Source organism: Salvia hispanica, chromosome 6, assembly GCF_023119035.1.
Source record: "Salvia hispanica cultivar TCC Black 2014 chromosome 6, UniMelb_Shisp_WGS_1.0, whole genome shotgun sequence".
NCBI lineage: Eukaryota > Viridiplantae > Streptophyta > Magnoliopsida > Lamiales > Lamiaceae > Salvia > Salvia hispanica.
This window is the reverse complement of record NC_062970.1, coordinates 1718707-1855309: the sequence shown is the minus strand read 5'-3', so window position 1 is coordinate 1855309 and position 136603 is coordinate 1718707. Positions and strand designations below refer to the sequence as shown.

The window sequence follows — 136603 nt, the reverse complement described above, 5'->3', positions numbered from 1 at the left end:
ATTTACTCCAACAATTTATTAATCAATCATCTTCCATTACCATTTTTTTAAGAATTCCATTTCATAGTAGTTCCACATTGTTGTAACTTTACCTAGTCTTATTAATTATTTCATGGCCTACATGGGATGGGCAATGCGCTCCTCTTAAACTTTTTAAAAAACGAAATTTAATTTGATCGGCCCACATTTCATCAATGTAAAAAACTTTCCTAATTAGTCCTACACTTTTCCAGAACCAAAGATGCCAATTCTTTATACTTACACGTCAAACAAACCCCAAAAGAAAAAAATATATTAATATTGTGAAAATTTAACAAAAGCCAAAAGAAAAAAATAGTAACATTCCTTAAACATTTACGAGGTTGTGAAAACTTTATAAAAATAATAAATAAATATACATTGTATTAACTATAACAAAATAACAAAATAAAAAAAATACTACTACTCACTTCACCCATCACATTTTGCCATTTTGGATGTTGATACGAACTTACCATACAAAGCTCATCACAAGAAGCTAGACCACAACAATATCCTCATTCCTTTAGCTAGCAGACGCAGGTGCGACCACAACGTAATGTCAGGTCTCGCACGTTTCCTCACTATAAAACGATGGCTAAGAGCATTTTTATTTAGTAAGAAACGCTAATTTGTGTTTCAAAATATATGTAATAGAGTCGAATGAATTCATATTCTTGAATTTTCTAATTTGTCGGTTCTTTCTCGATTGCAAAAGAAAGTTCAAGATAAAACCCTTAAAACTCGAACGTCTCCACCGCCGCTCCGCCACATGTCGTCCATCTACTGTTTGATACATGTCGTCTTGGATCAAATGTCCATTTAATTAAGACCCACTGTATGTTTTATAAGTATAATCCACATTCCGCTCACACATTATAAACTATTGTATAAGTAAAATTCACATTTCACTCATTCATTCTATTTACATCACAATCAATTAATTTGTTAAAATCCGTGAAAAAAACACGTGAGTTAAAGTAATAGAAAGTACTCCCTCCGTCCCCGATTAGGAGTACCACTTTGATCGGCACGAGTTTTAAAAAATATAAAGAAAAGTTGGTTGCAAAAGTTAGTGAAACGTGGGATCCACTTTTTTTATATTAGTTTTATAATAAAATGTGAGTGAAGTGAGTTAGTAGAATGTAGGACCTGCTTACCATTTATGGTAAAAATGAAGTGGGACTCTTAATTGAGGACGAACCGAAATGGAAAAGTGTGACTCTTAATCGGAGGCGGAGGGAGTAACTAGGTAGCTGAACAAGATAAATGCACCCAAGTTGTAAATGCAAAATGTGTTAATTCAGTAATTTTAAGGACCAGTCTCCATTTGTCACTGTCTCAATTCAAAATTAAATTATACTAGTACTTCAATAAGTAAACGAAAATATACGGTATAAAATATTGCACAAGACTAGCTAGGATAATTTAATTTGTCTCTGGAAAATAATCACATGAGAAATGAAACGCTTTTATTTCTCATCTGCAAAGATTCAGAAAACAGATCAATATAAATGTCAGCCCCATGCATTGAACTAAATGCAATATTTTCTTGTCTTATACCGTATCTTATTTCAGTATATAAGTTGAATTAATATATGTAGTATCATTAATTATTGACCATTTATCTATGAGTGAGTGCAATTCGTAATCATCACTCCCTCCTACTGATATTATTAGTGTCATTCATTTTAGGTACGAAATTTATGGAAGTTGGGTTTAGTTAGTTAGAAGTTAGATAAAATGGAGGAATATGAATGAATACAAAATAAGTAAGATTGGAAGTTTTTTTTTTTTTTTGGGATAATACTCAAGTAATTTGTGGCAGACCAAAATAAAATACGACTTAAGTTTAACTGTCGGTCATGGTGGGTTGGGCTGGGCCGACTACAGTGTATTTTCAAAAAAAATTAAAATTAAGTATTTACATATTTAATATGCTTTCACATGCAACTAAGTAGGGGTGGTTATTCAATTTTATATCAGCTTTTTTTGCTTAATTCGAAAAATTCAAATTTTGAGAAAATATAAACATAAATCAATTCAGAATATTAGAAAGTCTGAAGGAAAAAATAAAATAAAAAATACGAAGTACTAGAAGTTACTATTATTGTATATAGTACTTAGGTTAGAATATTTGAATAAATATCAGTGTTAACATATTTTATTTAAATATAACATTTAATAATTTTTTACATATTAGATATAATTTGATTTTTTAAATTTTAAAAAAATATATAATTGAACCAAAATCTGAATTTTGATGATAAATAATTCTCATCATATTCAAATCTGAATTGAATTTAATATTTCAATTAGAGTAGTTAAACTACACATATTTTGCTAACTTACCGTTAATTTAAAAAAAAATCGTTTTTTAACCTAAATACATAATAAAATTAAGAAAGCCCAAAGCCTAACTAAATCTTCAATATATTTTATTAAATAAAGAATTCCATAAAAAAACTATATTTATAATTAAGTGAAACTCTTATATTAACAAAGTTAAACCTAATTTATGAAATCGCGCCTCAATACGACGTCGTCTTGTTCCAGAATTTCGCCGCCTCCAGAAATTCGTCTCTGTTGTTTCTTCTCCAGAAATTGATTCTTCCTCCATCACCATCTTCGTGAATTTCAGTGACAAAGCGTAGAAGTAAGTTTAGTATGTGTTTGGTGTGATTAAAGTTGGAATTTCGGATCAATTATGTTACGCATTGGCTGTTTAAGCTTCTGTATTCCTCTGGATTTCTATTTCTGTGAAATAATCATTGCTGTAAACCTGTTTATTCGTCTGAATTTGTATTTCTGTTGATATTTGTTCGTCTGCCTCACTCCATTAGTCGCCACCGAGATTAGGCCTTCTCTGTTTCCTATCAATTGAGTTATTTTAGTTGATTATTGTAGGCAATTGAATTGAATCTTCTCTGTGATCGCATTGATTAACTCATTTCAATTTGTGTATAGCATCAGCTGCAATTTGCGTGTTAATGTAGAAGCAGCTCTGTTTCAATCTGCAATTGAATACACTGCAATTTTAGTTGATTATTGTAGACAATTAAATTCAATCTTCTCTGTGATCGCCTTGATTAACTTATTTCAATTTGTGTATAGCATCAGCTGCAATTTTACATGTTAATGTAGAAGCAGCTCTGTTTCAATCTGCAGTTGAATACACTGCGAAATCACTCTCTTTCTCTTACTGATTGTGTGTTGGGATATAGGAACTCTTTCTTAGGGCATTCCTGTTTGGTTTAAGCATGAATGCAATATGTGTATTTGATTAAATCAATCTTGTTCAGATCAAAAGTGTAAGCATCATGGATCTTGATCCGTTGGCTGGTCCTGCCAAGGTGCCAAGGAAGGTAAGGGCGTCGGTGTAGTATCAATCGTCTATGTTTGTTGAAATTGGTGATCATCGTGTTAAATAGACCTCGATTTGATTGGCCTTTCTTAGGTGAAATATAAGCCAAAAGCTCCTGTCAAGAAAGTAAAGAAAGAAGTCGTTCCTAAAGTGTAATCATCTCAGTCCTTGAGTGTTTTGATTCGTATGGCTCAGTTTTAAGTACACCTCTTTGATGATTTCTGATATTTGGGTTCAGTGAGAAAGAAGAAGGCGACATTGATGAGGCCAAGGCAGAGTATCTTCTGCGCCGCCTTCATGTATTCCCGACTTTCACTATTTTTATGGCAAAGTCTGTAGATGTGGTGCATACCTTGATAACTTATGCAGAGATGATTTATTTTTATTGTAGGAAACATCTTCAGGTAGGCCGAAGCCTGAAAAGAAAGGTAATCATCTCTTTAGCTTATTTATAGCTTCTTTATAGTGTCTGTATTGGAAATTTTGTTGTAATCTGCCGAAGTTGTTTCTGGTAGTTTAGAAAGCAAACAGCTTATTTAGGATCGTTGTTCATCACGAGCAGTTTATGTCGATCATTGCTTTATCCTGATTGTCTTCTTGATTCCAGCTCAACTTGCCCAAGTTGCATTCGGTGTTGCAGAAGCATCTACCTTCAAGTCATATCATCCTTCCAATGGCACATCTTCCGATGGCAAGTCCTAAGAACGTGTAATTTTTTCACTATGACAAAAGCGGAATGATGTCGTTTAACAATAGTGTTTCACATGCAGGGATTCCCAAAGTGGGTAAAGAATATAAAGAACCGTGGGTAGGCAATTTGTGAACAAACCTCTTGTTTGGTGGTTAATAATGTCCTCTACACATGTTCTTAAGCTTCTTTTTCCTTACCGCAGAATTACTACTCGAATTATCCAGTAACACTTCCCATTAGAAGACCTTATGCAGGAAATCCAGGTATGACGGAGGCAGCTGATTCTCTAGTATACCTTCGTTATGTTTACATTGTTGAATTATCTTTCTACTGTGTACTGCATCTATGAATTTTTTTTTCTGAACTTGTAGAAATTCTTGATAAAGAAGAATTCGATGGAGATGAAGGGCCACCCGTACCTGAAGAAAATCCAAGAAATGCAGCTCAAGAACTCGGCCTTTTGGTTGATATATTTTGTTGCGCTATGAATCTTAAATATGCATACCCTTGATATTGGGTTGTAATCTTTCATGATATTGTTGGCAGGATAAAAGTCCGGAGAATAATATGTTCTTCCTTCAGCTACCAAAGATACTGCCCGGGATAGCACAGTTAGCTGATCCACAAGCCCCAGAATCTCAAAACCTCACCACTTTGGATTCACTGCCACAAGGATTGATTGGGAAAATGTTGGTATATAAGAGTGGTGCTGTGAAGATGAAGATTGGAAATGCAACATACAATGTAAGTGTTACACAACACATCCCTGTTTTTGGTGGTTTCATTATAGAATCAGGCGTCGATACAGCTGATCGGGGGATGCGTATGCAGGTAACTGCAGGGATGAAGTGCATGTTCGCACAAGATGTTGTCGCCATCAATGCAGAGAAGAAGCTCTGTTGCAACTTGGGAGAGTTGAACAAGCGAGCAGTCGCAACCCTGGACCTTGACAGCATGCTGCAAGGTATGGCTGATTTATGATGATTCTTTTGTTCATCAACTTAGGAAAATTTTGCTTGCAAGTTCCGGAATCAATAATCATTGAGCACTATATTTAAAAGAGAAGTTTTGAAATATTACCTTTACTTTGTACTGTTACACAATGAAATTCTCATTGTGTTTAAGATATTGGGATATTGTTTTTTATTGATAGATATTCATTTTATCATATGCCAATTCTAGTATATATATCTGATGTTAGCACACACTGTACACATGTTAAGTTTTGAATTCGAATATTTTCCTTTTAGTTTCGAAATATTCAACAAAAACGCAATATAAAAAGTAAATAAATTTTAATTGTTTGGCCTTTATTATAAATAAATAGTAGAATAGATATGCAATCATCGTCAATGAGACCCTCTATTTTTCATATCGAAATTCTACTTTTTGCTAGCATGGTGGGTGAAAAAGTGGAAAATAATTTAATTGTTTAGGATTTATGTTAGTAACTTATTATTGGTACATGAGAGAAAATAGCCTCATGCCAAATTTGGCGTTATCGAACCAGCGCTTTAAAATATTACATAACCTGTAAATATGACCTGTAAAATTTTTTGTTATTAAATGATTTAAACCATATTGTTTTTATAAATTATCATTATTATGTTATTAATAAACTTCTAAATTATTCAAATGTAATTATTTAGATCATCATAATGAAAAATATTATTTTTTGTATTATTAATATTTTTTATAAATTACAAATCCATTTAAAAAGTTTTAAATAGTAAATATCTTTAATTTTAATAGCAATCATATTTATTACTACTATCATGCAATATTATTATTACTGTAATTTTATGTCGTCAATTAATACATTATTAAGAAAATAATTATCAAAATTATGAATTATAATGATATGCTAACTATTACAGTTATTTTCTCAATTATCAACTAATTAAACAAATTCTAATATAGTTTTGAAATTATTGAATGCTCCATATTTATAATAATTATTTTTATATATATTTTTTATTTTTTTTCTCTTAACTGAGTTAACCCTATTCTTAACCACGTACTCAAAATAAAGCCTCTATTATAGCGGAGTGAGTACTTAAGTATAATAATAATACTAAATAATTGCAATTATGCTTATAATGATATTATTATTGTTATTGATCTATAACTTCTTAAGATAATAAAATATGTTACTCTTTAATTTGTGAATTATAATAATAAAAATATCAATAATAACAATGATTATTACAATTTTTATTATTTTGTTTAAATCATGAATTATATTTATTTATAATATTACTATAATAATAACAATAATAAATAACTCTATTTATATAATTATAGTAGTAATCATATTTATTACTATCACATTATTGATTATTGTTATTAATCAATAAGTTATTTAGAAAATAATGATATAATTATCACTGTTATATTCTAATAAAAATCTTACTTTAATTATTTCACAGAGTTAGTAGTATATATATATCTTGGCATGCTTTGAAAAGATTATATCACACATAAATACTAAATTTTGAAATACTAAGAAATAGCAATGGCTTCTAATTCTAGTTCTAGTAAAAAACAAGTGAAGAAGGCTGTGGAGAAGAAAGAAGAAACTAACCATAATGATGCATGGGCAGCAAAGGCTCTCAATGAATTTCCATTGCATGATCCAATCCCTGATTTACACACCATATACTCGACTGCTGGTCAAGGGTCTATTAGGTACAAATTGGATTATGGAAAAAATACCTAAGTAAAGTTGTCACACATTGTTCATTACGAACATTAGGTGATATATAATGATTTATCTATATCTACAGTTATGTGTTTTTTTGTTTTATCGGGGTTTCTCCGGTTTCGGAAGGCCTTTGAGAGCTTGTGAGGTGTTGTTTTGTTTTTCCCTTTTACGTGTGTTTTGTAGCAAAGTCTCGATGGTCGCTCTGTTGAACTGTTGCTCACTATCATTGGTAGTTTGAGTGTTTTTTTTCCTATATAAAAAAATATATCGAACACCAACAATATATGTGGGAATGAATGTTATGAGATTGATTCTTTTTTCTTTTATGTTTGGTTATTAATTGACAATTTTATTAGTAATATTTTCTAGCAATGGGCTTTAGTATAAATATGTCAACAATCGTCAACGAGATTCTCTATTTTTCTTACTCCTTTTTCTTACTAATTTGTTACTCTCTCAATTTTCTATCACCAAAGGATGCCGACTTCTCGGTGAGGCAACAGTTTATCGCAACTTTCGGGATTGAGGTTTACTTTTCATTTTTCGTTCGCCATCCATTGTTAAGTTATCACATTCACTCTACCGTCCGACACGTCACACGATGATAGTCTCTTTACTGTATCCAATCCTACTAGTTTTGTTATTTATATCCACTGAGCACTTCTCCTATCATAAGATTTTTTGGGAGTTCCACCTCCATTATTCGTCTTTTATCAAACACCTACGACCTTATTTGATCTATCCGATCCTATGGATTCCGCTTTCTATATCAACCGTTGCCTAAATTGTCACTTCAACTATAATAAGATTGTCTTGGGCAATCCAAAATCGAGTTTGTCTACGACATTGATGGTGAATATCGATGTTTTCATTTGATACTAATCATTATTTTGATAAAAATTGATTATCTGCGTTCATTTGACAGTACAAATCATGATAGTATCTTCAGAAAATTGATCAAAAATATCACATACAAATATTTCATATAGTAGTTCAATTCTCCCACTTATTTAGATGAACAAAACAACCATTGTTTGAAATCGGGAAGAAGCAGAAAGCGAGTGAAGCTCAAAGACGGGCGGCGGCCCCCGGTTTCTGCGCCGGCACCGCATAATCGAGCACCACCACGTCGTCGAGGTGCTCACTCACCACCTCCGATATAACTCCCAATGCCTCCAGCTCCTTCACCACCGCAATCGACGCGATCGAGAAGCCCTTGCTCCTCTCCGGCGAGAAATTCTCCCCCGCCGTCACCTGCTCGATCGCATCGAACTTCCCCTTCATCCCTCTCGCGATCCCCAAAACCTCCCCCTTCGCGCTCTCGTCCTTCACCTTCATCACCGTCACCCGTAGCGCCGCCCCGGGAGGGACCGCCGCGGGACCGGAGAAGTCCCCGGCCACCCAATCCACGGCCATGGCGTCGCCGGCGACCGGCCTGACGTGATCGGCGACGACGGCGAGGTGGAGGGGGTCGGCGTTGTAGGAGGCGAGGTCGGACTTGGAGCGGTAGCGGGAGTGGATGATGTGGGTGAAGGAGAGGGCGGAGGAGGAGCGGCAGCGGGAGACGGGGCCCGCGGAGATGTGGAGGACGGAGGCGAGGGTTGCGAGGGCGTTGAGGCTGCGGATCATGTCGTTGACGGAGGAGGGGTCGGCCGAGGGCTTGGCTTTGAGGAGGACGACGTGCTCGATGATCTGGTCGGGGGCGGAGGAGGACATTCGGACGGAGAAAGGGGCGCGGGGATTGCGGCGGAGCAGCGGCGGAGAAGGGGAGTGGAGGGAGAGGGCGGCAGGTCTTACACGAAGCATGGTAGTAGTAGTAGACTAGTAGTAGTGTTTAGCAAAATTAAACTATCTGAGAGTAAATATAAAATTAATAGGAAAAGAGATAATAAAATAGAAATGAAAATATAAGAGAATAAAAGTAAAATAGAAAGAAAGTTAATAACTATCAGAAAAATAAATTTATAGCTTAAGGAAGGTAATCAAATGCAAACTCTAAATATTGTACAAACTCTAAACTATGATATGGACTGTTAAAATATGCCAACAGATCTGACAAAATAGTAGCAACAGAAAATATCAACACACAGTGTCAACAATTGATGCTTTGTTGATATTGTATTGACACTATATTATACTTCAAGATTCAGAGACATCTAATGATATATTTAAAGAATAAAAATTGTGAAGGATATTAGTGCAATGTTCATGGACTAAAAATATAATTCTTTCCATTTAATTAGTAAAAAGATAGAATTTGTAAATATATTTATTCTTTGTTTTAACATAAAATTATGAAATTAGTATATTGTTCTAAAAAATTACCAAATCAAATATACAACACATATCTGCGTGGATCTAAGGTGTAATTTTTCAACTAAGGAAGATGAATTCGGTTCATAGATTTGACTGAAAACGAATTGTCAAAGTATTGTGTACGAGATGTGTAAATAGCCATAGTTAGAGATGTAGGGAGTAGATTTTTTTCCCTTCACATTTACTCCAATCTTTTTTGTTTACTCCTTCACATGTTACTCTGTAATCTGTATCAATATCCCTGATTTATCACATTTCACTTTTTACTATGTTTTTTTTATGGTGAATATCTACGTTTCATTCGACAGAACCCATGATATTATCTTCATGAAAATTGATCAAAACTATCACATACAAATATTTCATAAAACAACTCTTAACAATCCTTCAATTCTCCCACTTATTTAGATGAACAAAACAACCATTGTTTGGTACAAAATCAACAAACAAACAAGGGGGGGAAGGAGCAAGAAAAAACGAGTGAAGCTTAAAGGCGGGCGGCGGCAGCCGGAACAGAGGCCGGCACCGCATAATCGAGCACCACCACGTCATCGAGGTGCTCACTCACCACCTCCGGTACGGCGCCCAATGCTTCAAGCTCCTTGACCACCGCAATCGACGCGATCGAGAAACCCTTGCTCCTCTCCGGTGAGAAATTCTCCCCCGCCGTCAGCTGCTCGATCGCATCGAATTTCCCCTCCATCCCTCTCGCGATCCCCAAAACCTCGCCCTTCACGCTCTCGTCCTTCACCTTCATCACCGTCAGCCGCAGCGCCGCCCCGGGAGGGACCGCCACCGGCCCGGAGAAGTCCTCGGCCACCCAATCGACGGCCATGACGTCGTCCACGACGGGCTTGACGTAACCGGCGACGACGGCGACGTGGACGGGGTCGCCGGTGTAGGAGTCGAGGTCGGACTTGGAGCGGTAGCGAGAGTGGAGCATGTGGGTGAAGGCGAGGGCCGCGGAGCGGCAGCGGGAGACGGGGCCGGCGGAGATGTGGAGGACGGAGTCGAGGGTTGCGAGGCCGTTGAGGTTGCGTATCATGTCGTTTACGGCGGAGGGGTCGGCCGAGGGCTTGGCTTTGAGTAGGACGACGTGCTCGATGATCTGGCTGGGGGCGGAGGAAGACATTCGGACGGAGAAAGGTGCGCGGGGATTGCGGAGGAACAGCGACGGAGAAGGAGAGTGAAGGGAGAGGGAGGCAGGTCTTACACGAAGCATTGTTGGAGTGTGATTTCTGCTTACATTTTACCATCTAATAGTTAAACTTTGAATAAAACTAACTCAATCTATCAATATACTCCTAAAAATGAAAGTGAAACTAGATTATAGTGCAGATTTCTAAGCCACATTTCACTATGCAAGGTAACAAGATGAATATTATCTAATCTTGATTGAATTTGGATCTGTACACTACGGGGGTGTTCGGTTTGCAAGATTGTACTCGGGATTAAATTTATAGTGTGTTTGGTTCATGAGATTGAACCCCACAACTCAATCCTGGATGTATAATCATAGGATAATTAGTCATAGCTAACCAACTCTTATGACTAAAATAATCTCACAACTCAATCCTAGATTGTATGGCAGTATTATTTTATCTTGGAAATCGAACACCACCTATTAGTATTTGTTTATTAAAATGTGTTTTTATAGAGCAATTTTCTCAGTTGAGGTCTCTTGGGAATTATGTCGAACAGGTGATAGGGCATTCCATAGCATCAATTTTCCATTCCAATCTCGAAAAATTCACCCCCAATTCAAGTCATAAATTCTAGGAGACAAGCTTGAGCATCACATAAATCCAATTACTATGAAATAACCCCAATTCAAGTAATAAATTCAAGGACAACTTTCTACTAACTTAATCTTTCTAAGTCAATGTTAGAATACAAGAGGAATAAGATATGCTATAAAAATGCTTACCAACTTTTAGGAATGGGTGCGAAGCTTGTTCCTTCAATGGAGGATGGAGAAATCCGGCGGTAGTATTTCCGGTGAAGGAAACCGAGAGGAGTATATGTAGTGAGAGATTTGAGGATGGAGAATTTTAATCTTTTTTTCTTTTAATTTCGTAAAAGGCAAACATAGTTAATATAGCTAGCCTTCTAAATTTTCCACTTTTTAATGATTATTTGATGCATAAAAATCCACTGCTACTACATAGTAGTAGTACTACTATCTTGGCATAGATATTGATTTTAGTGAATTAAATAATAGTATTAAAATAAAAAAGAAATAAAGTTTAAATGAAAAAAAAGGGATAAGGTATAATTGATAATTAAAGAATAAAGTAATTAGATGATAAGATGATAATAGAAGAAAGAATTATATTAATTATTATCAAAAAATTAAAATCTTCACTTGGATTAAAATATTTTTTTTAAAAAATACGTCTCACTTATATTGAGGCATAAGAATATCATTTATGGAGTATCAAATAGATACGTCGTAGCTAAGTTGAGTCAAAAACTTTTTGACACAGAGAATAAGAAATTATGTTGAAAAATAAGAGACATGATAAATTAGAAAAGATAAAGAAAGAATAACGTAGAAGATAGAATAAAGTTATGGTGATTGAATGTTTTTTTTTATCAATAAATGAAATGACTCAATTTAATTGCGACATCCCAAAGAAAAGAAATATTAAGACTCAATTTAATTGAGACATTCGATAAAAAAGGAATACTAAAACTCAATTTAATTGGGACTGAGAGAGTAGTATCTTCCACCTTTTTTTATTTAATTTTATCTTTATTTCACTTGTTTAACAAATTTTCTTAACTTTTGTTCAAAAAGAAAAATTAAATTAATTGAAACGGAGAGAGTATAAAAATTATTTCCTTCTTCACAAAATAATAAGTGAGATATTTCATTTTTTTTACCTATGATATCATTTGTCATTTCATAAAATCATTACTATATTTTAAAACTTTTGTTTCATGGTTTGAAATCCGTGTGAAGAAAAATTGTTTTGATATAAAAAAATTTACAGTCTGTACCATAGCTTTAAAAAATTAATAGGAAAAAATTAGTATATGTTTGAATTTGTTTCCACATATTTCACATTGAAATATAGTATGGTTTGAACACTATATATTATTGATGTTTTTAACTAAAAGATACTAATATTTACCTTATATATAGTCAAAGATGGTGTTGTTTATCTTAGTGGCATTGATATACACTTGCTTTCACGATTGTCATATCAGATAAAATTTCACAAAATAATTCACTGCGGAATACGTGCGAATACATAAAAACTTTATCATCTTTCTGCCTTTTTTTAAACTTATGGCATTCACCAACATTGACAAGATTATTTGCCATATATACTCTGTTGATTTTTCTTATGGAATATAGCAAAAATTAATGAACCAAGTACAACCGGAAAAAATATAAATAAATACTATAGTTCTTAGAAAATATTTTTTGGTCCAAAATAAGTTTTAAAAAATGCAAAAATTATTCAATCAATATTATATCACTATCCAGAAATGTCTAGTGATATTTTAAAGAATAGAAAACTGCAAACAAGTCTCTATTTAATTAGTAAAAAGATAGAATTTGCAAATAGTAATAATTATTTTGTTTTAATATACAATTAATTAATTATATTGTTCTAAAAAGATTACCAAATCAAATACAGATATACAACACATATCTGCGTGGATCTTAGTTGTAAATCAAGAATTTCTATCCATCTAAATTTTCAACTAAGGAAGATGAAACGTGTCAATAAATTGGACTGAAAGCGAATTGTCAAAATATATTGTATAAATAGCCCTAGTTATTAGAGAAGTAAGTCTCCTTCCCCTCTCACATTTATTGAAATCTTTCTGATTACGCCTTCACATGTTACTCTGCATCTGCCTATATAAATCTTTCAATTGTTGACTCATAACATTGCTCACTGCTTTTGGTGAAATCTTGAAATCTGTAGCACCCCTCTCTCTTGCAAGGTTAGTGTGTGTTTCTTTGTTTTAAGGATTCTGGTTCTGGAATTTGGGGTGACTTTGTAAAGGTCTAGTCTTTGTAGCTGCTGCCTTTGACTCTTTTATGGGGGAATTTTGCTAATTTGAGGTGGTGGGAGCTTGATTGTTTACATGGTTTTGTTTTGTTTGGATAATTTGATTGTTTTGTGGGAAGATCTGTTCCAATTTGGTAATGTTTTGGTGGGATTTTGGATGATGATGTGAGTTGTTCAGCTGGAAAAAATTGGATCTTGATTGGTGATGATCAATGTGCTACTTTGCATTTGTTGGGAGTGTTGCTGTCTATAATTTTTCTTGGGAGTAATGTTGGTTTAACTCTAATTTGGTAGCAAATTGGGATTTTGTGATTGATATGATGTTGGATCTTATTTGAAATTTGAAAGCTGTTTTGCTGGTGAATTGTCTCAATCAGTTGTGATGCCTTTAATTTTGTGTTTATGATCTTTTAAAATGTTAGACTTGTTTAATTTTTATTCACTCATTTGAAATTTTGGTGTGAGTAGTGTAAAAGAATGCTGTTGAATTTCTGTCTTTGTTATATATGTATTGTATTGTAATGTAGTGATGCTTATGTATGTTTCTTGGTTCGATCTCGCTGTTATTTGATTCAGAAATCGGAAAAAGGGATATTTGCAAATGGCTAAGGAAGTATCACACAGTGGTGAGAACAATACGAGCATAAAGTCTCCTCCCGAGCCTTCGCCCTTGAGAAAAGCCAAGTTTTTTCAGGTACTAAAAATGGTCGTGTCAGTTTCTGCATATCCGTATTGAACAGATTTTTCGTGAAATTATGTTTTTTCTCAATTATGGAAGTCGCATTTTTGAATTAGCTTTTATTTGATGGTCCTTGCAGGCAAACATGAGAATCTTGGTTACCGGTGGGGCCGGATTCATTGGGTCCCACTTGGTCGACAAGCTGATGGAGAACGAGAAGAATGAGGTGAGACCATACGGACATTATCCTTGCTCATGTTCGTATATTTTGACAAACTAATTTTGGATGAGTTTTAATGGCTTCTATTTAGGTGATTGTTGTGGATAACTACTTTACTGGATCCAAGGACAACTTGAAGCAATGGATCGGGCATCCAAGATTCGAGCTTATTCGCCATGGTACGCATTTTAACTCGGTTAAATACATGAGACCTCACAAATGACCTTTAGTATGAGCTTTTCTTTTTCTAAATGCTCTATCTCGGAATTGTTTTGGAATTACCTTCTCGTTTGTGAGCTGCATTTTATTTGTTGCTTGACTTCAATTATTTCCAGATGTGACGGAGCCATTATTAGTTGAAGTCGATCAAATCTACCATCTTGCTTGTCCCGCTTCCCCAATTTTCTACAAATACAATCCTGTGAAGGTCGGTGCTTGTTTCTTTACTTATCTGCTGTTATTATCCGGATATTGAGTAATTTATTTCGGGATAAAAATGGCTTTTGTTGATTTAGCAAAAAGCAACGCACCATGTTTAAATATGTTCTAATCCCCTTGTGATGATGCTAACAGACAATAAAAACAAATGTGATCGGGACACTAAACATGTTGGGGCTTGCAAAGCGAGTGGGGGCAAGGTAAACCAGCTCGTCTTACTTTTTCTGTTCCGTTTTTCCTTTTCTGGAACTGTTAATTCACTGCATACAATTAGGATCTTGCTGACCTCAACATCAGAGGTTTATGGCGATCCGCTCGTGCATCCTCAGGACGAGAGCTACTGGGGCAATGTGAACCCGATAGGTAAAAATGACCTCTTTACTGAAGTAGATTGTTTGAAGTAACCGTCGGAGATAGTTCATAATAGCGTTATTGTGATCAAATGTGGTGCTGCAGGAGTTAGGAGCTGCTACGATGAGGGGAAACGAGTGGCTGAAACGTTGATGTTCGACTACCATAGGCAACATGGCATTGGTAAGCATTGGTCTTTCATTGTTTGTTTTATGTGTTTGTTTACCCCGACTCTCACCTCGGTAACTTAAAACGTGAACCGTGCAACAGAAATCAGAATTGCGAGAATTTTCAACACCTATGGACCCCGGATGAATATTGATGATGGCCGGGTCGTCAGTAATTTTATTGCTCAAGCGATACGGTAACCATCCTCTTCTCATTACCAACGATTGTAAATTTCCACCGATTCACACACAAACACACACGTTCTTATTTAAACAGTTTTGCTCTTGCCACTGCAGAGACGAACCATTGACAGTACAGTTGCCTGGAACTCAAACGAGAAGCTTCTGTTATGTTTCCGACATGGTATGCAGTTAATCTCATTCCGACTCTAGTAATGTGAATAGATTTCGATAATAATTCATTTTCTTTAACCAAAGGTCGATGGTCTCATTCGACTGATGGAGGGGGAGAATACCGGACCAATCAACATCGGCAATCCAGGTATATACACACGTTTGATCACGTAATCCGTTGCCCTCCTCGGTCAAGATAGGTTACTCATTAAGCTCTATTGCTCTAATCTATCAGGTGAATTCACAATGACCGAGCTTGCTGAGACAGTGAAAGAGGTAAGTTGAGATGTTGAAATCATAAATTGGCTAAAACCCGAAAAATATACTCAAACGATACAATGCAGATGATAAATCCGAAGGTGGAGGTGATAACGGTGGAGAACACTCCGGATGATCCACGCCAAAGGAAGCCGGACATAACAAAGGCGAAGGAGTTGCTCGGGTGGGAGCCGAAGATCAAGCTAAGGGACGGGATTCCCCTCATGGAGGACGACTTTCGCAAGAGGCTCGAGATCCCGAGGAAGAAGTGATATTGCTGCTTGTTGGTCTATATAAGGTTTCTATATAAGTATATGTCTTATTCTAAGTTGAGTCTTTGCTTTTGGCATTCTTGAGATTTTCATGCTTGTGGATATCTTTCTAAGGACTATACTGTTAAAAAAGCCAGATCTTCTTATCATTTATTAAACACTTTTTTTTTTGTTTTAAAAGTCTTAATTTGTCATTTTGATCATATAAAAATAAAATTTATATTAAACTAATTTTGTCACTAATAAATATTTTAACTAATTCCTTGTAACTATTTTTATCAATTACACATTTAAATCCATTCTTTCACGAGATTGAGACTCTTATGATGAGATTGAAGTACTATATTAGTATTTTTATTGAAGCAAATTAATGAAAATCATGAAGTTTCATCAAATTGCAATGGATGAATGATTTATTTACATTTGTTTACAATTATTTTACAAATTAAAAGATTTGATCTTTTTTATATACTAATATTATTGGTGTTTTTTGTTAAATGATATTGTTTTCTTTTAGCAGCGATGTCCATGTATGATGTGACTCTCACATAAGATTTGACCAAGAAAATTCAGATTTTAATATGAGATAATTACAAATAAATTCAAATTTCATTATTTTTATAGCTATTGGATAGGCGAAACTTTAACCATAGTTTAGTGATCTACTATATTTTGATATCATTTTTGTGTCTAAATTTGGGAATCATTGCAATTTATCTATTTGCCAGTATTCTGACTCAACATTTAATTAATAATGATAAAGTTGGAAGTACAATAAATTATACACTATTCCCACATTTTTCATTGCAAACATAATCACTTCATATAAAAAAATCTGGGATATGGGGCCAAGCATTTTATATAACACAAGCCAGTGAGGTTCGGAGTCTGGTGTAGGCTTGGATCCGAGCCTGAAGATCTTCCGAACCTAAATGTACACGTGGAGTAATATATTGTGAGATTGCTGAAAAATAAATCTATTTGAAAATGCTTAAAGATATAAAATAAAAAGTAGTAGTACTGTATATTTTTTAAAATTATTTTTTTAGTATTGTGCACTTCAAATATTTTAAAATTAACTACTATCAATGGTATGTTTGTAGAGCTAAATATTCTCTGTGGAAAAAATCTACTCTTTTAATACATTCTACATATCCTTCTTAAATTTGGTCCTTTTTTTTCTTGAAGTACTCTTACTAAAACAATGAAGTTTAACTATATTAGTAAATATTATAAAGTAAAAAAAATCAATAATTTATATTTATACATCTTATCTTTAATATTTTTGCAACTTCGTCATATTTTGCAATATATTCTTTATTACAATAATAGTTGGATATTAATAATAATAATTATTATTAGTATTATTTTGGAAATGCAGGGTCGAGGGGGTATTAAACATGTAAAGTTAATCACTAAGTCACGTTATAGTTGAATAGCACATTGATTTGAATATATTTATCTAAGAAAATAACAAAATAATGAATTTATTAGCCTTCTCAGTTTTCATTTTCCAAATATTTTAGTTCAAGCTAATCTTTCTAGGGACTCCATAATATACTTATCAATTATCATATGACATTTCCTTATTAATGCAGATCATATATATTAGTTGGATGAGATATACATTAAATGTTTCTCCTAGAATAGCTCAAATTTAAGCTATGAATATCTATCATCTTATAAATTTTTCAGTACATGAAACGTAAGTTTGTTATATGTGGTACAAAATCCTCTTCCCAGAGTAGATAGACAAATCTAGAAATACAAAACCAGTGTAAAGTATATATAAACAAAAAAATTAATAAAATAATCCTATCTAAAATCATTATATCATTACAAAGAGAAAGCAAAACGAGCAACACATATATCAATCATTATCAGGGTCGGACATAGAAAAAATATTAATAGGGGTTGTGATTTTCAAACTTTATTTCAAAGTATATTTTTAGTTGATTTAGATCATTTACATGTACACAATAATTTATATTATTAAATTTGGTTAAAAATTTCGAAATTATATTAATAAGGGTTGTAATTTTCAAACTTTATTTCAAAGTATATTTTTGGTTGATTTTTTAAGATCATTTACATGGGTTTTTACACAATAATTTACATTATTAAATTTGGTTAAATTTCAAAATTTTATACTTCCTCCCTCCTTGAAAAATATTAATATTTGATTTGACACGAGTTTTAATGTATAATTGGTAAAGTAAGAGAGAGATAAAGGGTAGTGTAATAAGTTATGTTAATGATATAAGTGTAAATAAAATTACATGTATGGTTAATTTGTTAGTATTTATTTAATTCCAAAATTAAAAAAATTATATTTTTCAGGGATGAAATAATAAGAAAATAATTCATACTTTTTCAGGGATAAAAGAGTAAAAAAAAGTTTTAGAAAAATAGGAGTAATTTTATTGAGGGATTTAGCCCCTTGTCACTTGCACATGGGTCCGTTTCTCTCTAATCATCATCCACTTAATAGTATCGATCTCAATGCAACTTTAAACATATAGAGAAGTTCAGATTTCCAACGTCGATGAATTTAACATAAGTTTCCCTTTTTTATGTTTACTTCAAACCCCATCAAATTCCCAAATAGTCCTAGTTTATGTACCTAAAATATAACCATACATTTGTATAAATCATAGTAATTGGAAATTTAAATACTTGACAAAAAAAAGATCATAGTTTTGAATGCATTTAAAAAATATTAAAAAAACAAGAAGGACAATTATTCTCCCCCCAGAAGCTGTCGATGGGCTGTCAAAATAAATAAATTTTGGACCATTTTGAAACTTCATTAAATAATGTAAACGAACTAAGTACTCCTAGCAATGAATTCATACCTGCAAGCTGTTGTGGTTTTAATTTTAACCCTAAATTTACTAACTATAGTGAATAGAGGTTGAAATGTATACATCAAATTCAAATGAAGAGTTATGAATCTGTACAAATGATACGTGTCGTCAAAATGGCCTACTCGAACACCAGCATATTTATTGTTTGTGCATGAAAATCTGCACAAAATATTTGGTTTTTTTTTGTATTTTGTGGTACAGATTATATGCCATTTATATATCTGCATAAATATATATAAAGACTTTTCTTCATGAAAGGAGAAGTATTAATAACATTGATAGCTGCAGCGGGTACACGATATGGTCGAAGATATGTGAGTATTAATTAAATAGTATTAATAAAAAAATTAGTATATTCGAATTAAGATTAAATTTTTATAATTTTTGGATTAAAATATGGCTGGAGCCGCATGACTAGGAATAATGTCATGTAGAAATCAAATTGGATTCATATATTATAATTGATCAAGAATAATTATGTCAATTAATACAACAATCAATTATGATAATGCGATCATTCTTGGAGATTTGCTTAATTAGCACAATTTGACTTACATTGATGTAGTACATTTTATTTTTATAATGTGTAAGATTCAATGTTATATAATGGTGTAAATTCAGTACTATAATGAAGTATATGGTGCAAATGACAGTTGTCAATCACCCTTAATTATTGTGGTTTAATATAATTATGGATAATTATACCATAATGTTTAATAGGAGTAGTACTTATATGGATAAGATGGTTAAATGTAGTCTTTCCTATTTTAGTCATGAGTGGATAAGATTTAATCTCAATTAAATCCAATACTCACTTAAAATAGTGGATATTAACCGATAGACACATAATGTATATAAAAAATCTAAATACTCACTTAACATAGTGGTTATTAACCAATAGACACAAAATATAGGAGTATCGAATTGTTTCTATCATTATTAGTTTGTTGTGCATTCCCTTTTCTATCCACCTCCAATTGCATATGTTGGACTTGGGTCAATAATTCAACGTCCTCTTTATGTTTATGGTTTTCTTAAATTTTTTTAGATAGTCATAAAGCTCAAATTTCAAATTCCGAGATAGTAAAAAATGATACTCCCTCAACAACTTATATAAACTACGTCAAATTATTCAATTTAGAGAAATTAATAAGCACTTTTTTTTTGTTTTAGCCCTTCACTTACCAAACTTGAACATGTAAACATCTCAAAAAAAATGATACTAGGTTTGTTGTCCCTCGAACCCCACCCGGGCATTTTTTATGTCTCGCTAGTGATATTGTTTTCGCCGTGCTAGGTGCCGTGGAGTTTGTTAATTTTCTATGTTTCATTTTGCCGGTTGTTGTTGCTTTTTTTTCTTTAGATTGACTAGGTCGATGGCGTTATTTTAGGATTCTGATACTGTTTATTGTGTGGATTTCTCCGGTATGGCTCTTGACCGTTTGCCACGAAAAATGTGTTCGTTGTCAGTCGGCTCTCGAGCCTTTTTTTCTCATAATAAAAGAATCTAAAAAAAACAAATGAAAGGAGAACTAGTAATAACAGACCGGAAAATCTTAATAAAAAGGTAAACATTGGATGAATCCAAAATTGTGGAGGTTGAAAATGTGGATATTTTGTATTGATGTGTATAGATAGTGATTTTCGTTATAGGTCATAATTTCGAAATCTTCCATACCTACCTAATATATATAATATCATTAAATGTTGTCACGCTCAGGACATTTATGTTTGTGTTTCTCATAAAATTGTACTGCACCACGAAGATGACTAGTCGTCACACACACATGTATTAATTGTTAATTGCGACTATACATGCCCTATGTATTATGCTTATTACTTACTATATGGATTAATTGTTTTTAATTACAATATGCTACTATGTTCTTTGCCATTTTTTTAATTTGACATTTTGTAACATATCAAAAAATTACAGTCATCATTTGGTTTTTGACTAAAAAACATAATAGTACTATTTGATAATAAATAATTTGATAATAAAATTTCAAAATCACCAAAAAACATTATAGTATTTGATAATAAATAATTTGACTTAAACAAGTTGTTAGATTTTTACGGGAATTAATTAGATACATCTCATTATTCAATCAGCCAAATACTAAGAGGTTTTATTTCAAAATCAATCATTGATACAAACTATTAAAATTGATTTCTTTTTTATTTCACATATACATCTAATATAGCACTCCATCAATTTGAATATAATACGTCACTAATTTGCAATAAAAGGAAATCCTATCTAACATGAAGTTTCCAATTTGTTTGGATTAAGATTTTTTTGTCAGTCTTTGATACTTATGAAACATGAAAACGAAATTGCCAGTTGTAACATATGGTCGATATTTTTCCATGTTTCTAAGATATTGCAAATGCAATTGCAATTATTAAAGAATTTACATTCTCCTCCCATGCCCAGCCAATATATTATTTTGTATACTAGCATTATATATACATGATCCGTCCACTTCTTCTGTCGGTGAATTATAAATCCACGATGATACTTTTTTTCCATATTTAAATACAGCGATGTGTTAATTTTAGGCATGTAAATTTGTTAAATCATCTTTGATTTAGTTATTGCTTGTTTTTAGTGTATTTCGAGGCATTTTCTTCCTTTAAGTTCATTTGGCTAAGATTCGTGATTGTTGTTTGAAACTTCTCCTTAGACATAGAGTTGATGTGAAACCACTCTTGTATATTAGGAGAGGGTTGGCAGAGAATGTTAAGATGTGTGATGTCGGTTGCTTTTATTTGTTGTTATCATATGAGAGAATACAAAAGACCATTCGAGAAACATAAAAATAAAAGTAAACGAACAACACACATCCTAACGTTATCTGTCAACTTCATCTATCTATGTAGTCTCACATCTTGGCTCGTGTGTTTGTAAATATCACCACATATTGTTTGTTGTTCTATTTTGCTTTCGATTAAATAATGTGGAATCAGCCAATTGCTCTAACATTTTCTATTTAAGAACAAATGATGTTATATTCCTAAAAAACATAATCAAGTATTTTTAATAAGGTCATATCATATTAGAGTTATATAGCAAGGTATACATATCATAATGTAGTAGTATCATTTTTAATTATAGACTTATTTTATATATTATGGATGCTTCTTAAACATTTGAAACCCAAATCATTCAATTTAAACCCCAGGCCTTAAAATAAATAACGTACAAACCCTAATTGAAGGAAATCAAGACATTCTTTTCTTCCTTGAAAAAAAGAAAAAAAAAAATCAAAAAAGAAAAGAAAAGGAAAAACTCTAATTTAATTTCACCAAGAAAAAGGAAAAAAAAAAAAAAGGACGCGCCCACCGTACCCCTCACGAGCCCAGCCCATTGTCGCGCTTCCTGTCCCGTTGTCATGCCCTTCTCTACACCCAATTCCCTCATCCAGCCCAGCCCAACAATCCATTATTGTCGCGCTTCCGGCCCATTCGCTCCCGTCACCCTCCCTCAATCCAACCCTATTCTCGACGCCCTCGCGGCCGTCACAAACGCGCTCGTGAGTTGCCCTAGCGAAAAAGTTTAAATTTTTAAAAATAATTAAAACATTATATAAAAGTATATAAAATAGGTGTAGTAATAATGATACATACACAATTTCCACAAATGACTAAATGAGAATGCATCCTCATTGACTCCAAACCCAACCAATCAATACTATAGATTTTTAAAACCTATCAATTAAAATACTTAGATATTGAAATAAATAAACAAAAAAGACAGGTGGAGAAGCAAGATTTGAGGAAAGTGAATTCGAGGTGAAAGAAAAACAGTACTATTACTTTACATAGTATTGTATACTATTTAGACAGAGTGTGGCCTGCCTCCTCACTGTCATATCTTCATATTCTCTCTCTCTCTCTCTCTCTCTCTTGAGATTCGATTCATTCACACCGCCGATCTCTCCTTCTCCTCCGTTTATAATGCTCCCAATTTTCCAAGGTATGTATATATTTACATATATATTTATCTACTTTTTCATAAATTTTAAAAGAAAATTCTCTTCTTCTTCTTCTTCCTCCTCTTGAAACTTTGCTATATTTAACAAAAAAAACCCATTTTGCTTGTTTGATTTTTTGAACTAGAGTGACAAAATTGAGGTGAAAAAATAAAATTAAAAAAAAGTTGAAGATTTGATAATTTCTCTTAAAAGGGTCTGCGACAACAATAAAGATTTAAATTTTTGTTTCCATTTAAAGGAAATTGAGATTTGGGTTTTCTGCAACTGAGAAAAAAATCTTTAGGTGTACGATGCAAAACACTTGATTCCCCCATTCGTCCTTTGCTTTCTTGCTTAATATAACTGCCATTTGTTTACCATAAATAGTTTAATTCTCATTTTTCCAGACACAAGCACTGCCATAATTTATTTCAACAAATTCTGTTTTTTGGTCCATCATTAATATTACTATTCACCGTTTTTTGATTAATTTTGTTTTTTCTCTTTGTGTGTGGAGATTCTTCTTTTGAAATTTGTGAGTACATTGCAAAAAGGTTCCCTTTTCTGGAAATAGGATCTGCTTTTCCACATCTCATCATCCCTAAAAAAATACTACTAATAATTTATTTTAATTATACAGTAGCAATAATTTCAACCCACAATCACAATCATGTTGATATTATTCTTATTATTATTGTAGTAAAGTAATTACTACTAACATTTTTTTCAGTTTTCTTGTAAATCCCTCATTTTTTGTGGGGTGGGGTGGGTAGGTAGGGTGTGCATGATATGAAGTTCAGGCTTTGTCTCATATTCCCAAATTGTCTTTAAAGAATTCAAAAACTTATCATGTTTTGTCTGGTCATTTTTTTAATATAAACAAGTACATTTAGTAGATATGATAATGTGCATTCCTCAAAATCAAATAAAAACTTTATTGTCTCATATTCTTGTGTTTCATTTCTTTTTATTGTTCAATTATCAATTAATTTTTTACATATATGTTTCCTCTCTTTGCAGGCTTGATTTGAATATTAAAATAAAATTTAGAAAGTGAAGAAAAAAAAATGGAGGGTGACACATTTTCTGGCCTAGATGGGAAGGTTGTGCAGAATTTTCAAAAAAGCTTTGTTCAAGTTCAAAACATACTGGATCAAAACCGGCTTCTGATCAACGAGATTAACCAGAACCACGAGTCGAAAATCCCGGATAATTTGAGCAGAAATGTTGGGCTAATTAGGGAGCTCAACAACAATATAAGGAGGGTGGTTGATCTCTACTCGGATCTCTCCACCTCCTTCTCCAAGTCAATGGATGCATCGTCTGAAGGCGACTCTAGCGGCGCCTTCAAGTCCGATGGGAAGGCCGGGGCCTTCAAGAGGCACCGGCCCGGGTCTTGAAAGGGAGTAGTAAAGAAAAAGAAACAAAAAAAATGGTTAGTTTGAGTAAGTTTGTAACTCAATTTCTCACCACTAGTATATTATTTGTCATAGAAGAAAATAATAGTGGCACTAAATCTATTTATTTTGATATTGCTTTGTAGTAACTTTGTGTACCTTTGATCTAATTGAATCCAGAATGCCTCTATTTTCTGCATCTCTCATGAAAGCTAGGATTGAAAATGTTGTGTGCTTTTGCTTTTTTGTGTTTGTCAAAAAGGTTGTTTAACATCATGAATGCATCTTTTCGTAGCTAGTTTTTCTCTTGTTTTCTCTATTTTTTAAAATAAAGTTTTTGTTCCTCCTCCTACTACTGTTGGCTTTATGATGGAACTCTTTATTCTTTCCAAATTCTATTTTATTTATTTAATAGAATGGCAATTTGCCTGAAAAACTATTGAGTTTGATCAAATTCTAGTACTAATATATTGCAATTTTGAAAAATGGTCCAAAAAATCTCGAAATTTAACATTATATGCAATTTTCTAGAGGGTTATGCTTAGGTGAAATCGTACATGTGATAACCAAAATTTATGTTTATACTCTAATTGGATCTTCATCAGTTTGACAACACATTTAATAATTACTCAGTTATAACTTCAATTTGAGATATATATATATGTCACATAAACAATTAATAATCATATATTGACAATTTGAGTATTTTACCATGAAATAGTTACGAACAATGTTTAACTTCATAAATTTACATAAAGTTATCAGGATTTGACCATACCTCATCAATTTGTCAAAAAACTATAGGTCATTTGCTTTTTGGTGAAAAAAAATCTGTGGAGGAATTGTATGTGGAAAAAGGTATCAAGAAAATAAACTCAATGCAAAGATGCTCTGATATAATTTGATGGATTGCAGCTTTGAGATTATCTTTTTAGTTCCCAATCACATTGCACCACAGGAATAGAATCTCAGATAAGAGATGATGATGGGCTTTTTGACCCTTTTTTCTCTTTAAAATTTATTTGTAGTTTTTAATTGATTTTTTTGGGGGGTGGGGGTTACAAATGACAAAATCTTAGATGCCATTGACAGTGAGAGAAAAATGTAAAAAAAAATGAAATATTGGATGGGGTGGGGTTTTGGATCAACAAATAGGAAGTTGAGTAGTTCAAAAACAAAACACTACAGTTTGAAGAGAGAGATTAGAGAGAGAGAGAAGAAAATAGTGAGGTCCAACAACTTGACAAGGGACCCAATGTATGTCCTTTTTTTATTGGATTTGAACTCAAAATTTATTCACTCCATGCTTATCTATTCTCCACTTAGGTTCTTTTTCCCCAATTGCATTTCAATGTATTTTTATACTAGTACTATTATTTAGTAATAGGTATAGAGGGATTCAACATTGGCTCAAGAAAATAGAATTTTGTTGATTTTACTTCATTTTTTATGAACATTTTAGGTTAGTAGGGCTACAATTTTTTCGACTAAAAATTATCGTTTTATCTCTATATTTTGTGTCATTCGGATCAATTCATTGGTTTATGTTTTAGTGTGAAGTTCGAAGTAAATTAGTAAATGGCCACATCGATTTATGTTGGGGATGGAGGAGGGGCTCTGGGATGGAGTCCCCGAGCAACAGGTTGGACTTTCGTACAATATATATTTAGGTTCAACCTGATTTCTGTTGTTATCAGAATATACAATTATGCTCTATCATTAAAAATTGTATCTAAAATTATATATTGAACTAATATCAAACTTGCTAAATGATTCTTGTATATATTTCATCTATATTTGTGATAACATGTGTCAATCTCTTAACAATTTCGAGTTGAATCACGTTCCTAATATTAGACTTGTAAGTTCTTTTTAAAGAGGAATCATAATGGTTCTCCATTTACTCACGTAATGATTTGAATCCTCAACTTATCGAACGAATGAGAAACGTCTTATCAACTAAAATATGCTTCATCGTTAGAATTGTTAGTTGATACTCGGTAGATTAATAGACGCCAAATTACACATTAATCGGGAAATTGACCTTTATGTGTGAACATTGGTCATTCAGGTCTATTTTCACAGTTCCTCAATAATAATCTATACCTTGTAAAAAATCAAAATGCATACCGCCTTTAAATTAAAATTTAGATCGCATAAATATATTTGTCACTTTTTAAAATCAATAATCTAAAACGTCAAATCATTCATTCCAACCATATTTACATTTTCGCACAAAAGTTAATGTACTTTTTCTAACATTTATGCAACTTTGCAAACGGGCATAATTAAAGGCACTGAAAACTAGAAATTAGAACTAAAAATGAAATAAAACAATTATTCTTTAGTTAGTTTCAAATTTGGTTTGGTTGTATTTAGGAGTTATCGAAGAAAATCATGTGACAAAGGAATCTTGACGTCATTCTTTACCTAGAAAAAATAGTGTTAAATTAAAAAAAAATTCCCAAATTAAAAGATTGGGAAAGAAGAGATATTGGTCGAACTTTTAATACACAAATTTGCAATTGTACAAAACTAACAAATAACTTTGTAATTTATTTTATTTTAAAAAAACAAAAAAAAACAAATTACTTTATAATTTGATAAACTCCATGATATATCTATATCAAAAAAGAGTGAAAAGAAAATTATTAGTGGAGTAGTATTTAATATATTATCAATTATAAAAAGTGAAGGAAAACTCAAGTGATGATAGAACAATAGGGGCAAGAGTCATCAACAACCAGCAAAGTAGATGAACAAAAATAGCAAGCAAAAACAAAATAAAATAGTGTAGTTAATCCTGCAATTATCTCCAAATTAATGAAAACAACAAATATAAAAGATTATATACTCAATTATTGTACCTATGATTTTGTTGGTGGGACATGTCATTGGGCTCCAAATTTTCTAATCTTAGGAAAAAATAAAAGGGACCACTTAGGTGACTGCTAGAGAATATATAGGTCTTGCACGATTTTATTACACTATTCTTTTTAAAATAAAAATTTTAATTTAATTTTTTTTTATGTAGATTCATGTATTACCCTATTTTTTGGTGCCACATAATATATTGGTGATATGATGGTTTATTTTGCCCTTATTAGGCTGAGACCATTTATTCTCTATCTAGATCATCATTCTATTATTGATTTCCAAATTACAACAACCTCGTGTCATCCTACAATAATTAATTTCTAATCAAATCAGTGGGTTGGAAAAATCACTTTTCCACATTGTAGTTATATCACAAATTTAATCTATTTGCAATGATTACTATGTGTATGGTGATTCTGAGGTTGTGAAATTCGAGTTCTAGAAGCCTTTATCTAGTTGATCAAGTATTTGAAGTTTTAATTATCACCTCATTTAGATTTGATGCATTTTTGTAATTATAGAAGATTTTTTTATCACACATATTTATAATATGTGTGAAGTCTTTGATAATTTTAAAAAAAATTTAATATTCTCTTCTTTACAATTTTTCCCTTTTGAAGAAACCGATTCTCTCATTTTCAGAAAAACCTGATCTCTCTCTTAAAATCAAAACTCTGCTTCAATAATTTCTTTGATACATATATATTAATTCTCATTAAATACATGTCAAATTGTTACAGCTATACTAACCGGATCAAAAGCTAGCATAGCATGCATGTTATTGAAATTCATGATTTTGTCTCATCTTTGAATGAGTTGGTTCATTTAAGTTTGTTGGGTTGGTAATAAAGACATTATCTACTTCCTATTTGTAATATATTTAAGGAAGTTAGGGATAAGATAAATTACTAAATATTGTTTAACTTTTTAATTTTAATTTAAATGTATAGTTTCAATACTTCAAATGGTTATACTCGTTCAAAATTAGGGAAAAATACAAGTTTATGTGCATTCATTTGAGCATTATTACAAGAATATATTATCATTTTGGTTATTTTATAGGTGTTTTGAAGTTTATGTGTTTTAATTTATCCTATGATCTATAATTTTTTATAATTTTATAGCAAACACCAAACCTTCTATGTCAAAATGTATTTCAAGTTGAGATTTGTTGGAGAAATATGCATTTTGTATTTTTTGACCTTGATATTCAATGGTTATAACATTAAAGGACGATTTGATAGGAAAGATAAATAAACAAAATATGATAAGAACACACATTTTAAATTATTTTAATCTTATAGCTCCAAAAAACATAAAAAACTCTTGGTTTGATTTGAGCTTTGAACTTTTGTTGAGGAGGTAATGATGCAATCCTAGTGAAATGCCAAATTTGAGACACTTTCAAAGAACATTTTGAATTCTTGAGCTCTTCAATCATGATTTTTGAGTGTTTTTGAACTAGCATGACCTATTTACCTAAAAGCAAGCATAATCTTAGGGTATGTGTGTATATATATATATATATATGGAAAGGTTGAAATGAAAACTCTTGTTCAATATAAAGAATGGCACAATCATGAATAATTTAGCTAGGTTCCTACTTCCTACAACAATAGTTGGATCCAGATACATGTGTCTTAAATATAATAATCTCTTTATCTTATCTCATATCACTGTCTCTAATTAAATATTTCCTTAAAGAAAGTATGATTAATATTTTTTCAAGAAAGTATATAATTTAATATTGGCACAAATTAATGATTAATGGTGCGGTGGTCGTTCATTCTCAAATCCTCCTCACCATACTACTAAAACATCCAATCAAAATATGATTGCAATAAATTGTGGTCGAGGGACTTAGACACGTTCATTCTTAACTAAATGGTCAAGATCAATCCCTGCTTTTAGATATAAAGCATCCTTAAATCATTAGATCGGTTATCTCATTCTTCAAGATGCTTCAAATCAACATGAAAAATAGTCATAACTCATAAGGTTCGTCAGTAAATACTTTGGTCTAACAACCCAAAAGTATAATTGCAATTTAAAAACAAAACATGAAAAATAAGAGTAAACAATATATAGAAGAAAACAAAATTTGAAATCCACATGGGCCATTTATTACAGATCAACTTGATTTGGACTTTAAAAAAATAAGTTGCTCCTACCAGAGTTGTTGTGTGGATCGCATTTAGCAATTTTCTTATTTCAAACAAATGGATATGACGATTAAAGTATTATATTGACTATTTTAAGGTAAATTTTAAATTATAAATTATTCGTTTGTTTATTACAAATTAAGTGAAATATTTAATTAAATTTTAGTTTATCCATAATAAATTTTTTCCAGGATGACACCATGCCTAAATTGGCCTAATCTTCTTGGTTTCAAAAGCAATAAGCATCCACTTTCACAACCAGAAATGTTGATATAGATTCAAAATAATTGAATAATATTATTTTTATTTAAGATAACATAGCATGAAAATAACACTGATCTAATTCTTTAAAAACTGTAACTTATAATATGAAACAAACTATTTACAGCGGGATGAACATAAATTGCACGAACATTTGTAGTACTGATGATAAAAACTCAATCAAATTATCAAAAACTATAATGTTAGGTGACAGACTATTCAATCCAACATAAGAAATTGCTGTGACAGATCAAAAATTGGAGATAACTTTTATATATGTTCTAAACAGACAAAAAGATGCCACAACATTTGCAAAACATTGACAAGAACTCAAATTCTAAACAAAGCATTGGGTTGGAATCTATACTTCGACCTCAACCTCAGCCGGTGCCAAAGCTGGGCGGAATGCTTCTTCTTCCTTTGGAGGATGAATGATGACAATATCCGGAAGAGGGGTAACCGGGCCAAGTTTTCCCTTGGGATCCCAATCAAGCATGATCTTCACCTTGATACCAAGTACTCCCTAAGCAGATGAAATAACACACAAGGTGAGAGGGAAAAAATAGAATACGCACAATATGATCGAGTAAAAATACAAAACTCACCTGTCTGAGAAGAACGTGTCTGACAGCAGAGTCGATGTATTCTTTAACTGGTTGACCAGAAGAAATCATGTACCCATCCTTGAACTTCATGGACTTGGCACGCTGAGCCCTAAGTTTCCCACTAACGATAACCTATGAACCACGCACGTGAATAAAATAAATCTAATGTGGAATAGAAATAGAGTAGAATGATTGGAAGTTCAACACAAAATAACTTACCTCGCAACCCTTTGCCCCGTTCTCCATAACAAATCTAAGAACACCATAGCATGCCCTGAGAAACAAGATATTCAAGTTAGGGACAAATTGGAGAATGGTTAACATCATATAAGCCATGCAAATTATCACTCAAATTACAAAATAACATCAAAAAGATACCCAACAATACAATAAATAATATCCTACAAGGTCAATATAACCACTATCAACAAACAACCAAAATACAAATACAACTGATAAGTGATCCAATTGAATTGATCAGTAATCATGTGCCTACACCATGTCACAACATGAGCATGTTATACTTCATGGTGATAAAGACATAGAGAAGACAATTCATCTAGTCATCATCCGACACAAAAAAATGGTACTGAAACACCAAAATTGCTTTTAGGATGACATAATATCATGAGCCAGTCACATTTCTTATGAATTACTCAGAAAAATTAACAAACTAATTAACCAAAGACTCAATTTTAGACCCATTACTCAGAAAAATTTAGGAAATCTAATCATGTGCCACTTCCATGAATGCAACAGGACAAAAGGGAACTACTTGTGACATTCCAGCGCCTGAAATTTAATACTCCATTATTACATAATTTTCAATTCCTACAGACACTAAGCAGAGCCAGATCGGATAATTATGTGCCTCCTCCATGACAACAACATAAGGATAGTACTCTTCATGATGATTGCACATGGAAGAAATTTTCTCTAGTCATCATCCGACACAAAAATTGGTACAGAAAAACCAAAATTGCTTTGAAGATGACGTGATAGTTTTAAGCACGTCACACACAGTAATCATTTAAAAAAAAAGCACTTTGAAACCCAGCAACGTGGAACTACTTATAACATTCCAGTGTCTGAATTGAACTCTGCATATGAGTTAATTTTCAATACCTATAGAAACTAATCAGAGCTAGATACGATAATCATGTGCCTCCTCCATGACCACAACATCATAAACATTTCATGACGACAATTGCACAGAGAAGACAATTTATCTAGTCATCATCCGACACAAAAATTGGTACCAAAACACCAAAATTGCTTTGAAGATGACATGAAAGTTTTACTCATTCACACATCAATCAATCAATAAACGAATGGCACAGCTAATAGTAGCAAATAATTATCAATATAAACAATATCAAGTTAAAGGATTTAACTAATTACCGTCTAACAGCAAGACCACCGAGGAGTTTGTAGCGAAGGGATTCGGCCTGAGCAATGGCGCAAAGACCCCTGTTGTTCACCTTCTCAGCATACAGCTCCACGCTGTTTTCCGGAAACTTAAACCTCTTCTGCACCACTGAGGTAAGCTCCCTAATCCTCCTCCCCTTCTCTCCTGTTGCAATCAATCAAGTTACCACTACCAATAAATCAAAGAGATTTAACTAAAAACAGCATAATTGTTTAAATTGATCAGAAAATCCAAAACTCTGCCGATTAATTCTATGAAAATAATCAAAATTAATGCAACGAGACAACAAGAGCGATACTAACCGAGAACGTTTTGGGTGCGGGTAGCTCGGATGATGATCTCGGTCCTCATTGGAGTAACCCTAACCTCGACGCCGGAGTATCCATCCTCCGCCAGCTCACGAGTGAGAACCTCGTTCAACTCCGCGAAGAACACTCCATCAGCCACGAACTGCGGCACATTCAATTAATAAGCACAAAAACGAACATAACTAACAGAAAAACACACGAATTTGGATTTAACGATGTAAACCTTTCGCTTTTTGCTCATCTGAGTCGCCGCCATGGTTGGTTGCTGAAGCTCAGATCAGAGGATTCGTCCGCGAGAATAAGGAGAAACCCTAGGGTTTGAAGTAGGTAAACGAAATTTATTTGATTGCTTGGGTTTCACTTAAAATTAGGGCTCCTATATTGGGCCTTTTTGGCCCAAGCATATTTTTTCTTTAAATAAACAATAATTTATGGGCTTATAACAATTACCAGCATAATTGTGTTGTTTAATAAAGTCGTTATTTAAATACTAAGAAAATTGTGTTCTTTTAATAAAAATCATCAATATAATTTACGCTTAGACAATCATATATATCGTCTTAGAATAATTGTGAGATATATTACCATAAGATGGTGTTCGGTTTCCTATATAAAATAGTATGAAGATATAATCCGGGATTTAGTTATCAGATTACTTTGTTATTAGATTATCCCAAAATTATCGATCTAGGATTGAATCTTACAAACTCATCTCATTTTTCTCTATCAAACCGAACCCCCCTAATTTGACAACCTCAGGGTTCCGGTACTTTGTGTTCCACCATCGGCTCGTGTGTTCGGACGGAAATCTCTATCAAAATCTCATCTCATTTTTCTCTTTCTAGAAAGAACAAATTATTCATGGTCATTCCCAAAATTTATGTTATTTTGCCTTTAATTCATGTAACTTTGCCATTTATTTATGTTATTTTATTTCATTTGATAGCATAAAAATTTAAAGAAAAATAAAATATACTCCGTAGTAGTGAAAATGAATATAGGTAGATTTCAAGTGTAGAATTTAGGGTTTTATTACAGGTACTGAGGCTGTAAATTAAAAGAGTGTAAAATAAAAGGCTGATGCGAGGATGGACATATTAGAAAATGGCTTTTATTTTAATCTAAATTGCTAAAAAACTTTCGTATTGTAGCTTCAAACATAAGTCACGAATCTCGGAGGCAACTAATAGTTTTTTAAATAAATCTAAACGAGTATCTATGATGTGAATCAATTAATAGAAAGGAATGAAGACATTCATTGAACCACTCTGCAGCTAGGGTTTGTTTCAAACATCAATATACTTATGAAGATGGTATCCAAATACTTTTCTAATACCACCATTGTCTTCATCGTCGAAAAATCTTCGCGTGAGTACCTTACACGCTTCAATCAGAGCTTGGATGAGGAAGTTATGGTTGTTTTACGAAAGCCGCGCAGTCCAACAAGCAAAACGCCCGACTCTAGAGAGTCTGCCCGACTTGGCGAGGAAAACGCCCGACCCGGGTGTTTTGTGCACGTTTTTTATTTTGACTCTTTTTAGCTCTTTTTTAACACTTTTATCCTCTTGTATAAATACCCATGTCTAGGGTTTTTGCCAGAAGACTTTGAACTTTGTTGAAGAACAAAGAATCCATTTGTGAGCACCAATCTTCATTTTGAAGATTTATCATTGGGTTTTATTTCTTGAGCTTTAACCTAAATCATACTCCCTCGGTCCACGATTAAGAGTATCATTTCTAAATGATGCGGGTTTTAAGAAATGTTCAGAAAAGTGGGCGGAAGAAAGTTAGTGGAATAAGGGTCCCACTTGTATATATTAGTTCTAAATGATATGTGGTGGAATGTATTAACGGAATATGAGATCTCTTTACCATTTATGGTAATTATGTACTGAGACACTTATTTGTAGACGGACCAAAATGAAAAAACGAAACTCTTATTCGTGGACAGAGAGAGTAACACTTACTATTATCTTCTTCTTCTTCTTCCTCATCTTTTTTATTGTTATATTTCTTGATTTGGTTATTGGGTATCTTTGCAAAATAAATCTAGGCAACATATGTTTCTTGAATCCACAATATTCATAGTAATATATAGTATCGAAACCCAGAAATCTTGATACAGTTTCACAAATTTTTAACGTTGTTTGTATTATAAATAACATGGCACGAAAAATGCAATGATCTTAAACTTCAACAGCCGATCGTTTATTTAAAACAACACTACATACAGCAGGACAAAAATAAATTGAACGATAAAATTGCCGTACGTACTAAAAAAAACTCTCAATGAAATTATCAAAAAACAAGAATATTAGGTGACAGTAATCAATCCAACAAAAACGATGCCATAACAACATTAGCAAATAATTCAAAATAACTCAAATTCTAAACCAAGCATTGGGTTCGAATCTATACTTCGACCTCAACTTCAGCCGGTGCCAAAGCTGGGCGGAATGCTTCTTCTTCCTTTGGAGGATGAATGATGACAATATCCGGAAGAGGGGTAACGGGGCCAAGCTTTCCCTTGGGATCCCAATCAAGCATGATCTTCACCTTGATACCAAGAACTCCCTAAGCAGATGGAATAACACAAGGTGAGAGGGAAAAGATGGAATACGGACAATATGATCGAGTAAAAAAACAAAACTCACCTGTCTGAGAAGAACGTGTCTGACAGCAGAGTCGATGTATTCTTTAACTGGTTGACCAGAAGAAATCATGTATCCATCCTTGAACTTCATGGACTTGGCACGCTGAGCCCTAAGTTTCCCACTAACAATAACCTATGAACCACGCATGTGAATTAAATTAATCTAACGTGGAGCAAGAATAGAGTAGAATAAGTGGAAGTTCAACACAAAATAGCTTACCTCGCAACCCTTTGCCCCGTTCTCCATAACAAATCTCAGAACACCATAGCACGCCCTGAGAAACAAGATATTCAAGTTAGGGACAAATTGGATTTTAATGAAAATGAACACTACTTGACAGCGGTTATCTCAAATTAACACTCAAATATCCAAAAGATACCGAACAAACATACTTCTTTAAACTATAAAAATATCCTAATTTAATTAATCAGTAATCGTGTGCCTACTCCATGTTACAACATGAGCATGGCGTGCTTCATGGTTATAAAGGCATAGAGAAGAAAATTCATCTAGTCATCATCCGACACAAAAAATGGTATTGACAAACCAAAATTGCTTTTAGGATGACATAATATCAAGAGCCAGTCCCATTTCTGATGTTATATAATAGAAACATACAATGCAGTTTCAGCTAACAAATAGTATACTATTAACCAGAGTCAGAAATTTAACACTGCATATAATCTAATTTTCAATTCCTACAGACGTTACACAGAACTAGATAAGATAATTATATGCCTCACTTCACATACAGTAAAACCTTTAGTGTTTGGAAATAGAACTACTTATAACATTCAAGTGTTTGAAAATAAACTCTTTAAAAGACCTAATTGCTAAATTCCTAAAAATATTGAACAAAGCTAGACCAGATACAATCATGTGCCTCCTCCGTGATTACAACATGATGATAGTACATTTCATGAAAATAATTGCACAAGGAAGACAATTTCTCTAGTCATCATCCGACACAAAAATTGGTACAAAACCACCAAAATTGCTTTGAAGAAGACATGTAAGTATTTACGTAGTTGCACACAGTAATCATCTTGAAAAAAATCCGAGATGTAAACCTACATGAATGTAACATGACCAAAGGGAAGTATTTATAACATTCTGTGTGATTAAACTCTGTAAATGATTTATTTTTCTTTCCTATGGACACTGAACAGAGCTAGATCAGACACAATCATGTGCCTTCTCCATAGATACAACATGAAGATGTTATATCTCATGATGATAATTGCACAGAGAAGACAATTTATCTAGTCATCATCCGACACAAAAATTGGTACCTAAACACCAAAATTGCTTTGAAGATGACATGAAAGTTTTACTCATTCACACATTAATCAATCAATAAACGAGGTACAACTCTATAAACAATACTTTTCAATATAAACAATATAAAGCAAAAGGATTTAACTAATTACCGTCTAACAGCAAGGCCACCGAGGAGTTTGTAGCGAAGGGATTCGGCCTGAGCAATGGCGCAAAGACCTCTGTTGTTCACCTTCTCAGCATACAACTCCACGCTGTTCTCCGGAAACTTAAACCTCTTCTGCACCACTGAGGTAAGCTCCCTAATCCTCCTCCCCTTCTCTCCTGTTGTAATCAAGCAACGTTAATACTTTAATACAATCAACATCTCAAAAAACGTGAACTATATTTTCAAATTGATCAGCAAATCGAAAAAACTGACAACAAAATTCAAAATTAACACAACGCATCAAGTTACCACCACCAACAAATCAAAGAAACTAAACGAAAAACAGCATATTTTTTTTAAATTGATCAGCAAATCGAAAAAGCCGTCGATAAATACTATGAAAAAAATCAAAATCAATGCAACGAGTCAAAAGAGAGCGATACTAACCGAGAACGTTTTGGGTGCGGGTGGCTCGGATGATGATCTCAGTCCTCATTGGAGTAACCCTAACCTCGACGCCGGAGTATCCGTCCTCCGCCAGCTCACGAGTGAGCACCTCGTTCAACTCCGCGAAGAACACTCCATCGGCCACAAACTGCGCACATTCAATGAATCAGATAGAATTAAACACCAATTACACACACGAATTTTGGAATTAAGGAATTAATGATGCAATACCTTTCGCTTCTTGCTCATCTGAGTCGCCGCCATGTTTACGTTGCAGAAGAGCGGATCTGAGGAATCGCCGTGCGACGGTGAGAATGTGCTCTAAATTGAGATTAGGGTTTTGGAGTCTCTGGAAGGCTTTATATTATTGTTTTGATACTAATGGGCTTCATTTGGGTTTTTAAATTATTGGTTAAAATTGGCCCAATCAAGTTGTTGGCATCAAATTTTTTCACACTTGCAAACAAATAATTTTTGTATTTATAAAAGCGACTAGCATTTTTAAGACTATAGAAAATGGCCTGATTTTTTTTTATAAAAATTGTTAAAATACTTTACTTTATTCGGAAGCTTCAAATATCGGTAAAAAAATCATAAAGTTTAAATTTGTTGTTTTGTTTAAACTTTAAAAAATGTTAAACAAAACTTTAAAATATTAGTGATATGAGTATCACGTATAAGTGATCGATTTTTTTCATAATGGGATAGTATTTGAGAACAAATTCAAACTTAACGATATGGTACTAATTTTTAAATTGCCAAAAATTGTGGAATATAGTCGAATTTGATAGCTTAATGGGTCTTCTACACTTTGTGTTTGGTTAACAAATAACCTTTCTATCCCGGCCACGGAACAAAAAAAAACCTTTCTAAAATACATCCAATGTAGATCAGAAAAATTGGAGTAAATTTGCGTGATTGTTGAACATTACATTTCACCAAAGTTCGGGTGATTAGATTGAGTTTGGGGACTAATATAATTCAATGGAAAAATAAGTTTTTTTTTTGTTCACACGTGAGTATTCGGTTTTACGTTCACTTTTGATCGTTACTAGTTCTTTGATTTTCTATGAAAACGGAATCGAAAAATTAACCTTTTCAAAATTGATAAGTAAATCATAACTAAAAATTTAAAATCCAATCGAAAATTTGATCTTTCCCAAATCAATAATCAAATCAAATTATCTTCCCTTCTATTATAGATGATCAATTTAATCGTACCAAAATAGACGATATCGTGCCATTCTATAATATGTAGTGGATAGTTTATGAAAATCATAAGCTCTTTCCAAAGAGTAACAGTTTTAATCTATCAACAAACAAGAGGAGTAATACATCTCATCTCAAAAAAAAAAAAAAAAAAAAAAAAAAAAAAAAAAAAAAAAAAAGAAAAAAAAAAAAAAGCTTCAGCCCCGCTTGACCGGGTCAAAGTTGGCGACGCCGACGACCGCCCCGACGATTGCAAAGACCACGACGCCGCCGGCGACGATGCTGAGCAGGAAGTTCTTGAGCGAGGGGGAGCCTCCGCTGGCCGCCTCCGCCGCGTCGGGGACGACCATGGAGGCGGTCAGCGCGGCGGCAGTCAATCCAGCCGCGGCCTTCTCATTGAACGAATTGTGAGAAGCCTTGATCACTACAATTCTCGCGGCGGCGGCAGCCTTAGACTTCGGCGGCCTCAGCAGCGTGACGCCCTTGACGAAGGCGTCGGAGGAGGGCGGCCGAATCGTGGCGGCGCGGGGCAGCGGCAGCGCCATTGACAAGGCCATTTGATTGTGTTTGTGTGAAGGTGCGAAGTGAGAGAGAGTGTTTTGACTTTTGATGGTGTCTGAGTTGAAAAAAAGATCTAAGGAGAGTGGGAGAATCGATGGTATCCGACGTGGCGAATTTTTTATTTGCCTGTCGTGGATAACGTTATCCCCTCACCTTTTGCCACTATTTTCTTCATAAATATTCCCTCCGTCTTGTCATAGTTGAGGCAAAACTTTTTGGCGCGAAGTTTTAGAAAAGAATATTGAGTGGTTTAAATAAATAGATAAAAAGTAGGAGAGAGAAAAAAGTAGAGAGAATAAAGTAATAAAGTGAATAAAGTAGAGAGAGAAAAATAAGAGAGAGTAAAGTAAGAAACAGAAAAAGGTTACCATATATAGAAATGACTCAACTATGAAGAAACTTCTCGAAATGGAAAAATGACTCAACTATGAAGAAACAGAGAGAGTAATTGATATTTGTTTTACTGGTTGTGTTATGATTGAACCAATAATCGAGATTCAGTTAACACATTTGGGTTGTCAATATGTGTGTTGTTCTCTCTTGATAGCTCAGTTCAGCCTTCAATGGTACTTTTTTTTACGAAGATTACAAAGTATATCAATATGTGGTGAGCTAGTCTTGTATTGATTAGTCATCAAATTGGCATCGACAAAAAAAAATTATACTATAAAGAGCAACAACTCACCAATGAGGCACAAAGTAAAACACACAGAGCGACACCTTTGCTACAAAATAAACTAAACAAAACCACATCAAAGTAGACATGCATACGAGGAAAGTAAGAATAACATCAAGAAAGAAGACAATTATAAGAGCATCCCCATCCGTGCTCTTAGCTAAGAGCACGGAGGTGGGCCCGGACCCACTTTTATTCCTTGTCCTTAGCTAAGAGCACAACACCCACATCCGTGCTCTTAGCTAAAGGACAAGCTCAAGGGTCCCACCATTCTATTATTCAATTTAAATACTCCAATTATTAAAAACATTTCTACATTATAAAAATACATTATAAAATAAAAATTACATAATTAAAATCCTAAAAAATACAAATTACATAATTAAAATACTAAAAATAAAAATACATAATTAAAATAAAAAATACATAATTAAAATCCTACAAATTAAAAATTACAAACGTGGAAGACTATTCTTGTTGCTTTCCTCGATCCGGGTTCGGGTGCCCACCCAACCTGAGGGCGTTTAGGTCGTGCACCGGAGTAGGGACGGTAGCCACCCGAGCTTGCGGAACCTTAGGTTTGAGGAGGGGCCGTAAATTGGGTTTCCGGACTATATCCGGCCTCGGAGTTGAACCAATCGTGGTTCCAACCGCGATTGCCGGAGGGGTGATCGCCGGAGCCGGACATTGTGTAGTGTGGTGGGAATTTAGATGATAGAGTAAGAGGAAAAAGATGAGAGAATGTAGATGATGATAGTATAGATAATAGATGAGAATGTGATTTTTTTGTGTTGGAGTGGGGGTATTTATAGATGAAAATGTGAATTTTGGGGAAAAAAAAATTGAAAAATTAATTATAAGTGGGTAGAAAACGGATATATTTTTTTTGGGAAGTGGGAAAATATTTTTTTTATTTAAAAACATTTTTTAAAATAAATTTCGAATTTAAAAAAAAAAAAAATGAAAATTGCCAACGTGCGTTGAGCACCGCTGCGGATGCTCTAAGCTCCATATTGCATCGTAGACGGAAGATGAGAGAACATATATGAATTTCCAATGTCATCACATTCAATTTTTCTATCTTGTGTCGTTCACCCTTTAGTTTGAACACCAAGTCCGGACCCAACTACAAATACATACCAAGACATCTCAAATCCCAATTGGGATTGAAGTAATGAAATATTCTAAATTGACCACATGTTAATGTAGAACATGGATGTCCAAATCTTATTATCGAACTTCCTAAATGGAGCATTAGTCCAATACAGTGAGCATGCTTCTGCTTAAATGTTCCACTACTCACACGAAATATACCAAAGTTTAGACGAAACATTACAATTGAAAAAAAGTTGCTCAACTTTGTGTTGGTTCTCCTTGCAAAAGGTGCATTGATCATCAATAATCCTAGTCATGCTTAGCTTGGAAAAAAAAACCTGTTTAGTGTTGAGTTGTTCTTGAGTCAAAAAAAACTTGAACTTGTGTTCGGAGTACGATGAGATTCCTCTGACCCATTCGCTCATCCAAGTTCGTATATATTGACCCATCAAAAAACTTGAACTTTTGTTTGGAGTGCGATGAGATTCCTCCGGCCCATTCGCTCATCCAAGTTCATATATATTGACCCCTAAAAAAAATTGAAAGCAAAAGGCAGAACAAAAATTAAGCACTCTCCCATACTAAACCCAAAGAAAACCAAAGAAAACAAAATTCGAAGAAAATAGCATTCACCTTAGTAGCATCTCACAAGATGTATGGCTTCTTCGTTCCGGCAAATAATTGGTTTTGCCATGTCGATTATAACAAACGATACTTTCCGAAGGTTGGCTCTTACTCGTATATCTTAATTAAACAATTTGTTTTTATCTCAGCCCAAATTTATACTATAAGCATTTCGATTTTTTCACATGTTAAGAATACAATAGTGGCACACAAGAAATATATACTCTAAATAATTTGCCTTGAGGAAGGGAGTACATGAGATTGAGGAGGGTGGTTCAGTCATTTTAGTAACGGATAAGGCTTAAAGATGAATATTGACAAATAATTTGGAAACAAGCAAACAAAGCAGTAATCTGGAAACAAGCAAACAAATGGCCCAGTTTTAAATAATCTGCTAACTTATCCATTATTTGTTTTTTACCATTATAAAATGGAAAGAGAACTATAGCTAGAACTCTGGTTCACTCATCTGAATCTTACACTATTTGGAAATGAAATATATAAATACAGATATAATAGAAAAGGTTTATTTGTCAACATTCTGGTTTCTTAAGCATACAAATTTCCACACTAAATTGCATATTTGATTGCACCATATAACTTGCAAGAGGCTTCAAATGGCCAATTACAACATATTGCTAACATATTGCTACCCTCAGACAGCAACATCACACCAACTATCACACACACACACAGTTTCAGTTGTGACAATCACACTATTATTAAATAATCACAATCAGGTGAGATTCTCCTATCATTAGTTTCTTCAAATACTCAATCAACTTCATAAGAAACCTCTCCTCTTTTTCTTCTCTCCAAAGAAAACCATGGCAGACCCTCAAAGCTCCTCTACAACACCACCCCCGCCTCCGCTAATAAGGTCGAACTCCGAGATGCTCTACTACGGCCTCGTTGTCGTCGCGACAGCGGTTATCGTGCTCGTGCTCTACAACATCGTCATCGTGAGATGGTGCGCGGATCAAAGGCCGCCGCAGAGAATCAGGCACAGACGGCCGCGCCAGGCTGCGACGTGGAGGATCACCGACTCTCCCGCGATCTCGGTCGCTAGCTTCAAGTACGAGGGCGGTGGAAAGGGGCAAGATGGTGGTGGTGGCGGTGGTGGTGATTCTGAGTGTGCAGTTTGCCTATCAGTGTTTGAACAAGGTGAAGAAATAAAACAGCTGCCTAACTGTAAGCATTACTTTCATGCTCCTTGTATTGATATGTGGCTCTACTCCCACATGGACTGCCCTCTTTGCCGTTCGCCGGTGGAGCCGTTGCCGCTCCACCGCCCGGTAGCCGCGGGGGAGGAGACGGAGCATTCCCGGGAAGTGTTGCTAGGCCCGGGCTCATTAGTATAGAAGCCTTTCTAGTTTTCAGTTGTTAGACAAGGTAATGTAACAAAGAAAATATGTAGCATTCAATATCTGTAAATTGGCAACAACAATGAAGAAAATTATACAGTAACTAAATTATTGCAATATTATTGAAGCAAAGCTGTACCAGAACATGTATTTCAAGATCTTCATAAAAGTTACACAAAGCCAAATAGGATTGTTTGGTCTCAACAGACAAATTTTATGTTACAAGTCGGTTACGTCTCTACATCCTCCTCAGATTGTCTAACCTCGCCTGGAGGTCGCTGTCGATCCCACCATCATCAGTTCCTGTAGTAGCCTCTGCTTGTGGGACCTTATTCTTTGCAGCTGGGGCAGCTACTGCCGCGGAAGGTGCATTAACAAGCTGCATTAAGGGGAGACCGAGGCTCGTCATGAGAACAGAAATGTTAAATGTTCATAAAGTGCAGAAAGAAACGATAGAGCTGTACCTCGTTATTAATGTCAATGCCAATCTCATCAAGAACCTGGCTCACCAACTCTTCGGTCTCTTCCTCCTCCTCATCTCCTTCCAAGGCATCATCAATGGCGTCTGCCATCACTTCGCTTGTTAGTTCCATCTTCTCGTTTTGCCTCTCAAATTCTTGCATGATTTTCTGCAGTGATGGCAGGTTCATCTGCCTGTTCATTTGCCCCATGGCCTTAGTAACACCTTTCATTGCCTCCCCCATTGCTTGTGTAGATTTTAATGTCTAAAAGGGAATAAGGAGGAAAAGAGAGAGAGTGAGATTCAGAAATCACGCATACTACTGTAGAGAGTGGAAAACAATATTCCACGAAGGACCACACAGGGAGAAAAAGCTGGTAAAAATAAACCAAAATGAAATGTGGAAAAAATTTAAGTGGTTAAGAAGTTGAACCGCCAAAACAATAGTAAATTGATAACTTCAAAAAAACTATGATTTGCAGAATATCATGCAGATGTATAGCAGAATCTGTAAGGGGTGATTTTGAGGGAACCAAAAGAGATACAGCTAAATAGCAGAAACCGGAGGAGGTAAAGTTAGCAGAAATTGAAAGGATTTGTAGTTATATTCTATCCTTTGACCATGTATTGAACAGGGATGGCGACTACACGACTAAGCAGGATCATATCTCTTGTAGCAATTTACTACTTGTCAAACTAAAGTCCAGACACAGAATGTGAACTAGAGTAGAGACTTAATGTATATACCTGGATTCTGAGAGATACACCTTGAAGTTGAGATTTCAGCTTATAGAACTTTTCGATCTGATGTCTTGTCCTGATAAGATCTTTGGCCATCACCTTGACAGCTCCCTGCAACAAATATACTAGTAATCAAACAAGGACTTAAGTAATTGGACTCCCCACAGCTTTTATTTGGATTGTGAAGCAGTACCAAGCATCAATACACATATAATGCCAATGAAACATTTGAATAATTGTCTAAAAATTTAGATTTTTAAGCAGAAGAGATTAAAATGGAGGAGGTCTAATGAAGGGTCTAATTTGAGAGGTTGCCAATCATTTACAATTGAGGGAAACAAAACACATACTGTATTCAACAATAGATAGTAAATCAATAACTTTTTTAGTGTATATCAAGTGCTTGAGATGTGCTGATAATTTTAATGCAAATAATCTGCATCCCACCAGAATTTAGCTTACGTACTGTACAGCATAAAAAAAAATTAAAAAATGATGCCTACATGACATATTCAGATTTCAGCAAGCAGATTTTTGTGTTGGGAGGGGGGCAGGGGGTCAACGGAATCATGAAATAATATTGAACTCTTCATTCATAACGTTATTAGGAAGTAGGAAGTTAGATTTATTAAGACCTTGGGGAATAATAGATTTCCAATTCCGATTGCCATATTCATTAAAAGCGCAATGATTTTTCCAGCCAGATGTCCTAGTACTTAAAGATTGGAATGTGATAATCTCGATACATACGTAAGCTTATACTTTATCACAGACCATTTGCAATTATAAAAAGGGCATAAAAAGAGGAACTACCCCTAGCTGATGCATATAAAATATGAAAAGTGAACATACCATCTGTCCTTGCTTGGCGCTTTTCTTTATCTCCGCAATAAGTTTCTTTTCTTGTGTTTGTAAACCTTGCCTCTCCCTCTCTATTTCTCGAATCGACTTATCAAGCATTCTCTTATTCTCCCGCAGAAGTTCTGCAAGACATAAAACATAAGTAGAAAGCTATATAACACAAGGAAAAGGCAGCATGTATTCCTAAACTAATTACCATATAATTTTCTCACATCATTGCATCAACACAGAACAGAAACACTACTCTCCAATTTCACAAATCAACCAATAACACTGTATTTACCTTGAAGAGAGCAATTTATACAATTAATGAACCCTAATCAATTCATCAACTCAATGGAGAATTCTATCCCCAACCCAATATCATTGAAATCAAAGTAGCTAAACTCACACAATTCTGACATTCTAATTAAAATTAATTTGTCAAAATGATGCCAAACCGTAACTTCAAGGCATGTTACAATTACTTGATGAATCCTAAGATATACTATAGGAAACATGACTCATCATCTCACTTATCATCAACAAATCACAACTCTAACCAGGATTGGATACACATCGATTAGCTTACATATTCGCGAGTGATCAACAATTTATCAACTTCATTCATCTCTTATCCAATATCATCATTAATAGTTCAAAGCTAATCGAAGCCCCAAATTCTATCAACAAACAGAATCCTCTCATGATCAACATCGTGACGTCAGCTCAGATCTCAATAATTCAGAAAAATTGAGAAACCGTAAACCCTTAATCACAAATCCTAATTCAAAATAGGCGTAAACAAACCTGCGGGAGTCTTCCGCTTCCCGAAAAGGAAACTCATGATCGATCGATTTGATTCCGGCGAAAACTAGAAATCGGATCGGAGGTGGGAGAAGACTTCTTTCTGCAATCGGAGATGGAAAATCCCAAAATTATACGAAGAAGAGTTGCAGAAAGAAGAGGGTTTTGAATGATGATCAAACAACGCGGAGCCGAATAAGAATGTTAGGACTTATACACGCACAATATTATCAACGCGGCTAAGAATCGTCGCTTTTGCGCTTTATCTTATCAAAGTGGAGTTGTTACATATTTAATCCGGAAGTAATTAAATTAAGATTTGCAAAACTGAATTTCAATCATTTTCTCAATTTATTTAAATATTTTAATTTTATATGGCTGGCCTATTGTCATTGGAGATACTAGTAATAACTTGTTGAATGATTTGCTCATCATGTTGAGGAAGTTATAAAATTCATTGGTGGTTAGTACAATTTCACCTAAATTCATAATTACATATGACTGATTTTAAAATTTTGAGACAAATAAGAGTTTAACAAAAATTCATGAATTTTTTATTTAATTTTATTTGAATTAACTTCAAAAATTAAAAATTCCGGATCAATCAAAACTTTTTTTGTAAGTTAAAAATGTTCGATTGAAATTTGGACTAGTTGTGTAGAACCAGAGATTCCGTAGAATCGAATTATATTCAATAGATACTTTTTATTTAAATATTATAACCTACATTTATTAATTTAAAAAATTATTTTAGATTTTTTTTTTTGTAACTGTTGGATTTTTGGAATTCTTAATTCGATTCGAAGTTTGCTATATAAATTTGATTTTCAATGTTTTATATCAGTTCGAATTGATATTTTTATCCACAAATTGGATTTGTTTGAATAAGAAAGCTACTTTATTTTGGGCCGTATTTTAAATGGGCCCTTTATTTGGGAATGTATGTTTAATGTTAAAGCCCGGTCCAATAAAGACTTGCTTTGGGCTGTCGATCATTTTTGTGAGAAGGAACCTTGTTTTTTACAGAATAAATTTTAATGTTTTGATATAAGTTTTTCTCATATATAAAAAAATAAAAAATAAATGAACAGCCCATGTTTTAAAGGGGTTAATCTCATCTACAAGAGATGAGTAATCTTGCAATAGTTTTGTTTTAAAGGTGTCAATCTCATACTAGAAATTAGTAATCTCACAATAGTTTCAAAAGCAAAAATAGTGAATTACACAGGAATTAGCTGTAGTGCATTTGTGGTTGAATTTTGACTTAATAAATGAGTAGAAATTTAAATATTGGCTTTGTCCAACACATTGATAACACATAGCTGACAAGATGAATAATAGGTTTGGTCCCTTGAATCTGCCGACAACTCTATCTAACACATTCACATAAGTAATTCTATTTTATAGTACTATTAAATGTAAAAAGTAATTACCTCAAACAAATGTAAAAGGCGTACAACTCCTTTAGGAGTACTTTTTTTTTAATGGGACATGATGCAAGGACTTGTATGAATAATCATGTATCATACACAAAACGCAAAATTATTCCTTGAATTTTCTCAAAAAACCAATCTTTTGATAATTTTAGCTTTTTTAAAAAAAACTAATAATTCATGTGGAGTCTACTCCCTCCGTCCCCCATTAGGAGTGAACAAATGAAAATTAGTAGTAACTCTTATTCGGGGACGAAGGGAGTACTTAGCAAGATAAATAATTATGTCATATACTCTATTAACTCTTGTAGATGACACATGCAAGTTTTAATTTACAATTAATAAAGTTAGAAACATATGGTAAAAAGGTTGTTGAAATAGTGATTGTTAAAAGTGAGACTTATATTAATAATAATAGTATTTGTTTATTAATTGTCAATTCTAGATCAGTGCATGAGCGGTAAATAAAATGATAATAGTACATATAACTATATATCACTAATGTGTTGTAAAAAATATCCTAAAATAAAAATAAACTGATTTTGATGAATAAATTAAAATGGAAAAGATAATCATTTTTTTGGGGTGGAGGAAGATTATACAATTAGTAAATCACATTTAAACATACTTTTTAGTTTTTACTTGCCTAACTAGACAATGTGATCATACCATAAGATATGATTCCTAAGCTAGAAACCCTATCTATTACAAAACCAGACAATTATTTCTATTTCTTTAAACTCACGATTTGACTTGTAATTGTTTTCTTTTTTTTCCTGTTCACTTTAATACTTTTTTAAACGAAGATTAACCAATAATTAAGGTGATAATAGGTTAGTTAGATTCCCACACTCACCAGACAAAAACGTTATCATCTATCATTGACAAATTTGACAAAATATATTGAAAATAGCTATACTTTTCGTTGGTGCAACAGAACAGAAGTCAATTAATAAGCCAAATGGGAAAAAATTTGCTAACAAAAAATTTACTAGAAATACAAGGGTGATACATGCATTGTTGGAGCTTCAATTGTTACACCACATTTCAAGAATTCACATGCATAGAATATTAATTTCACTAAGATCTATATAGGTTTGAGTCTGACACGCTTGATTTTTCAAATGTGTATTCATTGATTGTCATTGTTTGTTATTTGAATGTATTTATGAATGCTTGTTTACTTAGGATATCTACATACTAAAAATTGTTTTTAAATTCAAAATATGTAGTGTGATAAATATTTGATAGTACAATTTTAAGCTAAAATTATGCTATATAAGTTTGAAAAGTTTGCAAAGAATAGTTGAAAAATCTTGAGCTTTTTGTGAGTGCAAAAGGAAAAGTGGGATTGCATGTGACATATTTTGACTTGTGAGATTCCAAATGGGGCCTATTTCAATGCCACTAACTATATTCTGTTATCAATCAAAATTTTATTTCCTCTGTTGCTCACTAACAAACATATCTTAAACATACAAAATTCCATCATATTTCATTGTTAAAATAGGGTGTAATTAATTAATCAAATCTAACTCCATCACTAATTTTTATTTTTTGTTCACTTTTATTGGCAATTATTAGCGATGCTACGATTGTGTTGGATTTCAAGTGGATGAATATGGCATTTCTTTTTGATTTTAATGTATATGTTATATCTTGAGATGAATTTGTTTACTATTTATGTTAGGCTCATGGGGAGAAGGGTGGAATATGGGAGATTGCATTATTTTCTCATGTCAGAGCACCAAATATAAACATAAGTATATCTGTATATGTCAATATTTGGTTCATCACCTAATTTGACTCTTTTAAGATATGCAACAATTATCTTTTTGTGAGTCCCTTTTTTTATTACTGTATCATAATGCTATCGCGTTGATATTTTTAATACACTGCGTTGATGAATTAACAAAGTTAGCAATATAACCACCCCGTATGATTTTATATCTCATCTTTTTATTGCGAGTCCACATGTCAACTTATTACTGCACCATACATATAAAATTAATAAATTCACTATATAACATGCTGAATTTTTAAAACAAAACCAAACAAAAACCGGCAATTTCAAGATTCAAAGTTAAAATAAATCTAGTATGTTTTTTGAATTTAATAAATTGTACATCAAATTCAGTAAATTTATAAATTCCATAGAATAACAAAAATAGAACTCACAACGAGTCCTTGTCATGTACACATGCATAAATATTCTTCCTCGAATGCTTAAACTCCCTCGATCACTTTATGTTTCATACATGTGTGTTTCTTTGAAAATACCTTAGTTCAAAATAATTTATAGTAGACAACATCATGCAATTTCACTTTACTAGAATGACTTTTGCTCTCCCTCAAAAGATGTAACCTTTTTCAACTTGTCCGAAAGTACAAATATACAATTGCAATCCAAGCTCATAAACTATATAAAATCAATAATATTAATTACTGTAGACACACATGTATTAGATGATGATACACCTTTGAAATCTAAGCCCACACTTCTCACATCCCTCAAAAGCAAATCATTTTATCTTCATTTCAAAGATACAAGAGACTCCTCTTCCATCATTGCAATTTTCACATTCACCTTCTCCTTTCACAATCTCTTTATGTTTTCCTCTATGATCATAGCTCTCCTACTGAAAACGACTGCTATATATTCTCCCAGTGCGCAATTAATTGTCATACTTTGACCCGACTCGAATTTTGAAAAATATACAAAAAAGGACTATGTCGAATAAATTAGTTGAATATGTGTCTTCATTTTATAATAAAATCTAAATGAAGGGGTTAGTGAAACGTGAAGTACTTACATAGTAGATGAGATATTTATTTATTCACATATAGACATATGGATAGAGATAGTATATATTTGATCGTTAAAGAGTGATGTGAAGTTCAATCGTTTCAGTCATAGTCAATCAAACTTTGAGAAAAATAAATGGGCTTATTCACATTTAAATCTCTAAAATTTTGATAAATTTAGATTTTGTATACAAATTATATACATATAAAATCCATACTATACTATACTAAACTATTGATTTGTTATTTTTTTGAAACCAACATAACGTTAATTTGGCTAAAATGAAATCAAATTAAATCAATACTCTAAACAATTAGCGTGCAAATTTGACATGTAAAGTCAAAATATGTTGAAAATTAAGAAATTTACTTACAAACACCTCATAAAAAGCATGCTAAAATACTCTTGAAAACTAGAAATTTCCATTGATACAATACTACACAACGAAGCCACTAGCAATGGCGCGATTGATCTTAACATCCGTGGTTCCGTACACGGGGAGCTCTTCGTCGTAAGCTCCGATGTTTTCGAGCTCGAAAAGATCGGAGCTCGCGTCGGAGTACCTCCGCTCATTTTCATACACTAAAATGCTCTCCATATTCTTTTTAATAAACCGGCTCCCCACGCCCCCGCTGTCGAGAACCGGGTTGAACCGGACCGACCGTTTCGACTTACTCGCATTCCGGTTCGCTGCCATCAGGCACGATCTCGACATCGCTGATGATGACGATGATGCAATTGCGTCCTTCATCGATCTCGATTTCCTCACCGATTGATGATGATGATGATGATGATCCTTTTTCGCATTTCGGGAGCTGAAGATGGAGTTTAGGAAATTGGCGATTCGGGCGCCCGGGGAGACCGGCTGGTTCGGTTTTTTCGTCGATTTGGTCCGGTTGAACCGGTTGAACCGGTCCGGTTTTTTGGGGGTGGCGGAGGAGGAGTCGGTTTCGGATGAGGTGAAGATGCAGCTGGAATTGGAATTGGAATTGGAATCGGATGAATTGGTGGGGAAATGCCTTGATTTTGTGGCAGGGGTGTGGTTGTGCATCCATTTTTCGACCATGATGGCGCGGCGGAGGCTTTGGATCTCGTCGTCGACGTGGGAGGAGGGGTTGCGGCGGAGGGGGGAGGGGGATTGGGGGTCGTCGATGGAGTGGTAGATGGCGTCGAGGAGGGAGGAGGAGAAGGAGGGGGTTTTGCGGCGGTGGTGTCGCTCGCCTGCGGCCATTTGATTGTTATTTGTTTCAATATGATTATGAATCTAGATCTGTTAAATTTTTATTTTTTTTTGGTGTGGAGTGTTTGAAGGGAGAAAAGCCAAATGGCACGGCTTGGATGTTGGGTAGAAATAATGGGAGAGATGTGACTGTAGTTGATGGGGAGTGAGGATATATATATAGAGAAGAAGAGAGGGGGATTGGTTTAAACAAAGTAGAGCACGCGTGCGTGTAGAGACTGTGACAGAGTGGCCATGAACACCAAGCTAGCTAGTGTACCTCTATTCTCATTTTGTACTACCTCTAATTCTTTTTATTGTCGAAAAGTAAGGTGAAACTGAGGGAAAACAAAGATGGTTGTTTGAAAGATTAAATTAATAGTAGTACTGATTTTTATGTTATTTGGTGGACTAAATTATTTCATAGATTATTCTTATTGGACCTTTGATCACCTGCTATGGTTTGGGTATTTCTTAAATAAATAAAAAAAAATCCATGAGACTAAATAACTGGAAATATCAATTTACCAGAATTAATGGATAAAATTGCATGTTCCGGTTCCAGAACCGTGGCCACCTCTAGTGGAGACCAGACCTAGATTTAAAAAGGCATGAGCCGAGGAAATGGATTGTTTTGACAACCGAGCAAGAAATAAAGACAGAGCCATGTAATATTTCCTAATAGGGCTAATTAACCAAAGGGCCAGAGTGGATTAATCAGTTCTCATATAGGAAAACCACGTGTTGGTTGCTGTTTTCGAGTACGGACATCCAACATTTTTTTCCTGAAAACTACACTGATCAAGAATGTGACTGTTAATTATTTGTTGCTAATTACAATAATGTTGGACGTATTAATATTAATGAAAGGGACAAAGCACAGAATTAATTATTTAAGAACAATATCATTATGCAGCATGAGCTCGTGTCTCTGCTCTTTACCCTGTTATTTTATTAATATCCAATAAAATACGTGTATTCACTAAATTTGCTTCATTTTTTTCTCTTTTTTACCTATTATTCTATTATAGGAGTTGAGAAAAGAATGTTATGAATTTATGATGTACGCAAACATCAGAGACAATATAATCCGCCAGAAATTGGGCCTTTTTTGTCTTATATGACCCAATAGTTTTTGAGCTTTATTTGCTCTGAATTTCGACTACCCAATTCAAAGTAGATATTTTAGTTACTTATGTAATGAGTCTTATATAATTAAATTAGCACATAAGAAAATTACAACAAATTAAGTTGATTGAAGGTAACAAACACATTGTTATAATTGGGAGTCCTTCCACATATATAGCCGTTGCTTATATTCACTTTCCACTAATTATGGACAAAGACAAAGTTGTTGCATCTGAACTTACTCCTCATTTAGTTAATTAACCATAATATACCACAATTTCATATAATAAAAAACAGGCATATATAGAAAAGAGACAAAAAAATGGAAAAGTTGTTGTAAGGTTCATCACTTACACATAATAACTAAACTTGGATTCTCATACCAACACTTCTTCTTTTCATCAGAACTTCTTCTATCAGAAAAAAATGAAGCCTCTCTCCTGAATCCAAAATCACAAGTACTGTTTATGTATCCTCCCCCGATTCTCCTCCCACCACATTTTCGCGTGTATCTCCCCGAATTTATCACGGCTGAAACGACAAGTCCAAGTTCATCAAACCATGCCCGAAAAAACAATGCACAATTCAACGCTGATAATAATTACACTGACCTGAATCTAACGCGTCTGAGTTCCCTTTTCCCATCGGGCAGGGCCCTGATGGTGATATACACCCCGGGCTCGTCCTGCTCGACCCACTCGGTCTCCAGATCGCTGGCATTGCTCATCGAGCTAGTCCTCATTGATGAGGAGGCTTCTGTCTTGGCGCCACTGATGCTCGAGAGCTTGGGAGTTGATTCATAGTTAGGGATTGAGTGTGTGGAGGTTAGGTCTAAGGAGTCTGTGGAGTATCCCTTTGTTGTCCCGGTTGGTCGGAGGAATGCACGAGGGGGAGGCTCTCGGCCTAGTGGTGGCGTCACGGGGCTGCTGTCCATCTTCGAGCTGGTGTCATCCTCAGAGATTGGTGTTGTTGGAAGAGGGCAGCCTTGGAGGTTTAGCCTCTGGACATTGTAGAGTTCTAGAACCTTCTCGGAGTTCTCAGCCCACCACCTTTGTGCTTGCCATTGGTTGAACATGTCTCGGCTGGTGAGAGTTGAAACAAACCGAAGTTTCGATCAATACGGTTATGTTAGGGTGCGTTTGGTACTATGGAATTGTAAACTTCGATTTAGAATACTCCGGAAAACTTCGATTTAGAATCCAATGTTTGGTACCATACAGATATTTTGAAATTACAATTCAATTCAAATTCAAAATCATTTCAAATAATTTTAAAATGAGGTATCCACACACATTGCGCGCACACACTATAGAAAACTCTCCACACATACACACAAACGACATCACACACGATTTACTCCACACACATCACATACACTAGCACACTCAACTCAAAATATGTAGAAAAAAATTAATATGGTCACATAATGTATATAAATGAATTTTAAAAAAAATTCAATCAAAAGTCATCGTGAAATGGTGATTTAATGATAACATAAGTTTGCTGGTGTAAGACTAAAACACGTGATTGCATATCCAAATAATCAAAGCACAATTGCTATGCGGGTAAAAGGTAACTTGTGGAGTATTATTTTTCATCTCTTAAAAAAGTTAAAAAAATAAAAAAATAAAAAAAATAAAAAATAAAAAGTGTTCAAAGGTGTTTAATTATTCCTCATTGAGTGTAGCTAATCATGGAGAGCCACTAAATTGGACCCTATGTGTGAGTACGTCAATGTGGGGTAGTTTATTAAGTGGTGCATAGTTGAAAAATGAAGATTGGCATTTGGAACAACATATACATGCTTTATTGACTTTAGCTTAAAGGGAATCCAACAATTTCACAGATAGAAGAAAAGAAAATTGGTAATCGACATATGCATAAAAATTAAATATTTTTAAGGACATGGATCGTGTGTCACTAAGCATTTTTTAGGACCAAGATTCGTTAAAACCACAATCACAATTCACAAAGCATTGACTAGAGAAATAGTTGTCACAAGGTGACAAATTCAAAAGCAAAGGCGTGATGAGGATATAAAGCAATGACACTCCCCGACAAGCCCAACAACAATTAGCAAAAGGCTTCCCAACATAATCAAACACACAGCCCCACCAATGTTGTTTTAATGAGTTCTTGCCCAAGGAATTTCTACTTCTTCTTTTCTCATGGCTTTTCAACTAGGATTAGGGATTTCTACTTCCTCTTTTCTCATGGCTTTTCAAATAGGATTAGGGATGTCCGGTTCAAGTCGGACCAATGGTTAAAATAGGAACTGGACCGGAGTCATCTCCCACGGTCTGAACCATCAGATCGATCCCACTGGTCCGGTTCTAGAATATTAAAAATGTAAACCGTTAGTTCTATCCTAAAATCAAAAAAATCTTGGAAATTTGTTGAAAAAACAAAAAGGGAGGTTTTGAATTAGATTTCGGTTCAAAATCGGATACTGCCATTTCCTTCGTCAGGCTGGTTACGATTTCAATTTTTTTAAATCGGAACTGCCGACTCTTTAAACGGAGACATCCCATTGATGATGGCCATTATCACCCTCTAAACCGCCATATCGATTCTATAGCGCCGGTTCCTAACTAGTTGGAACGGTAATTGATGATTTTGTCCCAAATGGGTAAGAAGAAAAAAAAAATTGTTGAAAAAACGGAAAACATGCAGTTTTGAACTGTATTCCGGTTCAAAAACCAGAAATCGCCATTTCCTTTATCAGGTTGGTTACAATTTCAATTTTTTTTTTAAATCGGAACCGCCGATTCTTAAAATGGAGGCATCCCAATCGATATATATGGGTATGGCCAGAAAATTTTGAAATTGCATAATATGGCCCTAGATTCCCTTAAACTATAAGCCACCACAGAATTTTACGTTGCACAAGTTATCTCAGTATCTATTTGCATTATTATACAAGTACTTATGAATATATGCATTTTGACTTTTTGAGGCACACTATATTACCATATATGTCTACTCTCTCTCCCCAAACCCATTAAAATCAGACACCTTTCTTCGCTTCAAAGGCTTAATTCTTGAATGATGAATCTAACTGAGATTGACACTACTCATGTAAGAAACGTCGAGATGAATAGTAGATGATTACAGTAAAAATTACTCAACCTCTCCCATCCTAATACCTACTTTCTACAAATAATTCGACATGACAAATGATTAAACGCCAGAAAAAAGTTAGCAAGAAAAATCTTCCCAAGCATGCAACTTTTTTCCCTAATGGTCGTAAAGCACTCTAAGAAAATCGAGTCCGACAAGCTATATGCAGCACCTATGAATCCTTAAATGATGGCAATTTAACTATTCCAATCATGACAAATTATAGCCTCCACTACATCATAATTTAAATTATTACCTCTTGTCGATCCTTTTTTTAATAAAATTCAAATTCCCCGCTTATTTTCTTAATAATAAAACGCCACCAATAATGTGTGACACATATTCCTAATGAATTTTTTTGGGCATCAACTAAGAATTATTTTTCTTCATTAATTTATCCTTTTGTGACTCTAGGCCTAAGACTAAGTGGCTATAGAATTTTTTTTTGTTAGTGGTTGGCACATTTATAGCCACTCTATTCTAAACGAGAATAAAAAATCATCAAATCAATCTATGTTATACAATTGTTAGATAAAGATTTTCAAAAAAGCAAAGTTGGTACATTTATAGGCCGGCATTTATCTCTTATTTTAATCCAATTACCTAAGTCTCAATATTAAATTGTCTCGAAATTATGTAAGGTTGAATTAAATCAAACATTAATATTGTCACGGAGAAGGGCAAAACTCGTAAATCAACACTAATTTTACGTGCCATAATATATTGTATTTTAATATATGGTTAATCACAATAGTTAATTATTTATATTCGGAATTAGTCTATTGAGACCCGTTAAGTAAGACTAATTTTACGTGGTAAATTTATAAAATTGAGAAATTAAAAAACTTGAAATTACGAAATGACGAAAATAGGTACCTGAACCGAATGCGCTTGAGGTCATTCCCGCCACGTGGCAGGGACAGAAAGGTAATTAAAACACCGGGCTCCACCTGAGCGACCCACTCCTTGGGCTCATTCTCCTCAACGAAAACGATCGGATCAATCCGGCGGCCGCTCGCCGACGCCGGCGTCCCCTCGCCGCTCGAAATCCCCTTCAGCCTCGCCTCCAGCTCCCTCCGCCCCGAGCTCGAGCTCCCCGTCCGCCTGTACGACCACCGGAACTTCTCCTGCGCCGCCGCCAGGTCCATCGGCTCTCCGCCGCCGCCGATCGCCCCGGGCGCCGCGGCGGACTGGTTCGCGCACGGCGCGCAGTGGCGGTACGCGCCCGACGCCTTCAGCGCCATGTCCTTGATCTGCGATCGGACGATTTCCGATCACGAAATCGGCAGCAATCGAGCGAATTGAATTGAATCGAATCAGTGTGACTAAAATTGAATTGACCTACCTGAGAGGAGAGCGATTTGATCGCGTGTTTCGAATTAGCCGCGCCGGAGTCGGAATTCAGCTTTCCAGACGGCGGATTCCGGTGATCGATCGACGGCGATTCGTCGCTCGATTGCTTCGAACGTGCTATGCATGTGAGCATTTTCGTTTCCCCCAAAATCCCCTGCACCTTCAAAAGCTTAACATCAATATATATATATTGCGATATATATATATATACAGAGAGAGGGAGAGAGAGATCACCAAAAAGGAGAAGTGAAGTAGGAAATGGTGTGAGTGAGTTTTAACTTTAAAGTTTAAACACAAAAATATATACATATGAGGTATATATATAGTTTAATTATTTGAAGGCTAAGAAAGATGATTAAAGCCAGATATTGTTAATTAAATACAGATCTACTAATTAGTCTAATTTCATCTTTACTTAAAAAGCTAGAGTTTTCAGTTAGATTTGAATTTTAAATTCGAACTTTAAGTCATTTTCTGTTGTATCTTTTTTAAATTAAGGATAAAAATAATAGTAGTAAATATATCCTTAATTAATCGAATTTTATCTAGAGTGCATGTATTCCTACTAAGCATGTGTGTGGAGTAGAGTTTCTATATTTTAAAAAATTAAAATATTCAAATTCTAATTTGATTATTAATCAGCTATACAATTTTGGACTAAAGACTGAATATTAAAGTGGGAAACATAAAATATTGTTGTATTCAGTAACCCTAACTGTGTAACGTATTCATGATGTTCGTGATTCCATATGGAGTATAACATACATGCAGTACGAACGACTAATAGATTCACCAACACATTATGATGTGGATGCATGGAGAAATAAACTGTCACGGGATAGCTATAAAGAATATGTACTAATGCTAACGGAATACGCGAACGTGGCTGCACCCGACGGGGGCTAGTCGAGTTGCTATCGATTGTCAAAAACTCGAAATAGACCCTTTCTATTTATATATACTACTCGGCCCTTGTTTATATTTTTATGTGAATCACTTTCTTCACTCATAATATAATTTTTCATCATACTACCATTACTTTGACATTGTGGCCATTTCTCCATTATAGTCCAACTACTATATATCAAAATCTATGTTAAAATGATTGAAGTGTTTTTGTCGTCTGATAAAAAAAATGACATATCGAAGGTAATATGTCGAATAAAAAGTTTTTTTTTTGTTTGTTTTTGAGTCTATATCAGTACATATAAAATTAATGATATAAACTAAACATAAAATTTAAAGTCTAAAGATCCGAATAATATTCAAATTACATAATACAGTCCTATAAAATTAATTTTAATTAGATAATCTTTAAAGTTTCAAAATTGATTATTCAGTTTAACTTTATAGTCTTCAAACTCTTAACTAACTATCAAAAACTATATTATTAAAAATTAGAATTTAATATGATTTGGTAGTTTAGAATTTTATAATAGGAACAAAATGTCATTTAAATCCAAAACTTTTGATTAGCTTCTTGTCAATCCTCTAACTTTCAAAATCATCAAATCAAAATATAACTTTCGTATATTTCTCAATTATCTCATACAACTAATATTTTAATAAAAAATTTCATTTAAATTATAATTTTTAATAAACTTCTGGATAAATTAACACTGTTCTATATTTTTATAGTCACTTAAATTATACGGAATAATTGAGAAATATACAAAAGTTATAGCAATTTAATTCACTAACTTTATTGAAAGTTATAAGATGACCAAAAATTATGATTTACATAATAATTTTCTCTTACAATAAATATAAAATCTTTTCATCGAAAAATTTATCAGTTTGGTATGTAAATAAGAGCTTGTACGAAATACTAAAATTATCACAAATTAATGGCCCAAACAGAAAAATCGAAATATATATAAGTTTGGTATGTAAATAAGAGCTTGTACGAAATACTAAAATTATCACAAATGGTCCAAACAGAAAATAAACAGCCCGTTCAGTTAATCATTACTCCATTAGCCAAGACTATTGAAATAGATAAATTACTTAAATAGATTAGTCCATTCATTTCATTATCTTTTACATGGAGTATAACTTTCTTTTATTATTACTATTATTCAACTTCACATATTATCTCTTAATCTCTCAAATTTCATCTTCGGCTATGTTTGACTATGTCAAAATTAATGCACTTTTTATAATTATGAAAGAGACCACAGATACAGAGAATTGTAGATGAACTATTGTGTAGAATAATCTTGGATTTTAAAAACGTGAGAAGATGATATGAATATCTTGGACACTAAAAGCTTATTACCAAAAAGGTTGGAGCATTAAGACTCCCAAATCTTCCATATTAATTTGAATTAAAATCCATGATCCCCTAAAACACATGCATATATAGAGAGAGCAAAGATGAGATTAGCATACTAGACATATCGATCGAGACGATCGCAATGACTCGGAAGAAAGTGAAGCTCGCGTTCATCAGCAACGACTCGGCTCGTAAGGCGACGTTCAAGAAGAGGAAGAAGGGTTTGATGAAGAAGGTGACACACATAGGAAGATCTCTAGGCTTAAGCCCCTATCAAACATGTTTTTTTTTTTCCTTTCATAATTAATTTTTTGAAATTTATATCAATTTTATGTATACATTTTTTTATAAAAACCACTATTAATGAGCTAAAATAGTTGTACATGATTATAATTTATTTATTTTTTCTAAAAGATTTTCCTATCAATGATGATTTTTGTGTCTGCTCCTGATTAAGTGATTATTGTTTAAATAATTTATTTAAAAAAAAACGCCCGAGCCAGTGATGATTTTTGAGTCCGCTCCTGATTAGGTGATTATAGTTTTTTAGGCCATATTAGTGATGATTGTGTGTCTGCTTCTGATTAGGTGATTATAATTTAAATATTTTTTTAAATAGCACCTATCGATGATTTCTGTGTCTGTTCCTGATTAAATGATTATAGTTTAAATATTTTTTTTTAAAAAAAAACACTCCGATCAGTAATAATTTCTGGGTCCGTTCCTGATTAGGTGATTATAGATTAAATTTGTTTAGGTCATATTCTTGATGATTTATGTGTCCGCTTCTGATTAGGTGATTACTATAATTTAAATATTTTTCTGTGTCCGCCCCTGACTACATCAATTTAGGTGAGCGAGCTGAGCACGCTGTGCGGGATAGAGTCGTGCGCGATCGTGTACAGCCCGTACGAGTCGCAGCCGGACGTGTGGCCGGACGCGCGGGGGGCGGGGCGCGTGGTGGCGCAGTTCAAGCGGATGCCGGAGATGGAGCAGAGCAAGAAGATGGTGAACCAGGAGTCGTTCATCCGCGGCCGCATCGCGAAGGCGGCCGAGCAGCTGAAGAAGCTCCGCAAGGAGAATCGGGAGAAGGAGGTGACGCACCTCATGTACCACTGCCTCACGGGCAAGGGCGGCCTCCACGGCCTCGGCCTGCCCGACCTAAACGACGTCGCTTGGATGCTCGATTACAACCTCAAGGAGATTTACAAGCGGATCGAGGCGATCGGGAAGGATCGCGCGGCGCCGGCTGCGGCTGCGGCGGCGCCGGAGGAGAGGACGCAGCAGCAGCAGATGTTTGCGGAGTGGATGGGGAATCCCGGCGGCGATCAGCAGATCGGAGGGGAGGAGATGATTGTGCCGTTTAACGATGGTGGAAATCAGGGTGTTTCTCTTTGGTCTAATGCATTCTTCTCTTGAGGTTTTTTTCTTTTTTTTGAATTATGAATAATAGAAATTTGTGTGTTTTCAAATTTGGGTTTAATTACTACGAAAATATGGAGATTTTTTCTCGAGATGATATATTGTTCGATTGACGATTATGTCAAGATTATTTGCACTATATGGTAACGGTTTGTTATTTGGATTAGACGTGTAATCTGTCCATATTCGGACCCGTGTATATGATGTCGGAAGGTCTTGACTTTGAAACATACGTATAGTATGGATGGCTAATAATGCGAGAAGCTAATGTGAATGCACGGATAAATAAATTGTTATGAGATTGAAATAAATAACATCCCGAATATACCAACCATTTTTATTAAAATTCATATTAGAATGATTTAAGTGATAGGTAGTGCGATAAAAACAATAAATAAGTTACGGGTAATATATATACTGTGTTTTTGGATGTAAGAGCAATTTTTATGTATTTATAATTATGCTTAATGATTCTATATTTAATAGTACTAAATAAACATATTCAAAAGTTAAAAATATAAAACACGTGCCTAAACATAAAGTTTAAGGTCTAAAAATTCAAATCAGTTCAAGATTACGTAACATAAAATCACAGATAAATTATTCAACAATAGCATCGTAGAATTGAATCACATATACTTGAACAATATTCTTATTTTATATCGATAATCTTTGAAGCATCAGTTGGATCGTTCAGTTTGAGTTAATAGTCTTCAAACTCATCACTGTCTATTAAAAAATTATACTAATATTTAATTGTATAATATAAATTGATAATTTTAAACTCAATATTAAAATACTATTTTACCACCAAGATATTCATGCAAGTGTAAATAATAATATTTCAATTGGGCCAAAGGAAAAATAATGAGCCTGTTCAATAAATCAGTATTAATATTAGCCCAAGACTGAAGAATATAGACTCACATTAATTAAATAGACTAGCCCATCTGTCTTTATTTTATCTTCTATACTTAATAGTAGTATTTCAAACGGTTCACTTTTCTCGATCTACTATTACACTATAGTAATTATATTATACTTAATAGTATTTCAATAATATTTTTTAATTTCATGTTATACACAGTTCCCTTAATTTCAAATTAATAGGATGATATGGACCAAACTTTATTATTCTTCCAACAATTTGCCCAAAAGATTAAATTAAAGATTTTCGAATTTCGTTCGTTTAATAACATCAATTAAAGGAACTAGCAAATGAAACATCCAAAATCACCGCACAACATAATCACTTTTGGGTTTTATATTTCTTAATACTAATGTCTAATTTCCTTTAAATTTGTATTTTGCATATTATTTCTATATTATATGATTATATTATAGCAAAGGAAGTAATGTGCATATTATTTCTATATTATTATTATAACTTAAAGGAATTGCAAAGGCAAAAGAGTAGTTAAATTATTAATTATTGAAATTTATTGCCACATTTGAAATTAATGCATTCAAAATTGTCCACGAATCAAGATGCCCCTGATGGGTCTGACCCTATTTAATAAGCATCACACCATTTTAAATGGAAATAAATATGCATTTATACAAACTAACTGTTTACATGTTCAAATTATTTATGCATTTAGTACTTTTTTCGTCCTAGCTACTAATATAGCCCAATGTTCATTTTCGAGATATCCTAAGTCACATTCCACATTTATAATTTCAATTATCTTAAATTATTACTTTACCTAATAATCTTATTTATTATTGTCTCTATCGCATAATAATTTCTACGGTATACCACTATATGTGGGTTTAAGGTTTATTTGGTAGATTATTCATCTTTCGGCTAGATAGAATAATGTTTATGGTACATATCATAATTAATGCTAATTATGTATTCGGTAATATAATTAAATAGATATCATATGGAGTATTTAATTCATGTTTAATGCAAAAAATAGATTATTATGTTAAATTTTATGTAGACTAAAATAACTTTAAGACGAGTTTTTTTAGGCAATCAGAATAATTTGGTCATTCACTAAGACTAACATGCTTATCAAATACTACATGATTAAGGTAATATAAGAGCTCATATTAATTAAATTGCTCATATACCTTAAAATTCATATGCCAACGAAAGTGATGAAAAAAAAATGTAAATTAGATTTCCCAAAAAATTGAAAATGGAGTACATTGATTAGGAGGATGGATCACGGACTATTAGGAAAATACCATAATATCATTCACAAATAAAAATAGCAAAAATGTATGTAACTTACACTTTCCAAAAAATATTAAACGTACTTTCTTAATATGTGTTAAAATTGAAAAGTGGACTACATTAATTAGACGAATGGAGTTATAAGGAAAATATTCACAGATTAATGTATATCATGATCATGTTAAAATTAATAAGGGTAAAATAGGAGTAATTAAATGTACTTTCTTCTTCATGCGTATAAAATGAAAATGGACTACAGTGATTTGACAGATGGATCATGGAGTATTAGTAAAATAGGAGTACCATAATATTAACAAATTGATATAGATCATGATCACATTTGATATATGCACAACAAAACATCATAAAAAACGAAAGGGCTTTGTCAGTCTACTTGAGGAATTTTATCGTATAGTGGTCGTGTAAGTAACACTTAAATTATATCAATATTTTAATCGTCAAATATGTATTTTGTCTAATGCAATTTGGCTACCATGTACGTGAGAATATACTCTATCGATTACATCTAAACATATAGTTATTGTGAGAACAATAGATCAATTCTTGAAGTAATTAAAAAACTTTCTCATTGGTTTTATAATAAAATATGAATGAAGAAAATTAGTAGAATGTGAGATCTACATACGATTTATGGTAAAAATTAAGTGTGACAATTATTGAGGAACAAACCAAAATGTAAAATAGTAACAATTAATTGTAGACGGATGGAGTAATTGATAAATAAATTAAAAACTTCAAATTCACTAAAAATATATTTAGATTTCTAAAATATGCAATAAAATTTCATGAAATATCTCAAATATTAGTATTTGATCATGTTTATGGTTAAGTTTGAACATATTACTCAAACTTATCATAATTAAATATTTTACATTTTATGAATATAAATAATTTTCATCATTATTTAGTGGATTTATCGCATGTTAATCTTATCGGTAGTAACCCGATTAAGCCCGAAACCCGAGCTTTTAGGGTTAGGGTTGAACTTTTATAACCCGAAAGAAATCTCAACCCGATTAGCCCGCACTCGATTGACCCGTAACCCGAGTAGGGCCGGTCCGAAACCCGATGGGCTGGTCCGATTGACGTCCCTAGTTATGGGACAAAGGGAGTATATTTTTGTTGCAAAAGCTAAAGATCCCTAAAGCTACACCAATGACAATGTCTTTTATTTTATATTTTCATATTCAAATATTCATGTTTGAGTTGTCTTGCGATAAAAATATAAATAAAAAAAATATTAATTTAAATGTACAGCGAGTCACTCATTCTATTATAAATTAGTTTTAAAATGAAGAATCACTAGGTTTTGTTTGGTCTCTCATACACGTACTCAATGACGTATTTATGAAAAACGACAACTTGTCAGGCGACGACTTATAAGCCTTGCATCGTATTTCATTCCGGCACCAACCACCAACCTCCAACGTCACTATTTTTATTATCAATTCAAAATTTATTTAAATACGACACCAATCATAAACTTTAATGCCATTTTTCTAACCAATTTAAACAAATTTCAAATGATAACTGAACGAAAAAACCGGGTCAACGAATTTAAAACGTGTGTGAATTTTGTATATTTATAAACCAATTGCATTATTTGTGTCCATAAACTAAACACAAGAAGTTAAATTAGTACTAATAAGCTTGGATTTATTGTTGAAACATTGTTCTTAATTCAAAAATAAATTATCAATAAAAATAAGAAGGATTAATTGAATTTTACAAAAACAATTTAAATCCCACTACATAAGTCACGACACATATCATTACTTTTTAAATGAATATTACCATATAATCATATACTTAATCTAATCAATCATTCATTGAGGCACCTCTCTCGAGTCTCGATTTACCTTACCTATATATGAATGAATAAAATGTGGAAATTGGGGGTAAATTAGTGTGTGACATTGAATTGAGTTGGAAGATAGGTTTTTGGTGTAAAAATTTGGAGTGTTGTATTTGTATGGTGTTTGTCTGTATGTGAGAAAGTGAAAAGAGTCAAAAACCACCGGGAATTGGAAATGTGGAGAAGGGGACATTTAAGTCTACATTATAGGTTTACAGCTTTTTTGGACTCAAGAAAACGACAACTTTAACTACTGCAACCTTTCTTTTGTCCTATTCGTTTACCTCTTTTACCCTCCTCAATCTTTTGACTTTATCCAATCTCCTATTTCCCTTTATTTTGCTTTTTTCACAAGGCTTCATTATGAAATTGAGATGGATCCAAGAAAGAGATATAACTTGGTATGTTGAACTCATCATCATTTGAGTTAATTAAATATGGTTTCTATTTTTTTAATTAGTAGATAATTAAGTCATTAGGAAAACTGTATTATCATGATCAATTGTAAAGGAGACATGATCATAATTTAAAAGGTGATATAACGGATGTATGAGTTAGTGTACTAGTTAAATTTACATGTATAATTTTTTGCAGTTCTAGTGGCATGTATGACTTACCTCTTTACTATACAATAGTATTAAGATTTGGTAATAGCGGATTCCATACACACACATAAGAGTAACCCCAAATTTTAGTATTAAGTGCAGTTAGTGACATGTACTGGCTTATTTTAAAGGAGACATGTTCATGAATTTCCATTCCTATATGAGTTATTACCCCTACTAAACATGGCCTAACTAAATAAGTAGTATTAAGATTTGGTATTAGCAGATTCCATACACACACATAAGAGTAACCCCAAATTAGTCATACCAAACTAATATTTTACTCTCTTTTTGGTTAAGACTTAAAAGTTAAGACCATAATATTCATTGACGATCTCTACTTGGTGATTTATTGACATCTGCACAGTTCATCCAGAAATTTAAAATTTATTCATACTCAAAGTTAATGATCGAACTTTCAACCTTTAATTAAATACTAGTAATTCTATGCTACTCAATAATACCCTTTGAGTTAGATATTAAACTCTTTTATTGCATACCTAAGGATGAGATTATGATCCATAACATCCTAGTAACACTATTGGGGGCATTTACAAAGGACCAGTAAACTTGACTAGTACTGCTATCCTACAATTTAATAATTCTAATTTTTTTAATCTTTTATAAATAGGTTTTTACACCCATATATATAATTCTACACGTTTAGGTAATAATACCATTACATACAACATAATTTTACTTATAATAATAAACTCTTTTTTAGAGCTAATAGTTTTTTTTTTTTTTGCATTTTTAAATCGCATAAATTTTAAATATATATCCACTAATAACAGGTGTTGTCATTTTAACGCACCACGCATACATATATCCAATATGTTTAAGTAATAGTAATACCATACATACAACATAATTTTAGGTATAGTAATAAAAACTCTTTTTTAAAGCTTTTAATTTTTTTGTACATTTTAAATCGCATAATTTTTAAAATATATATCCACTAATAACACCCTCCACTATTTTACCAGTCAAAGATCCTCTGCTAAATAAAAAGAGAAAAAAAAAAAAGTAAAAACTTGCATAAATGGTTAACCAGAGTGGCAGATCAGAAAATAACACCAAACTCTGTGTCCAATTTATTATCCAATAGCTTGTCGTTTTCCCATTAAGTTGAGTTTGGTCAATGACCGAATTCACCCCTGCCACCCGCTCGCACAGAAAACCTCGCTGAGGGTAATCTCGAAATTAACTCCACTTTGCAGGGGCAGAAGTGGCAACACGAAAGATACTCCGCCCTTTCCTTACTCCGATTTGACGGCGCGTGTTCCGACCGCCAGTAGATTGTGTCCGTGTAAGCACTACGTCAGCCAGGTGACGTGTAAGCGCGTGTGAGAGTACGAGAACTGTGTTCAGACTGAAAGGGCGGCTGGGAATAAATGACTATACCTTTCCTCGGATAATTTATGTACTATACTACTAGTATACTCATGCTATTTTTTAATCTTCACATAAAATTTTGTAGTATATATTTGGTCAAATTATCGGAAAAATCATGAATTTAATGAAATTTAAGTCTATTTCGTAACTTTTGTAATGCGCTTAAAAACCGGTCATTATTATGGTATTTTAATTATCAATTTGTGTTTTATTAAAATTGCAACAAAATTAAAGGTTAAAGATGCTTTGATAGAATTGGTGTTTATTGATAAAATTACTCAAAATTGAGATAAAAATTCACATATTACTGCACATAAGAATCCCACTCAATCAAAATGCAAAGATATGAAATTATAATTCAGACGCCTACAACAGAAATACTGCTAAGTTGCAAGAACAATCTAGAAAGAAACAAGTGTGAAGGTTTGAATTGAAGGTTGGTGTAGAGAGTTGAATGAACTGAATCAGCCTACAAGAAACAAGCGAATAATGGGGGGCCCACTCCCGCAGATAAAAACACTTCCCGCTACAAGACAAAACTAGATACAAAAACTACTCTCCCAAAAATAAAATTAAAATAAAAATATAAAAAAAGAATGCAAAAAAAGAGTAGGTCATTTGAAATGATGCCATCAATGGTGCTGGTGGGTGGTAGCGTGCGTCTTTATTGTTACTTGTACTCTAGTATAGTATTTTCTTCATGTATTTATACTGTATACACATATATATATGGATCCCTGTTTCTTTCAGATAGTACTAATATAATATTGTGAAAGGAGAGAGTGAGAGTCAAGAATCCAGAGAGAATCTTGTGGGGGAAATAGTATAGTTTTAAGAGAAGGGAGACATGCCCAATTTCATCCCAACAGTTGTGCTTGTTGTTCCTCCAAGTATTGGCACCAGATCCTAAAGGTGTTTCTCCCCACCTCTCTCTCTCTATATCTCTTTCTCTCTCTCTTATTCCCTTTCCCTTTCATTGTATATCTATCTATGTGGATACTATTACAAAGGTGTTTTTGTTTCTTGACAAAAAAAGTTGCTGTCTTTATTGAGGGTTTGTGTTTGATTCATCTTGATTTGGATATGTCAAATTTTCCCATTTATGTTGTATGTTTGATGCATGCTTTGAATCACTGAATGGTTGCTGGTGTTTGTGTTGGTTAAATTTAGTAAAGTTATTGACTTTTCCATATTTTCTTGATAAAGATTTGATTTTTACCTTACTTGGATTCATATACACTAGACAAACAAACCATCTGAGATATGATTGTTTCTGCTCAAATTTACAAGTATTTTTTTTGTGTTCATTGTTTTTCAGCACTATGGAGGTTTTTTATGTTTAGTTAAATGCTCCTAGTTTTGGGTTTTGATTGTTTGTTTTGGTGTTGATCCATTTCTGAAATCAATCAAGAGAAAGAAGGGTGCTTTAGTTGGTAATCTGTTGTTGTTAGGTGATAACTTCAATTAATTGCAGTTGGTAATAAGATTTTCAACTTTTCTTGCGAAGAAGATGATATAATCCATCACTCTGCTTAATTCTTGGCTGTAGTGCCTCACCTTTTCTTGGCTGCAGTGCTTTTTTTTAGATTTATAATTATATAAGTGTTGATTTTTCTTCTACAACTAACTAGATAAATTACTGTAATTGCTAGTAGTTCATTACCCTCTTTTCCCTTTTATTAGCTTACCTACATTTCCTTCCACTAGGAGAGTCAATTAATTTACCATTTTCCCCTTTTTTTCCCCAAAAATTGTTAAAGTATTCATTTTATTAGTTAACAATCTTTAAATATTAGTATGAAAAAATTGAAATTTCACACCAAAAAGTCATTCTCAAACAATGCATGTCGTTAGTTTGTATTAAAAGTATAGATGTAAAAGTCATTCTAGCGAATAAATACATTGGAATATTTCTTTCTAAGATGTGTTTGATTTGAGATTGGCATTGTTTAAGACTTAGTTATAGTGCTGGATTTAGTGTTGTCATGTACTAATGTTGAAGCTGCAAAAATTTAGAGTGAGAGAGGATAACTGAATGAGGCTGGAAATAATGTGTCAAAAATGGTAGATCTTGTATAGGGTCGAGTTTAGCTTAGTTCCATATGTCACTTGTAAATCTTCTCATGGCAGTGGTCTTAGGTAGACCTTTTGCTGATTTAAACAGATTGAGTTTAGCTTCCTGCCCGAAACACATAATGCCGTGCTGTGTTTTGCTCGATTCCTATCTTATTTGTGTTCATTTTTTGTAGGTTTTCCTCAATCCTTCGGGTTTGGGCTTTTTTCATTTTATGTGTTTGCTCGTGTGATTCTTTCTTTATATGCGAGGCTCGGTAAGCGTTTCATTGTGTTAGAGAGACCAGTTGAATGGCAAGAATGACATGCTGATGGAATTCATCTACCTTTGGTATTTGGGGTTTAGTTTTGGCTTTAAGTTGGAATACACTTTCACACAAATAATTTCCAAGAGTCCATTTTTATTGTCTTTTTGAGATTCTACATTTTAATATTTGGACTTAGGAAAGGCCTTATGAATTTAGAAGAAACAAAAAAAAGAGTAGTAATTTTTTATGAAACAAAAGATGAAAAGATCACACTCCATTTCCTATTTACTCCATAAGGTTTATGTATATTGTGTGTGAATCTTTGTTTTCTTACATATATTTGTTGGTTTAGTAAAGAGGTATAAAGACTTCACTTTTTTCTCTTTCTTTTTGCTAGGAGTATTAGACATTATTATGTTATGCAATGATCTCTAGTATGTGCCAAGTACTTCGATACCATTAGTGTTTGTATGCAACGTGTCTTATGTGCGTATACAACTTCCGTTGTGTCCTTATAGACTCAATAGAACCGTGCGGTCACTTATAGTATATAGCTATTGAATTGGTGTTATCGTACGCCTAAGATTACTCATCTCGTGTCTCCTCAAGCAGCTAATAATGAGTCCTTAAAGGTCTTTGGTTATGCGTCTGGCTTCAGCTACTTCCTAAACCAATGGCTGTATGACTTCGAAACTTGTTTAAACGTTAAATGTACAAAACCTCCGATGCCTCCTCGTTTTGATTGTTTTCGTTGTGCAGAATATGCAAGAGCACCATTTCTCCCAAGCAATATCCAAAAACCTCAACTTTGAAGTGGACCCTCCTCCCCAACGAGGCCAGGAATTGAAGTACATCGACTTTCAACTGCAGGATCAGCACTCTTCCTCGACTGAATCGACCAGCCTTTCACGCAAGGAGTTCACCGCCATGGGGAAGGCTAGTTCCCAAGATCAGTGCGCTTCTTCTGACTCCGGTAATGAATTTGATCTCATTTATTAGCTGCTTATCGTTATCCTCGAGATGCAACAATTAATAGCGTTGTTGGTGCAGTGCACGACGAGAGCTATGGTAAGCACGGGCAAGAAATGAAGGGGGGTTTGTTCCTTGGCAATCCTGAGCTCTCCATCAACACGCCACACGCTGAGATGACTCAACCGATTGTAAGTCGTGACTGCCTCAATACCAGTGATGATAATGTTGATGTTTGTTAGTTTGATTATGTATGATTTGGTCCGAAAAATTCTACATCAGGTGCAGTTCCCGTATGCCTACACCGACCCCTACTTCACCGGGATGTTTACGCCCTATGGCCCCCATAACATCGTGAGTAGTAGTATTAGTCGTGATTGTCGTTTTGTGCGTATCACGTTTCGTCTCAATGTGCTTACATTTTCATGTTCGTGTACAACTGCAGATGATGGCCGATGCTGCTGCGTCCGGGCGCGTTCCGCTCCCTGGCGAAATTCCCGAGGACGGCCCGATATATGTCAATGCGAAACAGTACCATGGTATACTTAGGAGGAGACAGACCCGAGCTAAGCTGGAGGCACAAAACAAACTCGTCAAAACGCGCAAAGTAAGTTCTCGATCGTGATTTATTTTCGAACGAAAACACGTGAATCTTGATGGTAATTACACAATGCATACAAGATATTTCACCAATGTATAAGTTTTCATCTATCATAAGCATAAAAAGTTTCAATAGTGTTTCAAGTTAATTAATCTTTTTGTATATGATTTATGTAAGCTCAACATTTTGTAATCAATTTGAAACATTTTGTATGTATGGTGTAATTATCTCGAATTTTTGATGAAATGGAGATTAATGTATGATACGATGAATGCAGCCGTATCTGCACGAGTCTCGTCATCAGCACGCGCTGAATAGAGTGAGGGGCACCGGGGGCCGGTTTCTGAGCACCAAGAAGCAGCAGGCGGAGGGCAGTGGTGGCGCGGAGGCCTTCCATTTCGGGTACGGGGAAGGTGGGGACGGGGCCGGTGGCGACGCTATGCTGCAGCAGTCTGATGGCAGGTTTTCGAACATGGCGTACAATGGGAACCGTCGCTATGCTTCGATAGTCCGGTGAGGTGTGTGGCGGAAGGCGCCGCTCCCGACCGGCTGGGCAATTCATCCTTGGCTTTGTTACTATTGAGGTTCATCCTCTGCTATTCTCCTACAGAATGTGGGCTTTGTACTAAAATTGTCTGCCTAATACATTAAATCCTACACACATTTGGATCTTTTTGAACTGAAACTCAAACTTTCTTTCTAAGCTTTGAGGTTGGGCTTCCTTTTCATCTCTCTTTTAGATGTGTGTAACAGTTTAACTCATTTTTTTTAGCATGGTGAAGGAATTCTTGAATAGAGAATATGTTGGATTTTTAGTATCAACCGAATTTCAATTAAATTAACTTAGATTATATTTTTTTTAAGAGTTGAAATGTGGAGTAGTGTTCCGCCTATCTAGAGTTAGAAGAGTGAAAATATATTTAGCCTATCTATTTGGAAATCTTTTGCTTAGTCAAGACTACATGTTTTTTTAAAGGATAATGGAATACACGATTAGTCTAAGGAATTGTTAGGAGCAACATTCTTCTCTTATACTATCTCCGTCCCGCATTAATTGTCACATTTACTTTTCTGCACTCGTTTTGTAAAAATGATTATAAATAGTTTAAGTCGATAAATAGTACTCCCTCCGTCCCACTTTAGGAATCTCGGTTTACCAATTATTCTATGTTATTTTACTATTTCTTCCCTTTAATTATTTATTAGTATTATTTTTATTAAAACTAGTGTAGAAAAGTTAGTTAATGCAGACTGAGGTAGTAATTATCTCATTTGATTGTTAGTCGTTGTTTTGCTTTCTAACTCGCATCACATAATTCAAATAATATTTTATAATCGTCGTTTTAGTTTGAACTAAACGAACTTTTTCTCCCTTTTCAGTTGAATTAAATGAACTTTTTCTCCCTGTTCGACCTCAAAACACTACATACGAAACTATATTTTTATAGAATAGTTATAATATTAAGGTTTTTTATTTCAACTTGAATGATCATTTACACATAATTCTCATATAACATTTTTCTAGTAAGTATATTAATCCAATATAAAAAAGTTAGTATTGAGAGGGGTAAAGCGATGAACATCATAAACTATAGGGATCAAAGTGCAATTTCCGCAAATTGTCCTATCCAACTCCTCTCCAATCTCCCGATATCCCCAAATTGCCCCCGACAAATCCACAGAATTCCAGTAATACCCCTCACATTCCCCCTTCTTTGCTCTCTCCTGACTTCCCAGTTTATTTTTGAATCCATCACTGCAACAAAAACACACACACTGCAGCGTGTTTGTGCGTGAAAAAATTTGTACGGACTAGCTATGGAGGTTGGCGCGCACAACAGCCCTCGCACTGTCGAAGAGGTCTTCAGAGATTTCAAGGGCAGGCGTATCGGCTTGATCAAAGCTCTCACCACCGGTATGTTTTTGGCTCATTTGTTGCATTTCGTGTCTCAATTATGTAATCTCGTTGCTTTAATTGGCTATTTCGGATTGTCGCGAGCTTTTCTATGCCATTTTTCGAGATTTAGGGTTTCTGGTCTAATTTGGGGGTTTCTGATACTCTCCCTTTCTGATGTGATTTTCGAGATTTAGGGTTTTTTTTCTGGTTGTTTGGTTTGTAGCGCTTTTAGTCTTACTGAATTTGGGCTTTGTTTTACAATTTCAGATGTTGAAGAATTTTTTCAACGGTGCGATCCTGGTGAGTAATTGGAGCTGTGTGGTCAATTGGAGTGGTTTAGTATGGTATTTTTTGGATGAATTTGTAGTTTGTTTACTTATTTGGTGGATAAATTTCCTTTCTTTTGTGTGTATACGACAGTGCACGTTGACATCAGCTTATCAAAAATCTATGGTTGAGTATTTTATGATATTGGTTTGGGGATCTGATAATTACTTTGTTGTTATGAGATAGTATGTGAGGGAAATTATTTGCATAAATGTGCAATATTTACTACTCCATATATTTGACTTTAGTTACTTACCTACTACATGTATAAGTTTTTTCACACATTTTTTGCTGGAAAGGACAAGTTCTAGCTTATAACGGTTTTTCAAAAAATTGGACTTTTCTTAAAAGCTCTCTCAGTTATATTTGAATCCAAGCCATGGATGGCTAACTGGTAGATAGTTCTACTGTATGTTACAGTAATTTATGTATCCAATGATCGAACTTTTTGCTGCAGTTATCCTAATATTGTCTCTTATATCATAAAATCTGAATAGTCGGTTTACTGCAGTTATCCTCATGCTTGTTTTTTTGGCATAGCACTGTGTTTTGGCTAGTCCACAGCTTATATTTGGTATCTGCACATGGCCCACACTCGCTAGTCCACAAATGATGTTTCTTTGTGGAAGCATTTTAAAATTTCATGTAATCTCTAATCATATTTGTGCCGTCGGATCTTGAAAATTTTGCAGAGAAGGAGAATCTATGCCTTTACGGATTTCCCACCGAGCAGTGGGAAGTTAATCTGCCTGCTGAGGAGGTGCCTCCGGAGCTACCGGAGCCAGCTTTAGGTATAAACTTTGCCAGAGATGGCATGCAAGAGAAAGACTGGTTGGCTCTAGTTGCTGTCCACAGCGATGCATGGCTACTTTCTGTTGCTTTCTATTTTGGTGCGCGATTTGGTTTTGATAAAGCTGACAGGTAGGCTAATTTGTGCATTAAGAATGCTTTTGAATATCCATTTAAAACAAAAACTATATTCTTTTCTGTTTCCTACTCTCCTCAATGTGGAATTCTTTTGTTATCTTTGGGAGGTTAGATATTATTTAAAGGAAAGTTGCTTTATTTGTGCTGGAGATATGACTTGATATTATACTAATACTATTAATTTTGCATTACGAATACCTACTAGGTGCTTCTCTCTCTGACTCTTGATGATTTAAAGAATTTTATGTATTCCTTCTTCTACTCAGATGTCCTCTTGTGCGTATAACTTTTCAATACACTTTATCCTAAGCATGCATTGTAATTGAAACTCTTTGGCAGTTGGTTGTGTTACTGAACTTACACTGTCAATTTTCTAATGAGGATTGCAGTATATAAGTGTTCTGTTTGATGTTGTTAATTGTCTTGTGAGGTGCCATTCTTTTGAACAAGAGGTTCGAAGTGATGTTTAGATAACATCTACCCAGTTTTGGGTTATACAAAGTTCATTTATATCTTCTGTAAGATTTCCTCACTCTTGCTACTTGAGTAACACTTTTGCTATTCGGAAACAGAACTAGGACTTGCTTGAAATTTTTAAAGCTTGTTTACCTTTTATATTTAGTTTTTCTCCCCGTGGTTTCTGGATGCAGGAAACGCCTATTCAATATGATAAACGACCTTCCTACAATTTTTGAAGTTGTGACTGGGGCTTCAAAGACGCAATTCAAGGATAAGTCGTCTGGTACAACTCCCGGTGGAACCAAAGCTAAGCCAAAAATGGTAAAATCCTTTACCTAGTTGTTCATGATCAAATTGTTCCATTTGTTTTAGCTATGAATGTTTGTCCTGCGAGCCAACCCATGCCTTGTTCAAGTTCATATGATTGAAAGTATTCGTTCCGAATGACAGGAAAAATTGCCCAAGCCCCCCACCAAGGACGAGGGGGAGGGATTAGATGAAGAGGAGGAGGAGGACGAGGATGAAGAGGAGCATGGCGACACCTTGTGTGGAGCATGTGGGGAAAACTACGCGCACGACGAGTTCTGGATCTGCTGTGACATATGCGAGAGATGGTTCCATGGGAAATGCGTGAAGATAACTCCTGCTAGGGCTGAGCACATCAAGCAGTACAAATGCCCGTCATGTTCGAATAAAAGAGCACGGCCTTGATGAGGTGTTTGTCCGCCTAACCATGTAGTTGTTGTCCCCTTGTGTGAAGAAGAAGAAGAAGAAGCATCTATGTGTGAGCAACACTATTTAATCGTGGGTCGTATTTGTAAGGATAGTTTTAGCTACTCTTGCCTCTGTTTCTTTAGATGTAAAAGGTCTTTGTAGAGGGTTTGTAAGCTTGAAAACATCTGCATGCTACTGTCATTAACATTTATTTATCCAATTTACGTTTCTTGCACCTAAATCTCTCCCTATCTCTCTGCCTTCTTCTCTTGCTATTTGATCATTAGGTAATTAAGAGACAATCTTGCAGTTGGTTGGGTTTTAATTTAATGAATATTGGGTGCCGAACTTGCAAGATGGGGACGAATATTCCGAATTTTGTGTTGTGTTATCGTTGTTGAAGAAAGAATAATCAAGAACCTTCCCGTTGTGGACTTTCTCTCTCTCCTGTCACCGCTAATTAAACAGGTGGCCTAATATCACCATTCCACGTAACTTCACCCTTAATAATTGGGCAGAAAACAAATCTACTACTCCTTCAATGAAAAATATTGTGAAAATTGGTGAAACAGATTAGGAATTATTATGTGTATAAATCTGAAATGCAACCTTTATTCACACGGTATCACATGGTCATTTACTTTTTCAGACATATATATAATTTGAGAATTGTTAAAAAAGACCATTTCATAAGAAGAAGTGAGAATTATCCTACTATCCTAAATTCTCTCTCCCTTGTAATAAAAGAAGCAGTCCACAATTACAAACTATCTTGGATTCTGTTCAATATTTAGGCTCAGCTATAATTAGAAGAGAAATCATCCACCGTTATAAGAAAGATTGCTTTTTTCTCTTAAACAACTACGAGGAAGACGATCCCTTTCTTCTTCAGCACGCACATACACACACACACATATATATATATAGAGAGAAGTGGTCTTGGAAGAAGAGGAAAAAATGGGGAGTAATAATGAAGAAACGGTGGAGTTTGTGGAGGCTGAGGATGCCAACGGCAACGGGGATTGGCATGGGAACATGAGGATGAGGCTGGGAGATCCATCAAAGGTATTAGAAATTCATTCAATATGAAATAGTATATACTTTTTAAAATGGGAAATTGAAGAAAGATGGGATTTTTATTGGTTTTGATTGTGAATTGTGATGGTGGGGTTTTGGAGTAGAAAGTGGCTCAGACGAAGCAGATGCTGTCCAAACAAGCACTGCAGACCAGAGAGATCTTGTCCAAGCAGGCACTCAAGATTGCCAAACAGGCTGAAGAGCATGAAAGATTCATCAACAAGGTATATATATACACCTAGAAAACCTTTTCATCAGTGTGTGTGTGTGTGTTTTGATATGGGTATTTGATTGTGTATAGGAGGAAAATAGAATATGTCTTAGCAGTTTACTAGCTCTAATTGTATTGCTTATAGGGGTTATGGCGTTTACTTTGACTAATAAGATTAATACTTCCTCCATTTTGGTCCCCATTTGATTAATACAAATTGCCAATGTAAGAGTAACAATTGAAAAAGATTTATTGGAGCTTCATTTCATTAAAGAGAGAAACTTGCCAAAAATAAAAGGCGACTAATTTTAGTGGGCGGCCCAAAAGGGATAAACAAGACTATAGGTTGTGGACAGATGGAGTATAAGCTAATGTGCCATTTGCTTTGACGGAATTTGTATGACTGTTCAAGTATGTTTTATCGATCTAATCTCTAAAATAAAAGATTGACTATATTTTGTGGATGACTCAAAATGGGAAAAACATGATTATTGGCCGTGGATGGAGGGAGTATGTAGGCTAATGTGCCATTTGTTTTGACGGATACTTGTATGATCGTCTAATCTCTTCCAAGTACTTAATCATATGTTTTATCGATCTAATCTATCACACAAAGTAGACTCCCGATAGAACTTTAGGCAGATTAGGATGTTTGATGTGAACAAGTGGTGATGATTGTGTGGTGGTGGCAGGTGACACACTTGATAGGCGTTCTTGGCTTTGGAGGCTTTTGCTTTGTCTTGGGAGCAAGTGAGTAGAATCACTCTTGCCTTTTTTGAATTTCATTGATATCTTTGATAATGTTGGTGTCATCATCATCTGTGTTTTGTTGTTGTTCAGGGCCACAGGATGTTCGTTACTTGTACTGTTTGTTCTACGTGATATTTGTGCCCCTTCGATGGATATATTACAGATACAAGAAATGGCACTATTATCTTTTGGTAAGTCTCTGTAGCCCAGGCTTAATCTTGTTGTACTGTGAGAACTGATTTTCACCGAGTTTAAATTTCTGGTGGCCTACTTGTTTGAGTTTCTAGTTTCCGTTATGTTCGTTTGAGTCTCTAAAAGAATACTTGGATGCCGAAATTCAGACTCATTCAACTTCTTGTAACGCAGGATTTTTGTTACTACGCCAATACAATCTTCTTGATTATGCTGCTGTTTTGTCCAAGGAACGAGAAGCTTTTCATGGTTTGCTTCTCGTTTGCAGAGGTAAGCAGTTCGAGCAGTGCCTACTCCTCTCTCTTGAAGGCATCAGTTCTTATGGCTTTTTTTCTTTTGTGTTCGTGTAATCCTGGGTGCAGGGGCCGTTGGCATGGGCATTGATTGTGTGGCGCTGTAGCTTAGTTTTCAATTCTGTGGACAAAATCGTAAGCGTCTTCATACATCTTTTGCCAGGTAAGAGAGCCCCAGTTTCCGTTTCTTTAAATTAACTCTAGTGTCTCTGTTCTATCATTTATGGAGCACTTGATTCATTATCAAAAGTTGAGTTATTTTCATGCTTATACTCAGTTGTCTGGTTAATAGTTTCCAATGCTTTTGCGGCCTTCGTGTTTGTATCTATAAATAAGCACCTACCGTAAAGGTTTAGAGTTTACGAGTTTCTCTTTACTTATAAAGTTTGTTCTCTCATCCTAAGCTAGTTTTTCTTGAGTACGATCGAACATGAAGTGTTTGCTCCTCCATTGCTCCTGATGTAGCCAATGCTGATATTGCTTTCAGGATTAGTTTTCTTCACAATAAGATGGTGGGATCCTGTGTTCCTCGAAGCCATGAGCCCGGACGGCTCCACTAGTAGGTCATCTTGGCCTCACACAGAGAGCAAATCGTATCTCTGGACTTGGCTTTTCTTTGTCCCGTTAGCTGTTTATCTCGTTTGGCAGATTCTCTATTTTCTCATCGTAGATGTCCTGCGCCGACAAAGACTACTCCGAGACCCAGAAGTCATGACTTCATACAGGTCTCCCATCTTCTCTTCGCCTTTTCATTCCTTCCGGTTCTCGTTTACTTAGTTGGGATTTTGAGTCTTCTAATTTCGAATGTCACCAGAGAACTCTCGAAAAAAGCACAGAAAGCCAACAACTTGTGGTGGCGCTTTAGTGGACTGCTCGGTGATCAGAACCGCTTGTTCATGTATATTCTACTCCAGGCCATGTTCACTGTGGCAACCACCGCGCTCACGGTCCCTATATTCTTGTCGTACGAACTGCACGTGACATTCCAGTTGCTCAAGATTTCTGCATCTGTATGGAATGGAGGCAACTTCTTGCTGGAAGTGATGCCAAGGCAGGTCGTTATGAAAGAGCGAAAGAAAATGGAGATGCAACCCCTCGACACTCCGACGGATCGACCAGCACCCGATGATTCAACCAGAGCAGCAAGTAGTCAATCTCATGCAGTAGAATCCCAGTAGCATACTTTTCCTTGTTTCAGTAGTAAAGTTCTTGTTTCAGTAGAAAAGTTGGAGAAAATACTTGTGTTGTATAATGAAATGTATAATGAAACAATGATGGTTGTTTGATACCCTTTCATCTATTAAAATGTTCTTGAAAATTTCCTAATTTCATACATAATTGATGATATAGAAATCAAATCTTTGTTTGGAGCAGAACCACCAGGAATGTTCTTCATGCAATCTGAGAGCCTTGTGTAGTAAAGCAATAGCTGAGTCAATGTAGCTCTGAGAATCTCCATGCCACACAAGAAGTTGCTGAAAGACGTAATGACGTCGCTGTGCATTAGCTCTATCGCGGCTTTCCATCTGCTCGCAAAGTCCTTTACTATAGGCTCGACCTCTGCCACGCTGATTGGGCGCCTCGGACCCAAGCTCGGGTCCTCGCCTGTAAACAAAAGGACAGATCAAACAAGATGTATGACAAAAGCATGAATTGGAGAATATTGAACACAGCATACAGGCTCTAGTTTTGACAAACTTGATCAGGCTGCTGAAGTGTTCCTGTAGTAGCAGCTCCTGCAGAAAACCTTTTAATCATCCCAAGAGAAACTTGAACATTAGGCGAAAAATAACCTTGATAGTGGACGAGACGAATTTTAATACAAAATTAGTAAAATAAGAGAGAAATAAGAGAAATAGACGAATTTTCAAACAGTAAAAGCAAAGAAGAGACTAGATATCATTTCTCAGTTACCACATAAATGGCCGTATTGCTCTTGAGCAGCTCTTCGAGGTGCATATGGATTCTACCCCCCTCGGGACCAGCTTCCTGAATGATAAACAACGATGTTTTGAACTAACATGACGGTTGCATACTGTTTACAGACAAAATATTACTCTGTGCAAATATGTGGAACTGACCTGACAGGCATGGACATTGTTGTGTGTTCATCTATTAATGTGTGATAATATTAAGGATAAGAAGTAAAATGTTCTGATCAACATCTTCTAACAGAACTTTACCTTGAGTACAGAAATTGTCATGTCGTAGTTATTTATGACGAACACGGTCTGTTGCTTTGGTTTCTGGAACAATGCAGCAAGCTTGACAAGCAAATCATCTGCAGCCAGCCACAGTCTTTCCAAGTTGTGTTCAAGCTGACAAGATTTTCCCCAATCCAGCACAAATTGAGGTTTTATTGTCAATATATATGATGTCAAGGATTCTGAATTTAAAGGTATAAGGTTTTCGCAGTCAGGCACAAATTTTATGAATTTCTTACCTGACAGTCGCCATAGTCAACATTAAGCTGAATTAGAGATGCAGTGAATTCTGCATAGCGTCTCATGACATAATGTGGACGAACATCGTCTTCCCACAGTGTCCGGATATTGGCATTGCGTAGGCTGCTGAGGTGCATGTCAAATACCATCTTAAATCGCGGCCACAGAGAGATGTTAACCTATGGAAATTCTATCCATTATGTTGGGACCTTGGCACAAGTTGAATGCGTGAATTTGCTTGCACGTACCTTATCCAAGTGCGAATCTAGACACGGTAGCCGCTTCCGAGACATTATAAGCTGACGAAAAAATATAAGTAATTCAGAAGCTATAGACTAATGAAGTGCAAAACATAAACATACATCATCTACCTGTGTAGATGCACTTGAAATTCCAAAATTATAACTTTTAAAACATGTATACATAGTTGGTCTACAACTTTGGAAGTTAGGGATACAAAGTTCAAAATGTACAATATAATATTTTCACCTCATCCTGCTACCTGAATCTGGTGTATAATGCGAATCATGAGCATCAGACCAATTGCATCATAAAAATTTGGTAGAACTGTATTCAGGTGTTCATCAATTACTGTAAAGGGGCCTGACAATTTAACAAATGTAATGGCTCAGTATCTTATAATGGCAACCATTTTTGTTTTTTCGAATAGTATCTGTATAGAGAAAACGCATGTGTTAGATGTGAATTAGAACTTTCCAGACTATGGTTATTGGAAACTTTTAAGATGACTATAGATACCTGCAAATATGTCATAAAACATAGACTGTTCTCTGAAGAATTCGTCGCAGAAAAGATATCTGAAGATAGAACCAGGTTATTCTATACACCAAAGAGGATTACAAGTTTTCCAATTTGAATAAATTAAAATACTAAATCAGATAAAGTAGTATGATAGTACTCGGAAGCAGCAGTATCCATAAGCAGCTTATGCAAGCTCCTGAATAGGACTTCGTAAGGATACTTTTTAGAGCTGGCTTCAGCAATATGAGGAATCAATGCAGGGTCATCAATTTCCTGTGTAAGAGAAGAATCGAAAGATTGGATGCTATGCACAATAAGACTCTTCAACACCAGCTTATTTGACGTATACAGAGACTGGCTGAGACAGCATTCAGCCAATCAGAGCCTGAACTACAGGTGGATCATTATCGATAGAGCAGATATCATGTTGTTCATGTTAAAGCAGCTGGTCTTTTATGTACCATCTCACTAGCAGTTGTACAAGTTAAAATCTCCTTCTATGATCTATCTCATCCAAAGTCATTCTTAGCTCATGTTACATTAAATTGCACTCGAGGTTAAAGTGCTCATATTATATTTTGTGTTCATTAAATAACTAGATAAGACACAACAGAGAGGAACATGGCAAAATGACAGAAAGAGGTAATGAAATTAAAATTAGTGCGACATGGCTATTTGAGCATCAAAGAAACAAGTTACGACAAGGACACAACATATCCACACCTTAAGAATCTTTATCCTATCTCCCAAAGCAAAAACAGCAGAGCGGTTCTTTAAAGGTTCCCCTCTCAAGAATAGACTAGTACTTCTGGTTTCAACACCGATCAAATCAGCAGCTGTTGCTATGTCCAGTTGCAACTTCTCTAAGGCATGAATATAAGCTTGGACGTTTTTACCTAAAACCTGTGAAACAGACATAGTACTTGCATGAATAATGAAAATGATGATCACTTGCACAAGAATAACCTTAGACAATCAATTCAAGAAAGCAACTAATATTCAGAAGGTAGGTGATGTTCATTATTTAACTATTAAGCTAAAGCTGTTAATTATTTAAGGAAGATTTACCTTATTCATGGTGTCAATGTATGCAGCACGGATGTCAACAAATACCTCTTTGTTGTGCTCCTTGAGAAACATTATTACATATCTGCATGTGTACTAAAAGATGATATGTTGTATCTCAAGTTTTATTTACAAAACTGTGAACTCATGATAACAGAATAGATATATATGTGCTTATTAAAAATCTGATAGGGCAATGAGCACATCACCCACTACTCCTACTCCGGAAAAAGATTATGAAATGCTTATCATACCAAAATAAGCATGCTGAAGCTCCTAGTAGTTTTAACAGCAAGAGAAAATCCTCAAGCAATCAGGAAACTTTACAAAATTGTTAAGATAATTGATAATTTTAGCAAGGATATGGGTTTATAAACAGTTGGAATAAAAAACATCACAAATCCAAAACTTACTTGTATTTCAGAAGAACACTTTGTTGAAGGATTTGAACATTAGTCTTGGGCCTCCTCAGTGCGTTTAGCTTCTGAATGATGAAGTCAAATACCTTTTTGGAAGGGGCAGAATTTTATAAAAAAAAAAATCAGGTAAGGTACAAATTAGAGAGCCTCATAAATTTAAATCAACTAATCAAGTACGTATTATAATTAGAACATTAACATTGGGCCTCCATCCTATTATATACAAAGCTGCTATAGGGGAGCATAATTTGTGAACGACCATGGAGAAAGTGCGATTATGAGGAAAGGCTGGAAATTTTGATTATCCTGGTCATGTGAATATCTCCAAACTCATGGCAATCACCAAACCAGGAGGAACCAAGAAATGGAAAGTAGAACTTTCATGATAAATAATAAAAAAAAGAGAACACGTGTGTGATTATTTAGGGAATGTACCTTAGCAACTGCTTTTTGGTGAAGCTTCTCAACTTCAGGCTGAACATTAGTTATCACTTTGGAAGTCTTCAACATGGCATCACTTCCAACAAACTGTAGCTTCCTACTAAGAATCTCAAGCGTTTTCAAGTATTCCTCATTCACCTGTAGATATTTATTGAGACTTTAGTTAGTAACTAGCTGCGACATATTAAAATGTCAGCATGTTATATGGTTTTGGAGATAAAATATATAATCAATTAAAGAGGCTTGAAGGAGCTGCACTAACAAAAACCCGAAGTACCTCTCCATCGACTATTATTTCTATCATCCTTGGTGGCACAATGATGTCCTCGACAAATTTAGACAGTTTTGATTCAGCTGCCTGATAAGTTGCACAAACAAGAACTTAATGGCATCTACTATAAGAGCACAAGGTATCAAATCAGCCATACAAAACCTTGTGAAAACATGTTGCACCTTTATGAGAAAGTGTATAGGATTGTTAAGTGATTTTTTAGTCTGGGAAATAAAGAATATTAGGCAGACTCTTTTAACATGTTCCTTCTGAGTCAATTGTGCTTTCAGTTTCATTAAATTTATAATTTGCAAGTCAAAAGGTTTAGAAAGTGTCAGCCTACCAAAAAGATGTATAAACCAATGAAGAAAAAAGTCGTCTTGTTATGCACTGTTTATACACTAAGGTTAGAGGAATAGCATTACCTTGCGATTCTTCAGCTTTAGCCCCATATCCAAAGACCTTTCTTGAAGAACCTTTATATCTGAACTTATTGAACCTATCTCAGCCTACCAAAAAGATGGTATAAACCATGATGTTTCTTGTGCACCTTCTACATATAACACTATACAGAATCCTAGGTAACGCATACGATCCAGTAAAATAAGAAACAAATGGATAGTGATTGAATATGAGAGTCGTACTTGAAATCCACTTAAAAGCTTCTCCATTTGCAATAGGATGGTATTACAATCATGAATTTGTTCATGAAGTGAGATTAGATTGTCACTATCTTTGATATATTCCTGACATCGGCCAAACAAGGATCAGAACGAGGAAAGCTGGAACGAGTATTGAACGTAGTGTATAGATATCACATTTCAAGAAGATGCCACACACCAATCCACCACTATGTGAACTTCCAAGAACATACAGATTTACTTGCATTTTACAGACCAATTTCCATAATTCACAGTAAGAAAGAAGCTTCATAATGGTCACAAGAACAAGTACGCCTCAGTAACAAAGCGAAAAATGAATCAGTAGGGTGCGTTCAATCAGAACCTGAATAGAGTCGAGCTCTATCCGCCTTAGATTGTGCTCGACATCCTTGGTGTAATTTCGCAAAGATGTGCCTTTCGACAGTATCATGGTGACTACCTTCAGTTCCAAACAAATGAACCCAAACCACATAAATATTTGGGACCAGAAACAGAATACAAAAACTGGTGAACACATACATTATCAGTTTTATAATCTTGTAGCTCTTCCTCCAGCCCCTCCAGTGCCACATCATCATCACTAACAAAACCAAAAAAAAAAAAAAAATTGAAAAATAATTAAGTAACAAAAAAATGCGTAATACCAGCTCAAATTCATAATCAGAGAATTTTGAACCTGGCTGCATCATCTTCCAGTGTCAATTCGCCAACATCAAACCCCAAATCCACCACATTTTTCGATCCATTATTCGCCTCAACCTATGCACATCGATTGCATGCCAAACAATGTAGAAATTACGAGAATTGCAGATGCGATTTGATCGATCAAATCACACAATGTATCGAAAATGTACGTGGTTTCAATTTCACATATTTAACTAGTGAATAATGTAGCTGTATAGTTAATCAAATATAGCATCGACAAAAACGAAAGAGGTGGAATTAAGCGCTTGCAAATTGATCTGAAATCACCTCAGTCATGTCGCTGATCAACTGACTAAATGGATGAATTGCAATGCGATGATCTCTGTGAATCGATCAACTGCGTAAATGGATCAAAATCAGAAGCTAGAGCAATATGAATTGAAATGCAACGATCTCGAGATTCGGATCAGACGATCGCATTTTGGTTGATCTGTGTCATTGTGGTATGAAAATGGTGCAGCTATCTTTGGTAATCTTTCTACGACGATGAAAGCACAATTGGATAATTTAAAATTATTATTGACTTTTGAGTTATTAATTTATAAGCATTGTCAATTTGTATTTCATATATTTAATTAATACTCCTAAGACAATTGTCTAATAAATAAGATAATTTGCATGTATAGGGACGTGATCATATGATAACTGATATTTATGGTGATAGCCTAATAACCTATCGGACGAAATAAATATTTCATCATTTTATAGTGTATAAATACCATTTTTAGTAAAATTTTTTTTATGGATTTTTACTAAAAATAGTATTTATACACTATAAAATGATGGAGTATTTATTTCGTCCATAGAATGATAGGTTATTAGGTTATCACCATAAATATGGTTATCATTCTAACGCACCCCTGCATATATATTCGTAAATTAGTGAACTATTGAAATGTGCTTGAAACTTACTTAAATGTCACAATTTAGGTAGCGAAATGACGTTATATTTTATACTTCATCCGTTCCATAGTAATAGAGGCATTTCATTTTGCACACTTATTTTGAAAAAATAATTATAAATAGTTAAAGTGGAGAAAAAGTAAAATAAGAGAGAATATTGTAGATAAGACTCTTCTCTACATTATTCGCTCTCTTACTTTACTCCCTCTCATATTATTTTTTTTAAAATGAGTGCAGAAAATGAAATGACTCTATTAATGTGGAACGGGGGCAGTAGTATACTATATTAGGTTAATTTTTTCAATAATGTGATGTTTCTATTGACGGCTAATAATATACCACGAAAAAAGTTATCAAGTCGTATCATCGTTCAATTTTGATTGGTTGCAACAAATTAATAATTTGATACTTTACTTTACAAGCAGATTTTATAATAATAGTACTATACAAAACTAAAATTTTATGAGAGTTTAGGACACTATAATGGGAATAATTTCAAACATCTTTTTATTTGTTTTAAGCTACCAAATTTTCTAGGACAAAATTATAAAATAATGTACTTATAAATCAACCTTACGGAATATATTATTTACATATAAATATTACATAGGCATGTCACAAAATGTCCACGAAACAAGAAAATTACAATACCCTTACACTGAAATTCCAAATTTGAGACTAACAACAAATAAACAATAGCACTATCACAAGATAAAACAAATAAATAAACACAACTTCTCACTTTTTTACACCAAAACATTAAACATGGCAAGCATACCTTGCCCAATGCCCATCAAGATCACAAAAACAATACAATCTTCTAACTTCTAATAATGTCTCCTCACAGTTGAAAAGTTGGGAGGCGACAAAAAATTTGAATTTACAGACAAAACAACTGACTGTTATCCCAGCAAATTGTAACAATGATAATAGTACAATTTACTTATAATAGTCCAAGTGTATGCACAAAATAGCTGCATAATGGTTCACTTGCAGCGGATTCAATCAGATCGTTGGTGCAAGAAGACGAAGCCTGAGTTCTCGCGGATCAATGGGGGAGGCTCGACATCAGCCACTTCTACGGTTGGCATGGATTTCGACAGGTCGTCCGTGGAGAATGGAATGCTGCAAAAGTTCGAGGATGGAAATGAGTTTCAGGGTACTACTACATACACTAGAAAATTCACTGCTCTCGATTGCGCAAGTAAATACTTCTTCCGTCCCTAGGTAAGTGATTCGTATTCCTTATTGAGACTTTCCAAGCTAAGAGACACGTTTTCACTTTAGGCAAAAATTACTAACTTATATTCTCTTCTCTCTCTTATTTTTTTTACTCTCCTAATTTATTATCTTTGCACTTAACTTGCTAAACACCCGTCCTTAACTCACTCCCGTGCCAAAAGCAAATGCATCAATTAAGTCGGGATGGAGGGATAGTAATTACCTTGAGTCGTCGTCTAGCAAGAATGAGCTGCTCAGAGCGTTGTTGGAGTCCTCCGTCATCATGACCCTCATGCTCGAAATGACCTGTGTGCGAACATCAAGAAAGCCATAATTATGCGTGAAGCACTAAGTGAATATCAGTCGAGTGGGGAAGACAAGTTAGGGAACTGACTTACATTCGGAGCAACGCTATGGGTGCCATATTTGTCGTCCCAATACATTGTGCTAATCCTGTATATTTGTTGTATGCTTAAAACCTGCAAATATGGAAAAGACCCAAGTTTCATGATACATGAAAAGTAGACTACTTTGGACGCAGAAACAGAGCTGGGCAACGGGATTGTCACTCACTGGGCAAAGCTCATTCGTGATTTCATTTAATGTCTTCTTGGGCTTTTGATGTATAACCTGCAAAGAAAGATAAAAAAAGGGTAAGAGTTCCGTTCGAAAAGAAACTTATGCCTGAAATGGGAGACGAGAAACTGATTCATACCAAAAAACCAACAGCCTGTCTGATATGCTTCAGTTCATCCCAAGATGAGCCGACATACTGCATAACAGAAGACACGATTGAGCCAAGAGGAGGTGGGTAAATAACAGAAAACTATGCAAATGAAACCTTACTTCCTCAGTTACATGACAACACCATTGCTCTAATTCAGCCAGCCCGGCTTTCACATACTCGCCATTACTGAATGAGCAGCACTCGCGTCGTAAAAGAAGACTGAAACATTTGAACGAAAAAAAAAAAGTTATTACAAGAGCCACATCGCCAGAAAATAAGGATTTAATAGACTTACCTGTTGAATAATTGGACATTGATAAATGAGAATGTTTGAGCAAAGACCTTCCGCACAAGGAATGCAGGAACCTATGACGATGTTGTGATAGCATTAACGAATAGTACAGATGTAATAGAGATAGTCGGAAAAGTATGTTGAGGGTGTTTGGAGTTAATTTTAATCTTACATAATTTGCATTCATCGCCTTCAAGTACTTATCTAGGCACTTTACGATGCTCTGCCAGTGAGCAATAAGCGCTTGTTGAGCAACGGCATTAGCTTGGGAACGTCCTTTACCTAAACTTGAACGAGATGTTCGAGGGGCCTGCATTGGAAAATAATTTCAGGCAAAATACAAGGAGAAATGAATGATGATATCTAACATATCTTCACATTCAACCATAACAGAATAAAGGAAGAAGGTAAGATTGGAACAGTCAACAAAACATCACTCATAAACTGGATTACGGTTGCGTTAACGACCTGCTCAAATATGTCTAGAGTTACCTGGATGCACAAACCAATGAAAGGGGAAATCTCTTTCTTTAGATTGTCCCTGATCATTCCGTATATCTTCTCGAGGTAAGCAGTAAGCTGCTGCTTGAACAACAAGGCAGGATATTTCGCCTCAACTTGCCGCAAGTCATCAAGTTTACCAAGCAACCGATTATTGAGAAACGAAAGTCCAGCAGCACCTTGAGGGGATGCCCTCAATCCCTTCATAAGAGAAATAGATTACACATGCAAATGAATCAGAATATTTAGGTAGGATGGACATGAGAATTGAGTGAAACTAAAGGGTAGGTGTATACTTGAGACATCCTTCCTAAAAGAGAAGCCGATGACGACCTTCGCCTTTGAGGGGTCAAGCTAGCTGCCCCACTTGCTTTGAGTGTATGTTGGAGCAGCATCAGCAGTGTAGATGTATTGCATAACCAATAGGCTAGGACATCGTTGTTATCAGCAACCTTCAAAAAGAAATTCAATTTATAATTTCTATGATGAAAACGAGCTGAAAGTAGCATCAAATATAGATCGACATTCAGTTACTCACGTCTACCGATGATCCAATGGTTTGAATGATGCGGTCAAACACACCGGTTCTCTCCACCTCAAATGACCTCCAGTGGAGAAGGCATTTGTAAATGACACAAGCAGCAATGGGTTTGCCACTAGAAAATCCCAAATCTTGAGTGATACACTTTATCAGGAGGTCCTGGTTCTCCTGTGGAAACCAACAAGATATAAGGAGACATGTATAACGTATAAATCATACGCAACATATAAAGGAGACACTTGTACACTTACTTGCTGCTTATCATTGAGAGACTTCTGAGGTTTTTCCTCGGATTCAGGCTCCTTGGGATTAGCCATAGCCAGTGGGGTTTCCTATCACAGGCAATAGACTTAAGCACTCCAGAAACATCAAAACGTCCTATTTATATTTACCAAAAACAGTGATGTACTCTTACATGTGCAGATTTTGTTCCTCCATTAAGAACTTTACCATTCTCCGGTGTTCTCTGTAACATCATAGCACAAAATTAGAATATCTCCACCAGCAACTAGTAATACAATGAAAAGAAATCAAATCTCAATACCTGAAATATAGTTGTCCTGGGTCGGGCAGATATAGCCTTCCCAGTTGGTGACATGGTCAAAGCTTGTTGACGAAGCACTTGATTCTCGGACTCGGAGTTCGATAGCTTCTCCTCGAGCCTGCAGAGGAAAACAAAAAGTGGTGAATAAATATAACTGTATACCAAAAGCAAGATAACTAAGAAAACATAAGTTATAGCTTTCTCCCCTCTTTGACCAAGGTGAGCAACCAAAACAGATGATATACTTGTTTTTTGGGTAATTGTTCAAGAAATGGTGCATGGTTACTTGCTCAAGAAATGTTTTATGTTTTATAAATCCTAAAGAAAGTTAATCAAATTACCTCTGTATGGAATCTTGAAGCTGATCCACTTTGCCCTCTGCTTCCTCAAGCTTTTTTGTCAAATTTATATTTCTAGTCTCGGCATCTGAGCAAGCCCTTTTGGCCTCTTCTGCGGTGACTTTTTCTGACTGCAGGGAAGCCTGTATGTATAAAAAAGTTGGTTATAATGCAAAGTTACACGTCCATGTCTTTATTCTTTGGAAGATGGATGGCATCATAAGATTGACAAACTCACAAAATCAACTAGATTTAATTAAATTATTCGAAGGAGATATGTTCTTTCTAAAAAGAAGGATAAATATCCCATTAATGTGAAGCCATTGCCACATAAGTTGAATAGTCACGCCACTAAAGAATCCGGTGCATATATGGAAATTTCAGAAATAAACTAACTAAAATAAAATTTAGCGAAATAGTTAAGAGCAAGAGATGATAGCAGCATCTATCGAAGTGTCTAGTCCATGTCGATGTACAGCATGTACTTATTCTGTTTTAGTAAGTCTTACCTTCAGAATCTGTATCTCGGCTGTCAAAGCATCAATTTTTGCCACGTCTTGAACCATTACTGGGGTTTCTTTAATGACTGGAGGAGCTTCTTCAATTGCTTTTCTCGCAGCTTCTCGTTCTTTTAATGCTCTGGCATTTGCTTCCTCTACCTGTTTTTGCATTGATTTCAAAGCCTCCTGTAGTTTTGCAGTTTCCTGCGCTTTTGTTTCCTCCAACTCTGTCTGCAATTATCAAGAGAAATGGACACAGAGATGGTCATGTTTTGTATATTCGGAGGAGGCATCATTCAAAAATGCCAAACTGAATACCCTAAGTCGCTTCTCAAACTGCAAGCGCCATGTAAGCTCCTCCACTTTCTTTTCTAGCTTGTCTTTGGCTTCTTTCAGGGCTCCGGTTTCTCTTGAAGCCTGACGAATGGGAAAATACCAACTAAAGCACAAGAAAAAAACCATTGCAAGAAAATGAGAAATAAATCTCTTCAAGGATTGAGGAGAACCATTCTAAGCATTCTGAGCTCTTTGCGTGCTACTCGTTGGCGCCAACCACATTGGGTAACGATGGCAGCCTTCTGGAGACTCCTGTAGTAAGAATATTCTCTATGACAGCGCACGTGAGCCTGCATAAAGAGCAGCAAAATAATGCTTAAAAAGTTGCCAAAAGACCGATTCCCTTGATGATTCGGGTTCGTGTTTATTTTGTTGGGTTTTCCAGTAAGAGTAAACAAGACCTGAATCCTGATTGAAGCCTTAGTTTGTTTCCTGAATCTGAATTCATTGCGAGCAATCATAGCTCTCATGCCAGTCTGCACTATGATAGCAGAACGCTGCAAGTTCTGGTAGGATTTCCGAGCAGTATGACACCTGAAGTTCTTCTGAATCTTCAGTGAGGCGGCTTCAGCCCGCAATTCTTCATAGAGTTTGCGAGCAGATATAGCTGAAAATACAAGAAAAAGTTGTTATTTCCATAATTTATTATAGAAGCACAGTAAAGCAGATGAACACGATCAAATTGATGGCTGCATATAAATAACAATATGAAGATGCTCAAGATTACGTCTTGAAGAAGATTGTAATATAAACTTTCCACCAAAAGAGTGGTTAATAAAGAGTTACCTCTCCAAGAAGATTGTAAAAGGATGGCAGCATGGCGCAATGAGACAAACTCTTTCCGAGAAATATAGGTACGAATTTGTCTTTGAATTGTTTTGGCTGCATTTCCAAGAACTTCTGCTCTCCTCGCATCTAGCTCAGCCATCTGACCAGCTCGTAGAAACACTTTTGTCTTACCTAACTGAAAACAAGCATACACCAACGTCATCCGCTATATCTTCAGAGCACGATTGTGAACCAAGAAAACAAAGAAAATGACTCCATGCCCTAAGACTTTTAAAGTCTTAGTACATAGTGTGGCTCCTCAACTAATACGCCTATTTATGTTAGTGCACATGAACATGTCAGATTCCATATACCAAACAATCGGCAAATTATTCCCGAAAGGATATGCATGATAGTAAGATGGGAGTAAATAATGATACAGTTTTGCAGTAATATTTAGTACTATAACCAAAGTATCATGAAATCTACCTGATATCCCTTCAATCCCATTTTATCCAAAATCATCCGACATGCGACCTTGTCATCAGAGCTGCAGAATAAAGATTGTGTTTACTTTAAGATAAAAGAAAAACTATAATCATCGGCGAAAAATCAGAGCAGGGTGCAAGGAGATAAGCGCTCAGGCCAAAAGGAGAATCTACTTAAGCAGTTGAAAGAGACTTACTTTCCTTCGAAAACTTCAGGGGCAAGAACACCAAATCGTAGAAGAAACTCGTCAAATGTACGTCTGGTGGGGTATCCAGCACAACTGATTCTGATAGCCTCAAGAACACCCTATATGATAGTTAAACTTTACACCACAGAGCTTGACAGAACAAATCTTAACTCTATAAAATTTGCATTCCTAAGTGTTGAGATAAAAAATACTTACACCACACCGCAGTTGCTGAATCACATTAAGATTCTCGAAAATCGAGGGCTTCAGCACGTGATTTGGTTTGACACACCTGATGTAGTGAGGTTCTGTCGAACTTAAGGTTTCCATTAAAGATTGCAGTTGCAACTGCCAGAAGAAAAAATATCAAGCTTATTCATCATTCCATCCCAATAAACGGAAACATAAACAGCATATATATCGAACAATCTACCTCGAAGGGATTCAAGACCATAACATACCAAGAGCAACAATCTTAAAGGAGCAAAGATTTCTCCCAGATAGAGAGAGTAAAAAATCATAAATCAAATGTTTAACCGAAAAAATCTTGCTGAGTTAACCATTCGGCATTTACAACGTTTCCTCTTCAGTATGCATAGCAACATCTCAGAAGTACAAATAAGCAATCAGTCTAATAACTATACAGAGTTAACATCAATGGAGAAAAGCATGTTGTAGTTGTATGATATCCAGGAGATGTGCAAGGACCATGTGCATCAGTAGTGAGAGACAAGGAACCTTAATACCCACACGTACATTGTCATCCAAGTAAGAAAAAACCTTTAATACACCAACTTCTTACTTCTGAGCTCATTGCATAAATCATGAAAGAGCAAGATTCTATAGAACAAGACATCTTGTGCAGAATTTTATGAAACAAGGATCTAGAATCTAGATGCAAAACTAGAAAGTTATATACCACCAACAGCAGCTAATCATGAACACAGACCTTTAATATTAATAGAACAGATCAAGGATTCCTAATATCAAAGTCAAATAAGTATAGAGATTATCGAGCACCTTGAAGCGTGATCCTATGGAAGAAAATTTCGATGATTTAGATGATTCTTCAGGAAGAGCAGGAAATAAACCAGCAACAAAAGTGCACTTTGAGGCTGTTAACAAATCTTGATGTTCTGCAACAACATAATCTTTGTTCTTATCCAGGAACAGATCTGCCATATACGTCACCTGCGAGAACAGGTCATGGTTTTACATTTTTAACTTATATCTATAATTAACTGCATTCAGCCCCTGGTTTCTCTTGGCAAAAAGGAATTAATATTGCATCCAATTACCTCCCCAGCATAGTGAGATATTGTGAAACTTGTACGTGAAAGCTTGGGCTTGATGAAACGCTGGTTTTTTGCGAAGGTCTGATACAATTTCTGGGCAAATGTCTCGTGGGTGGACTTTGGAAACATACTGCCATTGAAGTTATTGTTAGCATTAAATGTGTAGCCATAAGCAATTGATAGCGAAAAAAAGTATGTGCATTTACAGTTATGGTTTCATAAACAATAGAAAGACAACATAAAACTCAACCATCTTAAAAATAATTAAAAATCAATCAAGTATTGCAAATAAGAAAATTTGAAGAGATCCTCTTAAGGAAAAAGCAAATATAGGAAGAGATACCAAGCTTCATCTAGCAGTGCAATTATTCCCCCTGGTTTCTGCAGAAAAATAGTTTGTAATTAAAGTCATAATATGAAAACAAAAATTAAAGAATACAGTAAGAGAAAAGGTACAGATGATAAAAAGTAATCCATTATAGCATCAGACCTTCTCAATCAGATCGAGGACATCTTGGTTATCAACGAACTCTATGTAGCTCCAGTCTATCTCCTCTTTTTCATAATCTTCTTGTTCCATCTTGAAAACATGCTGAAACAATAATAAAAAATCTTCCATTAGCAGTTGAAAATATTGCACAAAACGCACAAGTAGTAGGAGTTCATAACAACAGGAATCACCTGGTTAAAATGTTGCTGCAGTTTCTCGTTGGTGAAATTGATGCAGAACTGCTCAAAACTGTGATTCATGCAAGTGTCAGAAGAAACCCAATATATCTTCACTGTAATATGCAAATGAGTTTCTAGAGAAAAGCTTGCCTGTTGTGCTTAAAACTCTCGAAACCATATATGTCAAGAACTCCAATTATTGCTTTCGAGTGTGGATCCTGACCAATGGATGTATTTATCTTTTCCACTATCCTGGGAATGAGAAACTATATGAGTTCAAAATGGAACAACAAGTATTACTATTTTAAATAACACGATGATATGTTCATTCGTACAAGTTAGATGGCAGTGTACCCTTACCAGTCAAATAGCCGAGAATATATAGTCTTTGCGAGAGCATCCCTGCTACCCAACGCAGCTTCTGGATCAAGAGTCCTTGTGATAATTTCCTCGGGTGTTACCATCACACGCTTAATCAGAGCATCTTCCAAGTTCTTGACATCACATCTATGAAATTGAACTCGTTATTGTTCCTTGTACATCCACCTCAATGACAAAGTTAAAAGGTAAAATAAGGACAATGATCCTACTTGAGCAATTCAGCAGTCATATTCAGATGAAACCTCGACTTCTCATCCTTGATGACTGAAGAATCAATCTCTTTCCCCTTAGCAAATTCAATATTGCCAAGATGAAGAATCGCAGCAACCACTTTAAATATTGCATCCTGAAATACAATCATATGTTTAGAAAATACAGGGAAAATGATAGCACAGAATTTAACCCGGCAGTAGCATCTCTGGAAAGAACAACCTGCTCTTCCTCACTGATTCCGACTATATCCATAGCCCTTCTGGTTGCGAGATATTCTTCCGTATCATTTACTCCATCAAGTTTATAACATTTGGACTGGTTGAGATAATGATAAGTTTCTGGGCTTTCGAGCTTATATTTCTCCCTTTCCTGAAGACAGACATTACTCGATAGGTCACTGAAGCAATCCCAGACACAGGTTCCATACAAAATCTTTACAGAAACTACAAATAAAACTACAATACCTCGGGAGGTGCTGCACAGAGAAGGTAAAAGCAATGATAGTTTCTTTCAGGGTCTGATATTTGGCAAACACGGGATCTCTCCAGCAAGTAAGTTCTAATGGCTGCTCCAGATATTCTCCCATTTTTATCAAATTGAATTTCAACAAATTTACCGAAACGACTGCACAATAGAAAAGCTGTCAAATGTGAAGCATTCAAAACAAAATGGCATGTATTGATCTAAGAAAGAAGCGCCAATTAGTTTCAGGTAAAGAAGTTTCAATTATAACTCACCTGGAATTATTGTTCCTGACAGTTTTAGCATTTCCAAATGCTTCAAGAACTGGATTTGACTGTCAACCAACAACTCAGATATAAGTATTGGCATCATTTGATTTGTTGGTGAGATTATTTTTTTCAGAAGAGAAGCAAAATGCAGGCCACATCAACTTAACATAATCTTACTTCTAAAACTTGTTGTTCAACAGTCCGTCCTTCTACTCCAGATCGACCACCCAAATGAGCAAGATACCGCATAAGCATTTTTGTTGTTTCGGTTTTACCGGCACCACTTTCTCCACTAACCAGAATTGAGTTGCTCTTCCCCTCATTGACCATTGCCCTGATTGCAGAAACTAATAAGCAACCAGGGGATAATGCTTTCCATCACTCCAAAAATTATCTTCACCACGTCTTCCAACAGCAAACCTCATGCAAATAAACATATGCTGCATTCCAGAATATTACCTGTAAGCAACATCACCTATGGCAAACACATGAGGACTAAGCTCGCCAAGTGCAGCCCCTTTGTATTGCTCCATCATGTGAGTATCATATAGATGAGGCAATCTTTGGAAAGGGTTTATTGCGATCAGAATATTTCCCGTATATGTCTGAGAAAGAACACATTAAAACTTAGAATCTAACATTTATATAGTTATATAACTGAGAAAAAATCAGAAAGCTTACATAGATTTCATTAAGTTCATATCTAGTAGCTAGGTTTTGCAGGACACCAGGCTCGTGCAAATACGAAAGCTTAGTCATGTCATCCTCACCTCCAGGAGGTGCTTCTGTGTCCTTGGGAAACACTTTTGCGATATTTGCAACAACCTGCAAGTTGGAGCCTAAAGATATTAAACTACCAAATGAAAAGATCATTTAAATATTACCTTAGGCGAAGAGCAGAGATGACCTAGGATGATACGAATATAAGAAGCATCAACTCTAATGTAAAATTTCAGTACTACATGCTCAATATACATCCATGTTGGACACGAAAACCTATTCAGTAATTACCTTTTTCCCGTTTGTAGTTTGAACATGAACATCTTGGCCATCTATCCGTATTACTTCTCCATCAATCCAAGCCAACGCCGGATCCTCAACCCATACATGAGAACCAACTATAATATTAACTAACGATGCCTGCAGAGAAAAACAAATGAAATAATTCATTAGAAATATGATAGAAAATCAAGTTTGCACGACTTACACCAGTAGTCTCACTTGCAGGAGGACCTGGTTCCGACGGATTTCAGGATGGAAAAACTAAAAGAAACACAGACACTTGAAAAAACACAAAACTCCAATTGCAATATAGACTTGCTAAATATAGTACTCCCAGACAGTAGAAACAAACAAAAATGGCAAAAGAAATAAAACCAAACTCAGACAGAACAATACTATTCTCAACATATGCATGAATTTGCTACACTTAACCTTGTAGAAAAATGAAGAAAACATTTCAACATGGTATCAGAATTTATAAGATACACAAACAACTTTTTCAAAAATCAACTTTTCAGCATCCGAATTTTCCACAACAGACTACTTCATGAACTCACATGCTAACGCATAAAATCTCAATTCTAAAAAAGTGTAGTGTTAAGATCAAAAACACTTCCATCCTGCGCTGCTCTGCCTATGTGCACTCCAATTTAGTTGAACCCAAATTTGCAAAAACAACAATCTTAGCTTTTTCTTAGTTAAAACACGTTAAAAAGAATTTCTTGGTATTAATTACAGAAAATATTAATTCTGAAACAACCTTGAGAACAGCTCTTCTATTCTAACAAAGAGTGTGAGGCAGGAGTTAAATGCTTTTTCCCAATCCCAATTTCAAATTCTAATTGATTTTCTATCAAGAAGGTTTTTCATTTAGAATCAAACCATGAACTGGTAAGCTACAGTATAAGAAATGATGGAAACAGTAGCATGAGTATTGTGCTTAAAACTTCAATAATTAGGCATATAATGTAATGATTTATGACTTTATATACGTCATTGATAAGAGGAAAAGTAAGCTTAGCATTGCAGAATTTCACTCAATGAACAACCTAGTTTAGTATCAAGGAAACTATGCACAATTATTTCCCTCAAATCCAAAACAAAAATTGAATCCATATGCACAAACAAAAAAACACACCATCACTTTATCTCAAAACCTTCATATTTCAACTAAATCCACCAAATATTGGCTCATTTCTATCATCTACACAAAAAAGTTGAATTTTTTTTTTTGCAAATTCGTATTTCCCAACCAAACACCACTAAATTCGCATTTCAAACATCACTGTTTAATGTTTATCCATACCCTCATATTTCAACTAAATTCAAATTCAATTCAAATTTAATTCAAAACAAGTCAAAACAGGCTAATCCAATAAACGGCGTTACCATAGTTGAAAACTCAAAGACTCAATCTTTAGCTCATCAAGAAAAGGGCGGCGGGATTTGACTCGCTGGGTGAGATCAGCTCCAGCTCCGAGCCACCTACTCGCCGCCGCAGGCGAACGAACTTCTTGAAAGCTCAAACACCAAAATTTCCTCCTCCGTCTATCAGCTCAACAGCTTCTTCTGCTCCAAATCCAGCAAAATAAGCAAAATACAAAGCGTGCGGTGGGATTTGTCGTCGTTTCACAGCCGTACCTGTTTTTCTCTCTCTCTCTTGGGTCTGTTATTAGTTTGTTGATTTTGAATTTTATCAGAGACCAATTTTATTGGAATTCCTCTTTTGCACGATAATGTTTATTGCTTCGTAACTCTCATTGTTGCTCGGACAAGGCGTGGACGCTCGAACAAATTCACCAGAATACGTAATTATTTAAATAGGATTAAAAGAGTTGATTTTTAATAACCAGTGGGAAAAATTGAATTTGAATTTTATAGTATGATTGCATTTTCACAATATGTGGTGAAATATTTATTTTATCATATTTTTTATAAATTAGAGCAGATTTATGGAGTACTATAGTCACATTATTTTATTTATTAATTTGTAATTTTATTTATTTTAGAAGATAAATGTAGGAAGATGAAATATTTGAATAAATGGAGATGAGATTCAAATTTGAAATCATTTGAAATGAATGAGAAGGGTTGGAATTTATAGATAAGGCATGCGAAGCAGCAAAGAACTTTTTTAAGAAAAAAATTAATTCAACTTGAAACGGTAAAAACTGAGAAAAAATGGAAAAAGAAAAGAAGATAGAAGGTGAAATTCGGCAACCGTCGTGCCACGCGGTGTGACCTGATCGGCCTCGATAGTGCGGACTGTACCACTTTGTAGTTCGTGTAGGTGGGCAATGCCCGATTTCGCGGCCCGCCTCACTTCCCTGCAACGGCATTCCATCGATCACGCCTCTTTATGAATGTTCAACGTCTACTCCTAGTTGTGGACTCGTGATCTAAAGAGGTTCTAATTACTTATTTTACTCTGTGCCATTAAAAATAAAATGTTCATTTTTTTGGTTTGTTCAATTAAAAATGAAACATTTTCTAAAATGAAAATAATATCATCCTTATCTTTTCATCTCTCTTATTTTATTCTATATATCACAAAATAACACTGTATAAAATATTGTGCCGAAAAACAAATATTGTATTTCATTTATAGTGAGACAAAGAGAGTACAATATTTTTTTAAACTTAAATTATTCACTCTAAAAATGCATATTCATTTTATTTAAATTTAACATTATCAAATTATGTAATTAAAAATGATTGTACCTATAAATATCATGAGTTTACAAGGATCATTCTCAAGCTTACTTATTTGCTTCTCCAAATTTATGGGCTAACAATCAGAGGGGTCAAATAATCTCTTTATACAAATTTTAAATTGTTAAAAAAAATCAATGGACACGTTTGAAATGATTATTTGAATGGAAATGGCACTATCTACATAATTTACATATATTATTGGCATGGTAACCTAAAATCTGTGAAACGTGAAACCAACGATTTTACAGTATTAAATTATTGGATTGATTGAATACAACACAACTAGTAGAAATACACGTTTGTTTGTGAACTGTAAATGCGTAACATCTAACATAAATGAGTATATACGCATGAAAAATAGCTAACATATTTGCGTGACACGAATTGAATTGTGTCCTTATCATGTCGATCCCGATAAAAATACAATAATTTCGATTTAGGTTGCCTTAAAATGGGATTTATATATCTCATTAATAATTACTACGGAGTAATTATTATTTAATTTCTTATTTTTATTTATTTTCATTCGATGTCTTCACCATCACGACCGCATCAACGTCTTATCATATTTCGTTCACAACATGTTTAGATCATTTTCGTGTCGAGCTCATACATTATCGTGTTGTGTCATTATCATGTTATTAACGTATCATGTCAACACGAACAAGATTGTATTGCTAACGAATTTATGACGTGTGCATGTCGAGTTTGATTGTAGCAGGTCGGATTAGTGTTCGGTTTGAATGTTTTCTTAATAGGTTGTGTTTGAGTTTTAACCTTAACGGGTAGGTCGATATTCAATCGACCCCGATAACAACCCAAGATGCACAATTTGCCAGCCCTAGTTTAAACCCAATATTCATTTGCCTTTCTATATTTGAACTAATCCAATATATTCAACTCATCCTGAGAAAATGGCCATCTCCAACAAGCCCAGATAGAAAGATATAAAGACTGGCATTTGAGCATTCATACCATCATTTATATCATCTCCGCCTACATTACATCTCTTAATCCAATCAAACTTGATGATACTTGTATTTCTGCCCAAGATTGAATCTTTTTACTTGACCACTGAATCCTTCTAGTACAAGCCTCCTTGCCGCCTCGATACCTTGTTCCAACGCAGCATCCACCTGTTCAAGGGGCACAGTCAAGTTGCCATGGTAAAAGGATTAAGGATCTTAATTGACCTAAACTTTCTAACTTAAGATTACCAAAAGTGGCACAGAGCAGATCAAAGTTCATACCGTTCTTCTAAGTATGTATGAACAAGCGAAAATTAGACACGTACCTGTTTTCTTTCCGTGGTGCTGAATTTTTGAAGAAGAAAAGCCTTCATATCCATTGTACCAGGCGGATTTCCAATACCTGGAAATATCGGGTATGCTTTAGTCACATGCTATATCAGTCGGACTCAGGATTCTGTTACTGACCTATGCAAAACCGGGGAAATTCCCGACGCCCATCTAAGTGTTCCATAACGCTCTTCACCCTGTGAAACAAGAGCCGTACGTTATGTGCTAATGTCATTTATAAAAGATTGTATAATCAGAATCTCTGATTTCACTAGAGAAATTTAATGGTTTTTAGTACAAGTATTTCGGTAGATTCTTCAAGCCAAGCCTAGAACTTGAGCTTGGCCATGTGCTTAATGGACCAAGATCATAGTAAGCTTGTTTAAAATGATAAATGGGTTATACACAAGTTGAGCTCGAGCAGCTTGCAAGCTCTGTAGTTTCAAATTGAGTAAAGGTCAATCATGATTGAGAGATCAAGGTTGAGCCATTGTGAAAACCAGATAAGCAAGCTTGAGCTTAGTAAGAACTAAATAAACCAAGGTTGAGCTCTTCTTCTCCACTCAGTTCATCTATAGCCCTACTACAATTAGTATGATTATAGTGTTAATCCTAGAATCGCAAGTGTGGCGCAATGGAGTTCATGATGAATTTTAAATCAATATCAAACACATAAAAATGATTTCTTTGACAATTTTCTTGAGAAGCTTTATCTAGAGACAATACCCATTGTGGTGACCATGTCCTCCTTTAGGTTGAAGCCTCAAAACTCCATTTGGCAAGCTCATCTCATCGTAGACCTACAAATGATTTTTGAAGAAGTCAGAGTTTATAAAAACGTGAACCATGTAGTTTGTTTTATTCTTGCAAGAAGTGAACAAAAGGAAAATTTCAATCTGACCAGTAGAATGTGGCGCAAGGGCACTTGATAATATGCAGCCAGTGACCCAACCTGGTAGCACACGGTAGATATAAAAAGTTAGTTTTGTAAGGCAAGAAATATCTACAAATTACACTATAAAGAAAGGCCTAATATATTTCATAGTAGACGTCGCTATGCCCTTAGTAATTAGAATATGCTAAAGTTGTCAGCAGCAGAGTTGATTCTGGTAAGAAAAATCATACTTCAAATACGTAAGTACCAAACTCCTTTAAAATGAGTTCAAAATTGAATCCAAAAAAGATTTCATTGAGCTGATTAACGATTTCTTATTTGATCAAAGAATCACTTGTTACACAACATCGCAGTAGAAAATACAACCCCTTTTCAGCTATGGGAGGATCGGTTCAAAACGAAGAAAAGGTCTCCTATACATCAACTTCATTCACTGAATACACTCCATTCTGTCATGTGACATTTTCTTAGGGAGTGCATATTCTGATTAGCAACAAATCCATGCCAAACCAGCAAGTTGCTGCAAAGTTCTATATATTGAAAATGACTATTGTTGGAGACTCGGAGTTATAACCTAGATAACAAAATGCATACGTGAAGCATTATTCACAAAAATGCAAACTTAGAGAAAAGTACTAGATAGTAAACCAACTGCATGGGCACATTATGCAATACATTATACGAGGGAAACTCAAGTATTGTAGAACATAGCATCCACAACCGAAGTTCAAAGCAGCAGCACTTAGTCAAAAATTATATTTTTCATCACCAAAAGCTAGTAAACGAACTTTATTAAACATTCAAAACATAAATTTAACAAGCATAATGTGGAGGAAGAACCGCTTCTCCGCTGAAGTTCATGTATGTCTGGGGTTTAGCCAATAAAACCGGTACTTGTCCAATGGAACCTGCACTGATTGTGTTCAGAATATGCAACTTCGTGAATACTTCTTAAAGGATGTGTGACGAGAGAGAGATGAATAAATAAGCACCTATGCCAATCAATGCTTTCGACTGTATAGTGTTCATCACAATGCCTTCCGCTTCAGAGATACGATCAACCATTTCAAAACCAACCTAGTTTCCATAAAATCACACAATTTCACCATAATATCATATATACCATTTCAGCAACACATATCAACGAATGCTAAACAAGAGCAGAGGCTAATACATTGTGGCGGGTTCCGTGGTATTTGTTTCCGGGGTTCCCTAATCCCACAATAAGCCAAGGAGTGTACTCAGTCTTGACCCCATTGGGCTGGGCTGTGGAGGCAGAGACTTGAAGCCTTGTTGGAGCTGAATGCTTTTGATGAAAAATTGGAACTTTGATTCTGGGATAAGAGCTGCTGCTGCTGCTTGTGCAAGTATTAGGAAAAGAAACTGCGAACAACATCACCTGAATACACCAATTCTAAATCAGTTAGTCTTTTGCATATAATGAAACCCTACGCCACTTGAATTCCTAAACCAAAACACACAAGCTGAAAAGCTAAACAGAGGAAATCTTAGACTGAAGTAATGAAATTCGGAATTTTGAGAAAACGGTAGTGATGGAACTCTACACTATTCAGCTCGGGTGACTAATTGCAGAAATTGTGGAAAACATTTCGGCCACAAATTACAAAAATTGTAGCAAACTTTTAGAAATTGGACCAGGAACTGTCGAAATTGATGGCCGAGAAAACTGATTTAGATTTAATTTTACCTTGCTAGGGCGCCGCGCCCGTCAATTCGGAACAAAATTTATCCCTCTTTATCCGCAGAAGATGGTCGAATTCACTGATTTTCTACTCTCTGTGTATTGGAGAAGAAGGAAAAAAGGAGATGCAAGATTTTGGTTTCTATTCACAAGCGAAGAAGCTATCTACGCTTTTAGTGCAATATATATTCAAGATAAACACGATTTATTCGTTGTGCGTATTTTTAATGGCTATGTTAAAGCTAAATATACAAATTAACTTAGGTATTTTTCATTCCTAAGGATTTCTTTTTATAAAATGTATAAATACAATATTAATTATATTAAAAACATAAACTCGTACGAGATTAATAAGTTTATAGTTTTGGATTTATAAAATTATGATAACACATAAACACATTTTTAAAAATTGCTCTTTTGGTGAACTTGGTTCGATTTGTTCATCCAACCGACATCGCGTCCACATCCTCGTCGCCCAGCTCCGGCATTTCTAACGCCGGAACTGATCTCATCAGCTCATAACTTTCTTCCAGAGGTGGGAAATCCATCCACGCCGGAATCCAGCGATCGCCCGCCTCCTCGTCTTCGTCGTTGCGCCGCGAGAAGATGCCGCAGAGGACGGCGAACAGAAACAGCGCCATGATGAGCGAATCGTGGCTCTTCTTATCCGAATTAGGGCCGAGGATTTGATTAATGTGTGGGATAAATGGGCGTAGCACGACAACCATTATCAGAAGAGCGATGACCGGAGTTGTTAGACGGCCGCGGAGGGGTTGAGACGAGATGGTGTCGTCCGTGGGGTCCACGGGGACGGGGCGGAGCTTCGTGTTGTGGTTGCGGGGTTGCATGTTTTTGTGGTTCTAGAAATAGTTTCGATAATGCATGACACGAGTTTTAATGTGAAATTTAAGAGAGATTAAATAATAGTTGTATTAGTATAGTCAGAAAAGCGACAATGGGGATATCACAAATGTTAGTAATTATAAATGTAAGTGAAAACAATGTTCTTTCACTCTTATTATTATTAATTCGGCGAATAAAGTGCATCTTTAATTTTTCCAAATAACTGTATAATAATTTTTTTCGAACGTCCATAATTAGATTATGAATTCAAAATCTTACAATATTTTCTCAATTCTTTTTTTAGGCCTATGTAATAAGAGAATTTTGCGATGAAATTCCATGCAGATAATAAACATATGAATCAAAGAATAATGTTTTACAATAAAGAGCTATAGTATTTCTTTTACACATATACCCAACTACTATTATTGATTCCAAATCAATATTATATATTTTTTTTATATTTTCTGGCTATCTAAAAATTAACGTAGTTAGTAACGAAATGGCGACTAAAAACAAAATTATCATGAGTCAATCTCGGATCTCTTATCCGAGCTAGGTCCGGGATTTAATTAATGTGTGAGATAATTTGTCGCAATATAATAAACAGTATCATAGAAGTAGAAGAATATGAATGGTTTGTTGAACATATTATAGCAATATTGCCAATATATTTTGAAATCTAAGCTGTTTGATTATAGTACAAATTAAAATGTTACAATTTTCATTTTATTACTTTATGTTTGACAATAAGGAATTTAGATTACGAATGTATTGGGTTTCTAAATAAATGTATAGAGTTGTTCCATGTAAAGATAGGGTTAAGAATTAAGATCGTGATGATGGGTCCAAGCCATTAATAGTTGTGGGGAACAATTGTGATGACAGATGAGTAGTAGGTAGCGAGAAAAATTGATAACAAAAAAGAGATAATTATGGAGTATAATAAATAATAGAATGTCGAAAAAATGGCAATGTTTCTTTTATCATACATTCATAATTAGATTATGAATTTGAAATCTTACAATATTTTTTAAATATTTTTATAGGCGTCTTCAATTCCACGATGAAAATACTATGCATATTATAAAGATATGAATCAATAATCATGGTCCATGGATGTAGTGAATCTAGTGATACCAAATCTTATGTTATGTATTTTTTATATTTTTTAGGTATCTGAAATTTAATATACTGATAATAACGAAATGAATTCAGGAACATTTTTAAAATTAAATTTCCTGTTTTCACAATAACGAGCATAAAATTTGTATTTAATTTATTGATATTATATTATGATGTATAATGTATAGTATAAATTTTGCAAATTTTTAGTATAAAGGTACGTAATAATATTGCAAAGTGGAAGTGGCCTTTGTGTGAAAATTTTGGAAATATTGTTGCGGGCATAGATAACAGTTTGAGCACTACAAAAATTGAAGATAAATCATGTACCACAAAATGTGCATTCCAACTATAAAACCAACTTAGTATCCATGTGCATATATCAGCCTAATTCGAGAAATAAAAATTACAGCCGATAACAAAAGATCCACACTCTTGAAATAAAAACACAAGCAACCATCAAAACCATAGCTTTATTTCTTAGTTCTACAAGCTCCTAACGTAGACGATTGTACATAAAAGGGAACCATCTCATCTCCGGTGTGATCATTTGGCGGCCGATTCCCTAACCAGGAACTCGTCCGACTCAGTCTCGCTCACCAGCTTCTCACTCTCGTCCCCCTTCCCTCCATCGACACTCTGCGACCCCGTCAACCTGGCCAAGACGACGAAAGACATCCCTCCGAGGATGTTGTTCAAGCACCTCAACCCGACCACCGAGGTCTTGAAAACAGCAGGCGAAACTCCCTTAGCTAACAAGAACTCGATACCATTCAGCGTCTGGTATCGGAGATTGCTGCTGACGCCCATGTGGATCGCCCAAGTGATGGCGTTCAGAACCGTTGGCGGAGCCTTGTTTGGCGTCTCGAAAGTGGGGTCCATCTTCTTCCTCATCTTGATCAGCCCGTTCGAAAGGGCGGTTCCGAGAAGTCCAGCTGCGAACCCAACACCTGCAAACAGAGTGCCTTTGTACACGAACGTGCCCAGCCTACTCATCAAGCTATAAGCCCCGGGCTCAAACATGTGGCTCGTTGGAGAGCTGGCGAAAATGCCGGGCAAGGACACGCTCGCTGAGGACATGGTCGGGGCCAGGAGATACATGAGCACGAAATTCATGATGGAACCAACAACAAGAGTCGAAAACACGAAATCCAGCTCGTTGAGGCCGAAATTCGGGCGCGAAGCCATGTCCCCTAAACAGCAAGCACTAACACCAACCAACTCTTCCATCAGGACTTTGAAAGGGAACTGCGGATCAGCAGCAACCCTAGACCTCCATCCATTGAGAAAAGCCCCAATCGGTCCAAAACTACCCGACGAATTGGATTCATCGGAATCCCCTCCACCGCTGCTCCACCCTCCGTTTCCACCACCACCTCCACCACCACCTCGTCCAACGCCTATATCTCCGCCACCCCCAGCACACGGTAGATGAAATCTACTATGCAGATCAAAACTCCCTATCAAATTTCCACGGCATTTCAACGAGGGAAACGACACTGAAGTATTATCGGCGAGTAATAGGGCAGAATCTCGGCCACCGCTAGGGCGGCCGTAGCTGCCAGCAAGAGGGGAGAATCGAAGCTGAGACATCGCAGCCATCTTTTATCCCTAACAAAACTGCTAAACCTAATCGGATCAAGCAGATCACTCGTCCTAAACAGTAGAAACAAATCAAATCAAATCAAATCTCATTCATATAGCAGGTGATACAAATTAACTGCACAAATCCACTAAAATCCAGTAAATGCATGCGAATTAACACATAAAAGCAGAGATCATCAACTTCAATACCTAAAACCCTAATTCACACAAAATAAAATCGATTTCCGAGAATCTGATTCAGCACCAGCTTACTCTAAGTTCACATTATTTAATTAACAAAAAAATAGAACCATTTGCAGTGACATCACAAGCATAGAGAAAACATTTTATGAATCATACCTAAGCAAAAATTCACAATTAAATAACATTACAACGTGCGGAAAAATGGGAAAGGGGTAATCATATGAAATGAACCTTGGGTTTTGAAGAACACAGCAACACTTGTTGAGAGAGGTGAGAGAGAAATGTGCTGTCAAGTATTTATATAGCGGCCGGCTACTTTTGGGCCCACTCACCTAACTATGGTTTGTATATTTAAGAAGAGAAATGGACCTTTAGGCCCACTACTATTGTAAAATTATGTTTAGTGATTATAAGATATGCTTATATCAAATAAAATTGAGATGCTAAAGATGAATATGAAAGCCCCCATTCCCAACTGCATCAAAATTAACACAGAAACAACAATCAAAACCATAACTTTATTCTTAGTTCTTCAAGTTCCTAAATCAAACCATTGTACAAGAAAGGGAACTAATTCAATAGCACAGCCCAAGTAAATTTGAGAACTAAGCGTCAAACCATTTCATCTAATCATTTGGAGGCCGATTCCCTAACTAGGAACTCGTCCGACTCGGTCTCGCTCACGAGCTTCTCACTCTCGTCTCCCTTCCCTCCATCGACACTCTGCGACCCCGTCAACCTGGCCAAGACGACGAAAGACATCCCTCCGAGGATGTTGTTCAAGCACCTCAACCCGACCACCGAGGTCTTGAAAACAGCAGGCGGAACTCCCTTAGCTAACAAGAACTCAATCCCGTTCAGCGTCTGGTATCGGAGATTGCTGCTGACGCCCATGTGGATCGCCCAAGTGATGGCGTTCAGAACCGTTGGCGGAGCCTTGTTTGGCGTCTCGAAAGTGGGGTCCATCTTCTTCCTCATCTTGATCAGCCCGTTCGAAAGGGCGGTTCCAAAGAGTCCAGCTGCGAACCCAACACCTGCAAACAGAGTGCCTTTGTACACGAAAGTCCCTAACCTACTCATCAAGCTATAAGCCCCGGGTTCAAACATGTGGCTCGTTGGAGAGCTGGCGAAAATGCCAGGCAAGGACACGCTCGCTGAGGACATGGTCGGGGCCAGGAGATACATCAGCACGAAATTCATGATGGAGCCAACAACAAGAGTCGAAAACACGAAATCAAGCTCGTTGAGGCCGAAATTCGGGCGCGAGGCCATGTCCCCTAAACAGCAAGCACTAACACCAACCAACTCTTCCATGAGGACTTTGAAAGGGAACTGCGGATCAGCAGCAACCCTCGATCTCCATCCATTGAGAAAAGCCCCAATCGGTCCAAAACTACCCGATGATGGAGACTTGGATTCATCCGAATCCCCTCCACCGCTCCACCCTCCGTTTTCACCACCACCACCACCACTACCTCGTCCAACGCCTATATCTCCGCCACCCCCAGCACATGGCAAATGAAATCTACTCTTTAAATCAAGACTCCCTATCGAATTTCCACGGCATTTCAACAATGGGAACGATACAGAGGTATTTTCGGCGAATATTAGCGAAGAATCTCGACCACCGCTAGGGCAGCCGTAGCTACCAGCAAGGGGTGAGAAGCGAAGCTGAGCCATCGCCGCCATCTTTTATCACTGTAAACAAATCAGATCAAGCAGATCACTCCTTCTAACCCTAAACTGATTCTAGAAACAAATCAAATCAAATCAAATCAAATCTCAAAGGTGACATAATTTAACTACACAAATCAAGCAAATTCAAGATCTTTAGCTGAAGATCAATGTGTATTAACACATAAAAGCGGAGATCATCAGCTCTGAAACCTAAAACCCTAATTTAAACATAAATCAAATCGATTACAAAATCTGATACATCACCAACTTAATTGAAGTGCAAAAGATTTAATAGACCAAAAAAATTAAATCTTTAGCAGTGACATCATAGAGAAAACATTTTTTGAATCATAAGTAAGCAACAATCATCAATAAAATAATGCTACAACGTGCGAGAAAATGGGAATCATAGGAAATGAAGAAATGAACCTTGGATTTCGGCTGTTGAGAATCAGTGCATCACTTGTTGAGAGAGAGTTGGTGACACATTTTATATAGCGGCAGACAAATATTGGGCCCCTCTCACCTAATTCTGGCTCAATTTAAGACGATAAATGGGCCTTTAGGCCCACTAATGTTACATGATGAATGTGGTTTTTTCTTCTTTTGAATGGATTTATGAGGAATAAAGAGTGTAATGATTTAATGGAGGTTGGATTTCACTTATTCAAATGAAAAATGAGTTGTTAAATTGTGAATGAATTGAGTATTATATGAGTATAAAAACAAAACTTGAAAAAATAGGTAGGTTGACGTAAATATATAGATATATCTTGAATATCAGTTACAAATAATAAAAAAAGTATGAACTCAAGGGGTGAGATCGAGTGGCATGAGACTCGTTCATCCTTAATCAAATGGTTAGGGGATCAATCCCTAGGCAAGAATGGAGCAACTTTAAATCCTTGGGCCAGCTGACCCACCCATTAAGGTGCCTACAAGTCAACGCGACGAATAGTCACTGGGCCAACCGGTACCAATGGTAATTACCAAAAAAAAAACAATATGAATTATTTCATTTTTCGTCCGTCCTTAAAGAATATTACTCTTTGGAATTGCCAATCAGAGTGCATGAGAGATCACCTCTTTGTTCCATCATCGCCATCAGACCTTTCCTTGCATCCTAATTTGCTCGTAACCATCTCTCTTTCTGAAACCTAAGTGCGAACCTGGTTCATTAGAATTTTGCGACTTTACACTATTGACAAAATTTTGTAATTTTGTGATATTGTAAATTATTGTAACCACGGACATGATTACAAGAATATACAATTTTGCTATTTTCTGAGGCATGCAAACACTATAAAGCTCGAATATTATGTTTATAAGGATGGTCATATTAATTACTATGAAATATAACTTGTGAATTGATATTCTTTAAGAAAAAAAAATGAAACTCTAACTTGATAAACCCGTTATTTATTTTTGTTTTTTCTAATTAATTTCAAATCTTAACAAATGAAATAAAACACATTTACTTAATAAAATTAGTTAACTCCTTTTGATACCAAAAATAGTATAGACATTTTGTTGCCTCGTGTTTTTATGGGCGCTATTGTGTTCATATCATTAAATTGACATTTTGTAGGTGTATCATTATTATTTGCCGTTTTGCAGTAAATAGAATTTTAATTACACTTGTTTACATTTCTTAATCAGAAAAGTATATGAGTAAACAAAATGACATAGAAGCCGAGATTGGCGGGCGCGGGAAAGTATTGTGGGACGGAGGGAATAATAACTTTACTCCCATTTACTACATCAAACTTAAAATCACGAAGATCTACAGTCGCCTTGTTGCATGAATTCATGGTGATGAAGATCTATGTATCAATTCGTTGAAAAACTGTATGAATGCAAAAAATAAAATAAAAAAGTTGCCATCTTTGAGTAATACCAAAGACCGTAAATTCATTCAACAAGGTGATGCATCCATCCCAGATTTCATCATTAAAAGGATGTAATGGTTTATAGTTTCAGTTGAAAATTTTGGTCAAATTTTCTCATTAAATCCCAAGAAAATTAAAAATGGAGTATTAAACTAAGAGTTCCAAAAAAATTTTCTCCGCTATCACAAATGTGTACAAAACAATGTCTATGATGAAGGAAAAGATAAGGAAATAGTAGAACTTATGCTTAAACAACCTCATTCTGAATAATGTTGAGCATCACCAAATTCATCGTTGTGTACATGTATGAAACAATTGAGAAAAATTGATACTTCATTAACTTGCAAGAATTCAACCCAATTTTATGATCTAAGACCATGTTTGGTAGGAGTGATAGCGCATCTATGGATGAAATTTTATGAACAAATTTGTACATAAAATTCTATCCCTAAATGAGTTATTATCACCCCTATCAAATATGACCTTATAGTTTAATATTGATTTATTGAACTCATAAATATTTCTTCATATACTACATATCTTATGCTACCATTCAGTTACTATTTATTTTACATAGGTCATCTCCAATCATTTACACCAAACTCAAATCTATTTTTGAGTATATATCACACCAAAAATAATTTTACTCCAACCATTTACACTAAATTTAAGATTTACGCTATGTTTGGGATTTTGTCTCATAAAACTTTTGCAATAACACCAAATATGATTTGAGTTTGGTGTGTGGTTGGAGAAGATTTCTACACCAAAACTCATTTTTGGTGTATAGTTGAAAATGATCTTATACATTTATTTTTGTTATAATATTTATTATCAGTATTATTTATTATATAATTATTTTAATAAAAGAAAGCTCGATTCATTTATTTATCTATCAATGTATCAAAGAATAAATAACGTTAAACATGCATCAAACGAGAAATAATATAATACTACTCCCTCCGTCCTACTTTAGAAGTCCCGGTTGGAATTTCCATAAATGGTATTAGGCCCCACATTCCACACTAATATAAAAAAGTAGGACCCACATTCCATTATTTTTTTCACCAACTTTCTTTTGTATTTTTTAAAACCCGTGCCGAACTCAACCGGGACTCCTAAAGTGAGACGGAAAAGTGAGACGGAGGGAGTATTATATTTTGTCAAATGTCGCAATCCACTTACTTAAAAGCACTGAATATAGAGCTTAAGTTTCCATTATTTATTATCCCCACGCTTTGGAATTTATTGAGTTTACTCATAAAGACTTTCCATTTGTCTCTGCTCTGCTCTGCTCCACACCAAAATGGAGCAGCAACGAGGAGATGATGCAGCAGCTAAAGAGGAGGGAAAACAAGCCATGAAAATGAAGAAGGGGCATCTAGCTCCGGCTCTCAAGCTCTCCCTCCCTCCTCCAGACGAAGCTTCTCTCTCTAACTTCGTGTAAACACTTACTGCTGCTGTTTGTCTGCGGTGTTTGATTTTGGGATTAATTGTTGGTTTTTGAATGATAGGACGGGATCTGGGGCGATTGAGGGCGGTGATTTGTTGGTGAACAAAGATGGAGTGCAGCTTGTCTCTGAGAATGAAGTTCAAGCTGTATGTGTTTTTGTTTGATTGAAATGATGATTTTGATTCAGTTGCTTTTTTTGATTTGGGGTTTGGGTTGGAATGTTGGAAATTTTAGGTTTTTATGAATGAATAGTGCATTCTTAGGACTTGTTTGGTATGATGGTGATGGTGATGGTGATGAAATGGAATTGAGGTATGAAGATATGAATGTAGGAAAGGAAAGCTAAATTTTTGATGTTTTCTTTGGTTGGTTATACACAAGGAACACAAATTCTTGGGGTGAAACTGGGAAATCATAAAGTATAAAAGGATGAATTTTGTCAAAGAATGAAATGTTGAATCCGAATAGGACGAAGATTCGTGCGAAAATATCATACCAAACATGTCCTTACTGATAGGAATGTCATTCCATTCGCACCTTAATTCCATCACACCAAACATGTCCTTATTGATTCGTGATGATGCTATTGTGTTGTGTGTTGTCTTACATAGCTATTTACATGGTAGTCAATGTACCAACTTTTGAAATCAGTGTAATTTGTATCTTCATATTTATACGTTTTAAGAAGAAAATCATGGATCGATAAACTTGTCTTGATCTTGAGAGCTTCGAGAACTATTGCAACGAAGTGTAAAAGTAAATGTACTGAACGTATAAATAGTTTGTGATATTTTCCAAGTGTAGAGACTCCCAGTTTGGGACTTACATTTGTCATCTGTTTCAGTCAGCACTAATCCAGCCATCCGATAACCAGTTGAGCTTAGCAGACTTTGATGTTGTTCGAGTAATCGGTAAAGGGAATGGCGGCATTGTGCACTTGGTGCAGCATAAGTGGACAGCCCAATTCTTTGCTCTCAAGGTATTCAAGATCAAAACATTCCCTAATTGTCTTCTTGCATTAGTTACATTACTAGTATTATAATTACATTGCAGTATCCTTTATCCCAACTTTTACTTTGATCAGGTCATTCAAACAAACGTCGAAGAGTCTACTCGTATGCATATAGTAAGAGAGCTAAAAATCAATGAATCAGCAACACAGTCCCCTTACATTGTAGTCTTCTACCGATCTTTCTATGAAAACGGTGCAATCTACATAATCTTGGAGTACATGGACGGCGGGTCTCTTGCAGATTTTATGAAGAAGGTTAACATGATCCCCGAGCCGTATCTTGCAGCAATCTGTAAGCAGGTGGGGTTTTGATTCAAGCAATGATCATTAGTTCTTGGCTTTAAGAAGTGTTCTAACTGTTAGCATAGCTGTTTAGGTACTGAAAGGCTTGTGGTATCTTCATAACAAAAAACACATTATCCACCGGGACATGAAACCTTCGAATCTGCTGATAAACCACAGAGGCGAAGTCAAGATAACCGACTTTGGTGTTAGTGCAATGCTCAATAGCACGTCTAGTGTGGCTGATACATTCACTGGCACGTACATGTACATGTCTGTAAGTAATCACGATGTTTGTTCAAATAGCGTTGTGCTGCTGTTTTTATGCCATCTAACCAAATCTGAGTATTTATTGTTGTTTGTTAAATGTGTCCATTTTAGCCAGAGAGAATCCGGGCAGGCCCATATGGTTACAAAAGTGATATCTGGAGCCTCGGGTTGGTCCTGCTAGAGTGTGCAACGGGGAAGTTTCCATTCTCCCCACCACAGCCGGGAGGGTGGGCCTTCTACGATCTGATGAATGCTATTGTGGATCAACCGGCACCTTATGCATCTTCTGATGTATTTTCGACTGAGTTCTGCTCTTTCATTTCTTCTTGGTACCATACTCATACTACTCCTAATCCTAATCTAACTTTTGATGATTTAATGAGTGTGAGAATTGATGTTGTCTTGTTGTAACTTTCTCAGTGTGCAGAAGGATCCAAAGGATAGACTTTCTGCGAACGAACTCATGGTGATTAGAAACTAGTTGTTTGTTTCATTATTTTGATGATATATTGATGGTTATGGTGGTTGATGATTAATGTGATTAAATGCAGGCACATCCTTTTATCACTATGTACGACGAGCTTGGCGTTGATCTAGCCATGTACTTGACGAGCGCAGGACCTCCACGGGAGGAGGTTCGAATCTAACCATGTTATGACAAGCATGCTTCTAGGAGTTGGAATTAATTTTGTACTATTGTAAAATGAAGACGGTTGGAAATAGAGAATCTCGTGAATCACCCCCAAATTTGGGATGTCTTTGAATTTTGAAACCCCATAATCATCAATTAATCTTGACAAGTAGTAGTATATGTTTAGCAATCCATTCAAGAAGTATACTTCACAAGTCCAAAAATACAGTAAAAACAATTAGTGAAGACCTAAAAAGAAAAGGGTAGCAATAGCTTCTAATTCTGCAAAACAAAAACAAAAGTATGAATCAAAGACAGGTGGGAGCTTACTGACTAGCACAAGTTCAACTTTCTGCAAGCTGTCGATGCTCACGGGTTCAAAAGGCGCAACGAAGAGCAAGTCCTTCCTCATCAAGGTGCACGATATGCGCCCTAGTAAAATACAGTAGGTGGGAAGGATGTGACGCAGGAGAACTGGACCTTCACGAACACGAACTTTTGGAGATCTAAAAACAAACCAAATCAAAATATCCCAAACAAACCTCGAAAGCCAATGCAACTTCCACCAACCAGCAATGTTACTCAATACATGCTATGCTCACCTTTTAACGTGGAAAGCAGCCTTCCGAAAACTTCGTGGAAAATGATGGTGGACACATTAAACATCTATAACGGATTAAGAACATGAGTAATACAACAAAAATCCAGAAGCCTAAAAGCAGAAACAGAAGAGTCTGCTCATGGCGTTAAAGCTGATGAAATACAGAGAAAAGAATGCATCATTCAAATGTTGCAACAAACTCGTGTGATAAAGGGATTGTAAGATAACTTATGCCTCCTATAGGTTTGAGAAAGAGCTTTCAAGTAGCATGCTTCCATAAATGGGATGACGGAATAAGTTCAGTGTGAAACATGAACAAAATAAAATACACAGAATTCCTCGAGACAGGCTTGACTCACAGCAACAATTACATCCGAATTGACAGATTAGTGGCTTTAAATGAGTAATGAAGATTCTAGATAAAATTTAACAAACTCCCTTATCAGCCCAGCCTCTACCTTAAAGCCTGATGAAGTCAAGTTAAAATTGATTAGCAAATTCATCGAACCATTAAGTTTAGAGCATCCTAGAATTATATATGCTCCAAACATAGTTATAAAACATAACCCTATCTTGACTTGTCATATCTAATCATCCAAAGCAAAAAGACCCTAATGTCATCTGGAACATGAAAACATTATACCCCAATGGCAGGATCAGATAGGTTTTCAATTGATTCCGGACTTCAGAAGAAGCATAATTTTTTAGTTGAATATACTGAAGTGCAGAAGTTGCCACAAAACCATTAAGTAAAACTACATAAATCAACAAGAATGGCTCTAGATAGTTTGATTGTCATGTTAAAAGGTAAACTTAACTATAGGCCTCTATAAGCAGTACCTCAAATGAATACAACAGCCTCTCCTATTCCATATATCACCACTTACCTTGACCAGCAATATATTATATATACACTTCGTCCTCCATGGAAACGCAGGATGGTCACAAGCCAGCATACTATCATCAAAGCCTTCACGTCTGCAAGAGGTTAGAACTGTAGCAACAATGAAAACTGATGTAAAATGTAAGTTCATGAAAAAACTAGATACGTTATGACAAGATGCCCTCATAGGCGAAAGACTATTAACACCTCACCAGCCAGTACAACAGTGAACAGTGCTAATTCAGCAAAAGTATGATTTTATTAGAATATATATAACTTATGTATGTACAGGGGGAATTGTTCCTGATCTGTAATTGCTACAACGAAAATAATCTTTACTAAGACCGTACAACTGAGATGTGGGCTTATATGTCGAAGTCGAACAAAAAGATCTTTACAGTCAACTGTCAACAGCCTCTGATTACACACATAATCCTTAAGTAGGAAAAAGAGAGACTCCATAATCACTCAAGCTGAGCTCATGGTCCGGACAATGGCACAAACTCAATTGTCAGTGGCCAACTTTTCTTTCTTTTTTCTTTTTGTAATTGTATATATGGGCACAGAATTTACAACATTGAGTTCTCAAATCATCATATTCAACCCTGCCAGGTCATCCATTGGGATTCCAAGGCCACCAATACAATCATTATCATGTAACCCATCGTCAATATTCATCAACCATGATCCTAGGTCCTCTCCATTACCACCTAAGTCATCCATATCAGGCAGTTGCAGTCCAGATAAATCAATTGGTTCCTCCAATATGTCATTGGAATAGTTGTTCTCATCCTTGCCAAAGTTACTTTGGCTATTCTCACTTGATTTCAGCGTTGCTGAGAATATTCCTTTTGTTTGTTCTCCCATATTTCCCGAACAATTGACTGAAGCAGACAAATGAGCAGTTTTCTGCTTGGGTCTTGCCTTGGACTTTCTATCACCTTTGACAGAGGCTGATACAGTGCGACTAATTTTTGTAGTTCCATTTTTGGGGAAGCTCTCTCTGTTGTTTCCTTTTCCCTCTCTGTCCCTCTCACTTCTTTTTCCTTTTGCACTGCATGAGAGAGAACCACCAAGGCCATTGCTGATAATACCACCTACATTATCAAGTAACACTTCCCTCCTTTTCCCTCTATTTGACCAACTTTCTTCATTACCAGTAACTTCATCAGAACCCAGATTATTTGATGTAAATAATTCAGAAGAATAAAGATCCTGATTGTTTGAACTGGGGCTCTGATGTGCACCAAGAGGAGCTGAAAACACCATAAAACAAGAGTATTCATAAAGAGAGAAGTTCCTACTTTAAGAGAAGACGAGTATTTGCAGGGAATAACACAATTAAATATTTATGAGCATCCTGCAATTTTATCTGGAATTTACCTGAAGTTCTAGCTTCGACAGAGAATCCAGATTCTCCAAGATGCAGTTTTCCAGACTCATTACTAGTGCTGGAGTTCAAAGGTTGTCCATCTACAAGGCGGGATACACCAGAGAGGAAAATATCCTTATACAGAGGATCGTCAAAGCAGCTCTTTCCTGTCTCCTCAAATTCCCGGTACCGTTCCATAGTCCGCTTAACAAAAGCTAAGGCTGCTTGCTTGGCCATTTTACCACTGGCACTTTTCATCCCATGGGCATTAGGTCCACAGCAACTCTGTAGGGATGAAATAGTTAAGATAACAATTAATCAATAGCAGAAATAGCTACCAGTTATATTAGATTGAATTTTGAAGCAGACTGGGACAGATCCAACTTAAAGAGACGGACAACCAAATGTGGAGGTAGCTGGTACTATGATTTGCTTCCATTCACAAGCTCGTTTCATTTCCTTTTTTCTTCTTTTTGTTTTCACACGAATGAATGTACAGAGTGATACTAAACCTAAACCATTAGATTGCAATTGCTAGTTTCTTTTTACATAGGAAAACGGTATGTTTAGCTTTCCCTTTTATCATATACTTTTTCCTTTGCTTATCTTTTAATCTGAGTGAAGCTATGTCCAAGTGATTAGAGCATTTGATAAAAAATTTATAGTATTTGTTTCTCTGCAGTTCAAAAAATTAAGCCTAGTAGCTGGTGCTTAGAGCCTCTCAAAACAAAGATAACAACCTTTGCTGAAGAAAAAAAGTTCTCAGGTTTCTCTCTGTCTATTGGTAAGAAATTCATATTGAAAGTATTAGTAATGAGGACAAGATATGACATTAATTTTTTTTTTTTGATACTAACAAATAGTCTATAGTCAACTGGTTCTCTAAAAGAATTCTTACATCAATATATTATAAGGATAATAGAGGAAGAACGAGATGATAGTGATGCTTACCATGTACTTCTCATAGGCCATTTCCACAAGTTTGCTAAGAGCACGCCCTTCAAATTCCCTACAAAAAATGAGGTTCTTACATTAGTATCAGGAAAGACCGAAAGATAGGTTGTCTAGATATCATATTGCTAGTAAAAGAGAACAAAATCCTTACTTCTGCTGGAGCTCTTTAGCATCAGTAGCAGAACATAGAAGTTTGCCGAGCAAGCTCTTCTTCCGTGAAGCCTAGATATGGTGGGATTACCAATAAGAAGGATTATTAAAATAAAAATTTCAGAAGGCTTACAAAGGAACTAAAAAAAATACACAGAAGAGTCCGAAATTAACAGTCATCCTAATTCCTGATCTATAATAAGCGTCATCAAAATAAAAGAGTTTTCTCTTGGAGGTTTCAAGATGAACCCAATACAATAACTCAAATGCCAGTTTCAAATAAATCTAAGAAATAGCCTTTATGAGAAGCTACACCAAAGTTTATCAATATTCAAATTTGTGCCGGGTTAAAGATCTTAATCAAGATTCCAGATATACTAGCACAAAAACGGATGAGGATGATGATGAAATTTATCTGTCCCTTTATATGATATTCTTTCACCACACACATGCACAGATGAGGATGATGGAACTGCAGGTATCACAGATTTTAACTCCGTTTCTCTTAGTATATGGACCAATAGTCCAAATCTGGAAAATTTAGCTTTATGCTTACGTATTCCTAATATAAAACTATGTACATGTAAACAGATTAGCAAAGCTTAAACCCTTCTCTATTTGAATAAGTTTTATACTTAAACATGTGTTACCTGTTCCTTGTACTTCTCATCCAACTTAGTGATATCTCCACTTATTTCATCTCCACTCTGTGCCACATAAGATCGATCAGAACCCAGAAGTGTATAGAAACAATTTAATGTAAGGCAGGCTTCAAAAGCAAGAGAGAATAGAAGCACGTGGAGTATATTTAAAACCTTAAAGAGAGTAGATCTGACATACCACTAAATCTGGATAGATTCCTATGCTGTGAACTTCCATGATTAGTCTTTCATTTACTGACATATTTTGATACTGATACTCGGAGCATATTGTACTAGGTATCGACTGGTTAGTGTGTAAACCATTTTGCAAATGATCGCAGCTTGAGAAACCCGTGCCAGGAATTGGCATAATGTTCTTCTCCAGTTCGTAAAATGATCTTCCATTTGAATTTACATCATAACCATTAAACGTAGGACATCCAGAAGGGTCACAACTTGGTGACGTGTGAGAGCAGAAAGAATTTGATCCGAAATCTTTTTCAATCTCAAATGAAGATTCATGCACATCATATTCGGATTCATCTTCTTCTTCAGGAATCAAAGCTGCAATAAGTCTCTGGTACATAGAAATCTCATCTGGCTTCTCCATTCCAGGAGCAACATGCTCAGAGCTAAGTTCCACACTTCTTGCTTCAGTCTCACCTCTCCCAAATTCGTTCGAGCCATAGTCAGGTGCTGAAATGCAGCTAACTGTATCAAGAGGAACTGGAGCAGGTGCGTCCACCGCTGTACCAGAATTAATCTGGAAGGAAGAAAAATTACAAAGAGGACTTCAGCACACGGAAATGCAACTAAACGTAGAAAAACTGCATCAAACTAAGATTCAATCATCAGTACATGTTGAACATCATTCAAATTTCATTCTTATATACTTGCATAGAGTACAACTTGACATTCATAGTGTGTGTATTACTTTGATTATAATTGTAGGAGCCCTAGAACCACAACATTCATTGCTTATGAAGACAAACAGACTTCAGATGAAATGGGTAACAATAAATCAAATAGTATATTAAATAACATAAGTATTAGCATCAACAATACATCAATGCAGACGTCTCAAATTTGTGAATTATTTCCTTTTTTGGTTCATCCAAAAAATATTTGACGCTTTCTATTCATAGTAGTAGGATCCGCACAACTCACAATATCCACCACACATTTAAAGTAAGACTATTACTCCACTCACACACTACCAACTAACCTGTGCCGTCCACAATGTCACAAATTTTATTGTCGAGAGGGAGTTAAAATCTTTTATAGTAATATAATAACAGAATCAGAAAACAAATGCAATATTATACTACAATTTAACTCCACTGAATTTTCACAAGCAAAAGACTACATATCATGACTAGCTAACAGTGAAGTCCATGGGTCAAATGTGGAAATAATCCTCATATCTTCCATCAACAACAATGTTTCACAGTCAGAATAACAAAAAACAAGATAGCAAAATATTTTCCCCCAAGCCACACTCTAATAGGTATAGCTATTGTGAGATACCTTTACACGTGGGAATCTAACATATATCACAAGTCATTTAATCAAAATTCATTTCATGCTGGAATTTTGAAATTAATAGTTACGTTACACAAATAGACTTCACCTGATCTTTCAAATAGGATATATTCACATCAGTGATAAAATGAAATAAAGGCTCCATCTTCTTCCAGAATGGGCTAGATAGGGCTTGAGCTGCATCCAATAATACATATTATTGCCAGGAGAAAGTTATGAGAGAGTATTAAAACCTCAAAACGAATAATACCAGTGTCTGTTACAGCATTTGCAGCAGCCAAAAGCTCTTCATGACCATCATCAGCACCAACTTTATCAACATATACAGGTTATTAGAAAAGGTAAATAAAGATTTGGACACAAAAGGCAAATGTCATCGTATGCATTCTGAAATTAATTGATTACCAAGGAAATCTGCTCCTGTATTAATGGTAATATGCTTTTGTCGCGTATAAGCCTTCCTATCAGAAAGCTTTCTTGTAGGTGGCCTCCCCGCTCTGCTGCAAAAATGATTTCACATGTCATAGAAGTTTCTTGACTGATAGATAGTGCTAGTTCACACCATCAAGATGAGCGAAAAAAACGAAAAGAGCACAAAAACCTAGACCCAAAAAAAAATTAAAAGAAAAAATTATTGGCTTTAAACCTTTCAGTCTTGTCAAGACCAAGTCTTGAACTTCTAATTTGTTTAGTGGTTCCCACATTCCCAAGCTTTTCCACTGACAAAGGCAAGAGGGACCTAGAGGAAGTAAATCCTCGACCAGTTCTGCCTTGCCTCCTAACACTATCTCCGCGGTCACCTGTATTGACTGCCTTGTTTTTCCTTGGTGGTAGCAGCAGAGCTGAGATTTTCTGGACATTCTTAACACCTTTCTCATCTAGCGCATCAGACTTCTTATTCTTGTTTCTTGACTTGATTTCAGCAGCACCTGATCCCTCACTTTCAGATAATACAGCTGGAGAGACATTGTCACATTTTATTTTGGCTTGCTTAGGAGTATGGGCAGGAAAACGCCTCTCATTCACAACCATGTCAGATGATGCAGCTTCCATAATAGGGTCCTCATCATTTCCAGAAACAACTGGTAATAAAGTAGTTCTTCTTGCAGTTCGAGAAATCTTTTGTGGCCTCTGAGCCCAACTGGCAACAGGAGATGAGGGCCGAGCAGAAGGGGTTCGTTTACGACTGCTGGCCCCAAGGCCACCAGTAACCTTGTTTGTACAGTTAGAAAGATCCCAATCATTAGATGATACAGACCGTTGCACTGCTTGAGACATCTTAGAGACACCACCGACTAAAACTGAGCGTGGGGCCCGAACATTAGCATTCGATTTTGAGCCTGAAGTAGGGCTACTGCAACTGATATCTTCTCGTGAATTTGCCCTTTAAAAGGTCGGAAAGAAAATATGTTAGAGAACAGGAAACAAAAGCAGCGTAATAAAGTGAAGCAACAGAACAGAAAATAGTTCATGCATGTGGGTGTGGCCTAAGAGAACTGTAAAAACAGGTCTTTCAGCAGTATGAAGACAAAAACGGTATATTGTTTCATCAAATAATTCTGTGAAACTAATTGTGAAAACTGAAATAAATGTATTTCCATACTTGTTTACGGCTTTCAGATTCATCCTTTCTTTCTCTTGACCATTAGAACGCTCTCTCCTCTCATGGAGAACAGAACTGTTCTCAGAATCAGTCCGAGACATAGATGACCGCATGCCTGAACTGGTCTGGGAGGTAGCCTCACTCTTCCCTAGACCCACGCCTCCATTAGTAGCACCAGATCTGCGTGAAGGAGTCTATTTAAGTTACTAGGGATGAAAAGGTAAAATTCAGAACGGCGACAGTATATCTTTTTCACCAGGGAACTAAGTAATAGAGAACAGAAGAAACTGCATGAAAAAGAAAATACTAGATATTTGGTGCTCAATTAATGATCCTCCTTGGAGACATTCTTATCAAGTATTGTTATGTAACAGTATTAGCATATGGTGGCAATTAAAAAAATAAAAAATTATAGGACCTGAAGACAATCATTAGCAGGCAACATAATGTGAATAAATCATGGAAATATTTTGGCTCGTTATCTGATAACAGGATTCCCGTTCAGTTATAAGATATCAAATCCCTTAATATCTTTAATCCACACCTAGCTTACAATTCTCGGAGCATATAGAGCATGAAACATCATATATATGTAACGGACATTCATGCCCTGAAAACTGGGGTGATAGGCTCTCAAAGCCATCTGTCCTTTTTTAAGCAGGACAGTCTCACCTAATTAATATGCTATTGATAGATATCAAGAAAAGAACGTTTCACAGAACATAAAAAATAGGATAACTTGTTACTCTACATGAAAAATATACAAATTATATAGATTATGCACCTTTTATCTATGTAACAAAAAGGAAAATATGTTATGTCAATTCAAGCAGTTTATGTAATCTCTCTGATTCATGCAGAATCCGATGAGTATGAATAGATTGAGAATGGATGATTTCTCCAGCCAATAGACCAGTAGAAAGGGAACTTATTAATCTTAAGAGTTGCATATACATCCAACAGACAGACAATGGAGTGAAAATTTTTTGGAAACACATTTTGTTATTACAGCAGTATCATTGACAACAGAACTATAGTGCGGCATACCTGAAGCCATAGGCATCAGCCACCCTTGAACGGGCTTCGGGAATTAGACGCGGATGTGTTCCTTGTTTAGGTTCCCTATAACCATCAACTGCTTTTGTCTTCATTGAACTACCAGCATTGTCTACCTTTTTACCCGTGCGCTTTTTCTTCATTTTGGAAATCTCCCAACCATCAACAGCAATGGATATAGTTTGATCCTCACCCTGAACTGAATTAGAACTAGAGATTCTTACTGCATCCCTGTCCTTATCCATAGTCGCAGGTGGTCTTGCAAGGATATTAGCTCGTGCTTCCATCTAAATGCAAGAAAACATAAAGTCAGGCCTTCAATAAAAATGGTTTCAGTGATCAATTCCAATCAAGTACTATGGAAGTCCAACATTAATTCAAGATAAGAATATCATGGATAAGCAAAACAAATAATTAATACCCGATTACCAGATAGGAAAGAAATGTCCAAATTTGACAGAAGCATGCACGTCATTCAATATACTGTATTAAGTAATTTTTCCTTCAAAATCTTAAAAATAAAAAAATATAAGACAAGAAATAGGGATCATGATTCCTTTTTTAAGAAAAACACAGAGTTCTTTTTGGAAATTTTACAGAGAAACAAAGAAGAAAAAGACAAATAGTGACATTGGGAAAGAAAGAAGGAAGGAAATGACCACAAACCCTAGCATCAGCCATAGAAGTTCGAGTGCGCTTGCTTGGAATGGCATTCTTTATCCTTCCTTCAGACTTTTGTTGCTCCAGCTCAAAACCACTTGAAATAGCATGGTTTTGCAATCCCTTTTTCCCAACACCCACCCCAGATGCTGAACGATCGATTGACAAGGCATCCAGCCGGGATCTCTTTCTCGATGGAATAGCAGGGAAACACTTGTTAACTACTGATAAACAGTCATTGAATATCTTCACGCGTTCCCTAATGAAGGTGGAATATTATAATATGCTGCTCACTTCAGATGGGTAAGAAATATAAGGACGGGCTAAGATCAGTAACAATTACCTAGCTTTAGTACCACTTTCCCGCACACCAGATTTTAGGCGCCTGAGGTCATCTAGTGCGGGAGAAGTTAGAAGTTTGCTTTTGGAAGATGACGGTAAAAAATCTTCCAGGGGCATACCAACAGCAGCACTAGCAAGCCGCTTAAAATCTGCTGGCCTATTCAACTTATGATCTACGACCATGGACTTTGGATCAACACGCACACAATGGAAGAAGTTGACTACATCATTTTGAGTTACCGATGCATTGCTTCTTGTCATACTTGGCAGACTTGATAAAAGTGGGTTCTCCAAGTTCTCCCGAAAGCTACCTGATCTGTCCAGTGAGGCGGTACCAAAGGAACCACGGTGGCCAGATGCATACAATGGCCTATCAGGACTACTGGAGATATCAAATTTTCTAGATGCTGACATGGCATCAGTTTCCACACACTATCTGTGTTGAGAAACCAGTTAACACAATCTTGCATGGCAATGTTGTATTACTAGAATATATACGCATCAAACCAACGCTCAGAAGGGTGGAATATGACGACAGGACACTGACAAACCTGTGCCTAAAAGAAAACCAAAATATATGTTATATAGAGATTTACCTTAACCCTGAAACTACACTGCAGATGCATTCCAAGTCCCACACAGAAATGATGATGGAATGCAGTTTTGAATGAAATAAAAGGAGCGTTGCAGGGATCAACACAGAATGTTAAATGGCAGCAAAGCAAAGACCAAAGACACCCATCATCGGATATTTTTCCCATTATATGCATGTACAAGCTTTAAAAATAAAAGGTTATAAATGCAACTTTGGATCAATATTATCGAACAATGTAACCAGATAATTCAATGGATGCTACTTCTTTAACTCTATACCAAATCTGGAACTTTTATATCGACTCCTAATATCTCGATCCGTAACAACTACCTTGAGTTCTCTGAAAGATTTATTCTTTCTCGCAGATAGTCTAAATGTTGAACCTTTGTGTTAAAAATAATTGAGCTTAATTAATGCTCCTAAAAATCCACTTAATTAACCAGCTTGCATTCATAATTAGGACACCTCACTTGCTCAAAATACATTTTTGCACTATCCATTTATCTAAATATCACCTACAAACTTTAGAATCCAAAATAAATGCTTCTCCTCACACAGCTAAGAATCCACATCAACTACCAACAAGGATTCAATTATACCATGTGATCAAAAGAAAAAACCAGCAAATACTCAGATTCAATAAACAGTAAGTAACCATAGCCAACTATATCTGACAGCAGCAAAATTTAGGAAGAAATAAAAAACAGCACTAATCCTTTCAGAAACATTTAGAAAAAAGGGTACCTGCAAAGTTAACTTTTTTTGTCAGAATCACTGTTAAAATCTTCAAAAAGATGCTTGATCTACAAAGCTCCAACTCGTAATCTCTGCAATGATACAAACATCTTAGATAATCGATCATCAATAAGGGTTCAATTAGGGTTTTGAAAATTCACACAATTTATGCAATTATGGAACAGAAACAATAATTCACAACGTACGTGTACAGGAAATTAATGCCCAGGCAAAATTCAATGTGAAATTCTGGAATATAATTGCAAAATTAATCACCTGAAAATCGAAGAAATCGGTGAAAGCAGAAGTCGGTCGTTAAATCAAAGGAAGAAGATGTTTTATTAAATATAATTCCTTTTTTCACCTGAATTTTGCCGATAGTATTTAGAAATTAGAATCAATATATGAGTATCTGAAAATTATTTCATTTTAGGACATTAGGTGTGAATAATTATGAATATATTTGGACCTAAGTTATTTGTCAGATAAAAAATATTAAAATATTGGGCCATACATTGAGAAATACGTATCCAGCCCAATTGGTTTTTATATTTGGTCAAATTTGGTAAAGCATTGGTGGACACATTGGGTACTAAAATTTGTGCCGCTCTTCTTGACACTCTAAAATTTAATCTTTGTCCTTCAAACAATGGACCGAGAAGCCATACTCTTCTTTAATCCCAGTCTTCAAACAATCTCTTTCGCCTCTCTTTTTCCTAAATTTGTAATACCTTCAATTTCTTTGCTTGATATTGAAAAGAGACAACTTGTCTTCGAGAGCATGAGTGAATCACTAGAATGAAGGAATGATGTGAGCTTGATGGTAGTTGTCTTTTTATTCAAAAATTAGGTGAGTTTGATGGTACTATACGTCGGTTGCCACTCGTCGGACCCAGACCCTCAGTTGTAGCTCGAACGCTCGATAGCTGACGCAGTTGAGTCATTCAAGAACTAGGGCTCTTCGCTTCTAACGCAGTTGTGGATGAAAGAAAGAGGAAGAAGAGGATTAATATCGTGAATGAGAACTAAGGTTTTTGAAATAAAAGTTATATTATTTTAAATATAATTTTATTCTAATAATAATTAATATTGTCGAATTTATTAAAAAATTATCAACAAAAATGATAATTTGGTCAAAATTGGGATTAAAAATATTGAATGTTATAATTTGACGGAATAGTTAGTTTTGGACGATCGTAATCCTAAAGTGATGAAAGAGAAAAGACACTGTATTAAAAATGGACCACTCACCCCTTAAAAGGTCTTATAAAGAGGAGGATTATCCATACTTTTATAGGTGAACTAGGATCTTTACCAAGCTGATGTAGAATAAGATATTAGAATTTTAACCCAACATTTCACTTGAATTATTGAAACAAGATAAGGTAGTACTAGTACTACACGAAGATAATAAATAATAATGGACCCACAACGTGGTTATAGCTATCACATTATTAATTGGAAATACGTGAATCACTCTACTCGGTCTCCTCCTCTGTATTATGTAAAACTTTAAAACGTAGATACTTCCTCTGTCCGCCATTAGGAGTTCTATTTCTTGGCGGCACGGGTTTTAATAAATGTTAAGAAAAGTGGATGGAAAAAAGTTAATAGAATAAGGGTCCCACTTATATATATTAGTTTTAAATAAAATGTGAATGAAATGAGTTAGGTAAAGGTGGGACCCTGTTACTACCATTTAAGGTAAAAGTGAACCGGGACTCATATTCGCGGACGGACTAAAATGAAAAAATGAGACTCCTATTCGCGACGGATGGAGTATCTCAAAATAATAATTGAGACATTATTTCGTTGATAAATAGAGTAAGCAATAACACAAGATCTAATTTATACTACTAATCTACACAAAATAAGAAAATAATAAAAAATAGGATAGCTGAATCTGTTACTACTAGAATTTTCCTATCAAAATGGTATCCAAATGCTCTTCTAAGACCACCTTTGTCTTCATCGTCAAAAGAGCTTCGCGTGAGTACCTTACACGCCTCAATCGTAGCCCGGATGAGGAAGTTATGGTCGTTTTACGAAAGCCGCGCAGTCCAACAAGCAAAACGCCCGACCACAGAGAAAACGGCCGGGCAAGGCCTCAAAACGCCCAACCGGGCGTTTTGTCTGAAAATGTCATTTTTCAAGCTTTTAGAGACTATTTTCTCTATTACTTTTGTTTTAGTATAAATACTCTTTTGTAGGGTTTCATTCTCAGCTTTTGAATATTTGTAAGAGACAATTTCTCCATATTTGAGAGCCCACCTTCTTCATCTTTTGAAGACTTATCAAATTCCTTCGGGTTGCATTCGATCTTTTGCCGGGCTAAGGTTGATTGTAAAGGTATGCTTGCTAGTTCTTGTGTTGCTAGTTTGTGGAGCCATTAGGTGTGTATGTGAAAGTGCCTTTGGGATTTCTTTCTTGTTCTTCACCTAAACCATAACACTAATCCATCCTCTATCCTTTTATCCATTTTTCTTGTTCCATTTCTTGGTTTATCTTGTTTGTTTGTTGGATTTATTTACAAGAATAAGTCCGGGGCAAATTAATGAGTTTTCAATCTAGAAGATTCAGAGTACTTGGTTAGGTAGCGAGTTTAATTATTGATAGGGTATCTATAGAGAAAAGAATAGGAAAAAATACAATTCCAAGTTTTCACTTTAATAAGTGAGAACAAGACATGGAGTATGCGTTCTAGAATCATACAAAGATTAGTTGTTTTTTCTCACTTTAAATTAAAAAGTTCTTTCATCATTTTTTTCACTTATAAATACTATTTGTTCATTTTATTATGTCATGAGTACCGGTCTAATATTTATTTCAATTCATTATCTCTATGGGTGAAATTCAAATTTTCTTTGCAAAATACCAATTTATCTTCTCAAAATTCAAATGCTGTTCCCATTTATCTGAATTTCTTGATTTTCAATTGATCAAATATGTGCAAGGGTTTGGGGATATTAATCGATACGACGATCCATTATCTGACGATGATGACATAGCCACAAAGAGAAGAAAAACCCTTTGTTCCGATGACAATGCGGAGAAGAATCGCAGAAAATAAACACGTATCGAAACAAATGGCTTTTCTTCTCTTCCCACTACTGTTGTGTCGTGTAGTTGCAACACCTCTCAGGTACAAGTGTGAGGCCTTGGGAGGTGGGTTTCTAGCAAGACATTGAGTTAGGCCCTCCCCTTTAGCGGGCCACTACATACCCTGATTGAATCCCTTATAATACTGTCGGCAAGGATGAGGTTTCAACCTTTTTGCAAGAACATATCGGCCTCCCAATGCTCGAAAATGGGACCCACAACGTGGATACAGAAATCAAATTTCATAGTACACAAATTACATAAAAGCTTTCCTACCTCCTGACTCCTGAGGTCCCACAAAACGTGGATACAGATATCAAATTTAAAATATAACATTCAATAAGCTTGCCTACTTCCAGAGGTCCCACTACGTTCATACTCAAGTATGTGTGGATCTTCGCATTGCTAATTTACTGATCAAAAGCAGGGCAAAAAAAAAAATTGGCTTTCAAAGCTGAGAATCTCCTTGAAACGTATGCGGTTGAAGTTGAATCCAAAAGGGAAGAAGGGCGGAGGAGCCTCAAGGATAAATTCAAAAGGTACATTTGCATCATGTGTGAGTGCATCAGTGTCCACAAGGTTGGGAAAGAGGCTCGCCACATAATATCAGCCCTGGCCGAGCTCACTAACAAGTTAGAGTCGGAGTTGGGACAAGAAAGCTCATCTCTCTCGAGGCAGGGAGATGATGAGCGGCAGCGGATGTTGAGGCAGACGTATGGTCATGAGGTTGAGCCTCATTTCGTGGGCATGGAGAGAGACATCGAGCTTTTGGTCTCCAAGGTGAAGGATGTGAAACGGCCCCGATTAGTGAAGATATATGGGATGGGTGGTCTCGGAAAAACTACTCTAGCAAGAAAGGTGTACAACCACAAAGACCTCCAATCTTATGCTCGAGCATGGGTTTGCATCACCCAACAGTTTCAACCAAAGGCCGTTTTCGGTGATAAAAGTTATGCATTAAATTAGTTATTATTTGATCATAACCCTATTTTTGGTTGATTTATGTTTTCTTTGTGTTATTCTATTAGAAATATAGAGCATTTTTAAATGAAATGTAACTAACTTTTTCGGATTTTTTAAATTTTCATTTTACAAGATATTTCGAATGTGTCGTTACAGGTTGGATTGGATTAAGTACAAGCATTTTGGACTTTTGGAATTTATGATTACATTATAATTTTTTTGGAATTATTTTTTATAATGCATAAATTCAATATGATATCAAAATACACGCCCCTATTTAATAGGAGGGAAAAAAAAAATTCTATAATCAAGATAGACCAATGTGATAAGAATCATTAAGTTAGGAAGAGAGATAAAAAATAATCTAGAGCACTCCATTCAATTTAATTTGATGGGTTGTACTACTACTCCACGTCTAGAAATTGATCTAGAGCACTATTTATTTTCATTTGTTTCTTCTAAGAATAAATTGAATATCTGCATCTTATTTTTTTTGTGTGTATTGTGACCGTTGACACAGATTTAAAATCTTTAGAAGATGTTGGAAGAGAAATTGTATCAAAGTGTGACGGGTTACCACTATCAATTTGTGTTATTGGAGGGATTTTGCGCTCAAAAGAATATAATTTACCAGAATGGAAAAAGGTAAATGCGAACTTGGAATCATATTTAAGGCATGGAGAAGGTGTTGAAGAATACAAAAGAGTAAAACAGGTGCTAGAGTTAAGCTATGATGCCTTGCCTTATTACTTGAAGCCATGCTTCCTCTATTTAGCATGTTTTTCCGAGGATCACAAAATTGATTTAGAGAAATTGTATCTATTGTGGATGGCGGAAGGCTTCATTTCATACCAAGATAAAGGACCTAACGAGACTCTAAGAGATGTGGCCCAGAGATATCTAACAGAACTTGTTATGAGGTCTATGGTTCAACTCCATAAATTTTGGTTATGCTCTCCACTTAACAAGTTCGATAAGTGTGGGCTTCATGATTTGATGCATGATCTCTGCTATTCTAAAGCTGAAGCCGAAGAAGAAAAGTTTCTGAAGCGCATTGATGCTTCTAAATATCTGACCGACATTCTTTCACCAACTCAAACAAGGTTAGTAATACCTCCCTCCATTGGCGGTTCCGTAACCAGATTAGCCATCAGTTGTGACTTCGAGCGTAATGTGTCAGGTATAGATGGGTTAGAGGAAGTTAAAGGTCTAATTAGATCGTTTATGCTTTTCCAAAATGGTTTAAATTTACCAACCAATATTGGCTTCAAAGAGAGTACGATTGACTTTAAGATGTCGCAATACTTGAGGATATTTGTGGTAGAAGGTTGTGAGTTTGAAGGGGGAAATTTACCAATCAAGGTGGGTGAACTTATTCATTTGAGATACTTGAGTTTGAGGAAGTCTGGTGTGAGAGAGCTACCAAAGTCTATATGCAGCCTGCCATACTTGCAGACCTTAGATTTGAATGTCCAGAATGTTATTAGATTGCCAAATGTGATTTATAAGATGAAAAGACTAAAGCATCTGTTTTTCTCACCATGGTGTGACATAATAGTGATTGGAGGGGAGAAACTAAGACTAGATGGGCTGCACGAGTTGGAGACATTAGAATGGATCAACAGTAAGACAACTTGCATTGCAGATATCCCCAAATTGATTAGTCTACAGAGTCTACGTGTTAGTGTTTGGGATGCGGATAGCATGTCAATTGTGTTGAGCAACAAAAATAGCCAATTACGTGAGACTCGTCTTCAGGTTAAGTCATGTGATCTAAGTTCAGAGAAAGATATGGAGGTTTTAAATGAGGGGTTGATGTCTCCATCGTTGGTTTTTTTGAGGATGCATGAATGCAATATGAGTGGCGATTTTCCACGCTACAAAAAAGGGATGTGTCAGAATTTAGTAATTTTGGGACTATTTAACTGCAAGGGTAAGGTAGACGTGGAGGAGTTTGGCAAGTATCCCATGTTGCAAGAGCTGACTTTACAGAACTTTGTCAAGATGGCAGAAACAATAACTTTCCGTTCAAATTCATTTCCACAACTCGAGCACCTTGGATTAAGCGAGTTGCAAGATTTAAAGAAATGGGAAGTGGAAAAAGGAGCAATGCCAAAACTTACTTCCTTGTTAATCGATGAGTGCCGCAATTTGGAGAAGGTTCCAGATGGTCTGAGATTCTCCTCCTCTCTTCGACGGATGGACATCATGAATATGCCAAGAGAATTTATAGAGAGAGTAAATGAAGAAGATTATGGGCCATTTGTCGAGAAAAGAATAAAAGGAGCAAGTGCCTGATGTTTTTGGAGGTAATAAATTTGTGACCATACATTATTAATTATATAATATATATATTGGCTAGGGAAGTTGTTTCTCTATTGTGTTTTCTATATAACTAACTGCTATATACACATTCCACTAACTTTTTCAACCAATTTTTCTTTACATTTCTTAAAATCCGTGTCCGGTCAAAGTGTGACTCTTAATCAGGGACGGAGGGAGTATAGTTTTTGTGGACAGATGAAGTAATGTTTATTGACTCTTTGTTCTTTCAAGATAAATGTTAAATTGGGGTCTGATATAACCAGGAACGTATAATTCCTTTAGGAGTGTAGCTCATATGTGCATTACTTGTGCTATTTTTTTGTATTTTTGGAATTTTTTATGTACTCGAATATCTTCATGATATTCTTTTATCTCTTTTCTTGTCCAACTTAGTACAACTTTCCTTTGGTATTAAATACTCACAATCAAAAACTATACTACCGAGAAATGTGGTAAAAGTAAAACCATGAGTAGACACTTAGAATAATTAGATAAAATGAAGAAACCAAAGATTACAATTTTCGAAACTCATAAGCCTATTTAGAATCTTCGGTCCTCGAGATAAACAATTGCTTATAGCATCAAACACAAACACAAACAGCTCAAAAATGCATTTTCAATCACACAAAATGTTGAAGCTAAGTTGTCAATTTGAATTTACCATACTGCTCAAAAAGGCTGCACCAATTATAAATGTGACAACTTCTGCCTTACTGCGAAATTCTAAATATCTCACAAATGTTGGTACACATGTGTTGTGCATAGTATTGACCTTCCTTCAAAATACTCAAACTAAGGATAATATGGATATCTAGACACACTTGTTCCACCAAGTCACTTGCTTTCTGCGTCATATATATGAGTTCTGAACAGCATATAAGGAAAAACAAACGAAAGCAAAATCTAAACACTAGATACATAGGCTGAAATGTTTCGGGAAAAGGAAAACAAAAAACTATGTTTAAATGTAGAAACATACCACTCCTGCAATATACTTTTATTAGGAATAACTCAGCCCTATAAGACTTGGACTCCTACTGAAATTTGAACACACTCTCCAAGTAGTATCATACAATCAAAATTGACTAATATGCATTTTCCTAAATTAAATATGCATCTAAGGAAACTTTGAAGTCACCCGTTCAGAAAAATACACACAATTACCATTTTCCTAGATATGAAACATCATATAAGGTAGTACGGTCATAAAAATATGGTTCTTTTTAACAAACAGATTTTTCATAATATTACTATTAACTATGAATCATAATATTATATTTTCTAGATAATATAATATTATGATTTCAAATTTCATAATTTATAATTCAATTTTAAAAAAATGTATGAACTAAATTGCACCTAAGTAGGAAGTAAACATAATAGTAAATCGTTAACAATGATCTTGTCCATAAGAGCATCTCCAATAGCGGCTAGCCCACCGGCTAGCCGATTCGCGTCGCTGGCCGGTCGGCTAGCCGAACTATTGGGAACGACCAGCCGCGAATCGGCGAAGAAACCGGCTAACCCACGCCAATTTGAACGCGTTGGCCGCCATTGTGGCGTGCCGATCGGCCAGCGCCAAATTTTTTTTTTTTTTTTTAAATTTTTGAAAACCTATATATACGCGATTTTAGTTTCATTTTCATTTTCACCACTTGTTTTAACGAGTTTTCTATATCTCTCTAAATTTCTGTACAAGAGCAACATCAAACAATGAGTAACGCGGGTAGTAGTGGTGGTGGTAGTGGTGGTGGTAGTGGCGGTGGACTGGTAGTGGTGGGGATAATGAGGAGTACGAACGGCAGATGAACGAGACTATGGAGGCCTACATGAACCGCGAGATAGAGCGGTACATGCACCGGTTGTCCACCGCCGAGCAGTGATTGATCGGGATCACGTAGCTGCACATCAGCGGCTATATGACGACTACTTCGCTCCGGACCCGCGGTTTCCCGCAAACATGTTCAGGCGGCGTTTTAGAATGCGCAAGGAGTTGTTTTTGCGTATCGTTGACGCTTTGGAGCGTCGATACGCTTCAGGCACGATGCGGCTGGCAGACCCGGCTACATCAGACAGTTGGCCTACGGAGGCGCGGTAGACATGTGGGATGAGTATTTCCACATCGGTGAGTCGACAGCTCTGGAATGTCTGATGTATTTCTATCAAGGCGTGATTGAAATATTCCGTGATCAGTACCTTCGAAGCCCTATCCCCCAAGATTGCCAGGATCTGATGCAGATGCACGGGCAGCTGCATGGGTTCCCCAGGATGTTAGGCAGCATAGATTGTATGCATTGGGAGTGGAAGAACTGTTCGACTGCCTGGAAGGGGGCCTACACGACCGCAAGGACGTGGAACGCGCATTTGGTGTGCTCCAGTCTCAATGGGCAGCAATAAGGGTCCAACGAGTTTGTGGGATGTCAGCTGCATTGGTGATATAATGTACGCCTACATTATCTTGCACAACATGATCGTCGAAGACGAAGGCGTACAACTGACTAATTGAGCCAATGATGACGAAGCCGGTCCAAGCCACGGAACGGCCACCGCTAACGTACGACATGGGGTACCTCACGATGAAGCTGGCCGCCTCCAGGCACATGCAGACATGCACCAAGTGAATGCTCATATTCAACTCCAAAAGGATATAATTGAAGAGTTGTGGGCACGGAAGACTGCACGGCGATAGTTTTTTACTTTATTATGTAATTTTTTAAAAATGAATGTACTTTTAAAAAAAAAATGAAATGAATGAATTTTCCCGTATATGTCTCGTAAATTTAATTCCGTAATTTATCCTAAATTTAATTCCATAAATGTAGTTGTTTTTTATTTATTTTTATTGCGGCTAGCCTATTTGCTTAAAATGCTGATGTGGCAGGTGGATTTTTAGTGCTGATGACGTGGTAAGAGAGAGAGTGGCTAGCCTATTGCTATTGGAGATGCTCTAATAAACATGACCATCGACCCAAGCAATCCATCACAATTGGCTCTTCACTCCCTTTAGTCTTCACATACTCCGCCACCGCTCTAACACTCAATGCCGGCGCGACAAAACCCACGAGAATCGATCCTCCTCGTCCTTCACCTCCCACGACGCAACCCCGACGACCTCTCCTTCCATATTAAACCACGGACTCCCCATAATCTTCGACACCGACACCTCCCTCAACTCCCCACTCCTCCCCGCCTCAGGATCCCCGATCCCCACCCCGAACCACCCGTGCTCGATCCACCCGGCCCCGTCCTCCAACGGCCACGGCACCCTCACTCCCACGCTCCTCTCCCCCCTCGCGTTCCCCACCATCATCGCCGGCCCCAGGCTCTGGTGCCTCGCCACCGCTGTCCTTCTGCGGTGGTGAGTGTTTCTTCGCTATGCTCCAGCACCTGGAGCAGGGCGATGCCTTTGGAGAAACTGAGGGCGAGGGGGCTGGTGAGCATGACGACGCCGCGGTGGGTGAAAGCGAGGGTTCGGGCGATTTCGGCGTGGAGGGAGGGGGAGAGGCGGGCGACGGAGTGGATGGAGGTGGCGAGGAGGGTGGGGTGGAGGAAGAAGCCCGTGCCGAGGCGGGGGCTTTCGTTGATCTCGTGTTTCGTGGTGGGAGGGTTGAAGTGGCTCTCCAATACGACGACGTTTTGAAGTTGGGATTGGCCGAGCATCTGTATATGCTGCATCGGCGGTGGAGGTGCGGAGGTGGCGTGGCAGTAGCGGCGGCGGCGGAGGGATGGGGATTTGAGGGCGGTGTAAGATGTTAGTGTTTTGAGGGAGAGAATGCAAGTCGACATTCTTTTCTCAAGTTTGGTTTTGCAGAGACAGAGTGATAAAAATAGAAAGAGGAGAGAGGCCGGCCAGCCGGATGGCGCGAACAAGGTTTGGTGATTTCCTAGGAAAATGGGTGCAACTGATTGATACTCCTACTAGTATTTTTTTTAAATATTTTATTTTTAGATAAATTAATATTCCTCATTGTGAAACGCTTGATTTTGTCTTCAATTTGTTCTTATAATTGGAATGATCTTTTGGGAGCCAAAACAATTCACGAAGGAGGTCGAGCCCATACCAAAATTTCAGGAGAGATACCAAAGAAACAGTTAATTTCTTGAATTCCAAAATTAACTGACATAATAACATAAACAAACTACCCAAGACAATCCAAATGTACATAATTTACATTTCCTATTGTTTTTTAGTTCTAATGCATACATATTTACGTTAAAATACATTCTTACTCTTTACTTACAAAGGCTATGTATTCTTTTATTTAGCATATTGCACGTATTTTTTAATTTGGTTCATTTAAACCAAACTTCATAATATATCATCTCTCTTGAAAAACTTTTGTCATAAAAGAGATAGTCATGACCCGCAAGTCAAGACTAATCTACATGATATTATCCTAAAATTAATCGCTATATCATATATACACCACCGAACAATATTCATAAGACCCAATTTCGTCCAACTCATCCATTCAAACAACAGTCCGGTAGTATTTTTGTGTGCGTTAAGATATGGTGTTAGAACTATTGTTAGGCCCAAAATAAATGGTCTTATAGCAGCAACTGGGATAAGGGTCTTATATCTTGTTATTTCCTGCAAATTGGGCTGAAAATTGGCCCAAGAGAATTTTTATTTGAGCTAAAACACATGTAATCGTTTCCTTAAAAAATAAGATTACTCCGAAAAAAGAGGATCTCTGAGCAAAATCTGGGGCAGAGCTAAAACCCCAATAAACCCTACCTCTGTACTGTGTAGTCGGTACCTGAGCTGAGATGGCCTCCTTCGCCGCTATAATATATCATATCTCTTGAAAAACTTTTGTATAACATAATGCTGTGTGGCATGTTACAAAATACATTTTAACAAAACCAAGAACCTAGGAACGCGTAAACCTAGACTCTGATACCAAACTTGTAACACCCCTTACCCGATTATTAATAATCGTACAAGTGATATTACATTTTGGCACAAATACCTAAATAAAAAAAATCTCTTTTTATATATATATATCGACATATTATTTTCCCATTATTTGGTAAACATAATAATTGCTATATAGCGTCAGTATTTGTTTACAACCTGGATAATTGATTATAGAATAAACAAGTTCCACAAAAGTGTATGAAATAATTAAAACTTCTTATAGCATTACACTTCCTATACACACTGCAACTAACACATTAAAAGAATTACCCACACACAAGAGATTGGCCAACGACACGACTTGAATAGTTGTACACCTAATAGTTATGTCGTCATTCTTTGATCTGATGGAATTTACAAGATTCATATTCACATATCAATTCTTAAAATATACCAGTATACAAAACAAAATACGTAGGTTGATTATAGATACTCATACCAATTATCGTGTTAAACCCAAAGAATACATCATAATCTTATTCACATACCAGACATATACAGATCACTAACATTTTCACATATCCAAAAAAATGTATCCCCTTGAGTGCTTGGTGACAACTAGGGTAGGCGGACCAGATCAGAAACAGAATCTAGAAGCAGATGCTTAAGCGGGTTTGTCCTCGAGAGAACTCTGCACCAGACCACCCATTTAAGGTGCAGACAGATAATCAGACCATCCATGAGAGTGTGATATCGGATCGGATAGCAGACAAATTATATAAACAAATTGTATATCAGACGATCCTCGCTTCAGTTATCCAGAAGACGAGCGATCACAGATAATGTGGCGCAGGCTGTTGTCCTATGACATGCCAATTGTACCCACATAACTTACTCAAGCACGGGGCATAAACACAGTCAAGTATACCCAATTTCATCTCAAAACTTATTTCCAAAATCTCTAACAGAACACATCAATAACTATTTGCACAACATATTACTTCAAATAAATATATTAATTTCCAACTCTTTCAATACCATCAGATATCTTGTTACGAGCATATTCCCTAGGATTATCCCCATATCTCTTATTTAGTTAGTTATTGATTTCCCATATCTTTTCATATATTATTGATATCTTTATTTTCTTGTTCCCTAAGTCAGAGTAGTTTTATAAACAAGAGATATTGTATTCTTCTATTTCAATTCAAGAAATATCAAATCTATTTATCTTTTATCGTTCTTTATCTTTTCTTCTTTATTTTTCTGCAAGTTTCTTCCACTGCCAAACCGTTGGCGTTTGAATATCGTGACTTCGACGGAACTAACCTCCGCCACAGAATATTTCATCTCGGTGGCAGGAGAACCACCTTCTTCCTCGATACGAGTCCTCTCATATCATCTGGTGCTTTCATTGAGAGCTCAACCTCTCTATCTCTGATTTACCACCTTCAATCATCTTCATCATTCATCCATGAATTCCTACAACTACGCCGACTATCACCATCACCAATTCAACCACCACCGCACACAACCGTCGGTGCAACTATACCATCCGGCCAAAACTTTCCAGCAGCCTTGCAATTACTATAAGGTGAACTTGTATAGGGGAATAAGGTGGTTCTGCCACCGAGATAAAGTATTCCGTCGCGGAGGATTGCTCCGTCGAAGTTACGATATTCACACGCCAACGGTTTGGCGTTGGAAGAAACTTGCAGAAAAATAAAGAAGAAAAGATAAAAGAATGATAAAAGATAAATTGATTTGATATTTTTTGAATTGAAATAGAAGAATACAATATCTCATACTTATAAGACTACTTTGACTTAGGGAACAAGAAATAAAGATATCAATAATATATGAAAAGATATGGAAAATCAATAACTAACTAAATAATACTCCCTCCATTCCATAGTAATAGAGTCATTTTGTCATTTTGGTACGTTCCATAGTAATAAAGTTATTTCCCTTTTTAGTAAAAGTCAACGCATTTTTCCACACCTACTTTACTCTCTCTTATTTTTTC

At 35.5% G+C, this 136603-nt stretch overlaps 25 protein-coding genes across 33 annotated transcripts; 10 read left to right on the top strand and 15 right to left on the bottom strand.

Moving 5' to 3' along the window:
- The first annotated feature begins 2545 nt into the window (after positions 1-2545).
- LOC125196551 lies at positions 2546-5236 on the top strand. Its single transcript, XM_048095113.1, has 11 exons — positions 2546-2674; positions 3321-3383; positions 3476-3534; positions 3621-3681; positions 3774-3810; positions 3990-4073; positions 4153-4190; positions 4276-4336; positions 4445-4536; positions 4620-4817; positions 4905-5236. The coding sequence occupies exons 2-11, from the start codon at positions 3339-3341 to the stop codon at positions 5052-5054; spliced, it is 825 nt and encodes a 274-aa protein (XP_047951070.1). The 5' UTR covers positions 2546-2674; positions 3321-3338; the 3' UTR covers positions 5055-5236.
- Positions 5237-7700: 2464 nt separating this feature from the next.
- Positions 7701-8583, bottom strand: LOC125197135 (stress-response A/B barrel domain-containing protein UP3-like). The gene has a single exon (XM_048095844.1). The coding sequence runs from the start codon at positions 8581-8583 to the stop codon at positions 7846-7848; it is 738 nt and encodes a 245-aa protein (XP_047951801.1). The 3' UTR covers positions 7701-7845.
- Positions 8584-9469: 886 nt separating this feature from the next.
- On the bottom strand, positions 9470-11148 carry LOC125196149 (stress-response A/B barrel domain-containing protein UP3-like). The gene is made up of 2 exons (XM_048094541.1): positions 11021-11148; positions 9470-10331 (listed from the first exon to the last, which is right to left on the bottom strand). Exon 2 carries the CDS (start codon positions 10313-10315, stop codon positions 9581-9583), a length of 735 nt encoding a protein of 244 aa, XP_047950498.1. The 5' UTR covers positions 10316-10331; positions 11021-11148; the 3' UTR covers positions 9470-9580.
- A 1753-nt stretch (positions 11149-12901) lies between these two features.
- Positions 12902-16043, top strand: LOC125196930 (UDP-glucuronic acid decarboxylase 6-like). 2 transcript variants are annotated; one of them, XM_048095595.1, is made up of 13 exons: positions 12902-13039; positions 13699-13818; positions 13943-14029; positions 14115-14202; positions 14359-14450; positions 14597-14661; positions 14736-14824; positions 14918-14995; positions 15083-15176; positions 15277-15343; positions 15418-15481; positions 15569-15609; positions 15678-16043. In XM_048095595.1, the coding sequence occupies exons 2-13, from the start codon at positions 13726-13728 to the stop codon at positions 15861-15863; spliced, it is 1044 nt and encodes a 347-aa protein (XP_047951552.1). In that variant the 5' UTR covers positions 12902-13039; positions 13699-13725; the 3' UTR covers positions 15864-16043. The 2 variants fall into 2 exon arrangements, with proteins under 2 accessions (XP_047951552.1, XP_047951553.1); XM_048095596.1 differs by having other exon boundaries at positions 12902-13056; positions 13701-13818.
- A 6519-nt stretch (positions 16044-22562) lies between these two features.
- On the top strand, positions 22563-24303 carry LOC125193029 (protein ELF4-LIKE 2-like). Its single transcript, XM_048090733.1, has 2 exons — positions 22563-22709; positions 23728-24303. The coding sequence occupies exon 2, from the start codon at positions 23775-23777 to the stop codon at positions 24105-24107; it is 333 nt and encodes a 110-aa protein (XP_047946690.1). The 5' UTR covers positions 22563-22709; positions 23728-23774; the 3' UTR covers positions 24108-24303.
- A 5264-nt stretch (positions 24304-29567) lies between these two features.
- LOC125193634 (40S ribosomal protein S3-3) lies at positions 29568-32097 on the bottom strand. The gene is made up of 6 exons (XM_048091469.1): positions 31970-32097; positions 31741-31888; positions 31411-31582; positions 30229-30283; positions 30010-30141; positions 29568-29927 (listed from the first exon to the last, which is right to left on the bottom strand). The coding sequence occupies exons 1-6, from the start codon at positions 32000-32002 to the stop codon at positions 29766-29768; spliced, it is 702 nt and encodes a 233-aa protein (XP_047947426.1). The 5' UTR covers positions 32003-32097; the 3' UTR covers positions 29568-29765.
- Positions 32098-34017: 1920 nt separating this feature from the next.
- On the bottom strand, positions 34018-36630 carry LOC125193636 (40S ribosomal protein S3-3). The gene is made up of 6 exons (XM_048091470.1): positions 36505-36630; positions 36274-36421; positions 35831-36002; positions 34620-34674; positions 34401-34532; positions 34018-34320 (listed from the first exon to the last, which is right to left on the bottom strand). The coding sequence occupies exons 1-6, from the start codon at positions 36535-36537 to the stop codon at positions 34159-34161; spliced, it is 702 nt and encodes a 233-aa protein (XP_047947427.1). The 5' UTR covers positions 36538-36630; the 3' UTR covers positions 34018-34158.
- An 861-nt stretch (positions 36631-37491) lies between these two features.
- LOC125196793 lies at positions 37492-38103 on the bottom strand. Its single transcript, XM_048095419.1, has one exon. It carries the CDS (start codon positions 38037-38039, stop codon positions 37680-37682), a length of 360 nt encoding a protein of 119 aa, XP_047951376.1. The 5' UTR covers positions 38040-38103; the 3' UTR covers positions 37492-37679.
- A 2925-nt stretch (positions 38104-41028) lies between these two features.
- On the top strand, positions 41029-41919 carry LOC125195815 (RING-H2 finger protein ATL52-like). The gene has a single exon (XM_048094061.1). It carries the CDS (start codon positions 41266-41268, stop codon positions 41797-41799), a length of 534 nt encoding a protein of 177 aa, XP_047950018.1. The 5' UTR covers positions 41029-41265; the 3' UTR covers positions 41800-41919.
- Positions 41895-44873, bottom strand: LOC125195814 (vacuolar protein sorting-associated protein 2 homolog 1). Its single transcript, XM_048094059.1, has 5 exons — positions 44654-44873; positions 43856-43986; positions 43010-43114; positions 42267-42527; positions 41895-42181 (listed from the first exon to the last, which is right to left on the bottom strand). The coding sequence occupies exons 1-5, from the start codon at positions 44688-44690 to the stop codon at positions 42041-42043; spliced, it is 675 nt and encodes a 224-aa protein (XP_047950016.1). The 5' UTR covers positions 44691-44873; the 3' UTR covers positions 41895-42040.
- Positions 44874-49272: 4399 nt separating this feature from the next.
- Positions 49273-50247, bottom strand: LOC125197310 (protein BIG GRAIN 1-like A). Its single transcript, XM_048096042.1, has one exon. The coding sequence runs from the start codon at positions 50118-50120 to the stop codon at positions 49326-49328; it is 795 nt and encodes a 264-aa protein (XP_047951999.1). The 5' UTR covers positions 50121-50247; the 3' UTR covers positions 49273-49325.
- Positions 50248-51496: 1249 nt separating this feature from the next.
- On the bottom strand, positions 51497-55991 carry LOC125192922 (protein Brevis radix-like 4). The gene is made up of 5 exons (XM_048090599.1): positions 55944-55991; positions 55702-55863; positions 55233-55609; positions 51848-52318; positions 51497-51767 (listed from the first exon to the last, which is right to left on the bottom strand). Exons 2-5 carry the CDS (start codon positions 55840-55842, stop codon positions 51689-51691), a joined length of 1068 nt encoding a protein of 355 aa, XP_047946556.1. The 5' UTR covers positions 55843-55863; positions 55944-55991; the 3' UTR covers positions 51497-51688.
- A 2135-nt stretch (positions 55992-58126) lies between these two features.
- LOC125192153 (agamous-like MADS-box protein AGL80) lies at positions 58127-59424 on the top strand. Its single transcript, XM_048089627.1, has 2 exons — positions 58127-58219; positions 58837-59424. Exons 1-2 carry the CDS (start codon positions 58127-58129, stop codon positions 59401-59403), a joined length of 660 nt encoding a protein of 219 aa, XP_047945584.1. The 3' UTR covers positions 59404-59424.
- Positions 59425-66213: 6789 nt separating this feature from the next.
- On the top strand, positions 66214-70180 carry LOC125193290 (nuclear transcription factor Y subunit A-3-like). 3 transcript variants are annotated; one of them, XM_048091062.1, is made up of 8 exons: positions 66214-66379; positions 67717-67797; positions 68401-68467; positions 68548-68761; positions 68839-68948; positions 69040-69111; positions 69203-69364; positions 69636-70180. In XM_048091062.1, exons 3-8 carry the CDS (start codon positions 68462-68464, stop codon positions 69873-69875), a joined length of 804 nt encoding a protein of 267 aa, XP_047947019.1. In that variant the 5' UTR covers positions 66214-66379; positions 67717-67797; positions 68401-68461; the 3' UTR covers positions 69876-70180. The 3 variants fall into 3 exon arrangements, with proteins under 3 accessions (XP_047947019.1, XP_047947018.1, XP_047947020.1); XM_048091061.1 differs by lacking the exon at positions 67717-67797; XM_048091063.1 differs by lacking the exons at positions 67717-67797; positions 68401-68467.
- Positions 70181-71082: 902 nt separating this feature from the next.
- Positions 71083-73917, top strand: LOC125196161 (PHD finger protein ALFIN-LIKE 5-like). The gene is made up of 5 exons (XM_048094558.1): positions 71083-71273; positions 71523-71555; positions 72275-72503; positions 73160-73289; positions 73419-73917. Exons 1-5 carry the CDS (start codon positions 71177-71179, stop codon positions 73677-73679), a joined length of 750 nt encoding a protein of 249 aa, XP_047950515.1. The 5' UTR covers positions 71083-71176; the 3' UTR covers positions 73680-73917.
- Positions 73918-74364: 447 nt separating this feature from the next.
- Positions 74365-77493, top strand: LOC125195698 (glycerophosphocholine acyltransferase 1-like). Its single transcript, XM_048093866.1, has 8 exons — positions 74365-74747; positions 74864-74983; positions 75663-75720; positions 75811-75911; positions 76087-76182; positions 76275-76368; positions 76693-76930; positions 77020-77493. Exons 1-8 carry the CDS (start codon positions 74640-74642, stop codon positions 77381-77383), a joined length of 1179 nt encoding a protein of 392 aa, XP_047949823.1. The 5' UTR covers positions 74365-74639; the 3' UTR covers positions 77384-77493.
- Positions 77470-83437, bottom strand: LOC125195697 (vacuolar protein sorting-associated protein 52 A-like). 3 transcript variants are annotated; one of them, XM_048093863.1, is made up of 20 exons: positions 83242-83437; positions 82946-83028; positions 82789-82849; positions 82613-82708; positions 82252-82353; positions 82033-82116; positions 81614-81694; positions 81331-81474; positions 80890-80981; positions 80480-80561; positions 80135-80314; positions 79569-79684; positions 79409-79467; positions 79152-79252; positions 78898-78948; positions 78649-78828; positions 78389-78523; positions 78120-78194; positions 77884-77941; positions 77470-77810 (listed from the first exon to the last, which is right to left on the bottom strand). In XM_048093863.1, exons 1-20 carry the CDS (start codon positions 83248-83250, stop codon positions 77506-77508), a joined length of 2094 nt encoding a protein of 697 aa, XP_047949820.1. In that variant the 5' UTR covers positions 83251-83437; the 3' UTR covers positions 77470-77505. The 3 variants fall into 3 exon arrangements, with proteins under 3 accessions (XP_047949820.1, XP_047949822.1, XP_047949821.1); XM_048093864.1 differs by having other exon boundaries at positions 77669-77810; positions 77884-77952; XM_048093865.1 differs by lacking the exons at positions 82613-82708; positions 82789-82849; positions 82946-83028; positions 83242-83437 and having other exon boundaries at positions 82033-82091; positions 82252-82344.
- A 1165-nt stretch (positions 83438-84602) lies between these two features.
- On the bottom strand, positions 84603-96320 carry LOC125197474 (myosin-17-like). The gene is made up of 39 exons (XM_048096223.1): positions 96002-96320; positions 94622-94750; positions 94292-94435; positions 94070-94215; positions 93788-93944; positions 93617-93675; positions 93344-93503; positions 93099-93248; positions 92876-93012; positions 92646-92792; positions 92436-92537; positions 92298-92355; positions 92107-92208; positions 91960-91997; positions 91620-91746; positions 91342-91512; positions 90538-90669; positions 90331-90440; positions 90135-90195; positions 89664-89841; positions 89279-89484; positions 89048-89167; positions 88860-88958; positions 88551-88772; positions 88045-88184; positions 87704-87821; positions 87575-87625; positions 87411-87491; positions 87157-87327; positions 86915-87070; positions 86610-86819; positions 86290-86427; positions 86121-86191; positions 85945-86044; positions 85814-85870; positions 85672-85728; positions 85497-85577; positions 85322-85404; positions 84603-85002 (listed from the first exon to the last, which is right to left on the bottom strand). The coding sequence occupies exons 1-39, from the start codon at positions 96002-96004 to the stop codon at positions 84879-84881; spliced, it is 4596 nt and encodes a 1531-aa protein (XP_047952180.1). The 5' UTR covers positions 96005-96320; the 3' UTR covers positions 84603-84878.
- A 1914-nt stretch (positions 96321-98234) lies between these two features.
- LOC125192320 (chloroplastic group IIB intron splicing facilitator CRS2-B, chloroplastic-like) lies at positions 98235-101367 on the bottom strand. Its single transcript, XM_048089862.1, has 9 exons — positions 101229-101367; positions 100695-100919; positions 100513-100597; positions 100361-100428; positions 99527-99577; positions 99352-99425; positions 98764-98822; positions 98622-98698; positions 98235-98463 (listed from the first exon to the last, which is right to left on the bottom strand). Exons 2-9 carry the CDS (start codon positions 100914-100916, stop codon positions 98347-98349), a joined length of 753 nt encoding a protein of 250 aa, XP_047945819.1. The 5' UTR covers positions 100917-100919; positions 101229-101367; the 3' UTR covers positions 98235-98346.
- Positions 101368-103517: 2150 nt separating this feature from the next.
- Positions 103518-105304, bottom strand: LOC125196828 (protein RETICULATA-RELATED 3, chloroplastic-like). 2 transcript variants are annotated; one of them, XM_048095477.1, is made up of 2 exons: positions 105210-105304; positions 103518-104846 (listed from the first exon to the last, which is right to left on the bottom strand). In XM_048095477.1, the coding sequence occupies exon 2, from the start codon at positions 104790-104792 to the stop codon at positions 103737-103739; it is 1056 nt and encodes a 351-aa protein (XP_047951434.1). In that variant the 5' UTR covers positions 104793-104846; positions 105210-105304; the 3' UTR covers positions 103518-103736. The 2 variants fall into 2 exon arrangements, with proteins under 2 accessions (XP_047951434.1, XP_047951435.1); XM_048095478.1 differs by lacking the exon at positions 105210-105304 and adding an exon at positions 105135-105153.
- A 173-nt stretch (positions 105305-105477) lies between these two features.
- LOC125196980 (protein RETICULATA-RELATED 3, chloroplastic-like) lies at positions 105478-107169 on the bottom strand. Its single transcript, XM_048095660.1, has 2 exons — positions 107085-107169; positions 105478-106676 (listed from the first exon to the last, which is right to left on the bottom strand). The coding sequence occupies exon 2, from the start codon at positions 106665-106667 to the stop codon at positions 105609-105611; it is 1059 nt and encodes a 352-aa protein (XP_047951617.1). The 5' UTR covers positions 106668-106676; positions 107085-107169; the 3' UTR covers positions 105478-105608.
- A 2618-nt stretch (positions 107170-109787) lies between these two features.
- LOC125191623 (mitogen-activated protein kinase kinase 2-like) lies at positions 109788-112325 on the top strand. The gene is made up of 8 exons (XM_048089018.1): positions 109788-109987; positions 110059-110143; positions 110842-110976; positions 111082-111309; positions 111386-111568; positions 111673-111890; positions 111982-112027; positions 112113-112325. The coding sequence occupies exons 1-8, from the start codon at positions 109851-109853 to the stop codon at positions 112206-112208; spliced, it is 1128 nt and encodes a 375-aa protein (XP_047944975.1). The 5' UTR covers positions 109788-109850; the 3' UTR covers positions 112209-112325.
- A 43-nt stretch (positions 112326-112368) lies between these two features.
- Positions 112369-113863, bottom strand: LOC125191624. Its single transcript, XM_048089019.1, has 3 exons — positions 113681-113863; positions 112795-112858; positions 112369-112698 (listed from the first exon to the last, which is right to left on the bottom strand). The coding sequence occupies exons 1-3, from the start codon at positions 113861-113863 to the stop codon at positions 112625-112627; spliced, it is 321 nt and encodes a 106-aa protein (XP_047944976.1). The 3' UTR covers positions 112369-112624.
- A 53-nt stretch (positions 113864-113916) lies between these two features.
- On the bottom strand, positions 113917-123733 carry LOC125191622. Of its 3 annotated transcripts, none has more exons than XM_048089015.1 (16): positions 123603-123733; positions 123336-123418; positions 121998-122553; positions 121661-121913; positions 120986-121281; positions 119939-120118; positions 118982-119719; positions 118741-118835; positions 118586-118645; positions 118424-118512; positions 116993-117556; positions 116803-116859; positions 116154-116224; positions 116000-116057; positions 115060-115333; positions 113917-114932 (listed from the first exon to the last, which is right to left on the bottom strand). In XM_048089015.1, the coding sequence occupies exons 3-16, from the start codon at positions 122408-122410 to the stop codon at positions 114262-114264; spliced, it is 3819 nt and encodes a 1272-aa protein (XP_047944972.1). In that variant the 5' UTR covers positions 122411-122553; positions 123336-123418; positions 123603-123733; the 3' UTR covers positions 113917-114261. The 3 variants fall into 3 exon arrangements, with proteins under 3 accessions (XP_047944972.1, XP_047944974.1, XP_047944973.1); XM_048089017.1 differs by having other exon boundaries at positions 118741-118832; XM_048089016.1 differs by having other exon boundaries at positions 123533-123614.
- Positions 123734-128216: 4483 nt separating this feature from the next.
- On the top strand, positions 128217-129686 carry LOC125193497 (probable disease resistance RPP8-like protein 2). The gene has a single exon (XM_048091302.1). It carries the CDS (start codon positions 128217-128219, stop codon positions 129684-129686), a length of 1470 nt encoding a protein of 489 aa, XP_047947259.1.
- The last annotated feature ends 6917 nt before the right edge of the window (positions 129687-136603 follow it).

Bases quoted from the DNA above. Each gene is read 5' to 3' on its own strand.
- LOC125192922 (XM_048090599.1), bottom strand. From the start codon at position 55,842: ATGCTCACATGCATAGCACGTTCGAAGCAATCGAGCGACGAATCGCCG. The intron at 55,610-55,701 runs GTAGGTCAATTC...GTCCGATCGCAG, and splicing joins TCAAATCGCTCTCCTCTCAG to ATCAAGGACATGGCGCTGAA. The intron at 51,768-51,847 runs GTCAGTGTAATT...TTGTCGTTTCAG, and splicing joins CTCAGACGCGTTAGATTCAG to CCGTGATAAATTCGGGGAGA.
- LOC125197310 (XM_048096042.1), bottom strand. From the start codon at position 50,120: ATGGCCGCAGGCGAGCGACACCACCGCCGCAAAACCCCCTCCTTCTCC.
- LOC125195814 (XM_048094059.1), bottom strand. From the start codon at position 44,690: ATGAGTTTCCTTTTCGGGAAGCGGAAGACTCCCGCAG. The intron at 43,987-44,653 runs GTTTGTTTACGC...TATGTCTTGCAG, and splicing joins GAAGCGGAAGACTCCCGCAG to AACTTCTGCGGGAGAATAAG. The intron at 42,182-42,266 runs GTACAGCTCTAT...CCCTTAATGCAG, and splicing joins GCATTGACATTAATAACGAG to CTTGTTAATGCACCTTCCGC.
- LOC125193497 (XM_048091302.1), top strand. From the start codon at position 128,217: ATGGCGGAAGGCTTCATTTCATACCAAGATAAAGGACCTAACGAGACT.
- LOC125196828 (XM_048095477.1), bottom strand. From the start codon at position 104,792: ATGGCTGCGATGTCTCAGCTTCGATTCTCCCCTCTTGCTGGCAGCTAC.
- LOC125195697 (XM_048093863.1), bottom strand. The intron at 82,354-82,612 runs GTTCTGATTGAA...GGCCGATGTCAG, and splicing joins TAGAGCTCGACTCTATTCAG to GAATATATCAAAGATAGTGA. The intron at 82,117-82,251 runs GTACGACTCTCA...TCTTTTTGGTAG, and splicing joins AGCTTTTAAGTGGATTTCAA to GCTGAGATAGGTTCAATAAG.
- LOC125191622 (XM_048089015.1), bottom strand. From the start codon at position 122,410: ATGTCAGCATCTAGAAAATTTGATATCTCCAGTAGTCCTGATAGGCCA. The intron at 116,225-116,802 runs GTAACACATGTT...CACCATATCTAG, and splicing joins ATGAGAAGTACAAGGAACAG to GCTTCACGGAAGAAGAGCTT. The intron at 114,933-115,059 runs GTAAATTCCAGA...TGGTGTTTTCAG, and splicing joins TGTCGAAGCTAGAACTTCAG to CTCCTCTTGGTGCACATCAG.
- LOC125197135 (XM_048095844.1), bottom strand. From the start codon at position 8,583: ATGCTTCGTGTAAGACCTGCCGCCCTCTCCCTCCACTCCCCTTCTCCG.
- LOC125193634 (XM_048091469.1), bottom strand. From the start codon at position 32,002: ATGGCGGCGACTCAGATGAGCAAAAAGCGAAAG. The intron at 30,284-31,410 runs GTAATTAGTTAA...CTTGTTTCTCAG, and splicing joins GGTGGTCTTGCTGTTAGACG to GGCATGCTATGGTGTTCTTA. The intron at 29,928-30,009 runs GTGAGTTTTGTA...TCATCTGCTTAG, and splicing joins GACACGTTCTTCTCAGACAG to GGAGTACTTGGTATCAAGGT.
- LOC125196551 (XM_048095113.1), top strand. From the start codon at position 3,339: ATGGATCTTGATCCGTTGGCTGGTCCTGCCAAGGTGCCAAGGAAG. The intron at 4,074-4,152 runs GCAAGTCCTAAG...TTTCACATGCAG, and splicing joins CAATGGCACATCTTCCGATG to GGATTCCCAAAGTGGGTAAA. The intron at 4,191-4,275 runs GTAGGCAATTTG...TCCTTACCGCAG, and splicing joins AAGAATATAAAGAACCGTGG to AATTACTACTCGAATTATCC.
- LOC125196980 (XM_048095660.1), bottom strand. From the start codon at position 106,667: ATGGCGGCGATGGCTCAGCTTCGCTTCTCACCCCTTGCTGGTAGCTAC.
- LOC125196161 (XM_048094558.1), top strand. From the start codon at position 71,177: ATGGAGGTTGGCGCGCACAACAGCCCTCGCACTGTCGAAGAGGTCTTC. The intron at 72,504-73,159 runs GTAGGCTAATTT...TTCTGGATGCAG, and splicing joins GGTTTTGATAAAGCTGACAG to GAAACGCCTATTCAATATGA. The intron at 73,290-73,418 runs GTAAAATCCTTT...TCCGAATGACAG, and splicing joins CCAAAGCTAAGCCAAAAATG to GAAAAATTGCCCAAGCCCCC.
- LOC125195698 (XM_048093866.1), top strand. From the start codon at position 74,640: ATGGGGAGTAATAATGAAGAAACGGTGGAGTTTGTGGAGGCTGAGGAT. The intron at 76,183-76,274 runs GTAAGCAGTTCG...TCCTGGGTGCAG, and splicing joins TTTGCTTCTCGTTTGCAGAG to GGGCCGTTGGCATGGGCATT. The intron at 76,369-76,692 runs GTAAGAGAGCCC...TATTGCTTTCAG, and splicing joins CTTCATACATCTTTTGCCAG to GATTAGTTTTCTTCACAATA.
- LOC125197474 (XM_048096223.1), bottom strand. The intron at 90,670-91,341 runs GTGCTCGATAAT...TTCTTCTGGCAG, and splicing joins CCATAGGATCACGCTTCAAG to TTGCAACTGCAATCTTTAAT. The intron at 86,428-86,609 runs GTAACTCTAGAC...TTTCCAATGCAG, and splicing joins TCATTGGTTTGTGCATCCAG to GCCCCTCGAACATCTCGTTC.
- LOC125193029 (XM_048090733.1), top strand. From the start codon at position 23,775: ATGGAGGGTGACACATTTTCTGGCCTAGATGGGAAGGTTGTGCAGAAT.
- LOC125196149 (XM_048094541.1), bottom strand. From the start codon at position 10,315: ATGCTTCGTGTAAGACCTGCCTCCCTCTCCCTTCACTCTCCTTCTCCG.
- LOC125191624 (XM_048089019.1), bottom strand. From the start codon at position 113,863: ATGAGGGCATCTTGTCATAACGTATCTAGTTTTTTCATGAACTTACAT. The intron at 112,859-113,680 runs GTAAGTGGTGAT...AATCCGTTATAG, and splicing joins ATAATATATTGCTGGTCAAG to ATGTTTAATGTGTCCACCAT. The intron at 112,699-112,794 runs GTGAGCATAGCA...GTTTGTTTTTAG, and splicing joins GCTGCTTTCCACGTTAAAAG to ATCTCCAAAAGTTCGTGTTC.
- LOC125193290 (XM_048091061.1), top strand. The intron at 69,112-69,202 runs GTGAGTAGTAGT...GTACAACTGCAG, and splicing joins CCTATGGCCCCCATAACATC to ATGATGGCCGATGCTGCTGC. The intron at 69,365-69,635 runs GTAAGTTCTCGA...CGATGAATGCAG, and splicing joins AACTCGTCAAAACGCGCAAA to CCGTATCTGCACGAGTCTCG.
- LOC125192153 (XM_048089627.1), top strand. From the start codon at position 58,127: ATGACTCGGAAGAAAGTGAAGCTCGCGTTCATCAGCAACGACTCGGCT. The intron at 58,220-58,836 runs GTGACACACATA...ACATCAATTTAG, and splicing joins AGAAGGGTTTGATGAAGAAG to GTGAGCGAGCTGAGCACGCT.
- LOC125193636 (XM_048091470.1), bottom strand. From the start codon at position 36,537: ATGGCGGCGACTCAGATGAGCAAGAAGCGAAAG. The intron at 34,533-34,619 runs GTAAGCTATTTT...CGTGGTTCATAG, and splicing joins ACGGGGCAAAGGGTTGCGAG to GTTATTGTTAGTGGGAAACT. The intron at 34,321-34,400 runs GTGAGTTTTGTT...CCATCTGCTTAG, and splicing joins GACACGTTCTTCTCAGACAG to GGAGTTCTTGGTATCAAGGT.
- LOC125192320 (XM_048089862.1), bottom strand. From the start codon at position 100,916: ATGTTGTTCGCAGTTTCTTTTCCTAATACTTGCACAAGCAGCAGCAGC. The intron at 100,429-100,512 runs GTGCTTATTTAT...CAATCAGTGCAG, and splicing joins GAAAGCATTGATTGGCATAG to GTTCCATTGGACAAGTACCG. The intron at 99,578-100,360 runs GTTCTTCCTCCA...GTGTGCTACCAG, and splicing joins TGAACTTCAGCGGAGAAGCG to GTTGGGTCACTGGCTGCATA.
- LOC125191623 (XM_048089018.1), top strand. From the start codon at position 109,851: ATGGAGCAGCAACGAGGAGATGATGCAGCAGCTAAAGAGGAGGGAAAA. The intron at 111,891-111,981 runs GTACCATACTCA...TAACTTTCTCAG, and splicing joins TGCTCTTTCATTTCTTCTTG to TGTGCAGAAGGATCCAAAGG. The intron at 112,028-112,112 runs GTGATTAGAAAC...GATTAAATGCAG, and splicing joins TTTCTGCGAACGAACTCATG to GCACATCCTTTTATCACTAT.
- LOC125196793 (XM_048095419.1), bottom strand. From the start codon at position 38,039: ATGGCCTTGTCAATGGCGCTGCCGCTGCCCCGCGCCGCCACGATTCGG.
- LOC125195815 (XM_048094061.1), top strand. From the start codon at position 41,266: ATGGCAGACCCTCAAAGCTCCTCTACAACACCACCCCCGCCTCCGCTA.
- LOC125196930 (XM_048095595.1), top strand. From the start codon at position 13,726: ATGGCTAAGGAAGTATCACACAGTGGTGAGAACAATACGAGCATAAAG. The intron at 14,451-14,596 runs GTCGGTGCTTGT...TGATGCTAACAG, and splicing joins ACAAATACAATCCTGTGAAG to ACAATAAAAACAAATGTGAT. The intron at 15,177-15,276 runs GTAACCATCCTC...TTGCCACTGCAG, and splicing joins TTTATTGCTCAAGCGATACG to AGACGAACCATTGACAGTAC.